At 35.0% G+C, this 144179-nt stretch overlaps 5 protein-coding genes across 6 annotated transcripts; 4 read left to right on the top strand and 1 right to left on the bottom strand.

Moving 5' to 3' along the window:
- Window positions 1–48323: 48323 nt before the first annotated feature.
- Window positions 48324–57554, top strand: LOC132311561 (THO complex subunit 7B-like). Of its 2 annotated transcripts, none has more exons than XM_059809516.1 (4): window positions 48324–48430; window positions 51181–51263; window positions 54626–55245; window positions 56892–57554. In XM_059809516.1, exons 3-4 carry the CDS (start codon window positions 54652–54654, stop codon window positions 57018–57020), a joined length of 723 nt encoding a protein of 240 aa, XP_059665499.1. In that variant the 5' UTR covers window positions 48324–48430; window positions 51181–51263; window positions 54626–54651; the 3' UTR covers window positions 57021–57554. The 2 variants fall into 2 exon arrangements, with proteins under 2 accessions (XP_059665499.1, XP_059665498.1); XM_059809515.1 differs by having other exon boundaries at window positions 54611–55245.
- Window positions 57555–59341: 1787 nt separating this feature from the next.
- Window positions 59342–62023, top strand: LOC132311560 (probable E3 ubiquitin-protein ligase RHC1A). Its single transcript, XM_059809513.1, has 2 exons — window positions 59342–59488; window positions 60783–62023. The coding sequence occupies exon 2, from the start codon at window positions 60823–60825 to the stop codon at window positions 61699–61701; it is 879 nt and encodes a 292-aa protein (XP_059665496.1). The 5' UTR covers window positions 59342–59488; window positions 60783–60822; the 3' UTR covers window positions 61702–62023.
- Window positions 62024–65846: 3823 nt separating this feature from the next.
- On the bottom strand, window positions 65847–82893 carry LOC132311559 (uncharacterized). Its single transcript, XM_059809512.1, has 14 exons — window positions 82500–82893; window positions 82217–82257; window positions 77815–77907; window positions 77410–77484; window positions 76818–76867; window positions 72337–72426; window positions 71193–71249; window positions 70427–70496; window positions 69280–69381; window positions 69118–69170; window positions 67348–67498; window positions 67137–67221; window positions 66393–66521; window positions 65847–66214 (listed from the first exon to the last, which is right to left on the bottom strand). Exons 1-14 carry the CDS (start codon window positions 82798–82800, stop codon window positions 66033–66035), a joined length of 1479 nt encoding a protein of 492 aa, XP_059665495.1. The 5' UTR covers window positions 82801–82893; the 3' UTR covers window positions 65847–66032.
- A 15671-nt stretch (window positions 82894–98564) lies between these two features.
- On the top strand, window positions 98565–99497 carry LOC132314132 (uncharacterized). Its single transcript, XM_059813032.1, has one exon. The coding sequence runs from the start codon at window positions 98565–98567 to the stop codon at window positions 99495–99497; it is 933 nt and encodes a 310-aa protein (XP_059669015.1).
- Window positions 99498–103964: 4467 nt separating this feature from the next.
- LOC132311558 (4-diphosphocytidyl-2-C-methyl-D-erythritol kinase, chloroplastic/chromoplastic) lies at window positions 103965–112064 on the top strand. The gene is made up of 11 exons (XM_059809511.1): window positions 103965–104374; window positions 104465–104560; window positions 104662–104730; window positions 104910–105014; window positions 105110–105166; window positions 105274–105474; window positions 106979–107071; window positions 107167–107266; window positions 107766–107865; window positions 109602–109687; window positions 111756–112064. Exons 1-11 carry the CDS (start codon window positions 104168–104170, stop codon window positions 111854–111856), a joined length of 1215 nt encoding a protein of 404 aa, XP_059665494.1. The 5' UTR covers window positions 103965–104167; the 3' UTR covers window positions 111857–112064.
- Window positions 112065–144179: the final 32115 nt, after the last annotated feature.

Genomic DNA, 144179 nt, shown 5'->3' with positions numbered 1-144179 from the left:
GTTCAATTTTGTATTTAATAGACTGTCGAGAAGGTAAAGTCGGGTGATTTAAATACAAAATTGAACCAAACCTACCCATGACTAGTTTTTATTCTTTTAAAATGACTAATTTGTAATATGTAAATATAAAAGGTATGGTAATAAATTGATTAAAATGGCAAGAATGTTATCATTTTATTTATTTTTCTTCATAATTTATCAAACATGAATACAAGCTAGTTTTAACTATCATTTCATTTCTTTTTTTTCATAACTAATGTTATTCTTTTTTTTTTTTTTGTCCAAACCAAGTCTGTTAAATTCAAATTCCTCTATATCTCTCTCTCAAACTTTTCTAAATCTATATACATTTATTATTTTTATTGATGATAAATAAATTATATTACTTAAACTTTCTTTTACAATTTTTTTGTATATGTTTAGAAATTTTCAAAATAAATTTTACTAATATAGTTTATTATTATTTAGTTTAAGATACTCCTAATAGTATTTATATCTAAATACCTCTATAGTATTACTATTAAGAAACTACTTATTTTGATTTCAAATTTCAAATTTTATGTTTTATAAATATATTATTAATTTCAATTTTATACTTTTATTTCAATATTTTTAAAATTTTACATGAATTATATTAAGATTTGGTTGTTACTTATGTGCGAGACTAGTTATATTAAAAATCTATAAAATTAGTTTTTTTTTATATACATTACTTATATTTTTATTAAATAATATTTTAAGTAGTTAATAAAAGACTTCCAAAATTAAAACAGACTTTGCATAGCCCATAATAATAATATAGAATATGTTGGACTTGAGTTTGACCATTAGGTGAGAATAAGAAATTAGGTAGAGTGACATCATTGCTCGTACGGCTGGAAATTAACCAAACTCGAGTTTGACTCAACACTCGTATTCATTTACTTAGTAAATGAACCAACTCCAAATAAAATTTTCAAATTTATTTCTTAAATGAAACAATTTCAAACGGAAAGCTCATGAGGGCTCGTGAAAATTGTAATAATTTTACGAGATAGAAGATATAGTTTAAATGTTAAACTTAGCCCAATTCATTCATATTACAAGCTTTCATTCATTCCAAAAACAAAACCCAAGCCCATGTATTAGCCCAATTCATTCATATTAGAAGCTTTCATTCCTTCCTTCCAAAAACAAAACCCAAGCCCATGTATTAGCCCAATTCATTCATATTAGAAGCTTTCATTCCTTCCAAAAACAAAACCCAAGCCCATGTATCATATATATATCATATGTATCTAGCCGCCACCTCAATCGTTGTCGACGACACACCCGCAGTCCATGGCAACTACAACTACTTGATTGTCTGCAAGTCTCTCTCTCTCTCTGTGTCATCGGATCTTACCTCTCGTTCATTTCTCTCATATATGCGTGTGTGCATATATATATGCACATGGTTGTAGTCTCCGTAGTCCGTACTATCGTCTCTCATTTCTTTGTCGCCCTGTTTAAATTCGTAACATATTTTATTTTATTTTATTTATTTTTTATATTGCACATAGTGATAGCTAAACACTTGTGTCTGACTATTCACTGCTTGGATGTTGACAGAGATTTGTTTATTCAGAAATCCAAAGTTTTCATGTTTATTAATTTTTTCATAACGTATAGGAAAGATGAAGTTGGGTGAAACTTATTTTACTCTGGTGTCTGCTATTAGGGTTATAGTGTGCCAGTTTCAGGGGTTAGGCATGTCGTCTCAATCATCATGTTGCCAACCACTCTTTTTCTTCTTCCCACTTTTAATTCTTTGTTCCTTAGGAAATAGTTCTTATGATCTCAAGTCAAAGTTTTATAGCTTCAAATTCTTCTATTTGTTATTTTATATATATATTGTTGGAGTTATGTATTTTAAATTTATTGTTATTAATTACTAAAACTCCAACTGATTCTTAAAGAAGTTTTAGTAAAGATTTTAAACTTTTCTACACTGGCGTATTAAAATAGTTTAGTTAATATGTTATTTATGAACATATTAAGTATAGGTCCATTAATGTTATGTTAACTACATCCCTACTTCTATTAGTATAAATAGGAGACCTACGAAGCCTACAAAAATACACACTCTCAATACAAGTAAGAGAGAAAAAGAGATTTAAAAATAAAAAAAAAATGTTTTCAAACTATTGAGTTTGAGTGTGTGAGTTTCATATTTTCTGTTGATCGGACGGAGATAAATACACAGGTTCATGAAGAAGAAGTGCAACTTCATGAACATACAGTTTTGATATCTGGGCTTAGTTGAATCCTGGAGATAGTGCTGCCATTTGTCTTCCGTTGCACGTGGGAGAGGCTTCAACTATCTTCAAGAAGCGATTACGCACCTCTAAGCCTCGATATTTACCATTTTAATATATTGGTTCCAACAATTGGAAGATAGTTTTCTCTCTAATGGCTTCATCTTCGTTGCTGTCCAACGCTGTTTCTTCCGGTTTTTCAACCGAATATCGAGCCTTTCGATGGTAAAAATTACCTTCGTTCCATTTTTCCTTCGACAATTGAAAATTGCTTATGTCTTGACTAAGCCATGTCCAACTCCTCCAAGAGACAAGATGCCGTCTAATCAAGTTAGTTCAATCAACGAGAAGATCTCAAGGTGGATTGACGATGATTACTTTTGTCGTAATCATATCCTTAGTGGTATGGTCAACACCTTTTATGATCAATACTTGAAGAAATGCAAGACCGCCAAAGAGTTGTGGGACATTCTCAAATTAGTCTACACAACTAAGGAGGCCTGCACCAAAAAGTTCTTGGCTTCTAATTATGTGGGCTTGAAGATTGAAGATGGAAGGTCAATCTTTGAGCAAACACAGAAATTTCAACTCATAGCAAATGATATTATTGCTGCTGGAATGTCTCTTGATGAGAACTTCCATGTAGGGGTTATTATTACAAAACTCCCTCTATCTTGGAAGGATTTTCGGAATAAGCTCATGCACAAAAGGGAAGATATTACTCTAGAGCAATTAATGCAACACATCTTCATTGAAGAAGAAACTAGAAATCGTGATGTCAAGCAAGATCCTAAAGAAACAACAGTAAAAGCTCATGTTGTTGAGGAAAGGTCTCACAACAAAACCATCAAGAAGAATCACAAGAAGAATGATTTAAAAGCCAAGTCTTCTGAAAGCTTCAAAATACGCTTTGGCTCCGGTGCAAATGCAAAAGACAAAGGTGTTTCTATTGTCATAAGATCGGCCATTTTGCTAAAGATTGTCGAAAATGCAAGGCTGATCTCAAGAACCAGAAAGAGCATAAGAAATACGCTAAGGAAGATCTAACTGCTGTAATCACTGAGGCTTTTGTCATTGGAACCTCAGTAGAGTGGTGGATTGATACTGGAGCAACTCGCCATATTGCAACGAATCTTAACTCTTTCAAAACCTACGAAATAGTGGGGGATGGAATGTCAATGTTCATGGGAAATTCTTCCTCTTCCAAGGCTGTGGGTAAAGGAAGCGTGGACTTAAAGTTTACTTCCGGAAAAGTGATTACTCTGAAAGATGTGCTACATGTTCCAAATATTCGCAAGAATTTGGTGTCTGGTGCCCTCCTCTCCAAGCATGGATTCAAGATGGTTTTTGAATCTGATAATTTCATTCTGTCTAAGAATGGTGTGTTTGTCGGGAAAGGCTATGTTGCAAATGGTATGTTTAAACTTAATGTTGAAAATGAAATAATTTCTGCTTATATTGCTGAGTGAATTGATTTATGGCATGGTAGATTAGGCCACGTGAATTTTAAGTCCATTAATCAAATGGTTAATGAGGGGTTAATCACAGTTTGTGATAAAACACATATGGATCAATGTGTGACTTGTAGTAAATGCAAAATTACTTAGAAAACCTTCTATTCGATAGAGAGGAAATCCACTCTATTGGAATTGATCCATACTGATGTATGTGAAATGGACTTTTTATCACATGGAGGGCATCGTTACTTTATCACATTTATTGATGATAATTCTATATATACCTATGTCTATACTTTACGATCTAAAGATGAAGCTTTAGACAAGTTCAAGGCATATAAAGCAGAAGTTGAAAAGCAGCTGAATTCAAGCATCAAAGTTATTCAATCAGATAGATGAGGAGAGTACATCAAGTCCGAGTTTCAACATCTATGTGAAGATGAAGGAATCGAAAAACAACTGACAGCCTCTTATATTCCTCAACAAAATGGAGTAGCTAAAAGAAAGAACAGAACTTTGACAGAAATGGTGAACTCAATGCTTACCAGTTCGGGCTTACCTAAAAATATGTGGGTAGAAGCTTTGTTATCTACTTGCCACATTCTCAACAGAGTCCCACATAAGAAAGTCAATATGACTCCATATGAAGTGTGGAGAGGAAGAAAGCCGAGTGTTAATTATTTTAGAGTCTGGGGTTGCTTAGCTCATGTTAGACTACCATATCAGCAGACGTCAAAGATTGGTCATAGAGGCATTGATTGTGTATTTATTGGTTATTCAACAACCAGTAAAGCCTACAGATTCTTGAATTTGGAGTCTCCTTCGCCTCAAATAATCATCGAGTCAGTTCATGCAAATTTCTTCGAGAATATTTTTTCGAAGAGAGAAGGCAAAAATGAACATGATATTCCTTGAGATTCTAATATAAGGAAGAGAAAATCCCCTAATCCTTCAGAAGAAGTTGAACCAAGGAGAAGCTCCAGAATTGCTAAGCCAAAGTCCTTTGGACCAAACTTCTATACTCTCATAATCGAGAATGAGCTTGTAACTTATTCCGAGGCGATGTCCTCACATGATGCTCCGTTCTGGCGAGAAGCAATCGATGATGAAATGCATTCAATTATGTCCAACAATACTTGGATTTTGGTGGATCTTCCTCCTGGTTGTAACCCAATTGGTTGCAAGTGGATCTTCAAGAAGAAATTAAAGTCAGACGGAACGCTGGATAAGTACAAGGCTAGATTGGTAACAAAAGGTTTCAAGCAGAAGAAGGAGATTAACTATTTTGACACTTTTGCTCCTGTTACAAGAATTTCTTCTATCAGGCTTTTGATTGCCTTAGCTACTATCAATAATTTGATAATTCATCAGATGGATGTAAAGACTATTTCCTCAATGGCGATCTAGCAGAGGAAATCTATATGGAGCAACCAGAGGGGTTTGTATTACGTGGACAAGAAAAGAAGGTGTGCAAATTAATCAAGTCATTATACGGCTTGAAACAAGCTCCTAAGTAGTGGCACAAGAAATTTAAGAAGGTGATGATATCTGTTGGATTTAAGATTAATGGAGGAGATATATGCATCTTCAGTAGATTTCAAAGAAACTCTGGTGTCATAATCTGCCTCTATGTTGATGATATGCTCATTTTTGGGACAGACATGGAAAGTGTCATAGAAACTAAGAAGTATTTGACTTCTAGTTTTGACATGAAAGATCTTAGCGAGGCTAATGTGATTCTAGGAATCAAAATCGTGAGGTTCCAAAATGGTCTAGCACTTACGTAGTCCAGCTATATCGAGATGATTTTGAAAAAGTTTAATCACTTTTCAGATTCTGTAGTCTCTACTCCAATTGATCCTAGTGTGAAGTTGGTACGTAATCAAAGTAAAACGATGGATCAACTCGAATATTCTCGGATTATCGGCAGTCTTATGTATGCAATGTACTGCACAAGGCCAGATATAGCCTTTGCAGTGGGTACTTTGAGTAAGTACACAAATAATCCAGGAAAGGAGCATTGGAATGCTTTGCTGAGAATCCTAAAGTACTTGAAAGGTACTATGGATTATGGATTGCACTATGGCAAATTTCCAGCTATAATCGAAGGGTACAGCGATGCTACATGGAACTCTAACAGAGAAGACTCATTATCTGTGACTGCCTGGATCTTCACATTGGGTGGAGCAACGATTTCATGGAAATCAAAGAGGCAAACATGTATAACTCATTCCTCTATGGAATCGGAGTTTATAGCACTTTCTTCTGCCGGAGAAGAAGCTGAATGGTTGAAAAGTATATTGGAAGATATCCCGATATGGAACAAGCCAATACCACCCTTGACAATATATTGTGACAATATGGTTGCAATGTTTCGAGCTAACAGCGAGTGTTACAATGGAAAATCCAGACATGTGCGATTGAAACACAATCATATGAGAAGGATCCTAGCTGATGGAATTATTTATACTCAGTATGTGAAGTCCAAATCAAATTTGGCAGATCCATTATCAAAGGGCTTAGGTAAGGACCAAGTGTTCGAGACATCGAAAGGGATGGGATTAAAGCCTGTAATTGAATAAGTTGTACTGTTATGGGAACCTAACCCAGTGATATTTCTCTTGGGTTCAATGGTAAAAACAAGTAACATAACAGCTTGTGTGAGCACATTAATGTTCCTTTCCCTATGATGTGGTGTGGTGCTCAAATCCTATAACCGAGGAGGTTAGATTTAAATCTCTTAATGAATCTATAGATCGATTTTTGATTGGAGTGTATAGGATCACTCTTGATAGATTCACCGTATAATCAATGAGGAGGCTGAGACATGAGTCTTTTAATGAATTCTATAGATCGGATTTCCAATTAGGGTGTACACAATCACTCTTAATAGATTCCCCGATTTATCTTGCAATGAAGAGGGTGAGATTAAATTCTCTTAATGAGTCAATAATCGGTATTCGGTTGGAGTGTGCAAGATCACTCTTGATGGACACACCGATCTGAGTGTGGAAGTAGGGCCGCTTCTATAGGATCTAGATAGGCTAGATCTTTAACGATACTCAGAAGTATGGATTCTGGACACATGGCCGAAACGTGTTAAGCTTTAGTACTTTATCTCCGAATAGGAATGTGTGTGTAATATTTCTTATTCATCAACGTGGTTCTTGGTTCAAGACATCATTCACCAAGTTCCTAGATGAAATCAAAGGTAATTACACTAGGTAATGGTTCAAGTCCAAAAGACACCATTATTGATGCACATGACTGTATCGATCAACAAAATGAATTTAAAACAAGTGGAGGATTGTTGGAGTTATGTGTTTCAAATTTATTATTATTAATTACTAAAACTCCAACTGATTCTTAAAGAAGTTTTAGTAAAGATTTTAAAATTTTCTACATTGGCGTATTAAAATAGTCTAGTTAATATGTTATTTATGAACATAGTAAGTATATGTCCATTAATGTTATGTTAACTACATCCCTACTTCTACTAGTATAAATAGGAGACCTACGAAGCCTACAAAAATACACACTCTCAATACAAGTAAGAGACAAAAAGAGATTTGAAAAAAAAATGTTTTCAAACTATTGAGTTTGAGTGTGTGAGTTTCATATTTTCAGTTGATTGGACGGAGATAAATACACAGGTTCATGAAGAAGAAGTGTAACCTTCATGAACATACAGTTTTGATATCTGGGCTTAGTTGAATCCCGGAGATAGTGCTGCCATTTGTCTTCCGTTGCACGTGGGAGAGGCTTCAACTATCTTCAAGAAGCGATTACGCGCCTCTAAGCCTCGATATTCCCCGTATTAATATATTGGTTCCAACATATATATATGCAAGTTTTGAATGTAAATATATATATATTTTTCTGTTTCTTTTTTATAAGATAATGAATGAAAATGCTTATAAATATTAAGTCACTTTTCCAAAATTTTCATAAATTTATGACACTTCTAAGTTTTGTGCTTTTAATATAGGTTTTTGCAATGGGAAAAAACTAATTGGATTGAGTAGATCGATTCGGAAAAAGTATGTTTGTTTTGTGAACAGATATGACAGTTGTAGATACTTGATATCTAGGTTGGGGTTCAAAATCATAAAAAAAGTAACAAATAGAGAGGTATGCGAGGTGGATTGAGAGAAGTAGAAACCCAAACAAATAAAGAGAGAGAGAAAGAGAGAGAGAGAAGATGGCAATGTACAAAAGAGTGTGGAGAAATCTAGATATGAGAGAGACCACTCTCTAAATGTGGGAGGTCATTTCCTCCTTTTTGTCTCCCTATTTCTTGGCCCTCACATCTTTTTATAAGCCAAGTAAAAAGCCAAGTGAGAGTGGATGATGTCATTGATGATATCACGTGTGGATAGGCATGAACCCATGAAGGGTCCAATGGGGGCAGTCGCCCCCACTAAAATGTTTTTTATTTACAGAATTACTTATAGATTTTGTAAAAAAATTTAAAATATCCTTACTCTTTTATAAAAATTTTAAATATGCCCCCACTCAATTTTTAATGATACCCCACCATACATTATTGTTGTTTAAAGCCACCCCCTCTCATACAAATCTCTGGGTCCATCACTACGTGTGGGTCCATTAACAAAATAATTAAAAGAGATTAATTTCTCAAATAATTACAAAGCAGTGTTAAATAAGATGGGGTTAAATGCTCGGGAGTCAAAATGGTATTTCTCTTTCTATAAGTCAGGCGAACCCTGAATTTCAGTCACCAAACCAAAACTTTCTCAGATCCCAGGTAATCCTGAGTCCTGCTTCCAACTTAGGTCATCGTTATTCTGTTTGAAGTATGCTGATGCCGTAAAAACTTCGATCGTTGACCAGGTTATGTGGGCCATCGTTACTGATGTGGCGTGACTCATTGACCACTTGACCAAGCTGTGTGGGCCATTGTTGATGATGTGGTGTTTGTCATGAGGACTCGAGGGTATGACACCCATCAAGTGTATAAAACATGCATTCAAATTCAAATAAATATATTTTATTAAATAAGAATATCCAATAAACTTACACTCGAAAACTATAGAGTTAAATGACTAAGGCTTCCTCTCAGCCTTGGCTGAGAGATTAGTTATCCATGAATAATAAACAAATACTTCCTTATGTTCCTTAGCCACTAATCCTTTATATTTTTCTGTATCTTTCATTGTACGCCCCCCTCTCGGGGGCTCATACTTACTCTTATATAGAGATCATCTAGGGTTCTCCGAAACAAGACAAAGATAGAAATAAATATCTGTTAAATATTCTTTTCATAATTGTTGTAATTTGGAGTCCAATTTTGATTGATATGGAGTGTGATTTATATAATATTTGTACAAATATCTTGGACTTCAAGTTATCTTTCCACATCCGCTGATTTCATGCCATTTCGATATCTAAGTCAAGATATGATCAAATAACCAAAACTGTTGTGATTTTCGCGTAGAATATTGAGTCCATTTTGACACATAATTTTCACCCATTAAACATTGGATTTAGGGCTTCTTTGTGAAATACAAACACATCCCTCTATTGATAAGCTTTCCAAAACATTTGGGCTTGCTTTAATCTGATATCTGAGCTGAAAGTTGTGGCCCAAATAGTAATACATGCACATAAGAGTCTTAGGCCTTTTTTTTGTTGTTGAATTTGGGTTTTTTCTTAAAAATCATCTATAACCTAGAAAAACACAAAAAAACACATGAATAAAATAAAATAATAGATTTTAAATTACTAACAAATATAATTTTAGAGTTTAATTATGTATAAATTATGCGCTTATCAGTTCACCACTACTCACACCATTTAATTTTAGTTTTTCTTTTCTTCAGTTGTGGGTGAAATACCCAACAGAGAATATGGGTCATGGAACAAGATTATTCCATTGTTTATGATTTTATGGCAACATCATGTTGTTGAAAAGGCAACATGGGAGTTGGAATTGAGCCGAAAACCTATTTTTATGAGTGGAAACGGGTATAGTCACAATACTCACAACTTCACCGTGAAAACACACCCATTTTTGGCCAAACTAAATAGTTTACAAATTATTTTCCCCATTTTTAAATTGAGAACTTATGTTCTGTTTGTTTAATTTGATTGGCTTCAGTTTTGTATTATGCATATGAGATCCTTTTATTTTAATAAATGAGGAATCCTTGATGTCAATTACTATCGGATTTTTAGGGTTTCTGTAACTGATGTGGGTTTATCTAGTCACTTCTTTAGTTACAACTTCTAAGCCAAATAATAATAATAATAATAATAATGGATAAAATGGCATGTAACAGAAAAGAATGGAGAAGTATTTCATGTGACCGACACTACTCATAGAGATAAAGATAAGAATAATGATAGAGGGATCGAAGAATTAACCCCGAATAGGCACGTAATCTGACGTATTTTTGACGACCTCATCTACTTAAACAGTTTCCAAAAAATAATTGTTTAATAAATAACAAATATATCCTTAATGTTTATCCTTTACTTTCTCTGTCTAAGTTTCTATAGCTTCACTTCCCTCTCTCAAATTCTATTCATTTTCTCTTTCTCGGATTTGGGTTCTGAATTTCTTTCATAATTCTCTGCAATCCTTCTTTTCTCTCCTCCTCTAAAAATTAACGCATCTCTTTCCTTCTGTGAAATCTCTCTTAGATTTGATATGAATTTATTTCTTTTCCATCTCTTTGTTTTTCCTATCAACGCCACCACCCATTTGTTAATATCTCAAATACTTTTAAATTTGTTCCTACTCTACTATGGCCACCATCTTAACCCATAACCATCATCACCTCTCTTCCATACATAAACCCAAATATCTAAAATTTATCAAAATGGGTCTATTAATCTGTCACGGTGACTTATTAACTTGATTTTGAAACAAAACAACATAAAAATAATAAGGAGATGAAAGATTTACAGGTGTAATAAGTGTAAACTATAATTATTCGTATTAAGCCATTTATCACAAATAAACATGAATCCCATAATCTTAGAACTTCATTCTTTTCACATAATCTATAATGCATAAATAAATACTAGTTAGATATAAATACCTCGATTCATGATATCAAACCTTGTTGAGATTAAGTCCAACGTCCAGATCCTTTAATCACGAACTAAGCTGCAGTTATGATCAATAGGCAAACGTGGAAACTGGTTTATCTCTTTTGGCCTTATGCACACATAAATATTATAAGTATTGTTTTCATTAGCGTACATAATTGATGGGGAATATGCACTTTATAAAGGCAAAGAGAGAACCAGTTTTCCTTTTTAGTAACCTTAATTCCACTTTCCATAGTAAAGAACAAATAGGAAAACACTTCTCCAATAATTAATTACCAAAAAGGTAATTTATAAGTTGACCAAATAATATAATATTAATCTGATATCTATTTTATTTAACCACCAAATAATAGAAGTAAATCACGTGTGATACCCCTTAATTTTAGAGTCACGGGTGATTAAGTCCAAGCACAGATCCAAGGGATACCATACAATTAATATATATTCGAATATAGATTACAAAAGAGAATTGAGAAATAAATAATAAACGCTGAAAGAATTCTAAATTAAAAATCCTCAAAATTATATAACTCAAATCCAATAATCCAAAACCTCCATTAATTAAACAACTCGGGAATCCATCCGATCCCTATAAAATCCCAAATTGAAAAGGAAACAACTGAAACAAAATCCAAAGCTAAACATGGATAGCAATCCTACTTAGTCGGAGGAATGAGTGACTGTATCTGCTCAGTACGATCAAGCTTTAAGCTTGGAACTGATGAACACCTGAAAAATAAGAGTGGGTTAGGCCCACATACAAGTTCTATCCTACTACAATCCATACAGAAACCCGATACGCAAATACATCCTAGGTAGCTCAGTAATAACTAAAATACCTCAAGCCTCCGTCAGTCCCAACATAGTAAAATGGAACCTCCCTAGAAGCTATCTTTGCTACTTTGTCATTGCACTGTTGATCCGTGAGTTGTGCCTTCAAAACCTTGCGAATGATAGAAGATGTAACTATCATGCAAGCCATAAAAGCATCCGACAACTCATCCACATTCTTCAAAGCATTCCACTCAGTGGTAAATAAAACAGAAAGACTACCAACAGGTCGGCGACAAAGTGCATCTGCCACCACATTCACTTTCCCTGGATGGTACTGTATAGAGAAGTGATAGTCCTTCACAAACTCCAACCATCTGTGCTGTCTTATATTCAGCTTCCGTTGAGTGAACAAGTACTGCAGACTCTTGTGATAACCAAATAATCTGAAGGACTCACCCAACATATAATGCCTCCAAATGCGTAAGGCAAAGGCCACAACTGCCAACTCCAAATCATTTGTTGGATAATTAAGCTTGTGAGGCTTAAGCTTCCGAGATCCATACGAAATCGGTTGTTCCTCCTGCATCAAAACACATCCAAGACCCTGCAAAGAAGCATTCGTGTAGACTAGATACTCTATCCCGCTCTGTGGGGTAAACAAAACCGGTGCAGAAGTCAACTTAGTCTTCAACTCCTCAAAAGCTTTCTGACAATGTTCATCCCACATGAACCGTACACCCTTCTTAGTCAATGAAGACAATGTCAAATTAATCCAAGTAAGCCCTAAGGACTCTGTTCATTAAATCCATGAAGACCGCTGGTGGATTAGTCAACCCAAACGGCATCACCCAAAACTTATAAGATCCATATTTAGTGAGAAACGCGAAGTTGATGATATCCAAACCGCAGATCAATCTTAGAGAAATAGGTAGCTCCCTTCAACTGATCAAAAAGATCATCAATCCTGGGTAAACGATACTTGATACAAATAGTAACTTTGTTAAATTCCCTGTAATCTATACACAGACGAAGCAAACCATCCTTCTTCTTCACAAATAAAACTGGTGCTCCCCAGGGTGAAGTACTCCTACGAATAAAACCCTGGCTGAGTAATTGCTGAATCTGATTCCTCAGCTCTTGCATCTCCAATGGTGCCATCCTATATGGTACCCTAGCAATAGGCGTAGTGCCTGAAGCTAAGTCTATAACAAAGTCGATCTCGCGACTAGGCGGCAACCCTGGAATCTCCTAAAATACATCTGAGAAATCCTGTACAATTGGTATATTATCCAATAATACAGTAATTCCCTCATCCGTTTCCCCCTCCATATGAAACAAATAGGTGCTAGTGACCCCGCTAGAACGCGGCATAGCGACGATGAACATGTCCTAACCAGGTATGGTGAAAACCCCTGACCTATCATAATAATTAACTTGGGCATGATAGGTAGGATAACCAACCCATCCTAAGTAACATAGCATGAGTGTGCATATCCAAAACCACTAGATTGACTAAAAATCTGAGCCTACAACACCTAGTGTCACCAACTAAACTATCCAAACTAGAATGCTGAATACTCCGTAGAGCAAAACACGTAAGGTAACTAAAATACTCCGAAGCTACTCCCTTTTAGATTATCGTGCTATCCTGGGATTCATCATTCGGTAACAAAACTACCATATCGACTTACACGAGTTTGTTTATAAGCTCCTTGGTAATCGTCCTGTCTCAACACAACATTCATATAAACAAATATTTGTTTGTTTGCCCAAAACCAATCACTCCACTGTGATAATCCTTTATTATTGCAACAAAAATAATCATAATAAAAAAAATAGTTCCAAAAACCATTTATAGAAGAACCATCAACATACTGTAAACCATAACCTGACAAAAGAATAATTATAAAATATTCTTTAACATGCTACTAGTGTGTGTGATTAAATCTGTACCACACTTTTACTAATACCTCCATTATTATAAATAACTAAAAATTACTCCTAAAGAACCATCCTCCTTATGAGCCGGTACCCTCCTGCCTGAACGGCCCGGTATCTCCTCGTTTAGGACACTACCTGAAAGTGTGACTCATCTCCCCACAAGTATAGCAAGTACCCAAAAAGTACCAAACGGTCTCCTCTGCTGGTTAGCCTCTGACTGATCCCATCCTGCCTGTGGTCCCTCATTATGCTGCTTCTGAGCGAACCTAGGACATTGTCTGGCTGTATACCCATAATCTCCGCAGGCATAACAATGTCCTTTAAACACATTCTGCACCACTGGTACAGCTTCTAGTGTCTGCTGAATGTGTAGCTGATTCTGAAGTGCAGTTGCTACCCCCGCTGCTACAGCTTGAACAATGGTGCAAACTAACTGAGGAGTATACTCTGGTTTCCTGCCTTGATTGTAGCCCCGGTCCCAGGACTCCTGAATCAGTTATTCGTCTTCCTACTCCTCCTTCTGAAACCCGGGCAGTAGCTGTTCTTCCCCCATTTGTTAACGCTGTAGGAAATCTTGCTTCCTACGTGCCGCTTCCCTTCGTCGTTGATTGTTCCATCTGGTTCTTGCATTAACCGTTCTGTCAACACAGAAAGACAGACGTCAGTTCGACTAAACCGAACCGTGGAAGAATACAATGAATCCTAAACTTAAGCTCTAAACAATAGAGTACGTTACGCGGAAGTCTTATATGATAGAATCCTAGAGACACTTGAACCCGGCTCTGATACCAACTGTGATACCCCTCGGATCCGAGACACGGGTTGATTAGGCCCAAGCCCAAACCTGAGGGAATATCAAACAATTAATATTTTAAACGAACACAGAATTACAAAATGAATTTAAGAAATAAATAATTCAAAGTTGAAAGAAATCTAAAATATAATCCTTTAAGAATTAAATACTTAAAATCCAAAACCTCCAATAGTTTTAACAACTCAGGAATCCATCCAGTGGAACCCTAATAAGAAAATCCCAACTGAAAAATAAAACCAAAAGAAATCCATAATTATATCATGAAGGGAGATCCTACGTCGTTGGAAGAATGAGTGATCGCCTCTGCTCAACACGAACAAGCTCAAGCCTGGAACTGACGTGCACCTGAAAAATAGGAGTAGGTTAGGCCCACGAACAAGTTCTATCCTATTACAATCCAAGTAGAGACTCGATATGCATATACACTCTAACCAACTGCACAATAACTATATAATCCGTATATATATATATATCCACACTATGGACTCTCACTGGATTATGATACAGGTCTCAACCTGAGTAGAAGGCAACATGCAAAATGCACCTGAGTGGGCATGACTACCTAAGCCTAACAGGGTATACCTCAACCAACATAGCCAGCTACGCATCCTTCTGTATATACGTTTCCTAACCATCGACTCTGAGACTCAAGTTCATATCACGGTACTATAAAAATACATTTAAAGTCCTATCCTATCCATCCATAAGAAATCCAGTTGGCCATTCAGCTTGTGCAGCTTCTTTGACTCAACATAGATAACAAGTAATCCAGCTAGTCATTCAGCTTGTGCAGCTTCTTTAACTTAGCATAAACATAAGTAGGATTTATTTATAATCCATTCCCTTATTCTAATACAGGTTGGATTTAGTATTTTGAAACTAAACCATTCCTGGTATGTCACCGTCCCATACCGGTGCATACAATCCAATCCAGCCAACAGTTGATAAAGCATATAGTCAAAGCACATACCAACTGATCCATAACATCCACAATCGATAACATAATAAATAACTATAAGCATCAATTGTTCCATATTAAGCATGATAAAAAGATTGGTAATTAAAAGGCTTAATCCATACTACTCCGAAATGTTCAATAACTGATAGTACAGGCCATACATGTAAACCAGTTAATTCAAATCAAGCATAACAGAATATAAACGTTCACAGGTTTATTTTTATAATATTGGAACGTAACTAACTGCAAATCATCACTGAAAATTTTAATACCAAAGTTTAAACATCTTGCAGTTCCTCCTATCCAAACTATAAACCAACTTAGGTCCAAATAAGCATACTCAAATATATAAATCCGCATGCTTATTTTATAACACTGGGACCAAATTAACTGAGAACTTTATTACTAAGAACTGTTATCCTATAATTTAAGCAATTCAAAATTCATACATCCAGAAACATTAATCTGATTTATTTCAACTTTGTCCATTGTTGCATTAAAATAAAGTTGTCTTATTTTGCATAAATCTTTTCTCAGAGATTTTAATCAATCTTAGAATATCTCCAAAAACCTCAATATAGCTTCCTCCAGAATTTAAAAATCCCAAAATCCAAGTCCCATAGCCCAAACAGTCGCAGAAAAACGAAAAAACTGAAAACCAAACGAAAGAGCCTGCTCTCCTAAGCTTAGAGCCTGCTCTTTGCTCCCAAGAGCTGGCTCCATGATTCCAAGCAGCTTGCTCTTTGTTCCAAAGAGCTTGCTCTATGAAATCAAGAGCCTGATCTCCTCCGTTCCTTCATCTCTTTCACGTCCAGCGCGTTTTTGATGAACTGACTTCCATTCCTAAGGTACTTAGATGTTTAAATTAGGTTCCAACATGTTCCAGAATCCATTAAATTCTTTATTCAATTACCAAAATCAATTTAAACATGAATTTTGCAAAAAGGATTTAATAGGAGCAATTTATGCATTCATGAACATCAATTGATTTAGCAAATCAAACTTGCAGACTCAATTAATTCCAGTGTTTCCCAACATGTTATAGAACTAATTAATTTCATTATTCATCAATTTACGTGAATTAAAACAGAAGTTACGCAAGGAAGAATTTAAAACAAACAATAAACAACTTGTAAACACATCCGGTTTTAAGCATCTTAAACATGCAACCCAGTTTAATTTTTTAATTCTTATTTAATCCTGGAGTTGTATTAGTTGTGTAAAGAACACGAGCCCAGGGGAAAGAGTTTGGATTAGAACTTGCCTGCGAGATTTTGAATTAAAATCTCTACGTCGTCTTCCTAAGTTTTCCGGCGTAACTAGTTCCCTCTATTTCTCTCTGTTTCTTCTATCCCTTTGTATATGTGAACTGGGTTTTTGATTTCTAACCCTAAGCCAACGTCTAACTATATATTTATATAGGTTCTAAGGAAAACCTAATTCTTATTCTAATATAAGTTAGAGATGGGAACCGACCAATCTCATACTATATCTAAGGCGGCTTAATAAATCATGACTACGTATAACAACCAAAATCCTAATTTAATCCCATTAACTAATTTACATAATTAAACAATTATAAGAAAATCAATTAACGCATTTAAAATAATTAAAATAATTCAGGATATAATTAAGTCAATTAAAATAAAACAAAATCCAATTAAATAAAATAAGTCACTTAAATAATAGAATTAAAATAAATCAAATAATAACAATTAATGCAAATAACCAAGCAATAAAACAATTAAATAATTAAAAATGCAACCAAAAACTTAAGTAAAATACCAAGACTATTCTTTCAAAATTAGGAGTATTACATCGGCCACAGTCAAACCAGCAGAGGAGGCCATTTGGTACTTTTAGAGGTACTTGCTATACTTGTGGAGAGTTTGGTCACACTTCCAGGTAGTGTCCTAAATGAAGGAATACCGGGCTGTCCAAGCAAGAGGGTACCGAATCACGAGGATGAGACTTTTAAAAGTAATTTTAATTACTGGTAGTAGAGGAGGTATTAGTAAAAATGTAGTACGTATTTAATCACGTACACTAGTAGTATGTTAAAGAATATTTTACGATTATTCTTTTGACAATTTATGGTTTCAGGATGATGATGGTCAGTTTTAAGATGAACAGGAGGAAGTTTAGCAGACTCAAGATCAGGGAAGAGATTCAGAGTATCCTCCTCATCTCAATGACCTCATTGCTCGGGCTATTGAAGTAGGAGTAACAGCTGTACTTAGGAATCAGCCTCAGGTACAGCCGGTACCTATCCCAGCACCAGTGGTTCAGACTGATCCTTGGGAAAAGGCTAGGAGTTCCTTCACAAAGGGGAGCCCACCTGAGTTCACAGGCTCCACCGATGCGAAAGCAGCTCATCAATGGAAGAAAGATATTGAGCAACATCTTCGATTGGTTTAGTGCATGGAGGTTCAAAAGCAGATGCTGGCTACATTCAAGCTGGTCGAAATGCACTACAGTGGTGGGAGTCAGTTACTACCGCAGAGGAGAGGACTTCATTGACTTATGATCAGTTCAGTGCTCGCTTTGATAAGAAGTATTTTCCTTATGTAGTCAGGGTAACTTTAAAGACAGAGTTCCTTAATTTGGATCAGAGGAACATGACAGTGGCAGAGTATGAGCAACAGTTCACACGCTTATCTCTTTTTGCTCTAAATAAGGTGGATATAGAGGAGAAGAAACGTAATAGTTTTGTTAAGGGACTAATGTGGTCTATTAAGCGAGCTATTACAGGTAGTCCAGCCTACACTATTTATGCTCAAGTGGTGGACGCCACTCTGCAGCAGTATCAGTTAACCGTAGACTTTAAACAGGCTCGGGGTGAGAAGCGGGGTGACAGAGACTTTGCTAATCAGTCAGCTGAGAAAAGGAATGGCAATGGACACCGACAGAATGACAAGGGCAAATTCTAGGGATAACAGTCTTGGAAGAAGCACAAGGGTGGTTCTACTGCTCATAAGAATGTGTCACCTATTCAGAGGCAACAGAATGGGGGACCACAAGTAGGACAAGGTCAGCCGCAGGTTAACCGACATAGGAGGTCATTTGGCACTTTCCAGGGTAGTTGCTACACTTGTAGAGAGTATGGTCATACTACCAGGCAGTGTCCTAAAGCATAATAGGGACAGGGGCAGCATGTGCAGCAGGGACGGAGGGCACGGATACCTTTACCCACTCTATAGATTCCACGGATTTAGGGACAGACATATCCGGCTTTACCAGCACCGCCACAGCCTCAGGGACATGCACCATAGTAGTTGCATTATGGCAGGGTGTACAATCCCATGCCACAGGATATTCAGGTACCTCAGGTTGTTGAGGGTATGTTTCTTATTCACGGTTCAAATGGTCGTGTTTTATTTGATACGAGTGCTACACACTCCTTTATAGCTAGATCTTTTGTTACTTTATTTGGGATGACGACGTGGGTATGCGATAGACCTCAGGGTATTGCTACACCTTTAGGTAATACTGTCATTTTACATGAGAGTGATGGGCCTATGACACTAGATATTGGTAGACTTAGATTTCTAACCAATCTATTGGTCCTGGACATGCACACTTATGATGTGATACTTGGGATGGATTGGTTATCTCACTACCATGCCCAAGTTAATTATTATGATAGGTCTATTATTTTCACCATACCTGGTTAGGATATATACGTCGTCGCTATGCCACGTTCTAACGGGGTCACTAGCACTTATTTGTTTCATGTGGAGGAGGAAACGGAGGAGGAGGTTACTGTAACACCCCGCATTTTCCACGCATAAGTTGATCAGGCTTATACACGAAAAATGAGAGATATCAAAATCCATTGGTAATATACAAGGATGGAATACAAAATGATAATAATAGAAGAATTTAGACAGGAAAGGAAAACTAAATATAAAACATCCATCCATCCTTTATTAAATACAATACTCCTTTATATAATTTGAAAATCCTATGTCAAAGATCCCTAAATATAAACCTGAAAGTTCAACATCGGAAGTAAATAAAACTGAAATTAAAATAATACATAAAACTTCTACCCTGGATAAGACTGTAAGAGTAGATGAGTTCGGATGGTGGTCCCACACTACTAAGCCTCAACTTTGAAACGGGTACTGACCGTGTCCTGAAATAACAACAATGGTGGGTCAACCCCACGAGCAAGTCCTCTCTACTATGACCCAAACCAGAGAATCAAATAAATTAATCATTAATATTCTGAAGTATACTATATCTGTATACACCCTAATGAAACTACACAATGTATAATATGACCTCAACCAAAATAGACGGTGATCACTTAGACTCACACGAGGTGGTTAAGTGTCTCCTTTACCTACCTGGGAAATCAACTGTTAATACATGGTGCACAGTACTGACAACGCAGACTATAAGTCCTACATAGGGGTAACATATCTCAAGGTACTAATGAATATACTGAGCATATCAATTAGGCAACACATGCCAATAGTATTAAACCACATACCCCGACAGCCACACATCTGTCTATGGCAACGAATGCATAAGGTATAAATGAGTCTCAACTTATTAGTCAGCTCACATGGTTCTATATGGCAACACATCCATATAATATAAATGCGACATAATTTATTAAGTAGTCCATTTACCACTTGAAATGCACACAGCATAATAATAATGATTTATATTTTCATTAACAACATAAATAATCCCATAATGTATAATGGACAATTTATATGAAGAAAATCATGCAATCATTTAATTTAACATTAATGATTAATACCATTTAAAATAATAACACAATTAATATTTCAATATGTCATTAAATTAATTACATCCATTAATAGCGATCCGTATTGTAAACGATACCATTAATGTCTAGAAATATTAATCGGACATAACAATAATTAACGGGTAATAAAATAATAATTTAATATCCCGTCAAAGCCGTAACTACCAACCTTAGGCCCAAAAATGCAAGTTGAAGCTTCTGAAAATTACAAATCAGTCCCTAGGGGTATTCTGGACTTTTCCAGCAGCAGCAGAAGTCCCACACGCGCCCTCACGCGCCTCCCAGAGCTTCCCACACGCGTTGCCACCTTCCTCACACGCGCACGCGCTTACACGCGCCCCCACGCGCGTTTGGCATCAGCCACGCGCGCGCACGCGCTCTAAATCTTTGCTGACACGGCGTGTTCTGATTGGTCCGGTGTAACATACTCCTATGGACGCGTTACACTGGATCAATCTGTTGACCCAAAACTAATCCAACGGCCGCTGATCTGTGCACACACTAACTACAGTGCGCCGCATCACACCGGATTACTCCGGTCTTCTTTCTTACTGCCGGTGGTCGGAAACTTCGCCAGAGTCTCGTCGGAATTTACAGAAAAATCCCAGAAAATTCCAGAAAATTCTAAAAAAATCCCTAAAGCATTAAATAATTATTTTTAGCTATATTTAATTACATAGGCTAATAAAATAATATCTAACACCTTAAATAATTAATATCTCACTAATTTAAAAAACTAAAAATAATAATTTATTAAAATCCTAGCATGCACTCTATGCTCCAAAATAATCTAAGTAAATTAAATAATTAATTTATGGATTCAAAGGGGAAAAGTAGATAATAACTTGCCTTATGGATTTGAAACAAATCCGCCGGTTGCGCGTAGTCGGGTAAAATCACCTACACCGGTCCAAGTTTCTTTCTCTCTCCCTATTTCTTTTACTCTTATAAAATAGCTCACTTTTATTTTTTTGTTTCCTATCCTACTTACGTGAATCCCCTGCAATTGATAAGCTAACTAACATATATATATATATATATACTAACTTATATAATATAAATATTACAAATATTTAATTTATCATAACTATCAAAACCTTCCCACCTATATTACTTTAAGCCATGCAATCTAAGTCAAATAATTGGCATAAAATTCCACCATAGTAAATGAGGTTCTATCATAATCTCAAAGTTACATCATGACATAGTTTTAATAATAATAATAATAATAATAATAATAATAATAATAATAATAATAATATTATTATTATTAATATTATTATTATTATTATTACATAATAATACACTACTTTACAAATGTACTACTTTAATTAACTAATATTACTTAATATAAAACATAACCAATTAACATTATAATATAAAGAACATATAATTAATATTACATGTACAAATAAATAAGATTAATTTAATAATGTAACATACACAATTAATAGGTGAATAAATCTACACATTTAACTAATTAACCCAATACAGAATTAATTTAAATAAATTCTTTAAAAAATACAGGATATTACAGTTACTGTGTCATTGGATCGCATACCAATTGTACAGGAATTTTTGGATGCTTTTCAGGAGATTCCAGGATTACCACCTAGTCGAGAAATAGATTTTGTGATTGACTTAGCTCCCGGCACTACGCCTATTGCTAGGGCACCATATAGGATGGCACCAGTAGAGATGCGAGAGCTGAGGGATCAGATTCAGCAATTACTCAGTCAGGGTTTTATTCGTAAGAGTATTTCACACTAGGGAGTACCGGTTTTGTTTGTGAAAAAGAAGAATGGTTCACTTTGCCTGTGTATAGATTACAGGGAGTTGAACAAGGTTACTATTCGTTACAAGTATCCTCTACCCAGGATTGATGATCTTTTTGATCAGTTGAAGGGAGTTACATATTTCTCTAAGATTGATCTGCGTTCTGGATATCATCAACTTCGGATTAGGGAGCAAGATGTTCCAAGGACAACATTTCTCACTAGATATGGATCTTATGAGTTTCGTGTCATGCCGTTTGGATTGACTAACGCACCAACAGTCTTGATGGATCTAATGAACAGAGTCTTCAGGGCTTATTTGGATCAGTTTGTCATTGTCTTCATTGATGATATCTTGATTTATTCTAAGTCAGAAGACGATCATGCTAGACATCTTCGCATAGTGTTGCAGACGCTTCGTGAACACGAGTTATTTGCCAAGTTCGAGAAGTGTGACTTTTGGTAGCGGGAAGTGAAGTTTCTGGGTCATGTGGTGTCAGAAAGGGGAATAGCGGTAGATCCACCCAAGGTTTCAGCAATGGTCGAGTGGGGACAGCCTATATCACTTACCGAAATTCGGAGTTTCTTCGGATTGGCAGGATATTATCGTCGATTCATACAGGGGTTCTCCAAGATAGCGGGACCACTCACTCATTTGATTAAAAAGGGTGTACGGTTCGTGTGGGATGAGCACTATCAGGAAGCTTTTGATGAGCCAAAGACTAAGTTGACTTCTGCACTGGTTATGTCTACTCCACAGAGCGGGATAGAGTATCTTGTCTACACAGATGCTTCTTTGCAAGGTATTGGATGTGTTTTGATGCAGGAGGAGCGACCAATTTCATATGGATCTCGGAAGCTTAAGCCTCATGAGCTTAATTATCCAACACATGATTTAGAGTTGGCAGCTGTGGTCTTTGCTTTACGAATTTGGAGGCATTATCTGTTGGGTGAGTCCTTCAGATTATTTAGCGACTACAAGAGTTTGCAGTATTTGTTCACTCAGCGGGAGCTGAATATGAAACATTGCAGATGGTTAGAGTTTGTGAAGGACTTTCATTTTTCAATACAGTACCATCTAGGAAAAGCGAATGTGGTGGCAGATGCACCCAGTCGCCGACCCGATGCTAGTCTTTTTGCTTTATTCACCACTGAGTGGAATGTTTTGAAGATGGTGGATGAGTTGTCTGATGCTTTCATGGCTTGCATGGCAGTTACACCTTCTATTATTCACAAGGTTTTGAAAGCACAACTCACGGATCAACAGTGCATTGACAGAGTTGCAGAGATAGTTTCCGGGGAGGTTCCATTTTATTATGTTGAGACTGATGGAGGTTTGAGGTACAAAGGATGATCAGCGGTACCTTCTGCTAACGATTTGAGGAATGATGTGATGACTGAGACTCATCATTCTGAGTTTTCTGTTCATCTAGGAGGAGACAAGATGTATCCGGAAATAAAGCAGTGGTTTTGGTGGGCAGGTATGAAGAGGGATATTGCTATATTTGTCTCTCAGTGTAGTACTTGTCAGATGGTTAAAATTGACCATCAGAGGCCGCCAGGAGCTCTACAACCATTACCAATACCGAAGAGAAAATGGGAGAACATTTCTATTGACTTTGTTGAAGGATTGCCTAATTCATTTAAGGATCACAATTCCATTTGGGTTATCGTTGATAGATTGACTAAATCAGCTTATTTCTTGCCTATTTGCACTGACTTCACATTGGAGCAGTAGGCAAGACTTTACATTACAGAAATTGTGAAGTTACATGGCATTCCGTTATCTATTATATCGGACAGAGATTCAAGCTTTGTGTCAGGATTTTGGAAGAGTTTTCAGCAGGCTTTGGGTACAGAGTTACATCTCAGCACTGGTTATCATCCTCAGACAGACGATCAGACCGAGCGGGTTAATCAGATCATGGAGGATATGCTTCGTTCGTGTGTTCTTGATTTCAAGGGCCATTGGGAGGATTATTTGCCACTTGTAGAGTTTGCATATAACAATAGCTTCCAAAAGACTATTGGAATGGCACCGTTTAAGGCATTGTATGGCCAACCGTGTCGATCTCTTATTTGTTGGATGGAGGTTGGCGAGAGCAGATTTTTGGGTCCTGAGTTCATTAAGGATACTTCTGAGAAGATCGCTCTTATTCGGGATCGTATGCGTACTGCCCAGAGTCAGCAGAAGAGTTATGTAGATCGTCGTACTCGTGCATTGGAGTTTCGGGTTGGAGATCAGGTTTTACTCAAAGTGTCTTCTATAAAAGAAGTAGTGCGCTTTAGGAAGTAAAGGAAGTTGTCACCGTGGTTTGTCGGTCCATTCATGATTATGAATTGTGTTGGAGCTGTAACTTATCGGTTGGCACTTCCGGATAATTTGGATCATGTGCACAATATGCTCCACGTTTCCATGTTGCGGAAATTTCTACGAGATGAGGATCGGTATCAGCATATTGATGTTGGGGAGATTGAGTTACAGCTGGATGCAACTTATTTAGAGCCACCGTGTCGTATTGTCGACCGTCGGGATCAAGTTCTTCGTAATAAGGTTATTCCTTTAGTGCGTGTTTAGTGGAGTCATCACAATGAGGCTGAGTCCACTTAGGAACGGGAGGATGTTATTTGCTCGCAGTTTCCTGAAGTAATGGAAGAAGGTAAGAGTGAATTCCAAATGACGTAATTCCTTTTATTAGGGGGGAAGAATGTAATAACCTTAATTTTAAAAGGATAGTCTCGGCATTTTAATTATTGTTTATTACATTTTTATTTAATTAGTTGCGTAAATGTTTAATTGTTGTTTTTGTCTGATTAATTATTTGTTTATTTATTTTCTTGAATTGTTTGGTTATTGTGTTTAATTAAATTATGTGCTTATGTGGCATTTCATTATTGTTTAAATTGCTTAAGTAATATTGTAAGTTTAAATTGCTTAAGTAATATTATAAGTTTAAATAGAATTATTTGTTTATTGGTAATCCTGTAATTTTGTGGTCAAAAATTAAATGTTAAATTAAACTACGGTGATTTATTTTTCTGTCTCCTCATAAGATTAGAATTAGGTTAACTTGAGTTGGTCTGTAAATATATCGTAATAAGGTTGCTTAGGGTTGTAAAAACACAGGCTGTAAACACGTATAGAGAGGTTTGAGAGAGAGAACAGAGGGAAATAGTTAGGGTTTTAGCAGAAAGTCGGACTAAGGAGGAAGGAAGGAAGTCTTCTTGTGGGTTGAACCAGAGCAGTAGGAGGTTTGAACGGCAGTCTAGAATCTGTCGGAAAACTCTTTAAGGTTTCAAAACTGAAACCGAAGGCAAGTTCCTATTCTAACTCATTCCCTTAAATATGTGTTCTGTGCATGCCTAGGTAGTCTCCAGGGTTTTATATTAAAGTAAAAATTAATCTTTAAAGCATAACTGAATTGAATTTAACTACGTTGATTTAAACTGTTTTATGTTGCTTTACGTAGTCACGATTTATTAAGCCGCCTTAGATATAGTGTGAGATTAGTCGGTTCCCGTCTCTAACTTATATTAGAATAAGAATTAGGTTTTCCTTAAAACCTATATAAATATATAGTTAGACGTCGGCTTAGGGTTAGAAATCAAAAACCCAGTTCACATATACAGAGGGACAGAAGAAATAGAGAGAAGTAGAGGGAATTAGTTACGCCGGAAAACTTAGGAAGACGACGTAGAGATTTTAATTCAAAATCTCGCAGGCAAGTTCTAATCCTAACTCTTTCCCTTAGGCTCATGTTCTTTACATGACTAATACAACTCCAGGATTAAATAAGAATTAAAAAATTAAACTGGGTTGCATGTTAAAGATGCTTAAAACCGGATGTGTTTACAAGTTGTTTATTGTTTGTTTTAAATTCTTCCTTGCGTAACTTCTGTTTTAATTCATGTAAATTAATGAATAAAGAAATTAATTAATTCTATAACATGTTGGGAAACACTGGAATTAATTGAGTCTGCAAGTTTGATTTGCTAAAACAGTTGATGTTCATGAAAGCTTAAATTGCTCGTATTAAATCCTTTTTGCAAAATTCATGTTTAAATTGATTTTGGAAATTGAACAAAGAATTTAATGGATTCTAGAACATGTTGGAACCTAATTTAAACATCTAAGTACCTTAGGAATGGAAGTCAGTTCATTAGAAACATGCCGGACGTGAAAGAGATAAAAGAACGGATGATAGCAGGCTCTTGATTTCAAAGAGCAAGCTCTATGGAATCATGGAGCCAGCTTGGGATCAAAGAGAAGTCTCTAAGCTTATGAGAGCCGGCTCCAAGCAAGAAAGAGCAGGTTCTCTCTTTGAGAGAGCAAGCTCTTTCATTTGGGCTACGGGACTTGGATTTTGGGGTTTTCAGATTCCGGAGGAAGCTATATTGAGGTGTTTGGAGATTTTCTAAGATTGATTAAAATCTCTGAGAAAAGATTTATGCAAAATAAGACAACTTTATTTTAATGCAACAATAGACAAGTTGAAATAAATTAGATTAATGTTTCTGGATGTATGAATTTTAAATTGCTTAAATTATAGGATAGCAGTTCTTAGTAATAAAGTTCTCAGTTAATTTAGTCCCAATGTTATAAAATAAGCGTGTGGATTTATATATTTGAGTATGCTTATTTGGACCTAAGTTGGTTTATAATTTGGATAGAAGGAACTGCAAGATGTTTAAACTTTGGTATTAAAATTCTCAGTGATGATTTGCAGTTAGTTACGTTCCAGTATTATAAAAATAAACCTGTGAACGTTTATATTATATTATGTTGATTTGAATTAACTGGTTTACATGTATGGCCTGTACTATCAGTTATTGAACATTTCGGAGTAGTATGGATTAAGCCTGTTAATTACCAATGTTTTTATCATGCTTAATATGGAACAATTGATGCTTATATTTATTTATTATGTTATCGATTGTGGATGTTATGGATCAGTTGGTATGTGCTTTGACTATATGCTTTATCAACTGTTGGTTGGATTGGATTGTATGCACCGGTATGGAACGGTGACATACCAGGAATGGTTTAGTTTCAAAATATTAAATCCAACCTGTATTGGAATAAGGGAATGGATTATAAATAAATCCTACTTATGTTTATGCTAAGTCAAAGAAGCTGCGCAAGCTGAATGACTAACTGGTTTACTTGTTATCTATGTTGAGTCAAAGAAGCTGCACAAGCTGAATGGCTAACTGGATTTCTTATGGATGCTTAGGATAGGACTTTAAATATTACCGTGATATGAGCTTGAGTCTCAGAGTCGATGGTTAGGGAGCGTATATGTAGAAGGATGCGTAGCTGGCTATGTTGGTTGAGGTATACCCTATTAGGCTTAGGTAGTCATGCCCACTCAGGTGCGTTTTGCATGTTACCGCATTATAGTCCAGTGAGAGTCCATAGTGTGTATATATATATACACACGGATTATATAGTTATTATTGAGTTGGTTAAAGTGTATATGCGTATCTAGTCTCTGCTTGGATTGTAATAGGATAGAACTTGTTCGTGGGCCTGACCCACTCCTATTTTTCAGGTGCATGTCAGTTCCAGGCTTGAGCTTGTTCGTGCTGAGCAGAGGCGATCACTCATTCTTCTGACGACATAGGATCTCCCTCCATGATATAATTATGGATTTCTTCTGGTTTTATTTTTCAGTTGGGATTTTCTTATTAGAGGTCTACTGGATGGATTCCTGAGTTGTTAAACTATTGGAGGTTTTGGATTTTAAGTATTTAATTCTTAAAGGATTATATTTTAGATTTCTTTCAGCTTTGAATTATTTATTTCTTAAATTCATTTTGTAATTCTGTGTTCGTTTAAAATATTAATTGTTTGATATTCCCTCGGGTTTGGGTTTGGGCCTGATCAACTCGTGTCTTGGATCCGAGGGGTATCACAGCTGATCCCGTCCTGCCTATGGTCCCCCATTCTACTATTTCTGAGATAACGCAGGACATTGGTTGGATGTATGTGCATAATTTCCGCAGGCAATACAATGACCTTTAAACACATTTTGCACCACTAGTACTGCTTCGAGTGTCTGCTGAACGTGTGACTGATTCTAAAATGCAGTTACTACGCCTGCAGCTATAGCCTAAGCAATAATGTAAACTAACTGAGGAGAATACTCTGGATTCCTGCCTTTATTGTAGCCCTGATCCGGAGACTCCTGAGTCTGCTATACATCTTCATGCTCTATGTGCAACCCACAATCTTCCTCCTACTCCTCCTCTTGAAACCTCGGCAGTTGCTGCTCTTCCTCAATTTGCGGATGCCGCAAAATTCCTGCTGCCTACTTACCACTTCCAATCGCCGCCTGTTGTTCCATCTGATTCTAGCGTTAACCATTATGTTAACACGGAAAGACATACATCAACACTATTTAATCAGACCGTAGAAGAATACAACGATTCTTAAACCTAAGCTCTAAACAAGAGATTGCGCTACGCGGAAGTCTTAATACGAAGCTCTAAACAAGAGATTACGCTACGCGGAAGTCTTAATACGAAATACCCTAGAGATATTTGAACCTGGCTCTGATACCAACTGTGATACCCCTCAATTCTAGAGCCACGAGTGATCAAGTCTGAGCACAGATCCAAAGGATAACATACAATTAATATGTAAATGAACACGGAATACAAAAGAGAATAAAAGAAATAATTATTAAAGCTAAAAAAAATTCTAAAATATAATCCTTAAAATTTATAAATTAATATAAATTCCAAGCTTTCCAATATCTGAACAACTCGGGAATCCATTTAGTGGACCCCTAATAAAATCTCAATGGAAAGGAAAATTCAGAAACCAAAATCCAAAACTAAAACATGAAAAGTAATCCTACGTAGTCGGAGGAGTGAGTGTCTGTATCTGCACAGCACGATCAAGCTCTAAGCTTGGAACTGACGAACACCTGAAAAATAAGAGTGGATAAGGCCCATATGCAAGTTCTATCTTATTACAATCCATACAGAAACCCGATACGCAGATACATTCTAGATAGCTCAACAATAACTAAAGTAGTCCATATATGTATAAATATACACTATAGGACGCTCACTAGCCCACAGTTCCGTCTCAGCCCGAGTAGGAGGTAACATGCAAAATGTACGTAACGTAGTCATGTATGCCTAGACCTACCAGGGAAACATTATTAGGTCCAATTATCCATCCTAGGCGATATACGCACCCTAACCATGATCCTGAGACTCAAACTCATATCATGGTACCATAATGATATATATATATATATGCATATATAATTCTTTCAAGGTATGTCATTCAAATGTTTATTGACCTGACATATAATTATAAGTAGAACTTAACTTTTGTAGTTAATCCATCTTATTTAAAAATAGGTAGGATTTAATGTTTTGAACTAATCCATCCCCAGAATAGGTAGGTCTTAGTGTTTTGAACTAAGTCATCCCTAATATGCCACCGTCCCATACCGGTGCATATACATATAAATAAGTAGGACTTAACTTTTATAGTTAATCCAACTTATTTCAGAGTATGTAGGACTTAGTGTTTTAAACTAATCCACCCCCTAGTATGCCACCGTCCCATACCGGTGCATACAATCCATAAATCCGACAGATGATAATACAAATAATGAATGTAAATATCAACTGTTCCACACTAAGCATGATAGAAAACAACATAAACTAACATGCTTCTCGGATCCTATTCCGCAAAATCCAACGATTGACAGTACTGATAATATAAGTAGACAACAATCAATCCATAATAAGCACAGGAAGATTAAATAAATTAACATGATTATTTAACATCCCAGCTACATAATAAAACTATATCATACCTAGACGAGTTGCTAATATACAAATAACAACTTGAATCATCCACATCTAATCACAATATACAAATTTAATTAAAAGTTCATACTGTTCAAGCCCTTAGTTCAATGTGATTAATTAGGTATTTAATTGTCCTCTAGACTTTTAGTAAAGATTTAGACATCACTTAAAACCCCCAATAGCTCCTAACTGTATCTGGAATTTCAAAACCAACTTACAGTAGCAAAACAACCCGTTGAAAATAAATAAAAATTAAAAATCAGCATTGGAACCGGTTCCCAAAAAGTGTGGAGCCGCCTCCACCCATATGGAGCTGCCTCCAATAAGGTGTGGAGTTGGCTCCACTCCAATGGAGCCGCCTCGGTTGAAGGGTGGAGCCGCATTTACTCTTCCCAACCTCCGCCTTCTCCGACGCCAGCTAATTTCTGACTTTCTGATCGCCCTTTTTAAAGTTTTTAACCCTCTGTTCTAAGTCCCAAGCAATCCCAATTAATTATATTATATGAATATGCATCATTAACATGAATCAAACCACGCTTATATGCAAGGAAATTAAGATTTAAATTGAGAACATAAACTTACCACAAAATCAGTTTTTAATTCAATACAAGCATGCATATTATTTTGATTCAATTCAAACACGCATATTAAATCAATTTTAATATATAATTAATTCCTGGAGACTACCTAAGCATGCACAGAACACAAGTTTAAGGGAAAGAGTTAGAATAGGAACTTGCCTTTGGTTTCAGTTTTGAAATCTTAAATCGTCTTCTCTAGTAATTCCGATGACTTTAATTGCTTTCACCGACAACTATTGCTCCTGGTTCAACCCACGAGCAAGCTCAATTTCCTCTCCTTAGTTCAGCCTTTGTCCCTGGCCAAAACTCTAAATCTCCCTCTCTCAGTTTTTTGTAACTTCTCTATTCTTTCCCTTTGTTTCCTCAGTTACGGGAAAAAGGGTTCTAAAACTCTTGCAGACACAAAACTTATATATATATAGGCTTCTACGAAAACCTAATTCTAATTCCTAACTAATTATAAGTCGGCTACACCATGTGATTTCACAAAAGAACAATAAAACCCTAAACTATATTGTAATGACCCGGTCTTTTTCCTCCTTTTTCATTTTCGGCGATTTTCTTTTTTCGTCTTTTTCCTATTTTATCTTTTCTTTTTTTCATCTTTTAGTCGTTTTTCATTTTTCCTTGCATAACCTCACTTGTTGTGCTTGAATTTGATTCCAATTTTGCAGGCATTCATGATATTTGATTTCCATGACATTGGTATTTTTACTTTTGTAGAAAGCATGCTAGTTGCTTATTTTTTTTGTAAAGAGCATGAATGCATACTTTAGTGTAATTATTCATAACTTTTGGGGTTTTAGTATAATTATGTAAAATAATTATTTTTTGTTTTAGGGACCTTTTTGCAATTTATTTTGGAAGATATTTTGAAAAAGGATCATTTTGTAATTTTTGGAAAGTGTGACAAGTGTCACACTCTCATGAAGCCATTTGTTGGCATTTAGGTGAAGAGACTTGGCACCATGACTTCTTGACATTTGGTGGGTGGAGATTCATCCATTTGTTAGCCTTAGATTAGTGCACATATAGCCTTTGATTTATGACAAGTGTGGGCTTGGGATTTAGTCTTGGAAGAGGCATTGGATTAGTGACAAGTGTAGAATCAAGGTTTAGTCTTGCATTGTGTGTGTGTGTGAGAGGTAGTGCAAGAGAACATAGTGAGTGAGGGATTTCTAACCCTTCCACTCACCATTTTTACACTTTACCTTCTTCATTTCATTATCTCTCTTGAACCCTAGCAAATCCACCATTGGAGGAAAGCTTAGTTCATAGCTTCTCCCTTCAATTTGGCTCACTTCCTTACACTTTAGAGTAAAAACCTTGGGAGAGAAAAGATTCCTCTCACTCTCCTCTTCAATAACCCTAAACTTGTTTTACATTTAGGGTTTGGTTGCTTGGATTATAGAGATTCAATTCTCTATTGAGGTAGGGGTGGTTGTATGTTTATCCCCTTTAGGTTTTATATATATTGGAGCTTGATATATATTGATTACATACTTTAAAATTCTTGTATTTGCATATGAATAGAGATTTTGTATGCTTGACTTAGGATTTGTGGATTTAAGCATGTATATGACTATTAAATTGTATAGGTAGGTTGTTGTTTAATGATTTGCCTAATACTTATGATTTCATTGTGGGTTTATAATGAATATCTTGAAATTACTCTTGTGTTGTCAAGTAATATAGATTTCATTAAAAGTCTTGTACGTATTACTTGAAATTATTTGTAGGTAAATTACTATATTGCATATTTAGTAATTGTGACCTACATTAATATTAAATTCATGTGGCATAATGTGTAGTATCATTAGCTTGCCACTTTAGGCATGAAACCTTAAGGCATGGTTTGTGTGGTTTTACCCTACTTGTGCTTGGTAGGTAGTTCATGCATTGAGATTGCATAAATGTCATGAACTTGTTGATTTTTGGAAGCTTGTAAGGATATGAAATATTTGATGGCTAGAGTTTGGCTCTAATACGGAGGATAGGAATTCTCCTAAGTCATAGTGCACACTAGGTAGTACCTTGTGGGTCATAATTACCCAAAATAACTTGTATGGTCTCGTGGCCACATATCCTAGTCTTTCCATTACTTGATTTCGTATTACTTTCCAAGTTGTAAATCATAGATTTCTTGTAGCTTGTGATTTGGTAAATCTTAGTTTTAATGTGGTTGGTGTACTTGCTTATGTATACTTGGATGTTACGTGTTTACCATTCAACATTTGTATAGCTTGAGATGATCCCTTAGAGCACCATGGGAACATAGACATTAGGTGGAATGCACCCTTGTGATGGTCTATGTTTGGTTCACATTATACTTGAAGCTATAGGGTATGCGCATGCACCACATCCTACGAGTAACTTGATTACTCGCCCTAGTGGTTTGGGTTGTTTTTCAGGTAAAGAGACTATGTTCTTAGAGGCTCATCATCCTTAGAAGCTTTTGAGCTAAATGAAACTTTTTTGTATATTGACATGCAAGTGTTTAGCATGCCTTTCTTTTGTTATCATATTTTGTATACCATATATGTATGGTACTTTTGAAGATTATGTAACCTCTTTGATGTGTAAGATGCTTAAGTAATCATTTTTGACATTAGAAGCATGTATATAAAGAGGCCAAGGGTCAAGCATGTCTTCCTTGGTACTTAGACACTTTTGGTATAACATTTTTGTTTCAATTGTCTTTTAAACAAAATTTGAGGTTTGAGAGGTCAAAATCTTGTAAATGATGTGTATGGGGCCATGGGCCATTGTTTTATGTTTATTTATTCATATCAAAGTTGTTGACATGTTCACATTCTCAAAACTCATGAAAAATCAGTTTTATATATTCATTGTGAACCAAAACATCATAGGATTCAAAGTTGAGGTTGAACCTTCACACCTTGGGCTCATAGCAGCTTTTCGTGGTGTTTCGGTCGACCAAAACTCTATTTCGGTCGACCGAAGGCAAATGGAATTGCCAATGTACAGTATTATCACATTCTAGTAGCCAAATGCACTGTTCATGAGTTATTTCGGTCGACCAAACCTTTATTTCGGTCGACCGAAGTAACACGAACCTTTTCTTCATGATTTCAGGTCTCAGCACTTTCATTTCGGTCGTCCGAAAGTCCATTTTGGTCGACCAAAATATCTTGATCCCGAGCCTAGTCTCTGTGGAGTTCCAACATTGATCATCCAACTTCAATGGATCATAACTTCTTCATTTCTAATCCAAATGGGGTGATTCTTGAGCCTAAACTCAAGGATTTTGAGTCAGATTTCCAATGATACCAATCCCATCCTTAGATTCCAAATACAGTGGGAGTTATCCATGTTTTAGTGAAGCAGTGTCAATTTTCACTTCAACCGGGACGGGGCATTTTGTGGAATTCTTAGCCAATGTTCATAGAACCTCTTGAAATGTTTCAAAATGATTATATTAGGTTGTATTAACCTTGTTTGACTTATTTAGAGTCAAGTTTCTCCTTTTAATAGTGAATTGACCTTTTTGCCCATTGGATAGCAAATTTTGTCATTTTTTACCTTTGTTTCTGTTTTTGTTCTCTTTAAGTTCCGTGACCTCATGGAGGGTCACATTTGTGTCTTAGGAATGACTCCTATCTCTAGAGACCTTGGTTTACCTTTAGCTTCCGCATTTCGGATCCGTTATAGGATCACTTTCGGTTTATTACTGACGCACCGGGTTAAAAAACTTGGGTCGTCACATATATACTCCTGTATTTGTTTTGTTTCACCTAAATTGATCCTTATTTAATGAAAACAAATAATTATATAATTTTCCACATAAGCAAACATTAATGAAAATAAATAATTAAATAATGCAGCTAAATAATTAAGCAATTACACAAATAGACAAATAAGGAAATAAACAAATAATGAAATTAAATAATTAAGCAATTACACAAATAGGCAAATAATCAAATAAACACATAATGAATTTAACATGTCAATAAAATCATTAATTAAAATGCCGAGACTATCCTTTTAAAATTAGAGGTATTACAACCTTAAACCACTGTCTCTGAGTTTTCCGACAGATTCTAGACTGCCGTTCAAACCTCCTACTACTCTGGTTCAATCCACAAGCAGACTTCCTTCCTTCCTCCTTAGTTCGACCTTCAGCCAAAACCTTAACTATTTCCCTCTGCTCTCTCTCTCTCAAACCTCTTTGTACGTGTCTACAGCCTGTGTTTTTACAATCCTAGGCAATCTTATTACGATATATTTATAGACTAACTCAAGTTAACCTAATTCTAATCTTATGAGGAGACGAAAAATAAATCACCTTAGTTTAATTTAACATTTAATTTTTGACCACAAAATTACAGGATTACCAATAAATAAATAATTCGATTTAAACTTACAATATTTCTTAAACAATTTAAACAATAATGAAATGCCACATAAGCACATAATTTAATTAAATACAATAACCAAACAATTCAAATAAATAAATAAACAAATAATCAATCAGACAAAAACAACAATTAAACATTTAGGCAACTAATTAAATAAAAATGCAATAAACAATAATTAAAATGCCGAGACTATCCTTTTAAAATTAGGGGTATTACATCACGTGTCCAAATCTTGTGGGACACAAATATAAGAAAATATCTTACAGTTTCCCACTTGGCCATATGATAAATTCTGTAGTGGTTTAGTAAAATAGTCATTAGTGTGCACCATAAATCAGATTGACTAATTAAGTTGGTCATTATAAATACCATAGTAAATAAATTACCAATACGAGTCATGGTGGTTGTATATCACTAAATGATACAGTCCCTTTCATGTACCACAATACTAGTAACATATTCAACATAGTCTATAAATGAGAAGTATCAATAATGATCTAACAATAATGTCTTTTCAAAGACTATTCCTATTACCACCTATTAAAGCAATACGTACATGTATATTAATTAATAGGAAATATCAAAAACACATTTAATGAGCGCAAAATGTCAAATATATATAAGCACCGTTAAGCAATTTGCAATTAAAAATAATCATTATTGACTACATTCAATACCCATTCTTTCAACATGTTCCATAAATGTCTTGAGTAGTAGTTCATTCGTTAAAGAATTGCACTCATAAGTTGTGTGCTTATATATTCAATAAACATTCGTTGTTTCTAAATATCTTCTTTAGTGATAAAGTATTTCAACTTTAGAATACCTATCATTTTTCATACAAGAAGATCAACAATTACAGCATAAATTTTCAGTAATCTGAAAATGGTACCCATAACTCCAAGTCTTGAAATAAATTCTGCAATCATAAATTATAACCTCAAAGTATGTTACAAATTTTTTTTTACAAAAAAAAAAAAAAGAAGAAGAAAATTCATAATAGACAAAATAATAAAAAATTACTTTGCACTTTTTCATAATATTATTCCTCAGTCAAAAGGAACAAATAATCAATTGTGGATTAATTATTATTCACATATTCATTAAAAAATGTATTCCTAAGTGTGAGCATATAATCTTTTATCGCTTATCAACTTGTATATTTTTCATTTCTTTACCTTCTAACTAACTCATTATTTGAGATTACATTAGGCTGAATTTAATTATCCCCTTTTATGTATGGAATAATACTGGTTGAACAATGTTTCATACCAAATCTTTCTAGAACTCTTTCAACATATATTTTCTGAGACAATCCTAAAAATTCACGTGATCTATCATGAAATATTTCTATTCCCATCATATAGAATGCCTCATCTATATCTTTCATTTCAAAGTTGTTAGAAATAACTTTTAGTTATATATAATAAACTATAATCATTACTAGTAAACAAAATATTATCAATATATATAGAATCAGAAATATAAACTTACTCCCATTAACCTTATAGTATATACACTAATTAACAGTATTTTCCTTAAAACCAAAAGAAATAATGGTATCATTGATCTTAAAATACCATTATCAGGAAGCTTGTTTAAGTTTATATATTGGCATCTTAAGTTTATAGACCATATATTCTTTACCCTCTAATGTGAAGCTTTCAGGTTGTTCTATATGGACTTCTTCTTATAAACTCCCATTCATAAAAATTGTATTCACATCCATTTAATGTAACTCTAAATCATAATAAGGTACTACTGCTATTATATTTTAAAAGATTCATTCTTAGATACTGGAGAGAATGTTTCTTTATAATCTCCTCATTCATGGCACTAATCCATTTAGTAAAATCATTACTGTTAATGGCTTGTGAAAATGTAACCCAATCCGTATATATCTAACTATATATCAAAATCAGATTCTTGCAGATATATCACATAGTCATCCGGAATAACAGATTCCCTTTCTCTTTGAAATCGTCTTAATGTTATTCCTTATGATTCTTCTACAATCTATTCATTAGTAACAATCTCATCATGGAGTTGTTGATCATTCAATTGTTCTTCGTTGTTATACGGTTCAATAACTGAAAGAACAATTATTTCTTTAAAATTTATGGGTAAAGAAATTTATACACTAACTTCTTGAATGATCACATTCTTATTTTTATCACTCCCACTGATTTCACCATTCTCAATGAATCTGACATTTCTGATTTCAATAATTATCGTACTATGTTTAGGATAGTAAAACTTGTACCCTTTAGATTATGGGTAATAAGAAATTACTTACCATACTCATAACCATATCCATAAGAGTACGATTACGCATTTCAGCTACACGCTTCTGTTGTGGCATGTATAGCAAAGTGTATTGAGCACAAATGTCATACATTTCAAGGAGTCTAGCAAATGGTTAGAGTATTAACCCGTTTCATCATACTTTCCATAATATTCACCACCTCTATATAACCTTATGATTTTCACTTTTCTATTTAATTATTTTTCAATCTCATTTATGTATACTTCAAGAGTACCTACTGTTTGAGATTTTTCATGCAACAAAAAGATATATCCATAACGTAAAAAATTAACTATAAAAGCGATAAAATACTTTTTTTCACCCAAAGATGGAAAATCAGAAGGTCTACAAATGTTTGTATGAATAATTTCAAGAAGCCTTATACTTCTTGTGACTCATTTCTTTATGTGTTTGGTTTATTTACCCTTAATACAATTCACACACAACAAAATAAGTAAATCTAAATTTAGAAGAATCACATCATTTACTAATTTTCCTAACCTTTCACTAAATATTGTCCAGTCTTTTATGCCACAAGATAAATAAATTTTCATTAATTGAGTTACGCTTAATTCTAACTATATGATGCAAGGTCAAAAGGGTTTTAATAAATAAACTATCAAGTTTGAATTTAAAGAAATCATCAAAAGAATACCATAACTCACAAATTAGAACTTATTGAATAAACATAAACATTAATACTTAAGTCAACCTATCATGCATCAGAAGGAATTATCAATAAGTAATTCAAAATATACAAAAACCAAATGCTTACTATTCTTTTTCGAATCATCATTTATGTTTCATTTAATCTTTCTAAAAGTGTTTAATACATAAATAACATTTTTGCATTATTACATTCCTTTCTTTTAGTAGATTGATCTAAACCTTTTAATTTTGGATGTTGCTCACTTAATGCCTTTTCAAGCTTATTCCCAAATTTATTTGTAACTTCTTCAGTTATCAAATGAATATAATGATTACCTTGCTACTTAAGCCTTGTCTCCTCCTAAATTAACATAATGGTCAATTAATTCATTTTTCACTTGTTGACGATGCAAGAATTCGTTTCTTCTTTCTCTCTCTCTAGAATTCTTCCAAAAAATTCCCCCCTTCTTATCCACCTGTAATGGTCTATTTATAGACCATTACAATTATTATTGCTAACTGATTACATTGGGCCTATATCCAAAAGTTTTCTTCCTTCTGGGCCTGATCTCCCAATGGGCTTGATCTTCCTCGGTGGATCCTCCAGGTTCGGCCCATTCCGGGGTGCTTTGGTGTTCTTCAGTCCGAATGGCATAACTTTGTAACAATACGTCCCGCGTTCGGTAACGAAAGAAGTTTTTTCTTTATCAGCGGGGTCCATGGGGATCTGATTATAACCTGAATAAACATCTAAAAAGGTCAAGCGTTCATATCCAGTAGTTGCATCCACCGTCTGATCAATCTTTGGCAGCGGGAAGCTATCCTTCGGACAGGCTTTGTTTAAATTGGTAAAATCAATGCATACGCGCCATTTCCCATTTTTCTTCTGCACAACGACCACATTCAATAACCAGTCAGGGTAATACACTTCTCTTACAAACCCCGCATCAAGCAGCTTGTCAACCTCCTCGGTAATAATTCGGTTGCGCTCGGGGGCAAACCGTCGCTGCTTCTGCTTTACAAGTTTTGCATTGGGGTTAACATTCAAGGAGTGACAAGATACAGAAGGATCGATCCCTGGCATGTCTAGGTGACTCCATGCAAACACATCTGCGTTTTGAGACAAAAAATCAACTAATTCCTGCTTTTCCTCCTCAACGAGTCGTTCCCCCACTCTGGTTGTCCGTTCCGGTCGGAACTGATCAATCTGCACATCAAACAGGGGTTCTTCAGTCCATCCTACTGGCTCCTCCTCCCCACTCTGCTTGTCCACACTCTGCTTGGAGGGAGGCTCCTGTAATTGCTATCTCGGACTTGCTGAACGAATGAGAGCTTTCCCCTTTCCGGCATGTTTCAGTGTTACAGAATAACATTCTTTAGCTGCAACCTGGTCTCCATGAATGTCAATCACTTTGGTTCCGTCTGGCCCCAGGCATCTCATTACCTGATGCAGAGTGGAAGGAACACCTTGAACTCTGTGGATCTATCCTCTGCCCATCAGAAGATTGTAAGAGGGATGAATTTCAACAACCACAAAGGTTTCCATCAAAACCCTATCGGCAGCATGCACCGCTACCTCCACCGTATCAACGGGCTCCACTCGCTTTCCATCAAACCGTAGTAGTGGATTCCAGGTGGATTTCAACCGATCCTGTTTGATCTAGAGTCGATCGAATGTATCTCTTGGCATGATGTTCGCACTACTTCCAGGGTCAATTAGAACTCTGCGCACCAAGCATTTGGCCACTGTCAAACTTACGACCAGCGGGTCCTCATGAGGGATCTGAACACGTAACAAGTCTGTTACGTCAAACTTTATCTGCGTTGATGCGCTCTGTTGGTGCAGAGTGTTTACACTGCCTATCCTTCTCTTCATCCGTGCCTGGTGAAGGCGTGTTTGGAGCAGTTCATCTGACTCCTTGGCAGGTTCTAGCCGACCGTGAATTGCATTGATTACTCGAACTGGTTGCGTGTTGTGAGAATTCGACTTCTGATTCTTCTTCACGTGCTCCATTGGTCGGTTCTGTTCCACCGCTGGTCCTTGAATATAACTTGCGAACTCCCCTTTGGCTATCAGTATCTCTACCTGTCTCCTTAGGTTCCTGCATTCGTTAGTCTGGTGGCCAAAATCAGAATGAAATGCACAATGCTTAGACTGATCCCTCTGTTCGAGAGGTTGTCTGATTGGTAAAGGAGGGCGGAACTTATCTTTATTTTCTTGGTATAGTCTTGCTAGGGTAACTTTCAATAGAGTAACTAGCTCTTCCTCTCTGGGCTTCTTCTCAGTTTTCCACTAGGAGCGTTGCGGCTGAACCTGTTTTTGCCTGATCTTTGCTTTGGTCTTTTCTTCCGTGGATATGACGGATGTCTTCCGAGTGTTTGCCGCCTCTTCTTCTTCTAAGCGCACAAATCCATCGGCTCTTTCGTTAAGTTCATCCATAGTCTTCGGCGTGTTCATCACCAAGCTTGTGTGGAATGGGGTGCCACGGTTCATGGCCAGTATGAATGCTTGAACTGCCGTTGAAGGGTGACATTCAATAACCATGCTCTTGGTAAGGTTAAACCTGGTTAGGAAAGTCTGGAGACGCTCATCAGCATGTTGCTTCATTGTGAATAGGCTCGAAATATCTTTCGCTGGACGCTTGTTTCCATAGTATTGGCTTATGAACCGATCACACAAGCTTCGGAAACTATCCACTGAACCCCTCGGCAGGTTCTTAAACCAATTCAGAGCTGGTCCAGCCAGACTCGTAGGAAAGCACTTGCACATCAAAGAGTCATTCTCAGTGTTTAAGGCCATTTTCAACTGGATGTGATACACGTGATCGAACGGATCGGTCGTTCCGTCGAACAGAATGAAAACGGGCATGGAAAATTTCCTCGGACTCGGAGCATTCAGAATCTCATCTGTGAACGGTGAATCAACCGTTCGAGCTGCTGAACGGAGTGCTTCATTTTCCCTCTGGAACCCCGCGGTTGCTCTCTGGTCTACCGATCTCCTCTCTGAGCTATGATAGTCGAACGTCGTCATGGAAGGCCGATAGGTCGGATCGAATGACCTGTCCTCAACAAAGTCTTTGCGCCATGGAGGCATAGCTTTGTGACGATTCAACTCTGTTGCTTCACCTCGGCTGAGCGTTTCTTGATGTGGATCAAAAGTCATTGCTTCGTTTCGCCTGATCTGCTCACGTCGTGGATCCATGTGAGTTGATCTTTCACGATCATCAATACGAGTAAGATTTGGCGGCAAACCGTCTCAGCGGATTTCCTCGAGGTGAGGATCCACTAGATTGTTTCCAACCTCCTCACCGTGATGTGCTGCATCGGTACGTGCACCTTCTTCTCCTACCGGGAATGGTCATGGAATTACTGGAGCTTCTTGACGCTGCATTTCAGTCCTTAGATCCGCATTTTCTCTCCGGAGAGCTTCGATCATGTTCATCAACTCATCAAGTTTCATTTGTTGGACGTTCTCAACCGTATTGGAGTTGTCACCCCCTATCATGATTCCGGATCGAAGCAAAGGCATGAATTACGAACTCCAAAACAGATCTAAGCGTCACCGATGCAAACTCCATTAGATCTGGGCTTAACTTCACCGAATCGTGATCACTGTTTGCTAGATCTAAACTTTTCTAGCTTTGAACTCACTAGATCTGATTGCAATTGAGCAAATCACAATTGCGTCATTCCGAAACAAATGCCTCAGAATCCACAATAAGCAAGAATTCTCTCTGAACAAACTACAATCTCACTGATCTGGATTTAGCTTCCAGAAATCACACTGTGTACTCACAAACTCGATTGAACTAATATGGTACTAATCGGGCTCGAATTGATCTTCTTCCTCGTTTCCCACAGACGGCGCCAATTGAAGATGCAAGAATTCGTTTCTTCTTTCTCTCTCTCTAGAATTCTTGCATCTTCACTTGTCTTAATAGGGTTAATTCGAAATGACCCATACTGAGTAGACAAGAAATTAAAAATAAATTGAATAAGAAAATTTCCATCCACAATCATCCATAAGGTTCTCAATTTTACAGCAACATTAGTCATCTAAAAAATATATTCATACATGGAATTAGTACCAACAAAAAATGTAGTGATATGAATCAATAATTTTTTGTTTTAGATATTTATGTATAATACGAAAACATTTTTCTAGTCAAATATTCTCTAGCACTATCACTATAGGAAGTAATTATTCGCATAACCAAAATACTTAATCTGTTTGATCTCTCCCAAGCTTTATGGAGAATCTCTTCTTTCTCACTGTCTTTATCAGTAATAATAGCAGACTTCTCAATTTAAAATGCTAAATCAAGATTTAGCACATCTAAATTTTGAACTTAACTTACTCATTCCATTATGAGAAGTTAGTCCTATTGAGAATTAGAAATGATGTAGCATGCGAATTAAAAGATGTAATAAAATAAACATAATAAGATAAAATGCTCACAACAATAATACTTTGAGTTAACAACATGTATATATAACTTAAAATATAAATACAATGTACAACTATAGTACCCCTTTGGATGGCAACTATAAAATACTAATAATGATGCTTACATGTATTTATATGTTTACCTTCATTTGTAATGCATTATTTAATTAAACAGATAAGTTACCTTTGGATATCTTAGATCTACCTAATTAAAAAAATATATACAACCCCTTAATTTTCATTTAATCACTTGAAAATCAATTCCCTTTGAAGAATTATTTCTCATAATTAAACAAATTCAATATTCATGAATATTACAAAAAAATCATAAGCATCATATCATAATTCATGAAATATTGCAATTATGTTTACTACTAAATTTAATATTCATCAATTATTATGGTTTAGCCACTTTGACAGCTACCAACCTTTACATAATATGAATATTAAATTAGGTAGTGCCTAATTCATCATTAATTATATTTACTATTAAAATTAATATTCATCAATCATTATAGTTAGGCCACTTTTGTAGCTACTAACTCTCACATAACATGAATATTAAATTAGCTAGTTACTAATTTATCATTAATTTACCCATTTAACATTATACACACATACTCATACTGATCAATTCAAAGTTAGGTAGGTTCGATCTCAGAAACTTAATAGTCCAAAAAATTCAATAAAAATATCATTTTACTTTATATACATAATAAAACATATTTTTATTTTTATTTTTTAGACTTAAAGATCATAATTGAATCAATCTAAAATTAATTTTCCATCATGTATATATGTTTGGGTATTAAACAATAATTTATTTGCATGTCCAATAAAGTCAAATTTCTATACTCACACATTATTCAGGAATTTCTAATAAAATAAATAAATATATATACTTTATGTATTTAATTATTTATTATTTTTCAGATAATTAAAAATAAAATCGTTTATATCATTGGACAATAATTGGTAAAACAGTGAGCTTTTTTCAAATAGTAACAAGCTGCCATTAAAACTTTCAGCAATTAAATCAGGCTCAAAAATCAAGATACCCAAGTTAGTTTGGTGTCCACAAAATTCATCCATAATTATATTAAAATTAGTATATAATAATACACATATTCCTTTTTAAAATCATGTACGAAAATGAAACTTCATCATCTTATTATACATGTGCATACATGCATCATTAAGTAATTGACTTTCATGTAATTACATAAAATTCAAAAACTATATATGAAAACCAAAATCAGCGCACAAAATTTGATCCAAACAAACCCACGGAAAATACTGATCAAAACATATCCACAGTGCGGATTCAAAACAATACATTATTCAATCATGCAATCATCATTATATATCAAATATTATTTATGCAACGTTAAAGAAAAATAATGAGTCCTTAAACCTTAAGCTCTGATACCACATGTAAACTATAATTATTCGTATTAAGCCATTCATCACAAATAAATATGAATCCCATAATCTTAAAATTTCATTCTTTTCACATAATCTATAATGCATAAATAAATACTAGTTAGATATAAATACCTCGATTCATGATATCAAACCTTGTTGAGATTAAGTCCAACGTCCAGATCTTTTAACCACGAATTAAGTTGCAACTCTGATCAATAGGCAAAGCGTAGAAACTGGTTCTCTCTGTAGGCCTTTTACACATATAAACATTATACGTGTTGTTTCCATTATCGTACATAATTGATGGGGAATATGCACTTTATAAAGGCAGATAGATGACCAGTTTTCCTTTTTAGTAACCTTAATTCCACTTTTCATCAAAGTAAGGAATAAATAGGAAAATACTTCTCCAATAATTAATTACCAAAAAGGTAATTTATAAGTTGACCAAATAATGTAATATTAATCTGATATATATTTTATTTAACTACCAAATAATAGAAGTAAATCACGTGTCCAAATCTTGTGGGCTACAAATATAAGAAAATATCTTACAATAAGAACTTATGAACTAAGATATGGTGATAATAGAAGACACGGGAGAGATTATTTTGACAATAAGATTCATAAATTTTAGAGAATGAGATTGATAAATTTTAGAAGGAGAAAATGAAGGGTATGTAATAAGTATAAGGACAAAAACGAGAAAAATATGTCCGGAGTAAACAATAGAAACTGATGTGGCCAACCACGTCTAATTAAGTGTTAATTCAAAGATTTGTTTTTAGTTCCCCTATCATTACTCTAAAGATAATGCTGAAAATTTCTCATGTTCTCTATTATATGTTTAGAGCAAAATGTTTGCCAATATGAAAGGAGGTAGCACCACATAGATGACACACGAGTGCTGAGGAGAATTGTATGTAATGTCTGCATGATATATGTGGATGGTTGGGTTTTAAATTGTGAAGTGTTGTAAAGATATTGGAAGATTTTATAACATACATGAAAGAGCTTATAAGAATTTGTAGATTAGAGAATATTCTATAAAAATAAAGAATTTGTAGAGATTGTAAGTTTAGTTAGATGGAAAGTTTCAGAGGATAAATCTTAACCATTGTAATGCATTATAACCTTTCACCGGAAAGAATGATGCCTATATAAAATGGCAGGAGTCTCATTTGTAATTAGCAAGTCCAAAAAGTGAGCCTAAAGTTTAGGGGTGGGAGTGTGAGTGGTAACTTAATACAAATTGTTTATGGCTTCTTTGCTTGCCGAGCAAGTTACTATAGCAAGGGGACAAAAATGTGGAAAAAGAATATTAAACGAAAGCAATAGAGGTATTACTGATGAAAGAAAATAGATTCAATATACCAACATCTTTTATCATATCTCCACTAACCAAAATTAAATACTGAACTAGAAATTAAATACTGAACTAGAGAGAAACTAATGTTCTAGCTAACTATTGTGCTCGAACTAATTTGGATATAAAAAAATAAGGTTCTATGACAGAATGTTGTTTTAGAGAAAATGGTATTTTAGCTGATTATTGCTATTGAACTAGTTTTGATATAGAGAAATTATTGCGTGATTTTTTTATTTGTCCTGCTAATTAAGGTGGATGTAATATAGACTCTGACATGAAAAATTATCAAGAAATATGTGAAATAATGCAGAGTCAACGTGTTATCAAACAAAGGAATAAAAAACTCTATATCATATTCAAATTTGTGAAAGACGCTCAGTCATTATCACTTTAACAAATAAATGTCTCGATAAGTTTGTGTCTGATTGAATTTTGAATTGCCAGACTTAAACTCTCTGCATCTACTAATCTAATTTTTAACACTTTTTATTTTAAAAAAAAATTCTCACTTTGAAAGGACAAATTATAACTATAAAAATGATCTATTAATCTTAGTTCAATTTGATAGGAACGACGGTAGGGGAAGAAACATTCAAATTCAACAAAAGCAATAAAAAAATCGCACTAAAATAAAAGATTTATGTGATTCACTCAAAATCAAAGTTTTTATCTGTATTTTTCTCTCGTGTTCCTCTGTCAAATTCATATCTACCTTTATCATTAACTGTCCTTAAATTACATCTATCTCAATCTCATGACTCTAAACAATAATCTAGATATTTATACATCCATGGATGAAAAATAGAGATGTTACACAAGTACGCCATAAACGAGTGAAATAGAATGTGAATTGATAACTAGCTTCACACTGCCTATTACAGTTTCCTCCAATCCGACCAGGTCGCTGGATTTACCCAATCTCCTGAATTGTGTTCTCAGCCCTAAGTTGGAACCTGTCCAATTTAGTTAGAAAGAGAAGCTTGTATGCATGGTCCAAAAATCTAGCTAGAAAACTCCCGAAATGAAGAGGCATACACAAACTCATGCACTAGAGTTCTTCTCCGTGTACTACACGAGACTTTCTCTCTCTCTCTCTTCATCCGTGTTCATTTTATTAAATTTGTATCTACCTTTACCATCAACCACTTATGAGGTTATATCTCTTGATATGATAACTCTCAACAATAACTTAGTATCACGGGGTAAAAAAGATACCAGTATTACAATTCCTTGAGCTTAGACTTTGACAATTAAGAAATTATCTAATAATTCTTAACAATAATCTAGATATTTATTGATAGACTAAAAAAAATTACAATTTGTTAGAGCCTCAGAATTGCTAACCAATAAATTATCTAACAAAATACACTCTAAAATGAAAGTTCAAGCCTTTTATAACTCGATAAAAAAATAATATAAAAAAAAAACTTTCAATCAAATAATTAAAATTTTAAGTTATTTTCTATTTTCACATAATTTTTTTCTAATATAAAGTTTGGGGATGGAACAATTCTCCAATAATTGATAAATTGAAAAGAAGCAAATGATCATCTCTTCACTTTTTTTTTTTTTTTAATTAAAAGAAAATACAAAATAAAAAAGATGGAAGAGAACATAAAGAATTCATTGGAATGGAAAGATGTCACCTCTTTTTACTCACTTTCACGTGACCAAAAAAAATAAAAAACAAAAAATAAAAGGACACAAAAAATTCCCTTGAACTATGTTTAAATTTGTAAATAACTTCTTTAAATTATATTTTGTACATAAAATTCTCTAAACTATCTTATTTTTGTTGCAACATACTCCAAGGACTACAATATATTTCATTAAATGACCATAATGTCCCTTTTTCTTATCTAAATAAATTATGAAAAAATTCATACTAATTTGATGAAATATTTTCCATTAAATTTGCATAAATTTACCTTTAATTTTTTTAATTAATTATTTAAATAAAAAATTTTAGTATAATTTTTTTAAAAAAATTAATTAATTTTTTAATTTTTAATGAATATATTATGTGAAAAAGGTATTTCTTTCAAAAGTATTTTATTAAATTTTCATCAATATATTGTATGAAAAAATGATATTTTTTTACGATAAAAATGTTTAAATTGGTTATAATACATTTTATTATAAATAATAAAGTTTTAATAATAAATTAATCAATTTAGAAAATGGTAGTTACAAATTTACTTTTTTATTTTTTTTTTCATTTTTATGATAAATTGATACTAAAAATAAAATTAAGGTAAATAGTATAATTAATATTTACATAACAGAAAATATAATAAAAATAATTAATTTAATAAGAAATGAAAATTTTAATGAGAAAGGGTAAAATAATCTTTTGTGATTAATTTGTCCTTAATTGCAACAAATCAATAGTTCAAGGGGCGATTTTTAGTTTGGGGGGTTATTTGCAAAAGGGCAATAATTTAGGGGTTAATTTGCACTTAACCCTTTAAAATAGTGCCGGTAAAATATGAACACAATTGTTATTTGATAACTCAATTCAACGTTTAAGTGCTTATTTAATTAAATACGTTTGATAACAAAATTTGGATATCACTAAAAAAATAATAATAAATAAAATAAAATAAAAGTACTTTTAGGTGTTGTTTGAAAACTTCGGTGGTGAATTCTAAACGAATTGAGCGTTTATCTAATTAAATGTGTTTGATAAAGCAATTTGAATATTAAAACGATCTTAAATCACTTATCACTAAATGCTAAACGCTGAAAATAAAGGAAAAAAAATTCAAAAAATTATTTACTTTTTAATTACTACTTAAAATTTTTAAAAAAAATTTCAGTACTTCATTTTCAATTTTATCACCTTAGTCTTTCACAACCTTTATTGAAAACAATAAACAATATTAGAAAGAAGACGAAAATATTATATATAGATATATATATATATATATATATATATATATGTAAAAGACGTTGGTAAAGGTGTTAATTATACCGACTGTTAATAATTCGTGTGTATTTGCCATAAAATTAATTATTTAAAAAAAAAAAAAAAACCTGGATATCCTAGTACGGAGTATGTGTTTGATTTAAATATAAATAATAAATAAATAAAAACCTAATATCCTATTCGGTGTTTGGATATCCTTAAACATACCACAGATATAACAATAACAACCTATTCCAAGACATGGACCGAGGACAAGCTGACTGAGACGCCCTCACTGCCTGTAAGTCCATGTCTTTTCTTCTCTCTCTTTCGTTTTTGTTTTGATTCATGTGTGTGTGTGTGTGTGTGTGTGGTTCTCATCTTCTCTTTTACTCACATCTTCAGGGCCCCAAGGCGGCCAACTCAAATTTTAGAGGGCCTCAAAATGGCCTCAAATTTTGAGGCCCATAGGGGATGGAAAAAAAAAATTTAAGTTTGGACAAGTCTTGGTCGACTTGGGCCTCAAATTTTAGAGGAGTCAAATTTTGAGGCCCATATGGGATGGAAAAAAAAAAAAAAAAAAAAAAAAATTGATGTTAGGGCAAGTTTCAGACGACACAATCTGCTTCGACACTCCGCAGGGCGCAGCCTCCGCTATCGCCTCAGGTGACAAGGTATGTTCATCCTCTCTCTCTCTTCTCTCTCCAGACTCTTCTTTTGCATGAATCGATCTTTTGTATATGTTTCTTTCTTTCGTTCATCTCATCATTTGTTTTGTTCTAACTTTGGTTCGTTTGATTCGGGCCTTTACCTTTGTTCCAATAGTGAAAAGTAGCTTCCAAACTAGGGTTTTGTGTGCGTGTGTGTCACTGTGTGTGATGGCTATCAAAAGCTGAATGAATATATTATGGTTCTCTTAGTATTTTAATAAATGTGTGCCTTTCTACATGTGTCTTTCATGGCGATCGAGTCCATAATCTATGGCAGGCACTTTTTTTTTTTTTTTTTTTCCCTCTTCCTAATTCCACTCCAATCTCACAACAGCAGCAACCATACCCCTTTTCCTCGTAATTTTTTGCATTTTCACATTCAATCCTACGAAAATTAAGGATCCCTTCTAGTGGGTTGAGCCTTTGAGGTAATAATTAACTTTTTCGGTCTCTAAATTATGCTCATACTTAAAAGTGCCAAATTAAGGGTTTTTTTATATTTTATTTTTTATATGAAGATACATACCACCATTATTGATGTTATTTGAAGTTGGCTCAGCTAGAATTTCAGTTAATAATACTGTCAAAGCACTTGCCATCAGAATGTACAAACACATGGAAATCAAAAGCAGGCTTTAACAAAACAAAAGTTAATGGTTTTTCTATTAATTTGCACAGGTCTTCTGTAGCAATGATCAACCAATCACTGCTACCAAAGTTGATTCCTCATCCTGAAATCAAGAAAGGGGTAATTGGCTCCCAAAAAAACAAAAAACAAACAATAAGTGTAGTGTAGTTAATACGAAGAGTGAAAGACAAAAGTATATATGATAGTGGATGCCACATATAACTTAAAAGTCCCACTACTTCTTTAGTATTACAAGTTCAGCCTCCTATAATATATAGTCACCTCATCTCCACATATTTTTGTCATCTATAATCATCAAATTTTAGTAGCTATATAAACAATGAATGTAAAAGAAGCTGCAGTTTTCTATTCTCTAGTAAACTGTTCTCTTCATTTTTTATTTTGTGCCTGTGAAAATTTCGCACTCTTTAATTGATAGATTTATTGTTATTAGTTAGCTATCTTATGCACACTGCACATGCGCACAATTATTTATTGGTGATGATAGATTTATAGTTATTAGTTAGTTGTCTTATGCAAATTGCATAGGCGCACAATTATTTATTGGTGGTGTTAAAAATTTATAGTTATTAGTTAGTTGTCAGCACTGCACAGGCGCACAATTATTTATTGGTGGTGATAGATTTATAGTTATTAGTTAGTTGTCTTATGCATACTGTATAGGCGACAATTATTTATTGGTGGTGATAGATTTATAGTTATTAGTTAGTTTTCTTATGCACACTGTATAGACGCACAATTATTTGTTGGTGGTGATAAATTTATAGTTATTAGTTAGTTGTCTTATACACACTGCACAAGCGCACAATTATATTAGCTATGGAATTTGAAAACATCGTGTGAAAATTTTGCACTCTTATAATTTTTTTTTTTGCACGTGTGAAACTTAAGGGCCTCGCATTTGAAAGTTCGCCTAGGGCCTCTCAAAATATTTGGAATCTCAGGGCCGGCCTTGCACATCCTTTTCTACATTGTTCATATTCAAACATTCTAACTAGGGTTTCAGCTCAGCAAATCCGGGTTTTGGGCTTATCATTTGTGATATCAATTACATCAAAGTATCGTTAATTTCAAGTTACCACTTTGATCCTTTTGCGGATTTCAGTTCGATTTGTTGAAAATTAACGATGAGAGAGAGAAAGTGTTTAGTTATGGTTTTCACCTCCTCTTTTTCTCTCTCTTCTTTTTTCTACCTTGTTCATATTAAAGAGTCTTGTTAGGGTTTCAATTTAGCAAATTTGGGATTTGGGTTTATCATTTATGGGAAAAAGAACATTATATTAGAATATCATGAACATCAAGTTTTAGCTTTGATAAATTTTTTCCATCCTCTGCAAGTTGTCACACATGGGTATGCATAGAAATTGACCTTGTTTTATTCAAGCCCTAAGGAATTGAAGCCAGAATTTTGATTTTCCTATGTTTTTGTGTTGAGACTTCAAGGGACAAACTTAGATTCTTGATTACGAAAGGTAGTTTCTAGCCAAAATTTTCATTAAAAATTGTGTTTCTGTTGCAAATATGAAATGGGGTTTGTTTCACTTTTCTTATCTGGGATTTTGAATGCTTTGATTCTTTATTTGAATTCTGGCTATAGTCATGGCAAAACCCAATTTGAATTAAATCTGGTTTTATCTCCTTCATTTTCTGAATTTTTTTCCTAAATGCAGAATATTAGGTTGACATTTTATTTCTTTAACTTCTGGACCCCTTCATGAATTATAGCAAAATTCTAGGGTTGATGTGGGTTCTTACTGATCTGACCAGCCAAGTTTTTTTTTATATATACATTTTTTTTTTGTCTTGTCTTGTCTTTTTCATGGATGCTGGAAAAGAATTAAGAAGGGACTTTTGAATTTCACAATCAACAATCTTTAGGCATTTGCTTAAAATGATTTGAAGGATGGCATCATCTGGTGAACCTAATAGCTTTAGACAGAACTGGAACCTAATTTATTTTGATATTTGCTTAAAATAAATTACTAGTACTTTAGATTATTATAAGTAATTATATGTATGTATATACAATATATTAGATTACAATGGTCTCTTTCTTTATTTGCAGGTGTTCCTGACTCTCGAAGCTTGTTTTCTTGAATTTCAACTAAAATACTTTCATCTGGTTTTTTCAATTTGTACTTCACTGAGGTATGAAGTTTCGCTTTGTTTTTCAAGCTAAATATCAAGTGGGTTTTCAGTGTTTTTCTTCCATAATTAATGCATTTGTGCTGTTGGTTGGATTGTTGAATTTGAATGTGGCTAGGGTGAACTTGGAAATTTGGGGGATTATTGATGAGAATTTGGTTTTTGGAAGTTGAGGTTATTTTTGTATGGGAGGAAAATTTGGATTTTGGGTTTTATGATTAATTTTGTGCTGAATGGTTCTGTTGGAGTGGTTATGATTAAATATATATTTCGTAGTGTCCCAACTTTATTTATCTTTTCAACGCGAAACAGGGTCTGAAGTTTGACTCAACTGAATTTGAAATTAGAATCAATATCAGATTTGATAGGGGAGCAAATTTTGTATACTGGTGATATGTATGGGGCTACTGATCATGCAATCAACTTGGAGAAATTGACTTCTTGTGATTTTTTACGTTGTTATGTGTGGTTCACATTCTGCACATTTTGAGAACACTATTTACAGCAGCGTATATGTAGCCCTTTGCATGCCACTGTGCCAGGTTCAACAATTTAAAATCTTCATGATTTCCCTCTAAATTTGCCCTCTAATTTTTATAGGCAAAAACAGCCAGACTTTAGCCCAGTTCAAGAACTTTCTGTTCCTTTCGTACGAAATTTTGTTCCATGCTGAAGTTCCAATGAAATTTCTTCTGTTCTTCATCAAGAGAACATGCAGGAAAAGTTAAATATAGAACCTGGAATATGGGAGATTTGCTGTGTTGTTTTCAGTTGATCGGTAATCTTGGAATTTCGGCTGTGGAGTCCACTTATGCAAATGCAGCTTTCCTAATTTAGCCCCATATTGAGATGCAAATGCTTCATTTATGTTTAATTTTGTATCATCCAAGCTGCTTTGCTCATGTAACCAAAGCAATTGTTATTTAGATGCCTTTTCCATTTAAATTAATCACCTGAGCTGCATTGATCTATTAGGCAGTTTGAATTGCCAATATGCACCAGTACATATTAAATGTCATGAACTAAAGTCCACAAGAGCAAAGAGTATATTTAAGCTAGGAAGCACGAACACGGTTAAAATGGCAAAGAATCCGTGTCGGACACTGATACGCGCTGGACAAACCCCAACACGTGTCGGACACCCCAGAAAACGCGTCTAATTTTTTTTTTTTTTTTTTTGAATATTCGGACAGGGCATGGACACGTGTCGGACATGCCATGGATACGTGTTTGACACGTGTGTCCCATTCTTGGGATTTTATTTTATTTTATTTTATTTTTGATTTTAAAAAAAAGGCCCCCCTAGGAATTTTAAGAAAGTTTTAGAAAGAAAGCTAGATTGAAGTGTAAATATGTGGAGTTGTTTAATAGTTTTCAGTAATATGATGGTCATTACATAGTTACTTAAAAGAAATTGTTTTATAAAACCATTTTATATTAAACAATCAAATATTTATGCCTGTATTTTGGTTCAAAGGTTCAAACTCTTGCACGATCATCTTTGACTCTCTCTTGTTCTCTACCGACCAAGCTTCGCTCCCTGTGGATGATTTCTCTCTCTCTCTCTCTCTCTCTCTCTCTCTCCCCCCTCTTTTCTTTCTTTTTCTTTGTCCTCTTTTCTTTCTTGCTTCTTGGATACTTCTTTTTTTACCTTTTACAACCAAATTCTTTTTATGTCTCTTTTCCCTTTTTCCTCTTGTTTCCATGAACTGTTTATCTTCTATGGATTCTTACCAACTAAGCCCTAATTCTTTTTCTAACAAAACCCTAATCCTCTTTGTTATCTTTCTTAACCCTCTTTCTATCATTCTTTCTTTTTCCCCCCGACAAAACACAAATTTTTTTTTTTTTTCATTAATAGGTTGATAAAAAAACATTACACTTAATTTCTATAAGTACAAGGTCATATATATATCATGGTTCGCATTGGATTTCTATGTCACCGATACCGTTAAACCCCGGTATATCGGTGTGACTGGAAGTTCACATCTGAACCGGCAATTTTCCAGCAACCAGCCTGTTCGTCCCCTGAACCAGCCAGCTGTCAACTGGTAACCGGTTAAAGCTGCTGGCAACGAGGGGAAAAAAAGAGAAAAGAAGAAGAAGAAAATGCTACTGGCAACTGAGAATACTTGAGTCTTGATAGCTCAGATCTTGCATCCAAAACTCAAAATACTTTAAATCTCTTATATTTAGATTCTAGACTCGTGGAGAAGAAGAACTTAGAAAGGGGAAAAAGTAAATATATGTCCGCTGATAGCTCAGATCTTGGATCCAAAACTCAAAATACTTTAAATCTCTTATATTTAGATTCTAGACTCGTGGAGAAGAAGAACTTAGGGAGGGGAAAAAGTAATATATGTCCGCTTCAGCTTCCAAACGCAAATATGAAGACCCTTTTTCATGCTATTGTCTCTTCACCGGAGCTATTCCCTTCGGACCCTTTTTATTTATTTATTTTTTTTTTTTTCAGCAATTCTTTTGCCTTAAGGATTTCCTTATCCCTTATCCCAAGCCAGGCACATGGGAGTTGGAAACTCTTAGAAGTCTCTCGAAATGGGGGCAAGGACTTCGCTTTTTGTTTTTACTTTGTAAAGAATGAAAATTTTAACCTTACCCCCACAACCTGTTTATAATTACAACATTACAAAAATACTTCATTCTCCACTAATTTATGTTTTTCTTTCAATTTATTCTTCCACTTAATTTATTTTTTTTAATAATTCGCTCGCACTAATTTCAAATTCTCTTTTGTACTATATTTTAAATTTTAAAGGTTAGAAGATTCAACATTTAAAAATTCATTCAATTCTCCTTTATAATATATATAAATAAATAAATATAAAGTATAATATTATATTTGTTTTAGAATGTTAAAAGCATGAAAGGGTTTCTTTGACTTGTATTGTATACAATTTTTTTTTTTCTTCTAACAAGTTACATATGGTATAAATATTTATTATTACGTTCTTAAATCTATTAGTATTCATTGATTTAGTAAAATATATACTTACTAAGATCTTTTAATAAATACAATGAGTTACAATTTATAAATAAATTATACTCATGTTAAATGGTCTTTAAAAAATTCAATAAAATTCACTAAAATTCATTAAAAAATCATCTTTATCAAATTATATTGTAAATAATAATGCAATTGCAATTCAAGGCAACACACGAACCAAATTACATTCAAATTTCCTCCAATATGAAGGCTGCTATTCCATGCTTCCAAAGGCGACACTGTAATAATGCACATGAAATTGATAATACCCAAAAGACTGCATGCATTTATACATGACAACTATGCTTATTTCTGTATTTAGACATATATGCTAATGTATGTACAGATTGACTCATTGCAGGAGTTGAATAACAAACAGCTGCATAGATGTTGGTTAAAGGCAGGAAAATTGCTGGTCGGGGAGATGCGATTGGTGCACACTATGCTTTTGGTCCTCTTGAAGATGATACAATTATAAAACATAGGCTTCTCACCCGCACAACCACCACAAGGGGTGAACCTCCATTGAAAAAACTTCAGAAGAAGTTCACCTCTTTTGCCCTTGAGGTTGAGAAGGATGCAGATAACTATAATGAATGCGAAAGACTTGCCAAAGCCTTCTTACAGGAGTTGACAACTTTTGAGCTTCCACTTCTCAAGAGCAAAGCGGTTATAGATGCAAATACCAGGGAGAAGGAGAATTTCAATGAGTTAAAAGATGATATAAATAGGCAGATTTTACTGGCACAAGCTGAAATAGAAGATCTCAAGAAACAACTTGAGGAGAGTAAGATTGAGAGGCAGCACAAGGAGGAGTGTGAGGCAATCAGGAAGTTAATTGCTATGCAGCCACCAAGATCAGCGACCCAGAAGATCTTAACTGAACTAGAGAAAGAGATAGCAATGTTGGAGGCGGAGAACACAGCTGGTTCAAGGACATTAGAGCTTCGCAAGAAGCAATTTGTTCTTTTGTTGCATGTGGTATGTGGATATATGCATTTTGATCCATACTCTTCCCCAATTTAATTTTTTACCCCCAGAGGAGTGTTATTTATTAATTTTTCTTATTATTGAATATGCCAAAATATTTAGGACTTTAGGAATTCTTGATGTTTAGCTTAACTCAATTAGCAAGAGATGCCTCACTTTAAAGTCTAAATAGATGTCTTTTAGGTTTGAGGCTTAAATAAACAGTTGGACTTCAATCCTTTTACTGTTTATTACTTTTTCTTATTATTGAATATGCCAATATATTTAGGACTTTATGAATTCTGCTGATGTTTAGCTTAACTCAATTAGCAAGAGATGCCTCAATCTAAAGTCTAAAGAGATGTCTTTTAGGTTTGAGGCTTAAATAAACAGTTGGACTTCAATCCTTTTACTATTTTATTGAAGATAAAATAACCACAAAAGGCAACAGTGTGAAAAGCAATCATTGGATTCTACACGGTGTGCTGAAGCTACAACCACTTCACCTTCCATCATAGGAGTGTGTAAAAGCTCTTGATGTTTAAATTGAGATGAGTGTGTTGAAGAAGTAGATTCGTGGACCTTAGAAAGATAATAGTTGAGGACCTTCTTTCTCTCTTTCTGCAATTACCTTCCCCACCAAAATGTAATTATATACCTCATACGTCCCCGGAAAAATTTGGAGCCAACCCAATTCCCTTTGCCTTGGTGTTGTGCCTGGTTTAGATGAGCTTGGCCCTTTCACAGGACTGGGTCGAGTCAAGGGTGTCCCACCCAAATCCATCCAATTTGTGCTGCTACAACTTGTGCTCAGCAGAGTTTTTGTTTATTGTGCGGGGCCTCATGGAGTCCCAACGAAGTGCTGGAGGCACTCATTTGTCCGTTTGGCTTGAAAAGAAAAAACAATTTGGGCCTTTGAAGTACCAGATAAAAGATGCATGAGTTGACCATAACTAGATAGTTTGGCGTTACTCCACTCTGATTATAGTTACTATTAGCTTCATCTGTAGCTTTTTGTGATTCATTTGTTCTTTCTTTTTCTGCTTGCCCTTTATTTTACTTATTATACACGCAGAGATGCATGGTTTTTCTTTTTATGAAGCTCTTCTTTTTCCTATTATACCCTTTTCTTTTCTGATAAAGTTGAATCCGGAAAAAGGACTATTAGTAGAATTTAGTTGTCTCTTGCAATGACCCGGGTTCTTGTCCATGTTACTTTAACTCATATCCTTAATAAATATCGTTTCTTTCATTTTTCCTTCCATTACTGATATCATGTAGCTATGAATTTCATACTTGGGGCACATTTGGACATCCAAACAGGGATGATTTTCTTGATTCAATATAGTAATGTCACTTTCTTTCTATTCACAAAGTGGAAATTAACAGTGGGAACTGTTACAGAAAATCAGTGGTCATTATCATTAGTAACTGTAAACCAGCATCATCTCCCAAATTTCTTATACCAATATGATACAATTGGCTATTTTAATGACTCCTTTTCTCTTTAACCGTTTAACGTCTGAGGGAATTGGCTCATTGACTGCTATATAAAAGCATTATGTATCCGATTGGTTTTCCATCGATGATATAATTGCTTACAGATTGGGTTTCCATGATTGATGCCATTTTTACTTATTGTGTGAACTTCTCTTCAGGTGGATGAGCTGCAGAACACCATAGAGGAGGAGCAAAGGAATTTGGTAGAGGAGATGAGAATAGCACTGGATGACCATAAGAATATGGAGGATGCCAGTGGGGTTTCAGAAGCCATGGCTGTCGATTAGTATGTTGCATCCGTCTTGAAATTCAAAGGTTGTGTACTCTTAAACCTTGTTTGTCACACATTTGGGTTTTGATGTTCGGGAATAGGAAGTATAGCAATCTTGACTGTACTGTTGAAGGAGACATGAGTAAACTAAGGACATTGAACTATCTTGTATTAAAAATTCTTGTCTTCATGCTGATCCCAAGTTGAGGGGCTAATGGAATTGTTGCTTGTATTCTCCCCCAACCCTTTTTTCGTGACATGATTTTACAGAGTTTTCTTTCAACTATTCGTGCCTTGATTAATGACCAAAATGTGCAACCTACAACATTCGATGGATTGGTTTGTGGTTCACGCTGCATTGGAACGTAAGCTATAGTGCAAGAAGAATTATTTCCATCCATCAACAACTAGAGATGTTGGAGTATTTCACGATGCGTTGCAAGAATAGGGTACTTGTTCTGTGAGAGATTCTATAGATGGTTTGGTATTCATAGGAGCCCCAAAATGCCTTTATTTTTTGTTCATCATCAGTCATAATTGTAGAATAACAGTATATGTAGAGTTCTACTATTTGCTAGTCTAATTTGGAACTGTGTTGGAAGTCTAATTTAGACGGCACTCGGAGAATGTTCTTCCTTTGCTAATCTTAAAAGCAGATGCTGTTGGAACTTCTGAGGCTAGTTTTTGAAGTTTAGGATTGAAGGGTGGATATATATATATATATATATTCTTTTCCTCTCCCTGTTCTTGCTTGAAAAGTCTGCTCTGGGTAGTTAAAGTCTCGTTGTGTGTTCCATATTGCAATAAAGTTGGCCATATTTTACATTGGTTGCTTAGAAGTTGTTGGGAAAATTGTTCGAAGCTACCAAGGAAATGAATGTGGGAAATTAGATGTCAAACAAACGCCACCAAACCCCAACCGTACAGTCTTTTTCTTTTTTAAAAAGAATTTTATATATATCACGTGAATCTATATATATAATGGTAATCTCTCCACACACGGCAGTAATTATACAATGGTGCTTTTGAACACAATTCAATTTGCAGTTTTGCCATTTTAGGGTGTGAATCTATATATATATATATATATATGTATTGCATACAAACATTCAAAATTATATGTCTCTGTATAATGGAATTTAAACCATGCTAATAAAATAAAAAATAAAAAAGAACGGTCCATTTGTATAACCTCCAACTTGTTGCAAGATTAACAACCAAGTAAACCTAGACATGGCATCTGACATTCCATAGAATTTCCAATTTGGGACATTTAATAAAGGTAAAACAAAAATAAATATAAATTGGGACATTTAATAAGTATTTCTAAAAACTATTGAACTAGTGAAAATGAATCAAATGAATGAAGGTGAAAATCAAACTAAGGCTCCACGTTCATGAAACAATTGCGGAAGTTTAGGACATCGTGATACAATTTTGATCCAATGGCTGAGACTTGAAAGTCTTGGGTCATGATGAAAGTGTCCTCACAATTGCTTCACAAGTATTTTTATTTTTATTTTTAGTTGACCGAACCAAAAAAGTCCTCATGATCATCGACATGGGACTTAAAAATGATGAGAATATATATATTTTTAATTTACGCAATTTTCAGCACAAAAACACAGTCATTTTTGTCTTTGACCACTATCATTTTTGTCTTTGACCAATGTTAACTATTACTATCCAGGAAAATATATGTTTTTGTTTTCAGAAGATGTCAACGTAATTTTTTAAAAATATAATTAAGAAACAGATACGAATGGAGTGTCGTACAACTCCTCACTATTGATAAATGATATGGATCCGACACCCACATCACCCATCTAGTGGGGGAACTCTTTAATTTTTCATTAGTTACGAAACTCACATAAGAAGTTGTTCGGCTCCCATTTATTAGAGCCCATTCGATTTTAATATCAATATTCAATTTTTAAAAGGCATGGATCAACTCTACACTAAATTTTTTTAGTGTATAAATAAACCGTCGAGATTACTTCACCGGGTAGTGTGATGATACCCACCGTACACTAGTACACTAATAAATCTCGGACAAAATCCTATTTATTTTTATAATTATAAGAAAAACTGTGTAATTTTGCCAAACCTCAATAAATAATTAAATATCAAAGCAATTTACATTTTTTTTTCCCTCCTTAATTCCCTATTTCTTGATTTATAGTATTACAATTATTTACGAGTAGGAGTTTTGAAGGATAAAAAAAGGAAAAAAAAAATTAGGAGTTATTATTGTGACTAGCATCCAAACACACACTTAGCTGTGAGGCCCACCGGCTCATTACGCACCACGCGTATTTTAGGAGAGACTTGAAACTCATCGCAATTTCTAGATTGCATTTTATCAAAAGTCTACATAGTCGACCTCCAGTCTCCGACGACTCACTGGTCTCTCTATCTCTCTCTCTATACATATATATCTAGGGTTTCTACAGTCCCAAACACTACGTTACTGAGCGCCATCTGGTATGTTTTGCAATTTTTGTTCTCATTCCTTCGATTAAAGCCCCATTAACGTTCATATCATTCCATTTGTGTGCTCAATTTTGATAATTTTATGCAATTGTGGTCGATTTGAGCTATTTGAATTTGGATTCCTTGTCATGATATTCTGAGAAATTGTTTTGATTGGCTTATGCTTTGGATTTAATTTATAAATTATGTATGCATATATGTATCTATGCTTGCTACGCGTGTATGTATGCATAATTTGCTTTGGATTATATAAATACATGTAGTAGATTTATATTTTCTGCATATGTTTTAATTTGAAATCTAAACAATCTGGCCTCTTTCATACCCTTTGTTTACTTGTTTTCCTCCTTTTCTTTATTTATTTTTATTTACATTTTGGAATTTTTTTTTTTTTTAATATTGTTTTGGCCCCTATTATCATTTTATTTTATTTTTTTTATTATCTAAATGGGATGGGTAGATTTAGTAAAGAAATATGTGATAGTATGTGGATTGACTGAGGTTATGACCTTTAAATAGAACGGAATGGAAACATAGGATTCATGTTCCCAAGTAATTGGGGAAAGGGTTAGTTATTGTTGCTGACATGGAATTTGTTCTAACGTTGTATATAGAGAGACCCTTAATTGTTTGATTATTTTCTGAGGTGAGAAGAATTATAGGAATTGAATATTTGGGTTTTGTACTCAACGGTCTCGACCATTTGCCATAGAACAGTTTGTACAACTTCTTTCAAATGTGTGGTGTCTTTTCCTGAGCATCTTTTATTGCGTATTTTGATTTTATGTTTTATTTTTTGTCGATTTCAAAACTTCATTATCTTAATAATGGGTATTGAGCATTTGAGTTCACCATTGTAGAACTAAAAGAGATGTTTGGGACCCCATTTATGGGACAATTCAATGTCATGGTTGTAACCATTGTTTGACATCTGTTAAATGTTGCATTATGTTAATCATTTCAATTTCTGTGTGTTTAGGCATTGAAAGGTTTATGCATCAGGTAGTTGCATGTTTGAACCCCTTTCATTTTCTTTCTATATTACAAGTTGAATAAATAATTACTGTGTATGATTCTAAGTAGGGTTTTGTTTTGAGATCTGAAGACTCAACTATGATTTAATTTTCTGTTGGCATAAAATTGAGCAGTCCTCTTAGGCAGTAGCATAAACTTAGCTTTAAGTGGGTCGCTCTCGTGTTTTGGTTTCTATAGCTTTGATTTTTTTCCATTTGATGCTTTGAACTCTGAGCCTTGGATACAGAATAAATCTGGTGTTTGACTGCAGGTTTTAGGGTTTGGTTGAAGAAATCTATTGGAAAGTGAGGATGTCAAGTGGTAGAAACACACATTGGTGCCACCAGTGCAGGCAGGCAGTGAGGCTTCGAGGCAGGAACTTGGATTGTCCACATTGCAATGGAGGCTTTGTGCAAGAACTCGTTGAGGTGTTGGACTCTGGACAACAGGATTTTCTTGGATATCGTTCGGAAGATGGTTCTGACTTTCGACTCATGGATCCTACCTTTGACCCAAGGTTTGGAATTGTGGATGCTTTGATGGCTTTTATGAGGCAGAGAATGGCAGGAAGAAACCCAAACTACGACATCAGAGCTAGATCTGGTCTAGGTCCTGAACCAAGTATGGCTTTGGGTTCTGGTCCGTGGTTGTTGATCCATGGAACCCCCGGCAGGATGCCCGATAATGATGCATTTGAACTCTTCTTTAGTGGCAATCCGGGAATGGGCCAGCGTCGACCTGACATTGGTGAACTTTTTACCGGTCCAGGACTGGAAGAATTTATTGAACAGCTTACAATGAATGGCAGGCAGGGTCCACCCCCTGCACCTCGTTCTTTAATTGATGCTATGCCTACTATTAAGATCACACAGAGGCATCTGAACACTGATTCCCACTGCCCAGTTTGTAAGGATAAATTTGAGTTGGGCTCTGAAGCAAGGCTAATGGCATGTAATCATCTGTATCATTCTGACTGCATAGTTCCTTGGTTGGTTCAGCATAACTCCTGCCCTGTTTGCCGCGTCGAGCTGCCCTCACAAGGTACTGCTCGTGGCAATAGAAGGGCAAGTGGTGGGAACGGAAGCAGCAGCAGCAGCAGCAATGGTAGTGATATCAGTGGCAGGGACAATAGCGGGCCGAATCAGGGGAGGAGAAACCCATTATCATTTTTGTGGCCTTTTCGCTCATGAAGCCAAAACACACACAGTCATTGTGCTGAAACAGGAGGAAAAGTTCAAGAGATGAAGGAATAATGGGACGAATTATTCTGGATGCCCCTCCAATTATTAAGGTTGTTTTTACTTACAGTCTTTGCCTTCTTCTCTTTGTTGTGTGCCTTTATAATTAATACATGATGTCCAGTTAAACTTGTTAAATATGCTTGGTGTTGGGTGAAAATGGTCTCAGAAACTGGTTTATAGTGGACTTCAGTCTGCTGTTAAAATGTACACAGAGGTCATTAGATGTTTTCCATCTTTATTTTTGTGAATGATAATGCTGTGTTTCAAACTGCGTTTGCTTTGTTCCTCGATTCCATAGAATAGCTGCATGGAATTTAGTCAATTTACTTGTATATTAATTGTTACCATCCTGTATTTTTTCTAGTTTGTTTGACAAACTATGTCACCATCCTCGCTCGCGTTACTGTAACTTTCTATATTATGAAAAACCTTGCTGGTACTGGATTGACACATTCATTTAGAATATGAGTTATTGAAAGAGGCCGCGAATGTGTTTTTGAAGACGTTGATGGCTGTTTACTTGCAAGTATTTCCGTAGATTGAAGAGCAAAATTAGGGGTTGTAGACTATCTGGTCAGGTGAGCCAAATTGAGAGTGAATGGAGACAATTTTCAAAATTTAGTAGAGGTTTATAGGAAGGAATACTTGGATAAATGTGAAGATTGGAATGTATTTTTGATAGTGTTGATGGCAGTTCTTAGCTCTGAAAGCTTGGATGAACTGAACCATCAATGGTTTGCATAAGATTACCTTAAGTTTCTGGAAGATGGTGGTCCATTGGCATGATGTGCCCTAAGCATTTCCACTAGCTTTTAACCACTACTGCAGACTGGATTTTTTGGTGCAATGATTGAAGTCCAAAAGCATGTCCACTACTTTTCACCCACTGCTGCAATGGAAAAGAAAAAAAAGATTTTACATTCAAACAAATATGTAAATTTTTATATAAAAGTATATGTAAATGCATATAACTTTAGTCATAGCAAATACTACATCTTTTAGAAAAAGATAAGAACATTTAATATTGAGAATTGGAAAAACACAGATTGACTATATAAAAGAAGTGAGTTGGTCACTTGCAAGGATCGTAGGGTAATTCCTTGCAAAAGCCGCAAAAACTAATATGGGCTACAAATTTTAGACTTTTTAATTAAAGAATTTAAATGTGAAAAAAAAAAAAAAAATAGCGAGAAACGATCATCAAAACATAAAAATGGAAAGAACTAGGGTAACAAAGATCTAATATTTTGGGAACAAATATCAAAAGAAAAACAATAGAATTGGAATGATACTATAAAAATTAAAATAAAAACTTGATAGAAATGGCAAATTATGGGGAGACTAAAAAGAAGAAATTCATCAAGAAAAGAACACGGTGGTGGAATGATGAAATACAACAAATAGTATAAATATATATATAAAGAAAAAGTTTTAAAGAGTAGCAAAAAAGTAACCAAAAAGAGGATTTAGATAAATACGAGAGATTAGAAAATAAAACTAAAGAGGTTAATAAGTAAGCTAAACAAAAATGATTTATATGCAAAATTAAACTATAAATAAACAAATAATAGATATAAAATATAACTAGAGAAATGGATCAAAGTGGATAGATGTATTAAGCATGTGGACAATAAAATATTTAGTTAAGAACATTCTAATTCTATAACTTATTGAGAAATACTCTAGAGAAGAAGTGAAAAGCTATGAATTTAATATAGAAATAGTAAATATAGTAAATAATAAGGAAGTAGATGACGCACTTAAATATATAAATAAAGAATAAAACTGAATAATTTAACAATAGAAGCATTGAAAGGAGTGATAGAGCAGGGAGTAAAGAAGGAAGTCACGGTGCTTGATAACATATACTTCTATTAAGATTCGTGTTATTGGATATTTGAACACTTTTTTAATATGTGGATACAATTTGAATATGTGTCAAATACCGTTGAATGTATCTTGAATAATAAATATTTTATTTTTTGGTTGGACATGATAAAGATACATTTTAGACGCTTTTAGGATGCGAAGGAGTAATTTTGTAAATATTTTTTTAAAAAAATAGGATTCAATGTAATATAAAATATATTATGGGTTAATTAGAAAAATAATACTATGTATAAAATTTAAGAAAACAAAAATAAAAAGTAACTAAATTTCAAATTAGTAATTTTTTTTTTTTTGTATCCACGTCGTACTTGTATCTTATTTTTTTTTTTTAAATTTCGTATCATCGATTCGCATCGTGTCGCACCCAGCATCCATGTTTCATCAATTTGAATTTATGTCAAAAAGATCCACATTGGATGTTGTTTACTTAAGACAACAGTTAGTTGAAAAGGGTAGGAAGTAAGCAAAAATATTTACATATGGATTTTATGGACCTTGAAAAAGCATAAATTAGGATGCAAGAGATATACTTTGGTGGACATTTAATAAGTAAACAACTTCCTATCCAAATGATAATGATTATTCAAGAAAATCAATAAAATTAGACAGGTGGAGAAATGTGAGAAGCAAACTGTCTAAAAATTAGTATTGGGTCAAAATGATGGTGATGTAATTGTTAGAATTGGATCAAGTTGGATAAAATTGACAACTAATGGGATTTTATGCGATAAAAGAATAACAAATAAATTAAAGAAATTTTTTTATCGTACGGTTATTAGACCAATTATTTTATATGGTTCAGAGTGTTGGGCTTTAAATCAAAAACACGATAATGAAAATTAAGATATTGAGGTGTATAAGAGTGATACCTATTAGTGACAAGATAGGAGAAAATAAACTTAGATGGTATGAGTATTTTCAAAGAAGATTTATAGACTCCAGTAAGAAGAGGGAGACTAATAAGTTGCATAGAAGATAGTAGGCAAAGAGAGTGAAGTTAACATAGAATGAAATCATTTAAGATTATTTTTAAAAGTTAAATATTACGGAAGAGATACTTGTAATAGAAAAATAATAATAATAATAATCGTGTAATCGAATTTATTCAATTCGCATGAAATTAAGGCAAAAATAATGACGACTAGTCTAAATTTATATAAAAAGTTAGTTTTTGTTAGTGTTTCACTTTCATTATGTTGTGTAAAGGGGCATATTCTTGGTAATGCATAGCACACTATGTAGGTGGAATTCCTTCATCAATCATTTAATGGATAATGGAGAAGTGGTCTCCACTTGACAGTTCCATCTCCATTATAAGGCAGTAGAACTTAAACCACTGCTGTTGTGTACATGGAGCCCCATACCAGAATCTTTTAAATCATTGCATATGTCATTCAAAAAATTTGTATTTATGAATATATATATATATTCATAAATAAAAATTATATATATTCATAAATAAAATTTTATATATATATATCACCAGGCGTGCCCCCTGAATTTTTTGCTACCCTTATTTTATATATATATATATATAAAATAAGGGTAGCAAAAAATTCAGGGGGCACGCCTGGTGATATATATATATAAAATTTTATTTATGAATATATATAATTTTTATTTATGAATATATATATATATTTCTGTATATATTTTTTGGAAATGTGTAAAATCTCCCCCCTCTTGAAATTTCTCCTTCCCTTGTATACCATATATAAGTTTCCTTAATTATTATTTTTTTGTTAAATTATTTTATTATGTTCTATATATGTAATTTATTAATTCACCTCATCCCATAACCCTAGAAAAAAATTCTGATTCCGTCCCTGATAAATATATATGAGCTCAATTTCTCTGTAGTGTAGCACGCATGCTATATTGATTTGGACAACTGTGATCACTTTTATATTTCAGAAGAGGAAGAAATACCCTTGGCATTATTGTTTGAATATTAATGTATACTTTCCTAATAACTTTCGTAAGATATTTTAAGATTCTGCCCTTTGGAGAGAGAGAGAGAGATTAATAGGTATAATAATAATAATTTTAAATAAAAAAAAAAAATAAAAAAATAAAAAAAAAAAAACTAGTTAACTTCATCAGATTAGGTCCCTTAGTTGATAGGTTGAAAGTTGAATAGTAATTTCCAAGTTGAATGGTAATTTCCAAGGCATTGTATTCTTTGGCATGCAATAAAAGGCAGATTGCAAAGTTAAAGATTTGGTGGTAACTGAATATACTAGTTTGAAGGTTCAGTTGGAGGACTAGACTCACTCACAATAAATACAAAATGATAAAGAAAAAATAATTTATAGACAACCAATTTTATGGTGGAGCATTGTTTGGATCCTGGCAACTCTAGCCAACAGATATACCTTCAATCCTGATCTCTACGAGCGCCCAAAATTCTCAAGTAATTCCGAGAGAATGACCCATCCGGAGCCTCCAATCACAAGAGAAAGGGTGAGCTTTCCGCCAGGAACCAGCAAGGGTAGCGCTGGAGACTCGGATGAACGCGAGTTTCTATCTGACCAAGACATTGCAGCAGGAAGAATTCCAAAGAGCACCAACACTAGAAAAAGCATAAAACAGAGCGTGATATTGCAGCTGATTGAAATACATTTCACTCATCTATCTCGTGCAGTTCCACTCGTGAGAAACTTTTAAAATGGTTCAAATTTCTTTAAATCTAAACCATTAATCTGAGAAAATGGTAGATTATCACATTTACTGGGAACTTAGTCTCGTACCTCCATATGTTCCGGCAAAATCCAATGCTTTGAAAAAGATTTCTGGGTCTAGCAATGATAATACCAGTGGTGGAATCAATGTAAGTAGGTATGGCAGAGGCCTGCTCTGGCCAGATGGGAGTTTCAGCACTGCAAGTTATGAAAAAAGTGATATGAAAACATCTCTCTTGAATGAAACATGCATATGGCTTCAAAACAATGAAATTAGACTAATAGTGACTATGATAAAAATCAATAACCGCTTTCTTCACTCCATGAATGATAGAAACTCAAGAGGATATACACGTTCTCTCTTTGCGAGATCCGAAAATGGAGAATGCATACATCAGAGACTTTGGACATGAGATGCTCCACCAAATGGCTGACAACTTGGAAACTATCAAAATGGTCCACTTCTAAAGGTGTATTCGCTTACACCATGGCTAAAGATACATTTACCGGGAAAAAATATATACATAGCTAAAGATACACAAAAACTCGAAAGCTATTTAATTAGAAAAGCAACTACTATAGGGTACACCAGGAATGCAAATCCAAAAAAAGTTTAGGCTAAGGCTACATGTTTGCTGTGCGCATGTAAACTTAAAGCTACGACTTCTCAAAATCCATGTGTGCCCAGATGCACACAACATCAGCCGCGGAGAATTAATCGTCATCGGACATGAGACTATTTACCCAATAAAGATATAATAGAAACTATTGAAATAATGTAATTTTGAAATAAATCAAGACAGAAACACTCACAGTCAGCAAGGAAGTCGCAAAGGCCCAAAACGAATCCAATATAAGAAGTTGCAATTGCAAAAAGTGAGAACACCTCAACTATTGGCTGCAAGATATCATTTTTATAACAAAAGAGACATGATTTGTTGTTTGCCACTTGCAAATTCCAATATTTACCTATACTTCCAGAATTGACTAACCAAAAATTAAATTGATGTCAATGATTGCTTACCCCGACAAGTCCATTGCTAGATCGCAACTGTTCCAATGGGTCAGCAATCTTATCTGAGCCTGTTTCAAAAATTGTGATTGATCCGAGAATAACAGCATCCCAGACAAGGAACAGAACAAGGGGAATAGCTGTGCCCAGAACAATTGCAGTCCTGCAGATTATAGAGCTAATGATATCAATATTTATTGAATTCTGAACAGGAAACTATCAAATCGGCAAAAATAACATCTTGGCAACATCCTCTCATTGGTTCAATAGATGAGTTCATCAAGAAACCAAATGTCAAACTCATGGTGGTAGAAAGCTACCTGTGCCAGTCTTTCTAATGATAAATGTACAGGGGCTGTTTGAGGCTTAGATTGCAACCTCTTCCGTAGAGAACTAAAGTGTATGACATCTATTATAAAGGCACTACAAACTGTGCCGAAGGGTTACAGGTTGTTCAAAAATTCATTACATGGCAATATGTATTGATGTTTCGACGAATCAAGTAGTACAAATGCTGGTAATCAGAAAAATAAGTCCCAAGGTACACATGTAGATGTTCATCAACCTTTTTAATGGTTTTACGTTGGGTTTTGCTTATGGGGAAGACAGTATGATACCTCACTCCACAAATGATATTCTAAGAACTAAATTTAGGAGTCAAGGGAAGAACGTTCAGCTTGCTAGCAACTTAGCTGATAATTATCAAGCAAAATAATGCAGTCAAATCACATTTTTCTTTTTTGGGGCCCTTTAGTTCTATTTCAAACCATGTAGTATCCTTCCTGAACATATAACAAATCAAACTTGTCACTTCTTTCCACATTTTTGCCTTTGAGGCACTTCAGGTCTTGAACCACACACTAAACTTTGTAAAATAAGATCATATATCGATAAATTAAATGAGATGTGTTGACATCACCAGAAAGCCCCGTGTGGTCAATGGGGACATTTCCTAGTGGCGCAAAAATGGACTTCGTGCAATCCAACACTAAGTCTATTTTGACCCCTGCAATGGTGATAGAGGAATGATGATCCAAGTCGATGAGAGATCACAAATTACTTTTTCCACATTTTCACACCAAACTTGTCACTTCTTTCCACATTTTTGCCTTTGAGGCACTTCAGGTCTTGAACCACACACTAAATTTTGTAAAATAAGATCATATATCGATAAATTAAATGAGATTTGTTGTACATCACCAGAAAGCCCCGTGTGGTCAATGGGGACATTTCCTAGTGGTGCAAAAATGGACTCTGTACAATCCAACACTAAGTCTATTTTGATCCCTGCAATGGTGATGGAAGAATGATGATCCAAGTCTATGAGAGATCAAATTACTTTTTCTTAGGAATACATTACTCCGTAAACTTGAAACCGAATTGTAGGTATCAAAGTATCTGCGATTGTATTCCAACATCTGTCTGGTGCATCCTAGTACTTTTCTTTTCTTTTTCTTCATACCTATTTGATGAGACAAGCTACCTGAGCATACAGACTTGTCAATAAATCAGAAAACTTCTGTCAATAATCTCAATTTTAATCCATTGGAATTTCCTAAATCCACCGTTTAGTGAAGATAAAACCATCAGGTGACTGTTCTGTAGTTTTGTCAGAGTCTTTAATTAGTTCCAGTGTCATTCTCTAATCTTGATAATGGAGAAGAATTTCCAATTTTCCAAAGTTAAATGCCGAATTTATGATAAATGCACGTATCAGAAAATATTCCCTCTAAACAATACACACTTTAAACCAAGAAAAAGCATGATAATAAGATTTGTCACCTTACTTTTGAAAGGTTTCCTTCAAGATTTGTGCAAAGAACAGGCACTACATTCTGAAACAAACCATTTGTTCCATAATTTAGTGAAAGGAAAAAAAAAAAAAAAAGTTTTAAAATGTTACAACTGCTTAAATGTTGAATTACAGAAGGTGGTTGAGATTACCTGATAAACAAAGGAAAGTGCTATTATGGGTATACTTGAAGGAACAGCTTCAAAATTGGCTTTTAGAAGAGCATCCCAATGCAAGTCTCCGCTTGCAACTACCTATAGAAAAGCATTTATTGTAATCCGGACAAGATCAGACTTGCTAACGTGGATTTTTAAGTGTTACGTGAATAAAAGCTGAAATGTAAGTCAAAAGGAAAAACTGAAAAGAAAAATAAAAAAATGTTTAATGGCACAACAATGCTGGTGTTCTTTCTTGATTTAAGTTTCATCATCTGAAATTCGACCCCTTACAACAACAGGAATAAGATTTAACTGATTCAGTATTTAATAAACTAAATCAACATAGGACAATCAAATGACTTTAGCATGACAGAGAATACTATCTTACTTTATTTTCTGCTCCAAAATTAGCTTTAATCCAAGTATTAGCCACCCTCACAAACATCGAAGGAACCAACGAAATCCAGTGTCACTCCTTTATATAAAATATTAAATGTTATATAATTTTTACTTATCAAATATATATATATATATATATATATATATATATATATATATATATATATATATATATATATATATATATATGTTATGATTTTCGTATCTTATATATTATTCTATGTAACTAATTGTTTCACATTAATCCAAACCGTTAACACATGGCGTAGCTAAAGTTGCCCACTGGCAGCTAAAGAAGGAAAATACAAAAGAAAAGTAAGCCATAGGATGAAGGCATCAGCTGCATTTACAATTTTCAAATTTCATCCTCTTTTCATTATCATTTCACTTTATTCATATTTTTTTGGGCTAGGTAATTTCATTTAGTTTTATTCTATTGTTCTTTAATATTATCTATTAGTGTATTATATTAAATGATGAATGAAGATTCTACAATAAAATCATGTTCGATTCACTGCAGCCTTATCTAAATTTTGGAGTGAATTTGTCCAATTGTACTAGGTTAAAGACATTTTTCTTTTATAATAGCTTAATTCAAAGGAAGGAATTAGCAAATTATCTTACCATCAATTAAATGAGTAAAAGAAATTCTAGTCATTAGTGAAAAAAATTGCTACTATTAAAAATTTAAAATTAATAGGTTATAAAAATCATTGTCTAGTTCATAAACATTGAGAATTACCACAAGAGCTGTAAAAGAAATGATGATTCCCACTACTAGGGCTCCATTTACTGCTCCAATAAGCCGTTGGCTACAATTAAAAGATAAATTTGGAGTCACTTAAAGCAATTCTTCCTGTATGAGATTTAAAAATTCGAATTTGTAAAGTAACTAATATAAAGAAACAAGAAAAAAAACAAAAAAACATCAATGAAGTATTAGATATGTCATCTCTATTTTCATATAGTAGAGATGGGTGCAACTGAGTTTTTAAATGCATGCCAAAAATTCTACTTCAAGACAAGCTATAGAACCCACAGAATGGACATATGGGACTTCTATTTAAATATTATAGAGAAATTGATGAATTGGTCCCGAAAAATTTTAAAAGCAAGGAATTTCAAATCAAAGCAGACAATTATCAAGTTGACACTTCTCAATATGGCAATAATCTTGTCCAAACATGTCAGAAAATATCCAGAAAATAGCTTTGTCTCTCTATCAATAACTTTGAGTTGAGAGGCAATTATCCTATTTTTCCTACCCCAAAAATTAGCCACATAAGTACATCCCATTTAACTAACAAGTCAAACCAGACTCCTTTGCTACAGCAATCTCTAAAGACAAAATATTTCCATTCTTATTCATAGTAAAAGGCTAATTTTATTAACCGAACATGTAAGTGATTGAAGAGAGCGGAAAAAGGCTTGGTTGTTGTAATTGTTGTTGCTGCATGTATGTGATTGAAGCTTACAACAGTGTACAAGTTAAAAAAACAAACACCAACCTTCCAAAGTAGCAAATGCCTCCGAAAAGCAATGAAAATAAAGTTGCACTTTCCCATCTGCAATCATAATGCCGCCCATCAACACCTAACCAACACATTAAAGTACTTGTGATATAATCCACAGAAGTGTCATTCATGAAACTAAAGCCCCAAAGAGATTATGTCTGTGCTACATTTAGGCAATCAGACAGAGATAAGATACCGTATGTAGTGAAAACCTATATGCATACTGTATATTAGACAATAAGAAGATTGAATCCAGTCAGCTATAGCATGTAGGGGAAAGCAAAACCAAAAATAATTTTTGAAAGTTGATAAAGAAATAAGATTAATCTGGAGATATCTAAACATTTCAATGGAAACATTGATAATGTTAGGGAAGTAATAAAATTCTTTAAAATGAAAGTGATGCATTATGAGAACATAAATGATGACAAAAGGTATATACAATATTTAATTGGTGCTGAACTTTTCCTGGTCATGCTTGATCTTTTATAATTACACCAAGCAACTAGTTCCAACATAAATCTGCTTTCCTCACCCAATAGTAAAAATAAGTTATTGGAGATTAGTGCAAGTATAGTACCATAATAAGATTTTGGAACACAAGAAGGTTAACAGCATGAGAAGGATTCAGATACTGGTAGTCTGTAATTCTTCCCATTAACCAAATGCACTTCAATGATTCGTTTACATGAAATATTAATTAATATTTAGGATAATTACTATTCCATTGGAATATTTCTGAAGTTCAAAAAAATAATGGAGTTCCATAGTGTCCTAGCCATTTAATATTTTGCAAGGAAGGTTCAAAGATCACATAAGTTATGAGTGAAACAGAACAAACATCAAAGCAGACAATAAAGAGAAATTTATGGCCAGGGCACATCAACGAAGTTCAAACTTAAATTTTGCATATTTTAACTCTGAAATGCATGAAAATTTTGAGATAATTTACATGTAGCATTTATTCCTTTACAAAAGTCATCATCTTAAAAAAAAATTGTACTGTCAATAAGTGATAACTGTGTAATAGTATCTAACCACACGAGTTTCAATAATAGAATATGATAACTACATCAAGAAGAAAAACAATTAAATCATCCCAATATTGCAACAGGAAAGCTAGATTTATAGTCCTTACAATGGAATGCCGAGGAAATTTGTCAAAATATCAGAAGAACGAGCCACATAGGCAACAAGAAGGGCATAATGTATGAAAATATATGACCAGCTGCAACAAAAGAACAGGACTTGTGTTAGATGAGAAACAAAGTACATAAAACTATAAAGGTAAACATAAATTAAAATGCAGGTAACTTAAATAGGAAGAATGGGTTGCTAAGAAAATTCTATTATCCCTAATGTGAATGTGCAGAAGGGTGGTAAACCCCATTTGTTCATTATGCTGGGCAAACAATAATAACAAAGTTGCAATGGCATGTGAATAGGTAAATGGCACGGACTAAAAGGATTTAATACATAATAGATCTATCTAATTAAATTTATAGGAATTGAACAAAGCAAAACAGGAGAAATCAAATGACAAAGCATTCCACCAAGCAATGGCCCTTGGGGTCGTCCCAAATTCCTATATTATTAAGTTTCTAATGGTTAAAGAACTTTTATTATTTGTAATCCTTGTCCAACAAGGAATTGATTAGAACTTTACAGATATGTACCTATATTATTGGTTGACACTTAAAAAATGACGAGTTTGTGAGAGTTTTACAGGGTTTGTATAAGAGATTATGCGCTTCGAGATTTCACTATAGTAATCCTAAATCATCTCCTCATTCATAATTTTAGCAAACCATACTAAATTAGTTATCTGCAGTGTAATTTCAATCCAAATTCATGCAGTTGCTCTCGTCCAATATTGGCATTATTCTGCTATAAAATATTTGGTTACTGTATTTGTTGTACCAGGACCAATTATTCAGTCTTCAGGTGTTCAAAGTTTCACAAAGTTACCAGAGCTGACGGATCAGTCCATGCAACTGTTCATGAATTTGCGGGGCATATCAGAGCTAAGGTCAGTCCTGGAGTCATGTTGAATATCAGAGCACAAGGCTTGATCTTCTGATCATGTTGAACATTAGAAATAAATACTCGATCTTATAATGTTTTAGTTTTATCAAGATAGAGCCCAAAGAATTGACATATTTTATCAAAATAATTTTTTACTAAAGACGCGGTATTTGTTTGGATCTATTATATATGGATCCGAATGCTCTCTCCCGTTTCTTACTCATCCTGTGCCCATCCTGTACACTATTAAATCAACACTGCAACACGCTACATCACATATGCAACACCCATGCAACAACGATGCAACACTCATACAACACATTTACATCAAAGATGCAACACCCATGCAACATATTACATCTTGTTGCAATGCTGCAACACCATTAAATTGAGAGCTCAACACCTTTACGTAGTTGTTGGCTTGTTGTGTTGTCGATTTAAAGTTGTTGCGTTGTCAATTTAGAGTTGTTGCAATTTTGATTTTACGCACAAGACGACACAAGACAAAAAGAGGAACAGGAGAGGATCCTGATCCAGTAAATATCTTGTCACAGTATTTAGAAAATGATATGTGACCGGAACATTGTCATGCAAGAGATAATTGCAAACCAGATCTTAAAGGTAGAGTTGTCATGACATATGGTTTTGGGAGGGGGGAAGAGGAAGGCTAGAGGAACCAAAAGAAAAATCAAGCTGGATGCAACAAAGATCTATACTGCAGTTGGAGTGAGGGAAAATAAAAATTAAAAAAATCAACTGATTTGTCTTATGAACTATCTGATCACAGTGACTACAAGGTGTGGAGAGAATTTTTAAACGACAAAGACTGAAAGGAATTGAATGCTCATATAATCGAGGAAGGTTGGCTTCACAAAACTTTGATCCAAGGTATAATGTAGAAATTGCCTCATGTTCCTATCTTTTCGGGTTTTATGTGGTAAAGAAATTTAGTATTCCATAATCATTTTCTAACAAGTTTGGGAGCTATAAGTATGTACCTAGACCATTAGTTGAGGCTTGTGAGAAAAGATGAGTTTATCAAGTTACATTATTTTTATTGTGCGTGATTAGATAGAGTAGTTGATCTCCTCCACTATTTTCTTTTGGTGTTACTCTGTTGTAAAATGTTTAGTTAATTCCTAAATAATGTCTCTCTTGTTATCTTATAAGAAACTAGTAGAATCCCGTATCACTTATCGTAATACATAATCCTTGGAAAGTAGAAGAAACCGATACACTGTCATAAGTCATAAGTTCATAACACAACACTTCCATATGATTGTGGTAAAAAACTTTTTTTTGGTATACAACATGTTCCAGAGAAGTGTTTGTTAAAGTTACAAGCCGTAAGGTAAAAAGGGTAGCCAAAGAATTAATATGTAACAATAAATATGTAGTATCAGAGAAGTGTTTGTTGAAGTTATAAGGACTAAATGATGTTTGATGAAACGATACTGTTAGTCTTAAATGCGTAGCTAGCAAAATCTCATATCAGTTGTCAAAATAGGAAGACTGAAGAACAGATAGGACGCATAATAATTCCATATATTGTGGCACAAGTGGCGGGTACCCACCCCTATTGGGGCGGATTTGGGATGGTTTAATAGAGGATGGGGCAGGGAGGGAGTGAGGGAATAAAAATCCACGCAGAAGTGGGTGGGGACAGGGATAGGTACCACTGCCCCACGCCGTTTATATTGCATAATTACTTAAATACCCCCATATAATACTAAAGATACTAAAATACCCTTTCATAAACTAAAACACCAAAACCTTAATATCTTATCTCTTAACCATTTCATAAACTTATATCCTTCCTATCGTTTTATTGTTTTAGAAAGGAAAAATAAATAAATAAATTGTTAAACGGAACGGGGCGGGCCGGGGCGGGGCTGGTGGGAACAGGTACAGTGGTCTTTTGATAAGCAGTTTTGGGCGCGTTGTTAAACGGGGATGAGAAAGGGCAGCTCTGCCCCATTGCCATCCAAACCCACCCGGTTGCCATCCCCAGGCAGTAGGTACAACATCAATCCACCTTATATAACACAAATTAACATTCAGCAAGATGAAATTTCTATTTCTCCAAGTTGGAGAATATTATTATAGGAGTGATTGTAGTGGGTATGGAGTTAGTTTTGGTTGGGCTTGATCCAATCAAACCACACAGCTTAAACTTGTAGATGGTGCTGCTTACTTTCATTGTATACAAAAATTAAGAGAGATGATAGTAAAAGATATGTAGCCCTTTGGGCTTTGTGTGCGTGGATGTAAGCCCTAGTGACTGAACCGCGTATGTGTTGTTCATGTTTAAGTTCTCCCTTCAATTATTATATATTTCAACATGGTATCAGAGCCAAATGTCTCGAGTTCAAATGTCACTGTAACCCTGATAATTAAACATTGAAACATGTTTTGAACCAAAAAGAAGGCCACAGGTGAGGGGGCATGTTGAAGGATTTAGATATTAAAGTTACACCCTCTCTAAAAGCTTTTAGAGTGGATGGTTTGTTAACATTATGAAACCTTTGAAAGCGGCCCTTCTATCTTTCAAAGTCACAAGTTCTTCTTAAATCTAGAATGATTCTCAAAGCTTTCTCTCTGTAGAAATATAAATTCTCTCAATAATATGTATAGAGTTGAAAGTATAGATTAATAGATGACCAAGACTGAATATAAGCCACTCCTTGTAGCAAATATAGGAGTCCAATGTGAAATAGGAAATAAATCCTTTTAAATTTTTTATTTGAGAAAGTTTTTAAAAACAAGTGTAAGTGTTCTATTGACCACACTTCGATTGAGCACCACTGTCACTGCTTTGATAGATTGAGCTTCTGATCAAAGCTTAAGGAATTTTAATAAAAAATTCTCATAAAATTTCATCAACAATCACTGTTTTGAATTTTTTAATTAAATCATTTAATCAAACTCCAAATTTTTTAAAAACTTAATTAAAACAATATTTTGAGCCTTATAAAAGTCATACCTAGGTCATAATTGAACTCTATGGTCTCAGCTTACCTTAACCTAGATATGTGATTTAAACTTACTTATCAAAAAAAGAAAGAAAAAAGATATCTGATTGAACTTGAGATATTTGCGTCGAGTTCTTCGCTAATCTTCATTTCCAACTTTTTCTCAACAAATGACTCAAGAATTTTACACACATTAAGAAGTTGTCACCTTATCATCTTATTTACTCTTGGTTAACCTTACAGAAGATGTGCCAGTTTTTAGTAATTTGGTCGAAATCAATACTTGCATGCTCACATAGAGCCAGTCGCATTACTAAATACTTGTGTATTCAGGAGAATATAAAGAAGTAATAGGTTGCAAATAGACTTTTTGATCAATACTTCGTCAAAGACTGTTTACCCCTAAATCATTGTAACTGATTCAAAATAATACTTCAATTAGAAATAAAACTTACTAGCAACAAGAATTCTTTATCTTTAATACTCATGCACACAACAAATAACTGGTGATTAAAAATTACTAATGACACAACTTACTGGAAACAGGAATTCTTTATCTTTAATACTTCATGCATACAACAGATAACTGATGATTAAAATCACTAATGACAAATCAGCCTACCAAGCAATTTGAACTCCAACAGTCCCAATAGTTCTCATGGCCATTGATACCTGAAAGTAAACAAAGGCAATTAGGATTGAAATGAACCACATTGATTTTGCTCCTTGTACCGTACAACTCCAGGCCAAAATAAGCATTTCACATAAGCATAACTGAATTTTTAATAAAGAAATTATAATTTAACCCCTAGGGTTGAGTATAAAATTAAACATTTAATTGAGAGATACCATTGTAGAGTTAACAATAAGAAAATCTCTGTTAACAGAAATCCACAAGCATAAAAGTCTAGGTGAATTGCATTCTCAACATATTTTCTCAACCGTTGAAATTTCTTGAACTCTATTATATATTAACTATTAAGCATGGGAATCCCTGCCATAATCTTTAACCCACATCCTACCAACTCAGAAATAAAATAGAAAAAATAAATAAATAATATTTCCATACTCAAAAAAAGGGTGCACAAACCAGTAAGGTCAAAACAATTAGCCACAAATTTCTGATATCATTTTCTCCTGTTTGGGGGAAAACATTCACGTGTTTGTCTAAAGAAAACTGCAAGCTCAGGGTAAATATAGTTAATGAGAAGTACCAATGACACGCCACCAGTACCAAGTTCACTCATTGTTTTCACATTTACTTCAGCAACGAGCAGCCCAGTTACAACCTGCATAGATTAAATTTGCACCATACTTCATTCAGGCATACACAAGATATGAGAGACAGAGAGAGGTTTGGAAAAGGTGTGAATAGAATACTGTGAAGATTTCAAATTTTTAATTGACTTGGCACCAATTAGACTGGCATTCATTGCAAAACCAAGGACGTGACTTAGTATTGCCATTCAGTCATGCAGAAATATATGCCTAAAGGTCGTTAAACAAGAGTAAGTCACTAGCAAGGTTGTTTTTCACAATTTTTGCAAGAAGGAGAAAAGAACAGAAAACAAGAAACAGAACTGCAGAAGTAATTTGCCTGGAAAGGCTAGAATTATTACCATAAACACCCAACAAACAATGCATGCAACTGAGGAGGCTACAAATCCAGCTTCTTGCGTAACTGCAGGAATTGCAAGGATCCCCGCTCCTATCTATTTATAGAATTAAATTCCATGAAAGTAAACCAATGTTAGACACAGCCATCAAAGAAAATCAGGAACAGCTAAGGCTGGTATTTGTGTATGTAAATTTTGTGCTCATATTGGCGCATAGAAGTGGTAAATTATGGTCAACCCCAATACTAAGGTATAAAGGCAGGGATGATGATGGTGCGGTAAGATGAAAATTTTCGATTATCTTAATTTTTCAGTTCGACTTCCCAAATTTCTCATTGTTATCAAATGTTCTGTTCTATTCTTCAACTCAACACAACAAAGTTTTTTCATAATTATTCGGGATAGTTTACATGAATCCTATCTCGTCATTTCGCCCTATTGAAGTCTACAATTTTTTTGACCATATGCTAATATGACCTTCCTTATTACCATCTCAACCATGTTACTTATAGTCTAACCCCCTCCTAGCATTAACAATATCACCCTTCCTCACTAATGCAGTTATTTATCTTTGCTACATAACAAGAAGCAAGCCTTTTTCCCAATTACTTGGGATCGGCTACATGAATCCTATGTTTCCATCCTGCTCTATTTAAGGCCATAACCTCAGTCAATGCACATGCTATTATGTCTTTCTTTACCTACCCATGTTAACTTGGTTAAGATGGTTTGGACATGTACAAATAAGGCCTTTAAGTGTGCCGGTTAGGAAAAGTGACAGTCCATGTTGAGGGTAATACTAGGGGAAGAGGAAGACCAAATTATCTTAATTAATATATCTCAATTCATCTCCCATAGGTGCTACTTCAACCAATTCATACATGTGTGTTTCTAATTAAATCCTTACTTGACTTGCGACGCACCTATCTCAACATTCGCATTTTGGCTACATTCATTTGATAATACATCTTTTTTTAACCGTCCAACATTCATCTAATAATTGTAGGTTAGACTTTACCTAACAATTTAAAGGGGTATCACTACTTCATTTAACCCATCCTACATTCCTACTTTTAGTTATATGATTAGTATTGTTAGGCAAATAGGACAAACATTGGCTAATTTTGTTAACAAGATTGAGTATGTACTTTTGTTTAACTTTTAGATAGTTTCTAGAAATTAGTTAGAGTTAGTTCATTACCTCTTGTCCAAGGTCATATTCTGAATTCAAAGCTATATTCAAGGGAAAAAAGTTAAATTCAACTCTTGAACATGCAATCACCATCATTTTCATGCTTTTCATGCATTCATTCAATTAGTGTTCATACGTTTCATGCTTTGATTCATAAAAACCCTTTTTGAATTGCATAAACATGTTTTCACAATTTTCCTAAATTAACATCCTAATGCTATAAGGACAGGGTACTTCGATCAATCAACATATCCATCAAAGGTCACTAGTCATCTATTGATTGATCAATAATTCAATATATCCCTGATCTCTCGATTGATAGATAACTTTGAATTTCAGTTTTAAAATTAAACTTAAATCTCTTTCTTACCTAATTTCTATAGGCTTCTAAGTATTACTCCCTCCGTCCCTTGTTAGGAACCTAACTTTTAAGATGTGGCTTTTAATATTTTTTTATTGTGTTGGTAGTGAATGAATTACCAAATCTATCCATGGTGGGTCCACAGTGAAGTGATGACGTTTTACATTTAATTGGTTTTTCTAAGTTCATTGCAAGAAGGGTAAATTGGGAATGCTGTAAAATATAGTACATTAACTTCTGAATTGCGACAGCTAAATATGGAAAGGTGAACACTTGTTTCGGGACAGAGGGAGTATATAAAGACCATATGTGCCCTGAAAACATATGCAAGCAATTTGTGAGCATCCGTATAGCATATAGAGCATCCTTGAGTGCATTTTAGCAATTCTCTGCAAGAATTTCTTCCTTTCATACTTAATGATTGCATTGAACGGTGAGAATATGTCAATGAGGTGTAGATCATCAACTTTTTTATGTTACAGAGAATTCAATACCAAAATGTTTCTACACAACGAGCCAAAGCCTGGATGTTAATAGTCATGGAAATCAATGTGTTGATGGAGACGCGGATCATGTGAGAAGCAAATCAATGTGTTGATGGAGACGCGGATCATGTGAGAAGCAGATCATGGAGCACTAGCCTGGAGACCTGAATGGAGAGTTTGACATATGTCTGTGTCAAGAGTTAACTGCAGTTTTTCTAAAGTTTAGAAAACTGGTAAACCTAATCGTCTGGTAACTGCAGTTTTTCTAAAGTTTATAATACTTTCTCACAGTGGATTCAATTGTCTGGACTAAGTCTCCTGGTTATACCCCTCCCCATGGTGCTTTCAACCATGATGAATGATTCAATTTACATGCTTTTTCCTTAGTTGATTTTTTAATTTATGTTTAATTTAATTCAAAAATTAGTTAAAATCGATTAATTGAGCATGTGGTGCCTAGGGACTGTTACCTGAAAAAGGCTTCCCACTGGCATGTGGTGCCTAGGAACTCATACTCCACAATTTGGAAGAGTATCTCAGTCAGAGATATTGTTAAATTGAACTGTAGATACAGACTTGGTAATGGTCAAGATGTGAAGATGTTTTTGGATCCATGGTGTGATGGTAATTTCTTGACAGAGGTTTTTCACTACAGAACCTTGAGGAGTCTCAGCAGAAATAGGCTGGTTCATCAGAGTGAGTTCATTGTAAAGCTGCACTGGGATGACTTGAAATTTGAGGGATGTATTCAAGAGGTGTTTCAGTACTTTCAGGGCACAAAATTCACGGGGGCACTGACCAGTTATTGTGGCAATCTACTAGGTTCTCTTTTAAAGGTGCTTTCAAGGCATGCTTAGTAAAGAGACAAGAAGTCTTTTGGTCTAAATTATGTTGGAATGGTGGTAGGCCTAGATGGTCTATTCATTCTGTTCTGTTATTGCATAATGCAATTCTGACAAGTTCATATTTGCAAAGGAGAGAAATATATTTGGTTTCCAGGTGTGTTCTTTGCCACAACAGTGAAGAGACTGCTGATCACCTATTTTGTTGTTGTGAGTACTCATGGCAGGTGTGGGTTGGTCTTTCTGATTTCTGCAATTGGAATCTCCATAGGAGCGTTTCAGTCCATGAACAGGCTCTGATTTTTTCTCAGCAGTTTACAACAAAGAGTCACAGACATAAGATGTTCAAGAATCTGTTTACTGCCACATTGTATTTTCTTTGGTTGGAGAGGAATGAGAGATTACATAAATCAAGGAACAGAGAGCCTAGAGAGTTAGTGAAATGTATTTTGTGGGAAGTTGTGAAATCAAGGAACATAAACTATCTAAGGATTTTCTTCATAACTTTGTCCACATTTACGTAATATCATATATTTCACTAAGACCCTTAGATCCTCACTCTTGATGCACATAGCATAACATTATTAAAACTATTGAAGATTTAATGGAAGAATTAGTGGAGAAAAATCTTTCAGTAATTGATATTGTTTCCTATTATTGAAGATTTGGTGTTACTAGAGGAATTAGTGGAGAAAAATCCTCCTTGTTTCCTATTTTCTAATTCTTTTCATTCTAATAATTTCTTCTCCTATTTAAAAGAGCCTCCACCATTGCATTGTATATGAATTGAGAGAGTTTTATAAAAGTGATGTAGCCCTTTGGCCTCTTTGTGCCGTGGATGAAGGCCCTAGTGGCTGAACCACGTAATATCTTTGTGTTTTACATGTTTTATTTATCTCTTCGCTTCCGTTTTATGCTTTACAATAAAAACAATAAAACCTAAGTTTTCCTCCCCTTCAGAATTATTTTGCCAATTTCTAGAACATTCCCTTTTTGTTTTCATTATGATTTCGAAATGCCACCAAGTTTCCTTAATTCTTCAAATGCCTAGTTTGATATTCTATTAATATATCCAGCATTACATTAGTTTTATCTTCTAAATTCCACATTACTTTCTTAAAGAAATTTCAGAATTTTCCCTCTCATAATCAAATTCCTAAAAGCGTTCATCTTTCTTTACACTTGAGTTTATCCTACATTCCATTTATGCATGACCATAATGTAATTCAAATTCAGCCTTGAACCTTTCCTAAACACAATAATAAAATCAAATTATCAAATTTTATAAGACTAGAGAGAGACACACATGGACAGAGCTTCTTTCTCTCCAAGCTTTTACAAGCCCACATCCAACAATTAGAAACACACCACATTATGATTTTTGTTATGATAAAATTTCATATGAAACCACATCACTGAGGAAGGTAGTTCATTCAACAAGCGATGACATGACTCGTTACTAATAGTTGGATTCGCGCTTGTAAAGGCTTTGAGAGGACTCATTTCTGAGAGGAAGAGAACATACAGTGGTGCCAGCAACAAGAAAAACCGCACTGGAAAGACTTCCTGTACAAACAATAGAGAAACATGGCTTCCTTGGTTAAACTGAAAATCCAAAAGTTATACAAGTCTGCTTGGTTGACATTTTTTGAGAAAACCCGATAAAAATGAAAACAGTTTCGTTTTCTGAGTTCTTGATAACCGTTTTCTAAGTGACAAACCGAGCAGACCCATAAACACGGACAATCTAAGGTCAGTGAAACAGAGTACACACAATAACAAGAAGAAGAAAAAGAGTAGTTTCTAACCAGGTTCTCTCTTCAAAGTGGCTTGGTTGAGGTTAGAGAAGAGTCTCTCGAATTCGAATTGTTCTTCGCGTTTTGGTTCAACGTCTTCTTCCTGTTCGGTGAATTGCCTCTGAGAAAAGCATTTCGTTAACCTCTTGCTGGTTCTCGGTGGCGCAAAAATGGTGCGGCGTCGAACGCGCCGGTGGGAGTTCGATCGCGATGGCGAGTGGTGGTTTGGAGATGGCAATGGCACGTGATTGATAGGAATTCGCAAATTTGAAGATAGTAAAGAAGAGGGAGAAGAAGAAGAATAGAAGGCCATGATGCTCCTTCTGTTCAGGAAACCAAAATGGAACTGATAATAAAAACAGAGATGTCTGTTGTTGTATAAGATGATAATGTGGGACTAAAGAATGTGGCTACTACACAAGAGCCCTCTCTTGAGTGTGTATTTTAATAAATAAATAAAAAATTTACATTATATTAAAAGTTTTCCTTAAGGCTTTGTTTGGTTTGCAATATTTTGAAAATAGTTTTTTATTTTTGAAAATATTTAAAATTAAAAAATGTATAAAAATTTTACTTGATTTACTTTTTCTGAAAATTCAATTATAAATTTATTTGTTTGGTGAAAAAAAAAAATTTATATTTTCTGAATTTATTAAGAATTATTTTAGAATTACAAACTAAGCAGCCCTTAGGTGTGAGGAAACTTACTCTTTTGCCTGATGAAACTATTTTCAATTTCAAATTCATGGCTTTTGTAATAGAGCAACGTGTACAAACCCAATGGTGAGGAGGATCATATGTACACAATCTTACCTCTCTTTGCAAAGAGGCTACTTCCTTATTCCGACCTTATCCCCACGTCATCAAGATCACAATGGTGCAACCTGACATTGATAATTAAATTCAATACTTAATTATGAATAAATGAATTTTTCTTCTAACAATAAAAACCCTAAAAAATGGTATCAAAAAGATTTTCAATATATTGTAAGTATTAAATATTCAACACTTCAAACTTTTGGTTTTTAGTTTTTATTATCAAACTAAATATTTAAGTGAATATTAAGTTTTGAAGAAATTAAATGATTATTCAATTAAGTAAGCAGGTGTGATAATACAACTTGTAAATCATTTAATTAAATAAGTTTTACTTTAAAAAACAAGTTCCACTCAATATATCAAGTTTACGAGCTAAAATTTCAATTGACGATTTTCGTTTGTTTTTTTAGCAACACCGAACATTTAAATTCAAAAAAATAAGAAAAAATAATTAATTTACGATTAGCCCTTAAATTTTCAACATTTAAAATTTTCACTACATAAATTTTAATTTAATTAAACAGCAGTAGAAGGAATTTTGAGCAAGTTTAGATCAATTTTGAGTAAGTGTAAAGTACAAAAGTAAAAAGTCCAGCTTGGAGGCCTAAAGTTGAATTTGCCTCAGAGGCTCGTCCTTAGAGCTGGGCCAGTCCTTCCTAAAGCCTGGTTGGCAACTTGAAGTCAAACAGGTATGGGCCCAATTTACTCTACAAGGGCTGGGCCAGGCCTTCGTCAATATATATAGATATATATATATATATATTATTTTATTATTTTCTTTTTTATATAATTGAGTATTGAAGTAAAATTACTCTCCATTTGATTTCAAAAACTGGTTAAAATATAATAATTTGTTAACTAAACAAATGGAATATATGGTACATAATACAATAATATTTACACATCATCAAAATACTTTTTATCATCCCCCCCCCTCCTCTCTCTCTCTCTCTATATATATATATATAATATATATATTGTTACAATTATGTGCTTTAAGTAGTAAATGTCACTACCAAAGACTGTATAACCTAGTGGTACTTTCTCACTTATTTTAGTAGAAAGTCAAGAGTTCAATGACATTTTGAAAACTGTCTCCTAAGGTTCGAACTCTCCTCTGGCCTTTCAGTGTCTTTTTCTAAATGGTGGACGGAAATTGTTCGTTCTTTGACAATTAAAAATGATAGATCTAATGTCATTAGTTTTGTTTCTTTTGGCTGTTGATTGGAAAGCCAGAACCAACTAATTTTTAATAATGAAAGTTGGTCTATTCACACAGTTTAAAAGCAAAGCTTTGGATCAATTATAGGAGTTCTTGGAAACTCCTAAATTCATCTCAAAACAAATGTCTCACAGTAGTTTTGAGCGTTTGTCTTGTGTATCTCTTCCCTAATGGACCCCTCCAAGGGATGGTACTTTAATGTGCAACGTTGATGCTTCCTTTTCCTGGTATATTTACATTGGAGGTAGTGGTGCTGTTTTTCGTGATGGATCAGGTAAACATTGTCCAGGCTATTGTTTTCGCTCCATTTGCTGCTTGCAGTGCATCTTCGGCTGAGGTTATAAGGCTGTGTTTTGGACATTGAATTTCAATTATTCTCATGTCTGGTTTGAGTGTGACTCTTTGTTGGTTTGTAAGGCTGTTGTTCGGTCTGTCTGAAATTTAGGTTATTGTCTCCAATATCCAGCAAGCTTCCAGGACGATTGAATATTTCGTCCGTTTTAGTCATATTTGTAATTAGAGGTGCACAAAAAAACCAAGGAATCGTGGAACCGAATTAAACCGAGGTTTCAGTTTCGATTCTCACGATTTCAGTTTCGATTCCAGTTCGGTTCTGGTTCCAGACCGATGAGAATCATTGGGAGCCGAACCATATATATATATATATATGATTATATATATTATTAATTACATACGGACAATTGTCATACACCCGTAACACCACTTCCGAGGCCGCACTCAGTCACTCACCACGTGATCCAACTTGGTCCTTTTGTTTTGTATCCGATCATTGACTCATTGACTTGAGTCATTTGATGTAAACCACAAAAACTCATATGTTAACCTAAACCTAACTTCTCAAGTTCTGATCTTTGAACCCGCCTTGCCTCCCCTCCTCAGTCCTCTCATCTTCTATAATCTGTATCGACTCCTCAGTCCTCTCATCTTCTGAGACCCACACACCGTCTCAGGCCTATTTAACTCTCATATTGTGAATATTGACAATCAATTTGAAGTTTTAGTTTTTGTATTTATTTATATTTTTATTTTTGTTACTGTATTTTGTTTAATTATTTTAGCTATGGGCCCAAAGCCTCAAATAAGTAAGGGAACAGTAAGGAAAAAAAGTATATAGTTGGGGAATCGTGGAATCGAACCAAATCGAATTGGTATTCATGGGTCGGTTCCGTTCGGTTCTATATATAACAATTCTGGTTTCGGTTCAATTTTTAAATAACTGTTGTGACTGATTCCGATTCTTAATGAAATCGTACTGAATCAAACCGCCATATTGCTTAGGATGTGGCCCTTGTCCATATTCCTTTTGATATTTTAGAGTTGGCCTTAGTTGATTGTAATTTTTAATTTGCTTGTTGTTTGTCTTGTTGGCTTCGTATTGTCAGGATAAAACAAAAAACAAAAAAATGAATTTGTACTATCAATTGAATTTGATTAAGGAGAGTCCTATCTAATTCAGTTCAAATAGTCTGATTCAATCCGAATCTAATATGTTTACAGCCTAAACTATTGCCAACAAGTATTTAGAGAATGGAGACTGCCGTGCATGTCCGTTTAAGAACCCTAACAATTAAAAGATAGGCCATTACTTGGATTGAGGGTGTTCAAGGAAAAAAAGAGGAACAATGTATGCCAAAAACACTTATCACACATTCACATCACATCACACGGTTGTTGAAAAACTATTCATTTCAATTACACAAATTCATTAATGTTACACGTTTTGTCCTAAGTTTGAATTTTAATGGAAATTGAAATGGACATATATGAGTTTATTGTTAATTTTATTTAATAATTTAAATTTTGTGAAATGGTTAAATATGAATGGCATTAGTCCTATTTAATAATGTAAATTTTTTATTTGGTGTCACGCTAATGATTCAATTCGGAAGCAGTTAAATTCATCCAGATAAACAAAGTGGTCCAACTGTAACAAAAATATTATAAAAATTGAATCCAATAAAAAAATAAAAAATAAAATAAATATATATGGATTGAGTATTGACAAGCAATATATTCATAAACACACTTTTTTTTCCTACGCGGCTTATTATAATCTATCCACTCCGTCTTTGTTTGTACATAGTTTTGTTTTTTTTTTTTTTTTTTTTTTTTTTCACTATGCAAATTACTTGTCTATTTAGCTAATGCTTTTACTTCATATTTTTTTGTTTTTGCTAGTATATTATAACAAAGCAAAAATACGAAGCATATTTGGTAACGTTTGTTATCATTTGAATAGTACCGAAACACTTTTAAAATTAAGGTCAAAATCAGAAGTATCAAAATGATATTTTTTGTTTACTTCCGCATAGTAGCAAAGCACGATTCAATTTTTTTTTTCTAAATTAATATTTTTAACTAGCCATTCAAAATTTCAAACTTGTAACACTTTTTGACAAATATGCTCTTATGTTTGTGTTTTAAAAAATCTTGTAACAAATTAACGTTACCAAACAAGCTTCAAAATAGTGTTAAACACACACTAAAGCAAAAACATTACTTCTACTTCGGATCAGAACAAAAATACAAAGCAATTGTTAAACCGACCACATAACCTCACTTTTGTTTTAGAAACCAACTCCTCTCTAAACCAACTCCTCCCAACCTCAAGAGTCCTCCATCAGTAAGAAATCCAATTGCAAATCACCTAAAACCACCTTTTACTAGACTGATTCATCATAACACCACCCTTTCTTACTTCCCAAAATCCTCAAACAATCATATAGCCCTTACAAAACCATATTCCAAACCAACACAACAGACAAAGAATAACCACACACAAGTGAATTCACACCAAGCCTTACTTCCCCCTAAACAATCATCACCTAAGTTCATCCTCAAAAAACCTCCATCTACTATCACCTCACTCACACAGGTCTATCCACCACCTCTTCCATCCACATTACCAGGGGAACCACACTTACACTTTCCTCCACCTACTACAAAACCTATAATACCTCTAATTTTAAAAGGATAGTCCTGACATTTATTTAATTGTCTAATCTTTTATTTAAATTATTTTAATTGTGTGTTTCTTCCATGGTTATTTAAATTTATTTTTTTTGTTTTAATTAATTGATTAAATTGTTTGGTTTTCTTTTATTACATTGTTTTAAATTAAATTGTTTTATGATGTTTTGTTTGACTTAATTGATAATGGGGTTTATTTAATTAAATCGGTTTAAAGTAGGATTGTGTTTTCTGTATATTCACGTATTAGCCGACACAGGTTTTAATTAACTTCTATGGGCCAGTTAGGATTTAGTTAGGGCTTTAATTAATTTAGAGTTTTGGTATAACTCTATAAATATATGGGTATACGTCTGCCAAGGGTTTCTGAAAACCCTATTCACCATATTCAGGTATACAGTGATACAGAGAGTTGTGAGGGCAGAGTAACAGAGAGGGAGTTTGCGTACGTTACAGAGAGAAAGATTTAAGGGAAACACAGAGTGAACTTGGGTGATTAGCAAAGCAACTCAAGGAGGAAGGAGCGTGGTAGTGGGGAACTACAGTGTAGGACACAAACATATCACACAGAGACGGTGAATTAGAATTTCAAATCTGAAATTCAAAGGCAAGTCTCTGTTCCACTCTATCCCTTTAATCTGTGTTCTGTGCATACTTAGTTAAGACTCCAGGGATTAAAACAAGGATAAAATGGACTTAAATATACTTTATAACAAGTTTTATATACATGTATGAATTTCATTTACTCTCGTGAATTAACTGCTTTGCAAGAATTGTTGATTTTCTGCTACTTGATTTTGCTGCGGATTGTTTTTGAATCTTGTGTTAAATTCTTGTTGTGAATATACATTTATGCTTGAGAATTAGTCTAAGACATTAAATGAACCCTTGTATAAGTAGGTAACACAGTATTGAATGTCACCAAATTAATCTGTTGTGAGTTGCTTAAAATTTCAGACTAAGGTTCTGTGATCGTTGCTCCTAAACCTATGTTCCATGCATGCTATCATTGAATATCAGTGGTTCAAATATGTACCTAGGACTGAGATTGAACCTAGAATAAAAATTAAAACATGTTACAGAGGCTCTGGTAATCACCGGAATCAGAGAAAACGAAGCTGGAACGGACAACAGCTGCTAAGGGAGGGAGAGCAGGCTCCCAAAACCCTTAGAGCCGGCTCCCAAATAGTTGGAGCCGGCTCTAAGTGATTTAGAGCAGGCTCTAAAAGTTTTAGAGCAGGCTCTAAAAGTTTTAGAGCAGGCTCCAAATGGTTTTGAGCAGGCTCAAAGTTTTTAAAGAGCCTGCTCCATCTTAAAACGCACAGAACTGAGTTTTAGGGAATTTTTGGCTAAAATTGGATTTTATAAAATTATTTAAAGGCTACTGGATGTTGTAATTTAATGTTTAAGACTTGTAAATATGTTGGGAAGTATGATTACAAATAGGAACTAAGAACGAAATTAAGCTAAGATTAAACAGTGAACCCGTGGGTGGATGATTTGAAAATTAATTTCTATTGTCTACTATTTTTGGAATTTTATTTCTCTGCATGACTTGGATTTATAAATCATGTTTTGTAGCTGTGTTATAAGTATACTGTTGTATAGTTATATGTATGCTTATTTGGAATCAACTGGTGTTAAAATCTATTTTACATTGCATCGGTTATGGTACTGTTTGGAGAGGTAGATTGTGTAATTCTACTCTATCAATTTAACGGACTGTAATTGGGATTCTAAATCTTATATTGAATGCATAAGTTGGTTATATACATGCTAAACTATATTTATGCTAATTCTGGAGTATGGTTGATAAATACTTATTTTTGTTTTTGTCAACTTCGTTAATTGGAGGATTGTATGTACCGGTATGGGACGGTGACATACTAGGTATGGATTAGTCAAACACTAAATCCTACCTACTTTGGATTAAGGTATGGATTAACCCTATGAGTTAAGTCCATTACCTACTTGTGTCATGTCAACAAAATAGTTGAATGACTTAATATGGTTTCAGGACGGATAGATATACATATACCAGACCACCACACAGATGGATGGTATTATGTATTAGGAGGAGTATGGACTTTATATATTTATTATATGTGCCATGGTATGAGCTTGAGTCTCAGGACCATGGTTAGGGCGCGTATATCGCCTAGGATGGATAACAGGACATAGGTGTTGTTCCCTGGTAAGTTTAGGTACTCATGCCCACCCTAGGGTGCGTATTCGCATGTTGCCTTCTATTCAGGCTGAGACAAACCTACTGGACTAGCGAGCGTCCTATAGTGTGTACTATATACATATATTGACTACTCTAGATATTGTTGAGTCTTCCTAGAATGTATCTGCGTATCGGATTACTGTTTGGATCGTAGTAGATCAGGACTTGCATGTAGGCCTGACCCACTTCTTTATTTTTCAGGTGCTTGTTAGTTCCAGGGTCAGAGTTTGGACGTGCAGAGCAGATACAGCTATTCACTCCTCCGATTATGTTGGAATTTTCTCTATGTTAGCTTTGGATTTTGCTTTTATTATTTCAGTATCGTTTGGAGAATTTAAATAAGGGGTCCAATGGATGGATTCCCGAGTTGTAAACTGATGGAGTTTTGGAGTTTGGGTTTGATGGATTTTAATAATTATAATATTTTGCGAATTCTGTTTTTAGTTCTTTTCAGCTTTAATTTCATTTCTTAATTCATTTTGTATTCCGTGTTCATTATAAATACTTTAATTGTTTGATATTTCCTCGGGCTCGGGCCTTGGCCTGATCAACCCGTGTCTCGGATCCGAGGGGTATCACAGTTGGTATCAGAGCACTCTAGGTTCAAGTGTCTCTGGGATTCTATCATATAAGACTTCCGCGAAGCGTTCTCTATTGTTTAGAGCTTAAGTTTAGGATTCTTTACGATTCGGTTTAATCGTGCTGATGTCTGTCTTTCTGTGTTAACAGAATGGCTAACGCAAGAACCAAATGGAACAATCGGCAACGAAGGGAAGCGGCCCGTAGGCAGCATCAGGAGGATGAAGGTCAGTTTTATGAGGAACAGGAGGAAGTTCAGCAGACTGGGGATCAGGGAGAAAATCCAGAGTTTCCTCCTCACCTTAATGACCTTATTACTCGGGCTATAGAGGCTGGGGTAACAGCTGTATTACGGAGCCAACCACAGGTTCAGCAGGCACCTGTACCAGCACCAGTGGTTCAGGCGGATTCTTGGGGGAAAGGCTAGGAGCTCTTTCACAAAGGGGAGTCCACTTGTGTTCTCAGGCTCAACCGATGCGAGAGCAGCTCACCAGTGGAAACAAGACATTGAGCGTTATCTTCGTTTGATTCAGTGCACGGAGGTGCAGAAACAAATGCTTGCTACCTTCAAGCTGGTTGGGGATGCACTACAGTGGTGGGAGTCAGTTACTACCCCAGAGGAGAGGATGACATTGACTTATGATGAATTCAGTGCTTACTTTGATGAGAAATATTTTCCCTATGCAGTCAGGGCAGCTATGAAGACCGAGTTTCTAAATCTGCAGCAGGGAAACATGACAGTGGTGGAGTATGAGCAGCAGTTCACACGCTTGTCTCTCTTTGCACCGGAGGAGGTGGATACAGAGGAGAAGAAGCGCAACAGTTTTGTCAAGGGACTGATGTGGTCTATCAAGAGAGCTATTACAGGTAGTCCAGCCTATACTACCTATGCTCAGGTGGTAAACGCCGCTCTACAACAGTATCAGTTGGCTGTGGACATCAGACAGGCTCGTGGTGAGAAGCGGGGAGATAAAGACTCTACTAATCAGTCAGCTGAAAAGGGGAATGGCAATGGTCACCGGCAGAATGACAAAGGCAAGTTCCAGGGACAACAGCCTTGGAAGAAGCACAAGGGTGGTTCAGATGCTCATCGGAATGGGGCACCTATTCAGAGGCAACAGAATGGGGGACCACAGGCAGGACAGGGTCAGCCACAGGCTAACCGACAGAGGAGGCCATTTGGTACTTTCTAGGGTAGTTGTTACACTTGTGGAGAGTATGGTCATACCACCAGGTAGTGTCCTAAAGCAGGACAGGGACAGGGACAGTATGTGCAGCATGGACAGAGGGCGCCAGTGCCTCTACCAGCTCCACAGGTTCCACGGATTCAGGGACAGACACATCTGGCTTTACCGGCACCGCCGTAGACTCAGGGACAGGCACCACAGCAGTTGCACTATGGCAGGGTGTATAACCCCATGCCACAGGATGTTCAGGCACCTCAGACTATAGAAGGTAAGTTTCCTATTCATGGTTTACATGGACGTGTTTTATTTGATACAGGTGCTATACACTCATTTATAGCTAGGACTTTTGTTGCTTTATCTGGGATGAGGACGAGGGTATGCACTAGACCTCAGGGTATTTCTACACCATTGGGTGATACAGCTATTATACATGAAAGTGATGGGCCTGTGACACTAGATATTAGCAGACTCAGATTTCTAGCCAATCTATTGGTCCTGGACATGCACACTTATGATGTGATACTTGGGATGGATTGGTTGCTCACTACCATGCCCAAGTTGATTGTTTTGATAGATCTATTATTTTTACCATACCTGGCCAGGATATGTATGTAGTAGCTATGCCACGTTTAAAAGGGGGCGGTAGCACCTATTTGTTCCATGTGGAGGAGGAAAATAAGGAGGGGTTTATTGTGCCATTGGATAACATACCGATTGTACAGGATTTCCCGGATGTATTTCAGGAGATTCCAGGGTTGCCACCTAGTCGTGAGATCGATTTTGTGATAGACTTAGCTCCAGACACTGCGCCTATTACTAGGGCACCCTATAGGATGGCACCAGTAGAGATGAGAGAGCTAAGGGATCAGATTCAGCAGTTACTCAGCTAGGGTTTTATTCGTAGGAGTACATCACCTTGGGGAGCACCGGTTCTATTTGTGAAGAAGAATGATGGTTCGCTTCGTCTGTGTATAGATTACAGGGAGTTGAACAAGGTTACGATTCGTAACAAGTATCCTTTGCCCAGGATTGATGACTTGTTTGATCAGTTAAGGGGAGCCACATACTTCTCTAAGATTGATTTGCGTTCTGGGTATCATCAGCTAAAGGTTAGGGAGCAGGATGTTCCTAAGACAGCATTTCTCACGAGATATGGTTCTTATGAGTTTCGTGTTATGCCGTTTGGGACAACTAATGCACCTGCAGTATTCATGGACTTAATGAACAGAGTCTTCCGGGCTTATTTGGATCAGTTTGTTATTGTCTTTATTGATGACATCTTGATCTATTCTCGGTCGGAGGATGATCATGCTAGACATCTTCGCATAGTCTTGCAGACGCTTCGTGAGCACCAGTTATATGCCAAGTTCGAGAAGTGTGAATTTTGGCAGCGGGAGGTGAAATTTCTGGGTCACGTGGTGTCAGAAAAGGGGATAGCAGTGGATTCGGCCAAGGTTTCAGCGGTGGTTGAGTGGGGACAGCCTACATCACCTACTGAGATTCGGAGTTTTCTTGGTCTGGCAGGATATTACAGGAGATTCATCCAGGGGTTCTCCAAGATAGCGGGACCACTCACTCATCTGACCAAGAAGGGTGTCCAGTTCGTGTGGGATGAACACTGTCAGCGAGCTTTTGATGAGCTGAAAAGGAAGCTGACTTCTGCACCGGTTCTAACTACTCCGCAGAGTGGGATAGAGTATCTTATTTACACGGATGCTTCGATGCAGGGTCTTGGATGTGTATTGATGCAAGAGGAACGATCGATTTCTTATGGATCTCAGAAACTTAAGCCTCATGAGCTTAATTATCCAACACATGATTTGGAGTTGGCAGCAGTGGTATTTGCCTTGCGTATTTGGAGGCATTATCTGTTGGGTGAGTCCTTCAGATTATTCAGTGATCACAAGAGTCTGCAGTACTTGTTCACTCAGCGGGAGCTGAATATGAGACAGCGCAGATGGTTGGAGTTTATAAAAGACTATCATTTTTCTATATAGTACCATCCAGGGAAAGCGAATGTAGTGGCGGATGCACTCAGTCGCCGACCTGTTGGTAGTCTTTCTGCTCTATTCACTACTGAGTGGAATGCTTTGAAGAGTGTGGATGAGTTATCGGATGCTTTTATGGCTTGCATGGTTGTTACACCTTCCATCATTCGCAAGATTTTACAAGCACAACTCACCGATCAGCAGTGTGTCAACAAGGTCGCAGAGATAGCTTCCGGGGAGGTTCCATTCTACTATGTTGGGGCTAATGGAGGTTTAAGGTACAAGGGACGGTTAGTGGTACCTTCTGCTGATGGTTTGAGGAAGGATGTGATGACTGAGACTCACCACTCTGAGTTTTCTGTTCATCCAGGAGGCGATAAGATGTATCAAGATATGAAGCGGCAGTTTTGATGGGCAGGTATGAAGAGGGACATTGCTCTTTTTGTTTCTCAGTGTAGTATTTGTCAGATGGTTAAGATTGATCATCAGAGACCACCAGGAGCTCTACAGTCACTACCAATTACGGAGTGGAAATGGGAGAGCATATCTATGGATTTTATGGAAGGGTTACCAAATTTTTTCAAGGGGCATAATTTTATATGGGTCATTGTGGATAGGTTGACCAAGTCAGCTCATTTCTTGCCTATTTGCACTGACTACACTTCGGAGCAGTTGGCGAGGCTTTACATTTCAGAGATTGTGAAGTTACATGGCATTCTATTGTCTATTATATCGGACAGGGATTCGAGCTTTGTATCTGGATTTTGGAAGAGTTTTCAGCAGGCTTTAGGTACGGAGTTACACCTTAGTACTGCTTATCATCCTCAGACTAACGGACAGACTGAGAGGGTGAATCAGATTATGGAAGATATGCTTCGGTTATGTGTTCTGGATTTCAAGGGCCACTGGGAGGAATATTTGCCACTTGTGGAGTTTGCTTATAACAATAGTTTCCAGAAGACTATTGGGATGGCACCTTTTGAGGCGTTATACGGTCGACCGTGTCGATCACATGTTTATTGGATGGAGGTTGGAGAGAATCGATTCTTAGGTCTTGAGTTCATCAAGGATACCTCTGAAAAGATTTCTCTTATTCGAGATCGCATGCATACTGCCCAAAGTAGGTAGAAGAGCTATGCTGATCGTTGCACTCGTGCTTTGGAGTTTCGGGTTGGGGATCAGGTTTTACTCAAAGTGTCTCCTATGAAGGGTGTTATGCGCTTTGGGAAGAAAGGGAAGTTGTCTCCGCGGTTTGTCGGTCTATTCATGATTACGGATCGAGTGGGAGCTGTGGCTTATCGGTTAGCACTTCCGGATAACTTGGATCGCGTTCACAACGTGTTTCATGTTTCCATGTTGCGAAAATTTCTGCGCGATGAGGATCGGTATCAGCATATCGATGTTGGGGAGATTGAGTTGCAGCCGGATGCAACTTATTTGGAGCCACCATGTCGTATTGTTGACCGTCGGGATCAAATCCTTCGCAATAAGGTTATCCCTTTGGTTCGTGTGCAGTGGAGTCATCACAATGAGGCTGAGTCCACTTGGGAACGGGAGGATGTCATTCGCTCGCAGTTTCCTGAAATATTGGAAGAAAGTAAGAGCGAATTCCGAGGACGAAATTCCTTTTGTTAGGGGGGAAGAATGTAATACCCCTAATTTTAAAAGGATAGTCCTGGCATTTATTTAATTGTTTAATCTTTTATTTAAATTATTTTAATTGTGTGTTTCTTCTATGGTTATTTAAATTTGTTTTTTTTGTTTTAATTAATTGATTAAATTGTTTGGTTTTCTTTTATTACATTGTTTTAAATTAAATTGTTTTATGATGTTTTGTTTGACTTAATTGATAATGGGGTTTATTTAATTAAATTGGTTTAAAGTAGGATTGTGTTTTTTGTATATTCACGTATTAGCCGACATAGGTTTTAATTAACTTCTATGGGCCGGTTAGGATTTAGTTAGGGCTTTAATTAATTTAGAGTTTTGGTATAACTCTATAAATATATGGGTATACGTCTGCCAAGAGTTTCTGAAAACCCTATTCATCATATTCAGGTATACAGTGATACAGAGAGTTGTGAGGGCAGAGTAACAGAGAGGGAGTTTGCGTACGTTACAGAGAGAAAGATTTAAGGGAAACACAGAGTGAACTTGGGTGATTAGCAAAGCAACTCAAGGAGGAAGGAGCGTGGTAGTGGGGAACAATAGTGTAGGACACAAACATATCACACAGAGACGGTGAATTAGAATTTCAAATCTGAAATTCAAAGGCAAGTCTCTGTTCCACTCTATCCCTTTAATCTGTGTTCTGTGCATACTTAGTTAAGACTCCAGGGATTTAAACAAGGATAAAATGGACTTAAATAAACTTTATAACAAGTTTTATATGCATGTATGAATTTCATTTACTCTCGTGAATTAACTGCTTTGCAAGAATTGTTGATTTTCTGCTACTTGATTTTGCTGCGGATTGTTTTTGAATCTTGTGTTAAATTCTTGTTGTGAATATACATTTATGCTTGAGAATTAGTCTAAGACATTAAATGAACCCTTGTATAAGTAGGTAACACAGTATTGAATGTCACCAAATTAATCTGTTGTGAGTTGCTTAAAATTTCAGACTAAGGTTCTGTGATCGTTGCTCCTAAACCTATGTTCCATGCATGCTATCATTGAATATCAGTGGTTCAAATATGTACCTAGGACTGAGATTGAACCTAGAATAAAAATTAAAACATGTTACAGAGGCTCTGATAATCACCGGAATCAGAGAAAACGAAGCTAGAACGGACAACGGCTGCTAAGGGAGGGAGAGCAGGCTCCCAAAACCCTTAGAGCCGGCTCCCAAAGAGTTGGAGCCGGCTCTAAGTGATTTAGAGCAGGCTCTAAAAGTTTTAGAGTAGGCTCCAAATGGTTTTGAGCAGGCTCAAAGTTTTTAAAGAGCCTGCTCCATCTTAAATCGCACAGAACTGAGTTTTAAGGACTTTTTGGCTGAAATTGGATTTTCTAAAATTATTTAAAGGCTACTGGATGTTGTAATTTAATGTTTAAGACTTGTAAAAATGTTGGGAAGTATGATTACAAATAGGAACTAAGAACGGAATTAAGCTAAGATTAAACAGTGAACCCGTGGGTGGATGATTTGAAAATTAATTTCTATTGTCTACTATTTTTGGAATTTTATTTCTCTGCATGACTTGGATTTATAAATCATGTTTTGCAGCTGTGTTATAAGTATACTGTTGTATAGTTATATGTATGCTTAGTTTGGATCAACTGGTGTTAAAATCTATTTTACATTGCATCGGTTATGGTACTGTTTGGAGAGGTAGATTGTGTAATTCTACTCTATCAATTTAACGGACTGTAATTGGGATTCTAAATCTTATATTGAATGCATAAGTTGGTTATATACATGTTAAACTATATTTATGCTAATTCTGGAGTATGGTTGATAAATACTTATTTTTGTTTTTGTCAACTTCGTTAATTGGAGGATTGTATGTACCGGTATGGGACGGTGACATACTAGGTATGGATTAGTCAAACACTAAATCCTACCTACTTTGGATTAAGGTATGGATTAACCCTATGAGTTAAGTCCATCACCTACTTGTGTCATGTCAACAAAATAGTTGAATGACTTAATATGGTTTCAGGACGGATGGATATACATATACCAGACCACCACACAGATGGATGGTATTATGTATTAGGAGGAGTATGGACTTTATATATTTATTATATGTGCCATGGTATGAGCTTGAGTCTCAGGACCATAGTTAGGGCGCGTATATCGCCTAGGATGGATAACAGGACATAGGTGTTGTTCCCTGGTAGGTCTAGGTACTCATGCCCACCCTAGGGTGCGTATTCGCATGTTGCCTTCTATTCAGGCTGAGACAAACCTACTGGACTAGCGAGCGTCCTATAGTGTGTACTATATACATATATTGACTACTCTAGATATTGTTGAGTCTTCCTAGGATGTATCTGCGTATCGGATTACTGTTTGGATCGTAGTAGATCAGGACTTGCATGTGGGCCTGACCCATTTCTTTATTTTTCAGGTGCTTGTCAGTTCCAGGGTTAGAGTTTGGACGTGCAGAGTAGATACAGCTATTCACTCCTCCGATTATGTTGGAATTTTCTCTATGTTAGCTTTGGATTTTGTTTTTATTATTTCAGTATCGTTTGGAGAATTTAAATAAGGGGTCCAATGGATGGATTCCCGAGTTGTAAACTGATGGAGTTTTGGAGTTTGGGTTTGATGGATTTTAATAATTATAATATTTTGCGAATTCTGTTTTTAGTTCTTTTCAGCTTTAATTTCATTTCTTAATTCATTTTGTATTCCGTGTTCATTATAAATACTTTAATTGTTTGATATTTCCTCGGGCTCGGGCCTGAGCCTGATCAACCTGTGTCTCGGATCCGAGGGTTATCAAAAAACCCATACGACCAACCAACCATGTCAAACAAAAAATAAATAACACCTATAAGATATCCCACCTTCAACCTAATCATTGACCAGATAACTTCCCAAGAAACTTCAACCCTCTGCTGTACTCTTCTCCAGCTCACCAAATTAACAGACTCCAAGAACAACTTGAATGGAAGGATGAGAACCTGGGGAAAGCAATGGAAATGTATGATTAACAGAAGAAGATCAACTCTGAACTACAATCCGAACTTGACAAAGTTAAGCTTCAGCTCAGTCATCTTCAGCAACAGCCACCTGAATCCACAGCCACAGCCTCCACCAAAGGCTCTGAGCAGCACAACCTAGTGGGGCCAGGTTTGGTTTCAAATTCAAATTTGAATCCTGCAAATATCACTTTACGTACATCATCTAAGCAGGTAATAGTACCATTACAGGCTTTTGACCAAACCAATGCAGAAAATAACACACTACACCCGGTAAAAAATTGCAACCACATTGACCCCTTTCCGGAAAAATCAGCAAATAGCCAACAATCCCCAACCACCTCATCACCTCCATAACCAAATACACATGGGACAAAAACTTGGACTGATGTAGTAAAGCAAAACCCAAACAAAATGGTCTTCAAATTTTTTAGCCCACCCAAAGATTCACCAGATATCATTGATCCTCCTCAAGAAGTTGTTGATGAAGGCTTGGATTTTTGGCGAACTTTACACCTTATTGGGAAATCTTTTCAAAAAAGACTACCCTTTAAAGTGGTTCAAGATGCAGCGGCAAAACTCTGGACATCCTATGGCCTCACTCACACAATTTTGGGTGATAATAACACATTCCTGTTCAGATTCTCTTCCTCATCCCAAGCTCAGAAAGTTCTATCTCTTGGTCCTTGGTCTATTGCTGGGAAACCTTTCTCCCTATTGAGATGGACCAACCAAATCCAATCCCAACCATCAACCATTGCATGTATCCCTACCTGGATTAAATTCTTCAACATCCCTCTCAATTATTGGACAACAAATGGTCTTAGCTACATTGCAAGCTCAGTGGGAGAACCACTGTATGCTGATCAAGCAACAGAAGACAGAACCAAACTCAAATTTGCAAGACTTTGTGTAAATGTTGACTTCCAAAAGCCTCTACGCAATGTAGTCCAACTCAAAATGGAAGGAAACTTGGTTAATATCAAAGTAGAATACCAATGGATCCCAAAGTTCTGCAGCAAATGCCATCAGCTCTCTCACACTGTCAATTCCTGCCCTCTTAACATCATACAACCACCACCCTTACAGATTAACAAACCATCCTCACAGCAAAACAATACTCCAATGATTGATCACAGGCCTGCAATACAGCCTACCACTGAATGGGTGACCATCAGAAGGAAGAAGAGCAAACCACCAGTCAACACTGCTCAAACATCCAAGCAACCATCCTCCTCTTCTACACCAGCACACAACACCAACCATTTCCAACCTCTAACTAATCCACAGCTTATTCATTGCACCCCACCTTCAACAAACAACATCATAGTTCATAGACCACTATAAGTAACCAACCAAATTCCCCTCCACTTACATCACCATTCTCTCCCCTTTGCAGTAAAAAGTTAAATTTCTCCCCAAACAACACCTCACCCAACTCAAGCACTCCTACAATTGTACCATCTTCCATGCCAGAAAATCACCACCCTTCCTCAGCTTCACCACAAAATTGCTCTCCTATTACATTCCCACAGTACAACAAACACAACAATAAACTAAAGCACAAATCACCAATTCCCTTACCAAACGATAACCATGAAGATGAACTTACATCAGAGGCCACCACACCAGCAAAGCAGATCCATGGTGTAAACAGAAGTGCAAATTCAAGAGATCAAACAGTTTCCACCCTCTCTGAACCAGCTAACTCTTATCAAACTATATCCCAAGGCACCACCTCAATGAGGTCTTTGAAGAAAGCTGCGAGAAGGAAGACAATTCCCTGCACTGATGTGATGTCTTATAGACATCTTGGAGGTTCTTTCTTTCCTTTTTTTAAATGATTACACTGCTTGCATGGAACATTAGGGGGTTAAACCAACCCCCTAAACAAGCAGAGATTAAGAAATTAATCTCTGAAAAAAGAATTGATATAGTCTCCATTGTGGAGACCAAAGTGTCTCCCACAAATGTTCCATCTATTTATAAGAAACTTGCCCCTTCTTGGAGTATGGTTCATAACTACTCCTTCTCTGATTTGGGTAGAATATGGGTGTTATGGAACCCAAACACCATCAATCTCTCTGTTATCACCACTACCTCACAGGCCATTCATTGCTCAATATCAGTATTAGGGCACAATATTAGCTTCTTCACATCCTTTGTGTATGCTGCTAACATTGCAGCTAATAGGCAGCTCCTATGGGAAGATCTAATCCACCATGCTAGCCTCTTTTCAAACTCTCCTTGGCTCCTCATGGGTGATTTTAATGTCATTCCAAACACTGGGGAGGCTCATGGGGGTTTTATAAGGTGAAGTAACGCGATGTCTGAGTTTAATGATTGTTTGCAAGAAACTGAGTTAGAAGACTTAAAAGTCAATGGGATTCTCTTTTCTTGGAGCAACAAAAGTATGGGGAATGCCTGCATTGCCAAGAAACTTGACAGAGCCTTGGTTAACCCAAAATGGACTGAAAAATTTCCACTATCTGAATGTTCTTTCCTTCCACCAAACATATCTGACCACAGCCCAATTATTGTTACACTGGATCTCAACACCCCTAGGAGACATGTCCCTTTCAGATTTTTCAATGCATGGACCACTCATCCAAAATTCCAATCTTCTGTGCATGAGGTCTGGTCTACTTTTATCAAGGGTACAACTATGTTTCAGGTGGTCCAAAAGTTGAAGTTGTTAAAGCAAGTGCTAAGAATAAACTGCAGGAAAGAATTTTCAGAGGTTGATTCGAGGCTGCAAGCTATAAAGCTGGAATTGGATTCCTGTCAAATTGACCTGGACAACAACCCCAGTGATCACAGCCTCAGATTGATGGAGAAGTCCCTTACTACTGAGTTCTGGAGATTAGCAAACATACAAGAAGACATCCTAAGACAAAAGTCAAGAATGAGCTGGCTTAAACTTGGAGATAGCAATTCAAGTTTTTTCCACAAATCAGTATGCTCCAGATCCAATAGAAATAAAGTCATCTCCCTCTCAACTGACTCAGGTCACATCTTATATGATAAGGAAGACATCAAGCTTCAGGTGGTAGCACACTTCAAAAATCTACTTGGATCCACACTTCCTTGCACCCACCATATTAATGATCTCTCACCCTTCATCACAGCTCACCTATCCACTCACTTGCACCACTACTTGGATGAACCCCCAACACACTTGGAGATACAGAACTGTACGCTGCAGCTCAACACATGCAAAGCACCAGGCCCTGATGGCTATAATGCTCTCTTCTTCCACAAAGCTTGGAATATTGTGGGTAGATCAGTCACCCTTGCCATTGCAGAGTTCTTTAGAAATGGGAAGCTACTGGCTGAGGCTAATCAAACTTATATCTGCCTAGTCCCTAAATGCCAAAACCCCTCTTCTCTACATGATTACAGACCTATATCCTGTGTCAACACAATTTACAAGTGCATTGCTAAATTGCTAGCAATGAAGCTGTAACAAACCTTACCAAAAATTATTGACCCATCCCAATCAGCTTTCATTCTTGGCAGGAAAATCACAGATCCAATTCTACTTACCCATGAACTTTTTAGAGGATACCACAAGCACTCCAAGCCAGCAAGATGTGCCATAAAGATTGATCTCAAAAAAACTTTTGACTTTATTAAATGGGATTTCATTTTCAACTGCCTTAACCTCCATCATTATCCCCAAAAATTCACCTCACTCATCCATGCTTGTGTGACATCCCCCTCCTTTACTATTGCCCTCAATGGAGAATTCCAAGGTTACTTCAAAGGAAAGAGAGGGCTAAGGCAAGGGGACCCCCTCTCACCTTTCCTCTTTGTAATTGCAATCGATGTTCTCTCCTTAATCATCAAAAACTATGTGGACAAAGTTCACTCCTTTAGGTATCACTGGAGATGCAAGGATCCAAAGATCACACACCTCTAATATGCTGATGATCTTTTCTTGTTTTACCATGGGGACATTACATCTGTGTTTGTACTACAATGTGCCCTTGACCACTTTTGTTCCATGTCTGGTCTTGAAGTAAACCTCTCCAAAAGTTCAGTCTCTCTCTGGAGTAGAAGTACACACTGAACAAGCTATTCTCTCACTTCTTGGCATTGGAGCAGCAAATTTACCAGTCAAATACCTTGGAGTTCCCCTCATCACAACCTCCTTGAAGGCCTCACATTACAGCCAGCTAATCAGCAAAATCACTCATAGGATTTCACATTGGACATCAAGATCCCTTTCCTATGCTGGCAAACTACAATTGATCAAGGCTGTGTTGGTATCTACTCAAATTTATTGGAGCAGCATTTTTGTTCTTCCCAAAGGAGTCATTGATGAACTCAATAGAATTTTCAGATGCTTTCTATGGTTTGGGGTTAAGATGAAGTCAACTTGTTCTAAAGTTGCATGGCAAAAGGTGTGTAGACCTAAGGCTACAGGGGGTTTGGGCATCCCAAATTTGGAGCAATCAAACAAAGCAGGCATTATGAGGCTACTTTGGGACCTGCAATGTGGAAGCTCAGATAGAATCTGGATCAAATGGTGTAATTCACACCTTCTAAAATCCAGAAACATTTGGTCTCTAAAAATTCCTTACTTATGCACATGGAGTTGGAGGAAAATTTTGCAGTTAAGACATCCAACTAGATTATTAATAAAACATAAAGTTGGTAATGGAGCAGATACCTTATTTTGGTGGGATAATTGGGCTCTAGGAGGTCCTCTCTGCGCTAGATTCCCAACAAATGTTCTTACATATCATAGTCTTAATGATTCCATCACTCTTGACAACTTCATTGAAGGATCCTCTTGGTTATTCCCACAGTCACTCATAGCTATCATCCTTGAGTTAATGCAATTACAGCTTCCATGTCCAACAATTGCTGATAAGAAGGTATGGATTGCATCTTCTACTGCGCAATACAACTTCAGTCACACTGCTGCTCACTTGGCTGAGAATTTTGAAATGGTGCCTTGGTCTAATCTGGTGTGGAAATCCCCAATTATCCCTAGAATGAAATTTAATTTGTGGCTGGCAGTCCAATCTAGACTTCCAAATTTTGACAGCAAATCGATGGCTAAGCACCATAATCTCTGTGTCCTTTGTTCTTCATCAATGGAATCACATGACCACATCTTCTTCAATTGCCCCTTCATTTCACCAATTTGGAGATACATAAAGGATAAATGTCACTTCTCAACAGTGCTCACAAATTGGAGTAACCTAGTTCAGCTTGCAAGCCACATGTGGAAGATCAATACTTCCAGAAATCTGGTTAGGAAGATATGTCTTTCTTCAACTATTTACCACACATGGGAAGAGCGAAACAGTAGAATCTTCAGGAAAGATAAGTGTTCGCAGAGAGTGGTACTGGCCAAGATCATCTCTACTATCACTTCAATCCTCAAACTTGGCTTCCTAAAGGACTGCGCTGCATCAAGGATCATTCTCTATGAATGGAATCTTGCCCCGTCTTGTTGCAGACCTCCTCTATGAATGGAATCTTGCCCCGTCTTGTTGCAGACCTCCTCCTCGCCCTCCAGACTAGCTCATTCTAGCCGTATGCCGGCTACAATTTCTCACCGGAGATGGTTTAGATAACCCTTTTCAATTAACAGTTAATTTTGATAGTTATTGAATGTTTAGGTTATTTCAGGTTGGGCCTTTGCCCCTGCTGCCCAATGGGGCTTGTTTGTAATTAATCGACTATGGGCTTCGGCCAAACTTTGTAATCTTTTCAACCATCTAATGTCAGTTGCTTTATTTTTCAAAAAAAAACCTAAAATTATTCAATGAGAATATACCACTACAAAGAAGCTCTTTCAGAAATACACAGTATACACACTTATTGCAAAATTACATATACACACGCAGAGTCACATACCTACCGAGAAATTAATAAAAAAATGCACGCATGAAACACGCATTGGTTGAGCTTGGGATTGGGACTTCCTACTCCACCAGCTTTGAAATCGATTCGTTTTCCATGCGTAACAGTAGACAATAACATCACACACTCCAGCAGCCATGGCTTCCTCCCATTTCCTCTGCAGTCAACACCTCTACACTCCCTCCAATGGCAGAAACCAACACAAATTTTCAAGAAAAAGCAGTCTATGTTCTTCATATAAGCCACATGGTGCATGTTCTTTTGGTAAGAAAACTCAATTTCGAAGTACCCAATTCGTCAAAGCCATGGCTTCTGATCCACAAACTGGCAGAAAACAATTAGAGGTACTTTTATTCCTTCTGTTATTTCTGATGGTGAATAGAAAATTTTGGGTGTTTTTTAAATTTTAATTTTTATCTGTTTGGAGCTATTAGATAGTGTATGACCTAGATGAAAGACTGAATAAGTTAGCTGATGAAGTGGATAAGAATGCTGGACTTTCAAGACTCACTCTGTTTTCACCTTGCAAGGTAATCTAATCAGTCTTTTGCTTTTTTGGGTCTTGAAATTGATGAACTTTTTTTTTGGGTTTTTCTAGTATCTGTTCATTTTGGTATTCTATGTGGTGCAGATTAATGTTTTTTTGAGAATAACCAGCAAGAGGGAAGATGGGTTTCATGATTTGGCATCTCTCTTTCATGTAAGTTCCACTGGTAGTTAGTTGCTCTAAATTTTTATTTTGAACTATAATTATCAAATTTAAAGAAGTAGATGCTAGAACAATATTTGCTGAAGATTCTAAATATGATAGAGAATTTTTTTGCATTAATTTCTTATATTATTCAACCCAGACTGTCATGACATACTTTGCACTTCCAGGTAATAAGTTTAGGAGATAAAATTAAATTCTCTTTGGCCCCATCAAAATCTAAGGATCGATTGTCAACCAATGTGCCTGGAGTTCCACTCGATGACCGAAATTTGGTAAAGGCACAAGCTCCTTTGTTCCTTTATTGGTCTTGTATGTTTTATTTTCTTTACCTTGTGAGGCTCATGGTTTTGCAACCTCTCTTCTGCAGATAATCAAAGCCCTTAACCTTTTCAGGAAAAAGACTGGAAGTGACAACTACTTTTGGGTAAAACCAAAGAACAGTTTATATGAATTTATGCATTTGGTAATGTATTTGTGATGAACATTGTATATTGAACCCAACTGTTTATTCTCTTCTTAAATCTGTGGCAGATTCATCTTGATAAAAAGGTACCTACTGGGGCTGGGCTTGGTGGTGGAAGCAGTAATGCTGCAACTGCTTTATGGGCGGCAAATCAATTCAGTGGCTGTCTTGCCACTGAAAAGGAACTCCAAGAATGGTCAAGTGAGATTGGTTCAGATGTTCCCTTCTTCTTCTCCCATGGAGCAGCCTATTGTACCGGTAGAGGTGAGGTATGTCCTGTCAAATACAAAATTCACCCAATCTTGTCAGTTCTTGGCTTTCCATGTTATCGTTATTTCCCATGCCAGCAGCATACATAGGTGTAAAAATAAAAGACACAATCCTCATAGATTGAATTGCTTCTGACAAGCTCGGCAAATCAGTACCATTGATTAACCACAACAATTTGTCTTGGTTCATTAAAGCTAGGTCAAAGAAGGTTAAGATGGGTATTACCAAAGTGAGTTACGGAAATAATTGGTGCAAATCAAGTTGCTTAGGTTTAGCCTCTCAAGGTGATTAGTGATGACAGAGTTAATGGTGATTGTTGGGTATCACAGTAAGAGCGTGATCATTGGTTACATCATAATGAATGCTATGGTGCAAATCAAGTTCTTTCAAATAGTACCAACCATATTGTTTCTTACTAGTTAGCCCTCTCTAACAATAATGTAACTTGATACTTGTTCATTATTCACTGGTCTTCATTGCAGCGATGAGAGCATGATAGTCAACCTCATTATTTTTATAGATGTTGGTGTTACAACTGAGCTCTCGTGTTGCCAGGAAAAAAAAAAAACTGAGCTCCCATGATTGCATTCATATCTGCACGCACACACACACACACATATGTATATTAGCGTCATTAGATTTTCAAATCCTGGAGTACAAAGTATTTTTTGGTGGTCTGCATTTGTAAATATCTTCAAATATTAAAAATCCTAATACGTCTGTGATGACAAAAGTGGTCCTACTGGTTTATCGTGTATATTGAAAAGGCAAATTAATGTCAGATTAATTTATTAAAATAAAAACTAATTAAGGTATTTTTCTTCTTTATTGAGCTTGGCAATCACTGTTTGCCCGTCGAGGATATAAACATTGTATTTGTCTGGTTCTATATGTGATTTGTAAATGGGTGGTACAGCAGTGTCCACTATCTTGCCAATTTGGCTATTTTATCACTTTAAGTATTTTGAAAAGAACTAGATTTATACAATTATATGCAACGTGTGTGGAACAAGTGATGTGATTCTCCAAAGTTTGTTTGCTAGGGAACTGGCAAGTTCAATTTATATTGCATTGTGTAGTTAACACCAAGGGAATTGATGGGGTACCAATCATTATCATTGTTGGATCATACAACCAATGTCTTTGTCAATGTTTGAAAAGACTAATACAAGAGCAACATAATAGCATAGCTCTAGATAATTCAATGAACAAATATTATGAGCGTATTCGTTTTGGTGAATCATGCTTAAGTGGCTGTACTGGCTAGATTGGGAACCCTGATGCAGAAAGTTTAGCCAGATGATGCAGCTATCTTTCGTTGCATGTGGGTGATACCGTGTCTATACCATGTCATATTAGGAGCTTATTGGTTATCTGTCTGTTGTTTCCTAATTTGTGTAAGTGAATCAATGCTAACTGTTTCTTATATATGCTATCTTGATTTGTTAAATGAATTTTACGGCTAAGAATGATCTGAGTGGAATTTAAATTTGGTTTGTCCAGGTTGTTCAAGATATCCCCGCGCCAATACCTTTCGACATTCCAATGGTCCTCATAAAGCCTCAACAAGCATGCTCCACAGCAGAAGTTTACAAGGTGACATAAGTATGAAGTTCGCGAACAAACCAAAGATATTAGTCTTAATTTTCTTGCTAAACCATCTTTCTGATGACATTTTTTAATTACTTCAGTGTCTTCGGCTCGATCAAACTAGTAAGGCTGATCCCTTAACCTTGCTGGAGAAGATCACAAGAAATGGAATATCTCAAGATGTTTGTATCAATGATCTGGGTATGAAATCAGGAACAATACTTAACATGATCTCTATACATTTATTTGATTTTTATTTAATTTCATTCAGATTAGATATGATGAATGGGAGGTTTGTCAGGTAGCCTTCCCAGCACTGACCCTATTTCCTGTGTTTGATGTTTTATAACAGGCTTAGTTCAGGTCAGGCTGGTAACCTTACATTGGTTCAGGGCAAAATTAATTTTGTTCTGTCCTCTGAAGTATTTGATCATTATCGTTCATATATATATATATATATATATATATTTCATTTGCAGCATTATGCATCGAAACAACCCTTCTGACCATGGCCACATTATTGTGATGCATTTCAAACCCGATTGAAATTAGAGTAGAGTCAGAATTTTATATTTGTATTTTTCCTAAGTTGGGCTGGTTAAGTTCTACTAGTTGACACTTATAGTTGGTCTAGAAACTTGACAGTGCCATTTGTAGTCCATACTACTGTCATTTCACATGCTGTTCTGTGGTCTTGCAGAACCTCCTGCATTTGAAGTGCTTCCATCCCTGAAAAGATTAAAACAGCGTGTGCACGCTGCAAGCCGTGGACAGTATGATGCTGTTTTCATGTCTGGAAGGTACAAACTTAGTGTATTTCAAGAACGCTTAAATATCTCTAATTTCCAGTATTTATTTAGTACAAAATAAAACTTTAGGTTGTTTTATGTTATACTGCCCACTTCAAAGAAATTAGTTTTGTTGCAGTTTGATGATTGAAAGAGTTGAGCTGATGACATCATCAACTTCCCTTGTATTATTATTTTATGATTTCTATATGAATGGTAAACCCCATGAAGCTAAAAGCGCCATGCCCATGGATTCCCAAGCGACTCAGTTCAACCATTGCAAAATTGAAGCCTAGGGTAGAGGTAGCGAAACAAACCATAATCCTGGAGATCTCAAGATAGTGACAATTTGATGAAAGAAAGGAGAGAGGGTCTAAAGATTAAACATATAAACCATCTTTCCTATGGCTTGATTCTAGAAAGAGACTCTGTAGAGGGTAAGAAGGTCTTCCTCAGTCTCAAATAATTGGGAGGAGGAAGTGTATTGAGTTGGCTTATAATAGAGATCTACAACTATAGCATGGACTTGAGAAATATACCCCCTTTTTCACATATATAAGATGAGTAATGCAAGTTTGGTGAGCTTTGAGGACATTGTTTGAGTTTCTTTTTCTTTCTCTCCTCATCCTTCCCCTACACAAGTGTATCCGTGCGCATTATTTTCACATAGCATTCATAGTGCATGTACTTATGTTTTTAGCATTCTGAATTTTAGGAAGATGGAATGAATGGCTAAAGCTCTCTCTCTCTCTCTCATGCCAGCGATTTTCATGTGCTTGCTGCCTATGTCAAAAATAAAATGTGTAGAATGTAAGATAGCAAAGGGTGCTACTTCTACCATTAGTCACTCAATTCGCCCAATTTAATGGCTGCTCTATAGCTCCGCGCGAATTGCTACTATGAGCACAGATCTGTCATTAATTCGAGCAGTCAATAATCAATTGTTGAGTCTGCAGGCTTCACAAATTGGGCTAATCACAGGTGCCTGCTGTTCATTTCATGCTATTATTGGACACCTGATTGAATTGGGCTCAAAGTCCATAATGTCTAGTGTATCTTTTGTACGTGTAGGTGTAACTGCCTTACATGTTTAACCGAGGCACGAGAATTGAACCCGTGACCACTTAAGAGAGCAAGCCAAATGTTAACCACCATGTCATATTGTCTTTTTGACAAGTATTTCACAAATGTATTTTTTTTATATGATATTTTTGCAATTCTTGTTACATATATAAGCCTTCTAATGTTTTTTTGGGATACAATCCACTAATGATTGAATATAATAACATGAAATTCTATATTAATTTACATAGTTACATCATGTGGGATAAATGATTTAAAAGTTTTTGGACTTTGACGCTCTAAAGCTCTCGCTCTCACTCCCGCACTGATTGACTTAGCTGCTCTATTAGCCGTTCTTTTCTTGTATATTCTGAATTTGTAAACTTTCCTTAAAGCACTAAGGTAAGTTTGTGCCATAACCAAGATCTGGTCGCTTAGTTGTTACTTTTTGAATTACCAAGTGACATATAAGAGAAATTGGAAACAAAATAAAGGCGGCCACTGACACATACATATATATTTCTTCATGTCCATAGTTCGCATACCGTAGGAGATAGTAATTGTAAATCGTTCATTAACTGAATAGAAATTTCTTGCGGTTTTCTGAATCTTATCATACCACATTTTAGCTGTTCTATTTTTAGATATGTAACCATGTTTTCACTTCTTAAACTTGTTTGATGCAGTGGAAGCACTATAGTTGGGATTGGTTCTCCAGATCCCCCACAATTTGTCTATGATGATGATGAATATAAGGATGTGTTTTTGTCAGGTAAGCCACAAGTAACTTTTCCATTTTATTCCAACCAATTTTCATCTGGTAGACAACTACATCTTTTTTTTTTTTTTTTTTTAAATGCCAACTAGTTTTGACTTGCCTCAGCAATACATTTAAAAACAACTAAAGACAATCTCAGTATCCATCCACCAATAATGAAGATTCATATTAAACTTGGTTAATCAAATCTGTTAAGATTATAATCACTCTATAAGATCACTTGTGAGATATGCCCTGGGCAGTTAAGTGGGATTTTCACCATGTTTCTTAGTGATGGACTTTTCGTGCAACTTCCTCCTATCAGAGTCGCATATATTTCTTATTTGCCTAATCCTTTTATATTTCACATGAAAATAATTTTGTTTTGCACTTGCATTTAGAGGATCATTTCTTTGATATGATATATGTACGCATTTGGTTTAAGTTTTTTTCAGAAATGATCATCTTTTGTGCTTTTGTCCCACTCTTGCACCATGCCTCGTCACTTAGCTGGGTTTAGTACATCTACATATAAACTCTCAAACTTATTGTTGCCCAAAACATGATTATATGCAGAGGGAGTTTCATTTCTTTGATATATGTATGCATTCGACTCATGTAATGGAACACTAGCGGTCTATTGTTCCATTACATAATCCTTGACTGTAAAACTTATACTTGAACTAAACATTTATGAAAAAAAAAATAAAATACTTGAACTAAACATTTTCTGTTTTATAACTCTTAACACTTGTAAAGGGAAAAGCTTTATGCCCTCAAAGTGCATAACTATAAAACATATTTTAGAAGTAGGCCATTACGGTCACTACTTTTGTTCTTTTACCTACATTTTTGAAATATGTAAATTTTTGAATTGTGCGATTTATATGCATTTTTTTTTTAGCCCTGACATATGTTGATTTTTTTCTTTTTTCTTTTTCCTTTTTCTTGTTACACTTGTTTGTACTTTCTGTATATGATATTTATAGACCAACAGGCCAGTGGCCTAGCGGTACCAGGCTCCTACTTTCCAAAGAGAGGTCAGGGGTTCGAGCCTCAGTGGAGGCATGTGTGTGTGAGTGCCAATTAAGAAAAAAAAAAATATATATATATAGACTAAGAACTATTGTGTGTAAAAAAGTAAGTTATTAAAACTTACCAGAACATGCATCTAGTTTAATGAGCTTGGGTTTATGTAACAAGATGTGCAAGGAAAAGTTATGTTCTCCAAGAGCAGTAGCAAGTGTATATTATTTTTCCCCAAAAAAGTCATCTATAACACATCTTGCTGATACCAATACATGTCACTCGAAGTTGCAAAACTGTGAAAAGTTGACGGGTATCATTTATGTCAGAGATTTTGGTGGGTTTTCCTCTTGTTTCATGTCTTTGGATCTGAACCAATGAAACTGTTGTGCACTGGCCTTTATGTGTTTTCAGTCAATACTTTAAAGAAGTGCTTTTTACTGGGAAAAAAATTGGAGTGTCATTGACAACACTGCAGCCTATTTGGTTCTCTATGTATCTGGGACTTGGACGCGTATAATAAATGAGAATTAAATTGAAGCTGGATATGGAAAATGGATTTAAATTCAAACAATTATCCCGGATCCATCTTTGATTTTAAATGTCTCTTCTAAGTTGGTTTCGATTTCAATCTTCATAGTTTATGACCCGAACAAGCTTTACTGCTTTAAGAATGTTGATTGAGCCAGACTTTTGAGTTTTCTAGTTGATTTTATTGTGTATCCTTGGAGTATAGTGTATCCTAAATACTTGTTTATGGAGTTGATAAGTTTCCTAGTATTAAGATTCGACTCATGGGTAAGTCTAAATCTGGTTTTTAAGTGGAAAACTTGGATCTGGACCTGGAATGTTATCCATCAACTGTTCAATCCATTTCGCATCGCATTGTCATGTGTGCTGAATTGTCACCCTAGAGGACAAAAGACATTCTGGACCAACTTGTAATTCTTTTTGATTTACAGTCACAGAAATCATCTTATAAATGACACACAGTTTTTATGTATTAGTAACTTTGCTCGATGACTTGATCTGACCCAAACCTACATTGTTAATGCAGAAGCCAGCTTTATCACTCGTGGCGATAACCAGTGGTACAGCGAACCTGTTTCAACAAGTACTTGTAGCTCTCCCGCTGATCCTTCCATGTCTTTTGAGTAGAGTCTATATCTGGTTTTTTCACAAAAAGGAAATGGGAATAGAGTTGTTTGTATGATACTTCCATTCATGTAATATAGTTTCATTTATCAACAACGTCAACAGTAAAATTGTCCGATTTTCGTCCTGACTGTAAAAAACTGAATAAGACTAATCTGTTCAAAGAATAGGGTCAGCTGATTTTTTTTAATTTTATTTTATATTTTTTCTTAATCAGAAACCATAAGAACCCAGGCCTTGAAAGATGAAAACACAAAGGGTGACAAGTTCAAGGTGCCTTCTTTTTTTTTTTTTAAGAAAGAGTGCTTCCAGATCATGTGTTTGACCCCAATGAGGTAGGCTAAGTATTTGAGCTGGTCCTGAATGTTGGGTTAGTAGTACCAGTTGGTAGCTCTTGAGACTGATTCATATGCTATGAAGTATAGGGAGGGAAAACCCACCCCTGTTCTTTGGGGTATACAAGCCTCTATTAGAATGGGTTTGGAAGGTTTTTTTTTTTTCTCCTTGCCAAACTAAGGGGAGGGGAGACTCGAACACGGGCACACTCGCTTAGGAAGCTGGACGCTTTACAAAGTAGGTCATTGGATAATGCCCTGTTTGGAAGGTTTTATACGGGCAAAAATCAGCTCTAGTTGCATAGTGCAACCATTTTTTCCATTTTTGTGAATGAACAATACTTACCATGGTGGGTAAAAAATTGTATTTGCTTTATACAGAATTTTCGTGTGTGTGTGTGTGTATATATATATATATGTATACACTGTTCAAATATACTCTTCTTCCCTCCCTCCCTCATTTCAACAACCCATTTGAAATAAAATTGAAATCCCGCCACCCAGCTAGCCTTTTTCTCTCTCAAAATATCAATTAACCCAGTGTAGAATTTGATTTATTTTTAAATAGATTTTGATTTCTTTCCAAATAGAAGCATGAAGCAGGCTTTATTCCCTCCCAAAATTGGATTCTACGATTTGTTTCAAAATAGAATAAGCGATTCTATTTCCAAATTGAAGGTCGGATCAGACTTTTCCAAATCAAAGCAAAATGTACGATTTCTTTGTTTCTGCCATTCATTTCTTATGGAAATAAAAGGATTTCCTTGAAAATAAAATCTGAAAATTATAGGTGTATCCCATATTATCCTCATTTGATTCGACATTGGTTTTGCATCAAAACATTTTCCCAATATTTTCGTAACATATATCCAACATATTTGTAAAGTGGTGCATCACAACATTTTCCTCAGGTACATCCCAACATTTTCGTACAAACATCCCAACTTATTTATTTGTAAGGTGAATCTCAACATTTTCCTAAGTTGAATTCTAACATTTTCCTAAGGTGCATCCCAACTTTTCCAATCTAGCCTCAGACATTCTTCCATTCTTCTTCATTTTCCCTTCCCTTCTTCTTCATCTTCGTTTATTCGAAATTCAAACCCTAACCCTCAGACCTTTCTTCTTCCCTTCTTCTTTGCCTCGGACATTCCTTCTTCTTCTTCGCCTCAGACCTTCGATCTTCACTTCTTCTTCTTCGCCTCAGATCGCCGTTGGTACTATTTCCTTCTTCCCTTTTAGAGAGAGAAAGGAAGACAGTCGTAGCTTTTAGAGAGAGAGGAAGACAAACTGTCGTAATGTATTTTAGAAATAATATTTAAAGTTTATATATATATATATATATATATATGAAATACAATATTTAAAGCTTTAAAGAGGGGTGGTAAAAAATTAGTTACCCAATTTTTTTAATTGATGTGGCACATTCTCAGCCACTTATTCCAATTGGAGGAAATGGTTGCACTATGCAATTGGAGGTGATTCGGATTCGTTTTATACAGGAGTTTTCGCAATTTTTGTGATAATATTTTCAGGCTGAATTGTTATGTATGATTATATATATGTACATAATTTCTTAAAGGGTTAAGTGCAAAAAAAAACCCCTGATATATAAGATTTGTGCAGACTAGTCCCTTCGTTTTGAAAATGTGTATATTAGTCCATAAAATTCAAAAAAGGTGCAAATAAGCCCATCTGACCACTTTTTTATTTTTTTTATTTTTATAAAAAGTAAAAATGAAAACTCTATTTTACTCTTTTGATTCCCATTTTGACCCTCACCCATATGTGCATATAAACCCGAAACCCATTTCCTCCACTCAGCTTTGTTCCATTTAGGCATACCCATATCTAATGGGTTAACCTATTTTTATTTGGTATTCCTCCACTCAGCTTCTGTGATACCCCTCCCCCGGATTTCCGAATGCGGGTTAGCCAGGCCCACACCCGAATACCCAAAGATATCAAAACAATTCGATAATAAACGAACACAGAGTACAAATATGATAAATTAAAAAAAAATTAAAAAATAAAATGTTGAAAGGAAACTAAAATAATAATCTAATAAATAATTCTCGGAATAAATTTCCATTGATTAATAAATCCTTCTGATACAACTAATTCTCCAAAAATATACAACTCGGGAATCTATACAATGTGGACCCCTAGAAATCCAAACTAAATAAGTAACTGAAATAATGTCTACATCTGAAAATAGAAACATAAACAAATCTTCTAAATGGAAGCGGAAGAATGAAGTAGACTGATCCCTGCCCAACATGAACAACCTCTACTCCTGACGAACACCTGAAAAATAATGATGGGTTAGAGCCACAAACAAGTTCTACTCTACTATAGTTCAAAGAGAGATCCGATACACGTATACATCCTAATCAACTCAACAATAACTATATAATCCGTACATAGATATATCCACACTAAGGGACTCTCACTGGACTACAAAGGGGTCTCAACCTGAATAGAAGGTAACATGCAAAACGCACCTAAGTGGGCATGAGTATCTAAGCCTAATAGGGTATACCTCTACCATCATAGCCAGCTACGCATCCTACTGCATATACGCTCCCTAACCGTCGACACTTAGACTTAAGCTCATGCCACGGTACCATAAATATATATTTAAAATCCTATCCTATTCATCCATAAGAAATCTAGTTAGTTGTTCAGCTTGTTCAACTGCATAGACTAAACATCCAGAGGAAATCCAGTTAGTCATTCAGCTTGTTCAACTGCACAGACTAAACATCCAGAGGAAATCCAGTTAGTCGTTCAGCTTGTTCAACTGTACAGACTAAATATAAGTAGGATTCTATATTTATAGTCCATTCGCTTATTCCGTATAGGTAGGATATAGTATTTTGAAACTAATCCATCCCTAATATGCCACCGTCCCATATCGGTGCATACAATCCATCCATCCATAATAAATGATGCACAAATAAATTAGTACACCAATTAATCCATACCTAGCATGATAGAAATCATAAACATAACCATTTGCATTTATTTAAGCAAATACAACAATTTAAATAGCATGTAGTTAACTTACATTCTACGTAATTAACCTACATTTCAGATAAATAATATAAACTCCTAATCATGAATAAAGTCCTTTAAACATTTAATTCAATTGTTAAAACAATTAAATAACTAACTATCCATTAAATAATTTATAAAAATTATTTATAAATCCGTATTGTCCAAAGCATATGAAGTATATTATACATTCTAGAACCTTTCAAAGTCTATTTAACCCATTTAAATTAATTAAAATAGGTTTAAAAATAATTCTGGGCAATTAAAACCAATATTCAGGTCGCGGTCCAACTGAGCAGGCTGAGTTGGTGTTGAAGTCGTCTTCTTCGTTTGTTCAGCCTCTGTAAACCTTAAAACTCCGTAGTTAAAGCCTCTAAGCTTCAACCTAAGTCCCATACGTCCATACTAAATTATTTTAGATGTTTTAACATGCAAAGATTAAACTTAAACATCAATTATGCATCAAAAATTCTAGAATCATTCAAAACAAGAATATGAAACTAAAAACATACAATCCTTTGTTTTAGTTCAATTAAGTATGCATAATACTTCGGTTTAATTGTTAAAGTCTCCTGGAATATCCTAGGCATGTATAGAAACACAGATTAAAGGGATAGAGTAAGAGAGAACTTGCCTTAGAATTTCAGATTGAAAATCCCAAATCTCCTTCTCTAAGTTCTTCCTTTGATTTCGGCGACCTTGGTTGCCGTCGAACCTTTTGCTGCTCGGTCCTAACCCCACGAACAGTCTCTCCTTCTTCCTCCTAGGGTTTGGCCTTGAACCCTTAGCCAAAGCCTCCTTCTTTTCCCTCATGTTTTCCTCTCTGTATCTCTCTACCTCTAAGTATAAAATATATCACGTATATGAAAACCTTGTCTCCCACAGACCTATACTATTATATATATAGTAATCTAATATAACCCTAATCCAAATCAAACCCTAAGTCTGCCTTAAGGAAAAATATCAGGAAAAAGGAATATATATATATATATAAGTCTGTTATAAAACTCACGTGAATAAGCATATATACATATATATATACTATATAACCTTCAAACTATATATATAATATATATCTGACTATAGTTAAATTACTATTAACTATTTATAATACTAATGAATATAAGATCCTTATATACATATATACCCATATATATATGTACATCCATCCATGGGTAAACATTCGTACCCAACCAACTCATATCCAAGTAGTCTATGTGACCTATTGGGTTGGTCCATTACTACCATTTATATCCAACTCCTTTAAAATAAAATATAACATAAAACAATTAAATGATTTAATCCAAATAAATAACTACAATTAAACTACACATCAATTTAGTAAGTAAAACACCCAATTAATTAACTATACAAGCACCTAATTAATTCACATAAATCACATAAGCAATTAAGACAATAAGTATATAATCATGTAGCCACATAAACACCTAGCCACGTAAGCACATAATCACATAATTAAATAAAATGTAATAAAATAAATAATTAAATTTCCTTTTTATCCTTTTGAAAACTAGGGGTATTACAGCTTCATCCCATTTGGGAACCGTAAAATCTCTATGTCAACTACCATTCAAACAAAATAAAAACCTAGTTCCAATACAAAAAATCGAGAATCCAATCCGATAATTTTGTGTAAGATAGATAAAGTCAAACCTTAATTCTCTACTCCAATACAAACTTCATGAAAGAAAGAAAGAAAGAAAAAAAAAAAAAAATCAAATTCGGCATCAAGAAAAACCCAGGGATGAATCACAGTTAAAGATCAGAGAAAAAAAAAAGGTCGGATCTAAGTGTCATCATCATCTTCGGCATATGCATCGTTCTTGTTCACTTTGGGTTGAATGATTTGTGGCTTTTTTTTTCATAGATTTTTCACCTCTTTGCCTTGTTTATTTATCTTCTTCTTCAATTCCTATCATTGCCGGAGTTGGAGGTGCACCATGGAGAGGGAAAAAGAGAGAGGAGGCCAGATCGGAGAGGTCGTCGCGAGTGGCGGAAGTTGTTTAGGGGGAGAAGAATCTTTGCATAGGGGGTGATGCACTGATGGTGGCTGCCATGGATGAATATGCGGGTGGTTGGTGATGGTGGCGACCATGGTTGAATATTGGGGTGGTTGGTGATGGTGTCGGCCTCACTCGTATTGAATGCTGACTTAAGGTTGAAAATGGTTAGGTATGTTTTATATAGTAGGGGAATGTTTGGTTTTGGTTTTTATTATATCCAGTTTTAGGATTATTTGATTTAGGTTATTCCAATTTTATACCATTTGAGGTTTATTTTATTATTGTCCCAAACAAACATAATTTTACACAAATTGGACAAAAGGGTTATTTTACATATGTATTTATAGTTATTAATTTATTCAACTGTATTATCATCATTTTATACTACAGAGAGACCTATTTACCCTAAATTGATAATTTATGGATTTTTTTAGGGTTAAGTGCAAAAAACCCAACTCTACTATTGATATAGTGTATATTGGTCCCTGTGTGATAAAAAAAAAGAAAAAAAAAACCCCTATACTATCAATTTGGTGCAAATAGGTCCCTGCGTGGTCTAAAATGACAATAATACCATCACTTCAGTTAAATAAATTAATAATTATAAATCCCGGCCATGTAAAATGACCTATTTGTCTAAATTTGTATAAAATTGTGTTTGTTTAGTGGAAGGATAAAATAAACCTCAAATTATATAAAATAAGGATAACCTAAACCCGAATATAATTAAAACTAAAACCAAACATTCCCCAACTATATAAAGTATAATTAACCATTTTCAATCTTAAGTCTGCATTGTATACGACAGAGGCCACTCTAAGCCAATTTGGTTGGAAGTATATGAACGAGGGCGGCTAGCAGTGACTCCAAGTGAGGCTGGACTGAACTTACTGGCGGACCGAATGGCGACGAGGCTGTGACGATGTATGCAAGGAATTGGGCAATTGGGCATCGGAGAGGGACACCCGAATTCGCATTCACAAGCAATTCATACTCCAAAGTTCTATTCTGAGTCAGTTTGTCCGTGGATTTCGACATCGGAGAGGGAGACCCAAATTCGAGATTGTAGTTTCCATGGATTCCGGTAGATGCAAACAGTATATAGAGAGAGATTGACGAGGCTGAGGTCCACGATCTGACATATAAAGAGAAAGATGGTTCAGTGGGTTACTCATCTCTTACACACAATATACTAGAAACCCATGAATGGTCTTACCAAGCATGAGGTCTCTAGAGCCAATTGAAGAGCCAATTGAATATTGGAGGAGCTGAGGCCAGTCATTCAAGAGAAGAGTTTGGTCACTAGTAAAAGTAAAATCATAATTTTACACCTTGCTTTTTGGGTTGGTTGGTGCACACCGAAATTGTGTCAACGAATGGCTCGCCGGAGCAGACCAAGTTTAGTCCGGCGTTAAGAGACCCAGTTTCGTGAAGTTCCTGCTCATCCTTCTCAATGACATTGTGTTTTTTTTTTTTTTTTGTTTTGTTTTGTTTTGTTTTTCTGATGCTCTCTGTTAGTTGCATACATGATACAACTAGTTCTCGCATTATTTTTACCCCGAGTTATTGCATTATATAGCAATTCAGCACTCTAGTTTATGAGCTTAATTTTTCCAAGAAAAGAAAAAATGACATTTATTTTGTAATTGGATCCTTGCTGTACTTCTTGTATCAGATCATTTGAGGACTAAAATATGTACATTTTGCAAATGTTATTCATAGAGATTTGAAACCCAACAACCTTTTGGTGAATGCAAATTGCGATTTGAAGATTTGTGATTTTGGCCTTGCTCGGCCAAATTCAGAGAACGACTTCATGACAGAATATGTTGTCACTAGATGGTACAGGGCACTTGAGCTATTGTTGAACTACTCTTCAAACTACACTGCTGCAATTGATGTGTGGTTTGTGGGATGCAATTGATGTGTGGTATGTGGTATGCATCTTTATGGTCTGCGGTTATTAGAATCAGCTATCCCATTGTTTTACACTACGACTGCATCAGTTTTCAATGAAACCATTATCTTTCCATCACAATAATGAAGAAAGATTATAATCTCACCCAAATTCATAAAGAGAGGAAAATTTGTCTTTCTCAGGAGTTACCATCAAAGCAAATGAATCATCAAGTCACTACAATTAGCTTCCTTCACATCTAAAATTTGTTCTATTTATTTTGAAAAAAAAAGGGAAAAAGAAAATAAAAGAAAATAAAAAACTCGGTTGTTTGATTATAATCTGCTCGGTTTGGTTTTAGAGAGAGAAATGTGAGAATTTTAGAGAAAGAGAAAGGGGATGGGTGAAGAGGAAGACGACAAACTTAAGAGAGTTATTTTTGGCGTCTTTGGTGGCGACGGCAGTGGCATTAGGCGACCGAGGCGGCACCACCAGCGGCGACGGCGATTTTCGTTATTTGTTAGGGTTTTAGGGTTTTATGCAGAGGGGGAGAGAGGGGCAATAGGAAATGCTTAGGGGTAAGGGTAAAATAGGGTTTTTATATTTATTATTATTTTTTTTTGTCAAAAAGTAGTAAGAGGGGCTTAGTTGCATATTTTTTTAATTTTATAGACTAACATGCACATTTTGAAAAAGTATGGACTAATTTTGCACAAACCCTATATATGAGGGGACTTTTTTGCACTTAACTCTTTTTTTTATACCACATGAACCATTTTCCACTATATGGATAGTAGGGGGGGTTTTTTGAACTTAACCTTTATCAAAACCAAATAAAATTTTAATGATTTTGTTTTTAATTATGTAAAGTAATTTTAATTTAATACTTTTTTGCCTCAAGTTTTACATTAATTGTCCAGTAAATATCAAAAAGAAAAATAAAAAAATGGTCAAAACGTGATAAGATCTAAATTTAGTTATAAACAATTATAACTAAGAACTAAATTACAAATTTGGTGATATTATATTTGTAACTAAGTGAAATAGAACATCAAACAATGGATTTTGTTGGAATGAATATGAGAACTAAGAAGTCCATGGAAGAGGCAGTGTGCATAGAATCTGATGAAGCAAACAAATATGCTTGTTTTTTTGGTTGAACATGTGACATTAAAACTCACAGTTTCCTAACTACGCAAGAGTATAATCTCGTTATATGTCATGGGGTTATAAATATATTTCTATATTATTTATGAGCTAAGTCACATAAAGTAACAGGAGTGGGAACGAATTCGAAAGCGAAAACGCGTGCGGAGCTGAGAGTGTAAAAGCGACACCCGTTAAAAAGAATTGTGTGACTTAGCATATGAATATGGACTCGGTTTCTAAAATATTTTTCCTAACTCATAGTTTCCTTTCCCAAGAAAAAAAACAAAAGGTTAATTTAATAGAAAAAAAAAATCTTAATAAAATGTTTAATGCTTCTTAAATGAAAAAATGGGATTTGTCTGCACTCATTTGAGCAGAGCTTTCAAGTTCTCAAATTCTAGGGTTTTATTACTGTTGAGGGAAAAATCTCTCACCAATAAAAATGAACCACGTCATCGGATGGATTATTACCCTTAACCCACCAAACCTCCAAGGTCTGACTTTATCGGCTCAATAGAGGCACCATCAAATTCGGAGCCCATTATGTGACCAGCCATGTCCACTTCCCGGCCCAACACACAGCCTGACGATAATCACTCCAAAGATTCGGAGATGATGGGTAGTGAGTTATTCACGGAGATGATGCTTCCGAGCAGCATTGCTAATGGCTGTGAGCTGAAGGTGTCCATTGCACTTTTTAGGGAATCTCTTTCTCTGCTCCGTTATGATGATGGTTTTAGTAGCACAAGTTTTGGTTGTTGCATATGGGTGATGAAAGAATATGGTGTGGTAAGTTCTTGGACCAAATTGTGCACTGTTGATCTAGGAAGAATACACAAGGTTTTAGGATTTACGAAAACGGGCCAAGTTTGAGTGGAAATGGGTGATGGAATGCTGGTTTCATATGATCCCGAGACCAAACAAGTGGTGGATACTGGAATCTTGGGTATGGATCCTCGTTTCATTTGGATACTTACGTGCAAAGCATATAATGTAAATAAACTGAAGAGGTTGGAGAGGAGCATCGATGATGACGGGTCAGTAGCGGCTTAGCGGTATCAGTTGCGCCTTTTTGTCTTAATTTCTAGGGATTTTTACATATAAATGGAGTTAGGAAGCCATATTTACTCATGGATGGAGTCAAAGTTTTATATTTTCACAAAAATGAGTTTGACCTAAATGATGACATGGCACATGAAGTTTTATTGTTTAAAATTTTTGTTACCTAAAATGCCCTTCTCCCTATTCCAATGCATTTACCTTATCACCCTTGTTTAGAAAACATGGTACCTGGAGGCCAAAAAGTGGTACCTTCAGTTCAAAAACGTGGTACCTTTAGAACAAAAGTGGTACCTTCGTAAAAGGGACTTATTTTTGCAATTGAAGATGACATTAAACCCCACACCGCTAATTAAGTTGCACATTACATCCATAAACAGCTCCATTAGCGCCATGAATAACATAAAATATTCTTCAAGCTAGCTAAGCGAGTGTTTAGAAAACATGGTACCTGAAGGCCAAAAAGTGGTACCTTCAGTTCAAAAACGTGGTACCTTTAGAACAAAAGTGGTACCTTCGTAAAATGAACTTATTTTTGCAATTGAAAATGGTATTAAACCCCACACCGTTAATTAAGTTGCACATTAGATCCATAAACTGCTGTTGAAAAGTTTATAAACCTTCTTATTAAATAGAAGAGCCTGACATGTATTTATTAAATAGAACAACCAAAATCTATTACTTTTTATTAAATCAAAACCATCAAGTGAAGTACCATGTCTACAAAATACTTTAAGTCACCACGAATGTCAAAAAAGTTATCATCCATCCAATCTAATAAAATCAACAAGAAATAAAAAACTAAATCACTAAATTTAAAGGAAGCAATCATCTTTTGCAAAATAAGAACACAATTATTAAGTTTGAACATTTATTAGCCCCCACTCGTCCATACAAAGTCTTGATTGCAATATTAGCCCCCACTCATCCATACAAAGTCTTGATGGCAAGAATCGATCCTCCAATCACACTGTCAAAAAAAAAAAAAAAAAAAAAAAGTTACTACATTTAATTGTATCACATTAACAAAAAAATTAACCAACCTTAAAGAAGAAAGTGAAACGGAAAAGGTGAAGGAGAGGAACTGAAAACGTGGACAAATTTTCAAACTTTTAAACAAAATGAAAAAATATAATAAAATGCATAAGATGAGGCATTCCAGAATTTCTAGACTGGGGTATTCCAATATTTCAATAACACATCAGTATAATTATAATTGTATGTAAAGAAAAATATAATTCTAGACTGGGGCATTCCAGAATCTCAATAGCACATTAATCTCTTTAAGTTATAATGTATAAGATGTATGTTTGAATTCATGATAATCATTCTATTCTTATCATACAATTAATATATATATATATATATTAATTAATAGATCTGGGTCCTAATTAATATATATATATATATATATATATATATATATATATATATATATATATATATAAGTAGCATCCTACAATTAATTAGGACCCAGATCTATATCAAAATTCTAAATGGACTTCATATATAAGAGGTCTAGAGACCAAATTGTCTCCCTATTATCATTGAAAAATTCTAAAGATTTAATTATGACCCAGATCCATATCAAACATGATCTTTGGATATCATAATTTTTTTAACAATTGCATTATTAAAATAGTTATTCAAAAGCCCCAAACAGCCTTGCCGATTAAAATGGTGCGAAAAAAAAAATCTACCATACCAACTATTTAGATGTAGTATATGATAATTAAGAAATATTTGTGTTATTTATGGTGTTAATGGAGCTGTTTATGGATCTAATGTGTAACTTAATTAGCGGTGTGAATTAATACCATTTTTAATTGCAAAAATAAGTTCATTTTACGAAAGTACCACTTTTATTCTAAAGGTAACACGTTTTTGAACTGAAGGTACCACTTTTTGGTCTCCAGGTACCATGTTTTCTAAATACTCGCTTAGCTAGCTTGGAGAATATTTTTTGTTATTCATGGCGCTAATGGAGTTGTTTATGAATGTAATGTACAACTTAATTAGCGGTGTGGGGTTTAATGCCATTTTCAATTGCAAAAATAAGTCCCTTTTACGAAGGTACCACTTTTGTTCTAAAGGTATCACGTTTTTGAACTAAAGGTACCACTTTTTGGCCTCCAGGTACCATGTTTTCTAAACAATGGTAATAAGGTAAATGCATTAGAATAGGGAGAAGGATATTTTAGGCAACAAAAATTTTAAACAGTAAAATTTCATGTGCCATGTCATCAGTTAGGTCAAACTCATTTTTGTGAAAATATAAGACTTTGACTTCATCCATGAGTAAATATGGCTCCCTAACTCCATTTATATGTAAAAATCCCTAATTTCTATATTATCCTTAGATCCATAAGATTGACCTTGCTATATAAACTTAAAAAAAAAATTGACTTTTCATTGGGGAGTATAGTTTATCTAGCAAAACTTGTTGCCATTGTTAAGCATGTAAGGGTGTGTTTGTGGATGTAGAAGAGGAAAAAGAAGATGATGAAATGGGGCGGGTCTTAGAAATCATACCAAATTTTCATTTTATATATATGTTTTGTTTCCTTTTTTTATTAAAAAAATAAAAATAAAAAATCATCCAAGACAACATAATTTGTTAGTGACTGCAAACTAATGGTATGGCCTAAGTTATAAACTTGACATTTTTTTTTTGGTCTTGTGAAGGGTTAACTAAAAAAATGGTCTTTGTATTCAGACAAAGAGAAGGATAACAGATAATTGCATGTTTTGTTTTTTTGATATGTGAGTGAAAATTTAAATCTAATTAAGAAAATTCTGGACAGTCTTTACAACAGCAAACACATCACTTCACAAAGGTTATCAGAATCCTTGCACATGGACTGGGATCCTCTGCTGTAAACGGGTCGTGCTGTACCCATGCTGTAGTGAAAAAAGAAATTGTTTTAAATTGGTAACTGTAGAGTCAAACGGAAAAAGCAACGATGTTAAAAAAAAAAAATAGAAAAGAAAAAAGAAAAAGGAAAAAAAGAAAAGAAAATATCCTTTCTGTTGCATCCCTACCAAAAAAACAAACAAAAAAAAAAAAAAGAAAAAAAGAAAAAAAAAGGGAAAACAAACTTTATAGCCTCCCTCCCTCGTCACTGTACGCAATCTCCCTCTCTCGTCACGGTGTATCTCAACATAGCATATTGGGTACTTTTCAGGCATCACTTCGTCTCTGTCTTGTGGCTGTATTTTCAGGTACTCACCATTTCTTTCTCTCTTTCCCTCTTCATAAACCCTAACTCTCCCTCCCTAAAAATCACACTTATTTCTGCATAGTATATCATTATACTGGGAAAGACAAATCATTTAGAATAAAAAATTCAACATATAAATTTTGTATGCTGATTTTTCCTTTTTAATTTTTACGATATTTTGGAAAGAAAACTCGGTTGTTTTGTATAAACTCTTTTTTGTTGTAGAGGAGAAGGATAAGAAACCAAATTTTGGGTTATTCTAATCTAAATTTAATTTCCTCCCATGTATCAATTTACAATGTATAATATTCATACTAAAAATAAAGCAAATATAGATAATTGGTAATCCATAAAGTAAATTAATATGTAGAATGTGAATAATTTATATTTAAGTAAGACAACTTTATATTATATATATGACCAACGATCATTCACAAATCATGATGACTCCATTTAGATTCTCATATATATATATATATATTAGTTGTCATATGTTTATCATCGTTATGTTTCATGCAATTGCAGTGACAAAACTCATGCAACTTGAGTATAGTGATAATTAGAGAAATTAGGTAATTAACAATTAGCACTTGTACGTGCGAAGATTTGTCCTAATATCATAGAACTAGAGATTAAACAAAACAAAACTTAACAAAACTAAAATTAGAATTAACCTTCAGTTTGATTGCTGGTAAAACGTGGGAAGAGAAAACAAAATCAAAATCTGAATCAATTGAAATTTCATTGTTTAATACCTTCCAGAATTAACATATCTTAATTCACACTTCTGGCTTGAATTAAGTGAAGTTATTCAAATATTGGTTATTAATCGACATCAGAATGAAAATTTTAATTCCTTTTCCCCTCCATTTTCTCGACAAACAAACGTAGTAAAAGTATTCAGTTATAGATTAGTCTAAATTATTAAAGAACGCAACACATAACTTTAAAAAAAAACTCGCACCTTCACCAAAAATGAAGTTTCATAAATTTCTAATTGGCTCGATTATTCCCTTCAAATTCAAATACTAGAAAAGGTAAATCGTTTAAAATAAAAAATACAACATATAAATTTTGTATGTTGATTTTTCCTTTTTAATTTTCACGCTATTTCGGAAAGAAAACTCGGTTCTTCCGTATAAACCTCTTTTTTGTTGTCAAGAGGCAGAGGAGAAGGATAGGAAACCAAAATTTGGGTTCTTCTCAGATCCATTTACTTACACCCCCTAGAATACACTTAGGCAGATTGAACACCTTTAACAAAAGGTAGTTGATGAAGTGGGGTTCTGTAGCTGAAAAGAATTCGATATTTGATTATGGCTAACAATATAATCAAGGCAAGTTATTTAAATTTTTAGCTAGCATTTAAAAATTGCAATTGTATCGTATCATTTAAGAACACAATTGAATTTTTTGATTGTGTTATTAATTATGACCTGAAAGAGCTTTGAATTGAAACAAAGTTTTGGTATCCTAATGGTTTTAGGATTTGAATGTCACGATTTGAACTTTAAAGGTAAGATAGTTCTTATCATTTGTGCTTTTTTTTTCCTTTTTTTTTTTTCTCCAATTTTCAAATGGATAGTCCATTAGGTGAAGGAGGCCATAAACCCCTTTGTTGTATTCTGCTTAGGATAGTGTAATGAAAGTCTAAGATTTCTTTATATATGTGTGTTTTTGTAAACAATAAACAGACACACAAACAAATAGACATGTAAACAAGAGGTTTCATGCATTCTCTAAGACACTTTGTTATCTTATTATAATCATAATTGGCTATTTATTGATAGCAATACATATTTTATTTTTATTTATTGTGTTTTTTTTTAAATGCAGCCCTCTGATCTAAACTCTTGAAGTTGTAGTTGAGAAGACATATATGACGTTGCTTTTGTATCTGCCAGGCCTTTGCCCCCCCCCCCACCGGCCCCATAATTTTGTAGATGAAGTAGATGGTACAGTGGGTAAGTGAAATAAAAATGCTCTCTCATCATTTTTATAAAGAATTCTCTGTCATAATTTTTACTTTATTTTTTTCATCTTAGGCACATAATGCTAACAACCAATTCTGTCCCATGCTTTAGCAAGTGTCCCATATATTGAAATTGTTGAAATGGGACTGGATTACTTGTTGCTACCGACATTTGTATTTCTAATTCTAGGGATACTAAAAATATAATATCTGTTTACCTGCAGCTTCACCTTTGGGATAAGCTCTAAAACGATAAAAGATTTTTGCTTCATGACTATTTTTGGTCTAAGGATTTTTTTTAAATCTGTATTTCTGATTTATGTTAAGAAAATTTATTTAATTTTTTGTATTGATTTGCAGGTTTTTGAGATCATTCCTTCATTGATTGGACGTTTTGGAATTAAGATCTGTGCTTGGACTTCTATGGGATGACCTGCTGCTATTCTCCTCATTTTCTTAGTATTGCATTCATTACTGTTAATGGTTGCAAAATTTCAATGTGATGAATTTTCAGTTTTTAGTTCATTTGAATGTGTTACTTTTGATGGAATGGGAACTAACTGATGTAACTGAATATTGATATTGTATGGAAGTACATTTTAATGTGATGAATTTTTAGTTTTTAGTTCATTTGAATGTGTTACTTTTGATGGAATCTCTCTGCCCACTGTAAAGAGTAATCAAGACAGTTTTGGCAAGTCTTAAAATATGTGAGAAATTTAAAATTCGTAAAGCCATATACATACAATTAATTGTCTAATATACCTTTTAATTTTGTTATCAACACTTTTTAATCTCTAACTCAACACCTTTTAATCTTGTTCTCAACACCTTATAATCTTATTCTCAACACTTTTAATCTCTAACTCAACACTTTTTAATCTCTAGCTCAACAACTTTTAATCTTATTCTCAACACATTTTAATCTTGTTCTCAACACTTTTTAAATTTTTTTTTCAACACCTTCAATCTTGTTCTCAACATTTTTAATTTTTTTTCTGAACACCTTTAATCTTTTTTTCTCTAACACATTTAATCTTGTTTTCAACATTTTTTAATCGTTGTATCAACACCTTTAATTTAATATTACTCTAAAAATTTTGATCTTATTCTCAACAATTTTTAATCTTTTTCTCAACACTTTAAATCTTGTTTTCAACACTTTTTAATCTTGTTCTTCACACTTTTTAATCTTTTTATCAACACCTTTAATTTAATTTTATTCTCAACACCTTTCATCTTATTCTCAATACTTTTTAATCTATAACTCAACACCTTTTAATCTTATTCTCAATACCTTTTAATCTCTAGCTCAACACCATTTAATATTATTCTCAACACCTTTTAATCTTGTTCTCAACACCTAAAATCTTTTTTCTCAACACTTTTTAATCTATAACTCAACACCTTTTAATCTTATTCAACACCTTTTAATTTTGTTATCAACACTTTTTAATCTCTATCTCAACACCTTTTAATCTTATTCTCAACAACTTATAATCTTATTCTCAACACCTTAAATTTTATTCTCAACACTTTTAATCTCTAACTCAACACTTTTTAATCTCTAACTCAACACCTTTTAATCTTGTTTGTAACACTTTTTAGTCTTTTTTCTCAACACCTTTGAACTTGTTCTCAACATTTTTTAATTATTTTTCTCAACACCTTTAATCTTTTTTTCTCAACACTTTTTAATCGTTTTATCAACACATTTTGTTTAATATTACTCTCAACACAATTGATCTTGTTCTTAACCCTTTTTAATCTTTTTCTCAACACTTTAAATCTTATTCTCAACACTGTTTAATATTTTTATCAACACCTTTAATTTGATCTTATTCTCAACACCTTTGATCTTATTCTCAACACTTTTTAGTCTTATTTTTCAATACTTTCTAATCTCGAACTCAACACCTTTTAATCTTATTCTCAACAGTTTTTAATCTTGTTTTTCAACACCTTTTAATCGCTCACTCAACACCTTTTAATCTTATTCTCAACACCTTTTAATCTTGTTCTCAACACCTTAAATCTTATTCTCAATACTTTTAATTTTGCTATCAACACTTTTTAATCTTGTTTTCAACAACTTTTAATCTCTAACTCAAAACCTTTTAATATTATTTTCAACAATTTTAATCTTGTTCTCAACAACTTTAATTTTATTTTCAACACTTTTTAATATTATTCTTAACAACTTTTAATCTTGTTCTCAACACTTTTTAATCTTATTCTCAACAACTTTTAATATTATTTTCAACACTTTTAATCTTTTTCTCAACACTTTTTAATCCCTAATTCAACACTTTTTAATCTTATTCTCAACACCTTTTAATCTCTAACTCAACACCTTTTAATTTTATTCTCAACACTTTTTAATCTTGTTCTAAACACTTTTTAATATTTTTCTCAACAATCTAAATCTTATTCTCAACACTTTTAATCTCGTTCTCAAAACTTTTTAATCTTATTCTCAACAACTTTTAATCTTATTCTCAACACTTTTAATCTCTAACTCAAAACTTTTTAATTCTTATTCTCAACACCTTAAATCTTATTCTCAACACTTTTAATCTTATTTTCAACACCTTAAATATTGTTCTCAACACTTTCTAATCTTATTCTCAACACTTTTTAATTTTTTTCTCAACACTTTAAATCTTATTCTGAACACTTTTAATCTTATTTTCAACACTTTTTAATCTTGTTATCAACAACTTTTAATCTTATTCTTAACAGTTTTAATCTTTTCTCAATACTTTTTAATTTTGTTCTCAATAACTTTTAATCTTATTCTCAACACTTTTAATCTTATTCTCAATACTTTTTAATCACTAACTCAACATTTTTTAATCTTTTTCTCAACACTGTTTAATCTTGTTCTCAACACTTTTTAATATTGTTCTCAACAATTTTTAATTTTATTCTCAACACTTTTAATCTTTTTCTCAGCACTTTTTAATCTTATTCTCAACACTTTTTAATGTTATTCTCAACAACTTTTAATTTTATTCTCTACACCCTTAATCTTGTTCTCAACACTTTTTAATCTCTAACTCAATACTTTTTAATTTTTTTCTCAATACTTTTTAATCTTGTTCTCAACACTTCTTAATGTTGTTCTCAACAACTTTTAATCTTATTCTCAATATTTTTAATCTTGTTCTTAACAATTTTTAATCTTGTTCTTAACAACTTTTAATCTTATTCTTAACACTTTTAATCTCTAACTCAACACTTTTTAATCTCCAACTCAACACTTTGAAATCTTGTTCTCAACACTTTTTAATCTCTAGATCAATACTTTTTAATCTTATTCTCAACACTTTTAATCTTATTCTCAACACTTTTTAATCTCTAGCTCAACACTTTTTAATCTTATTCTCAATACCTTTTAATCTTATTCTCAACACCTTAAATCTTATTCTCAACACTTTTAATGTTGTTCTCAACACTTTTTATTCTTGTTGTGAACACCTTAAATCTTATTTTCAATACTTTTAATCTTATTGTCAACACTAGTAATGATGTCATATCAATGGTTGGTGAGTGTGCAAGATCTCTCTTTTCCTGGAGAGGATCCTTATCCTATATATATAACATATAGAATTAAATTATTGTTCAAAAAACAATTTCATAACTTCAGATCAAATACGATTCTTTTAATCAAGAATGGTGTGTGTACAAATCTAATCATACTGGCATCTGCTTTAGTTTGATGAAATATTTAACAATTTTTATTCTCATACAGACAAGAATGCAATATGATGCATTCACCACTGAACAAATCAATAAAAAGATTAACTTTGTTAATTTTAAGATTGATAAATTTTTTTTTTCTTTGAAGAAGATAAAGTAAAGGGAACAAATCAATCAAAAGATGAACTTTGTTTAATTCACTTATAAACAAAGGAAACAATATTTCTTGATGTATTTCTAATTAATTTTCTTAATTCAATCAAATTAAAAAAATGAACTTATAAGTCAACTAGATAAAACCAATGGATAATCAAATGTACACGTTGCAACACTATCTTATTTGAAAAATCATTTACATATCTTTTGCATAATATCCCTCAACTTTTGAATGTGTTTGTTATCTTTATCTAAAAGTAGCTCCAATCCAAGCTTGCATCTCATTTCATATGGGTCTACCTGCAAACATGAGCAACCACACCGAATTACATTTAGACATATGAATTTTGAAATTTGTAAGATGAAGTTACTACGGATATGAATTTTTTTAACAATACTGTGTCGAACTTGAGCACCAATTCGCCATTAAAAAGTTGCATGTACCTCATCATGAACACTCCACAACTATCCCTAATATTCAATAACATGGACAAAAATTTTATGACAAACTGAGATCTTAAATAACATTTTAGCATAATAAAAAAATTTCGTAATAAAATTAGTTAATTTTCTTTTAAAAAATAAAAAAATAAATTAAAAAACAAACTTATACCCATCGGATTGTTTTGGGACTTTCACATCGACAGTTTTGAATTTTTTGAATTTTTTGTTAAATAAAACTTCCATGATTTCATTTTGCAATTATAAATAATATTCATACACGTTAATTAATAACATTGAACTTCAAAACTAACATAAAAAAACACATTGAAACTTCTAGTCAGGAGTTCATTAAAACCTCATTACCAATAAGTAAGCATATTTTCTTCTAATCTTGTTGTCAAGGGAGTCCAGGTAATAAATTGTTAATTTGTCAATATCAATAACATAGAGGAGCTAATGGTTGTCATTTGACGTAAGGAAAAAGAACTGGAACACATCATAATTATAAATATAAAAAATAGAACACGGATAATGAAATGAAACATGAATAGTTAAATGAATCATACATACGTGTCTACATTTTAAAATTTCATCTTCATTTAATTTAAACAACATCAAGCTATTCCTCCATACATCTTTCAAGAAATCTCTCCACGTACTACCAACAAGCTCATGAGCCTTTAAAATTGATGACTACACACGTACAAAGCAACATCAATAACAAATGCCTATATCATTGATAAAACAACATTTTACACAAAAGATTTACCCTAATAGAATAACAAAATAAGAAGTATTTCTCTTGATAAAACAACATTTTATACAAAAGACTTACCCCAAATTTTGGTTTCCTATCAATCTCCTCTGCCTTCTCGACAACAAAAAAGAGGTTGAGACGGAAGAACTGAGTTTTCTTTCCGAAATAGCAAAATTACAAAGGAAAAATCAACATATATGTTGAATTTTTTATTCTAAATGATTTGCCTTTTCGGAATAATCGCCAATTAGAAATTTATGGAACTTCCTTTTTGGTAAAGGTACGAGTGTTTTTTTAAGTTATGTGTTGCGTTCTTTAATAATTTAGACTAATTTATAACTGAATACTTTTACTACGTTTGTTTGTCGAGAAAATGGAGGGAAAAGGAATTAAAAATTTCATTCTGATGTCGATTGGGTAACCAGTATTTGAATAACTTCACTCCATTCAAGCCAGAAGCGTGAATTAAGATATGTTAATTCTGGAAGGTATTAAACAATAAAATTCCAATTGATTCAGATTTTGATTTTGTTTTCTTTTCCCACATTTTACCAGCAATCAAACTGAAGGTTAATTCTAATTTTAGTTTTGTTAATTTTAGTTTTCTTTAATCTCTAGTTCTATGATATTAGGACAAATCTTCGCAAGTACAAGTGCTAATTGTTAATTACACATAGCGATGATAAACGTATGACAACTAATATATATATATATATATATATATATATATATATATATATATCGAAATAAAAATAAATAAATAAATGAGAATCTAAATGGAGTCGTCATGATTTGTGAATGATCATTGGTCATATATATATAATATAAAGTTATTATACATTGTAAATTGATATATGGGAGAAAATTAAATTTAGATTAGAATAATCCAAAATTTGGTTTCCTATCCTTCTCCCCTGCCTTCTCGACAACAAAAAAAAGTACGGAAGAACTGAGGAAAATTAAAAAGGAAAAATCAGCATACAAAATTTATATGTTGAATTTTTGATTCTAAATGATTTGTCTTTTCCAGTATAATGATATACTGTGCAGAAATAAGTGTGATTTTGAGAGAGAGAGAGTTAGGGTTTATGAAGAGGAAAAGAGAGAAAGAAAGGGTGAGTACCTGAAAATACAGCCTGCCTGAAAAACTCAATACCCAGTTTGTTATTTTGAGATACACCGTGACAAGAGAGGGAGATGGCGTATGGTGACAAGGGAGGGAGGCTCTGAAGTTTTTTTTTTTTTTTTTTTTTTTTTTTTTTTTTTTTTGCAGAAAGGATATTTTATTTTCCTTTTTCTATTTTTTTTTTTAACGCCGATCATTTTTGCGTTGGACTCTACAGTTACCAATTTAAAACAATTTCTTTTTTCATTACAGCATGGGTACATCACGACCCGTTTACAGCAGAGGATCGCAGTCCCTTGCACATGATGTCATCTTTATCATTATCTATTTTATTTTTCTTCACTATGCAAATTACACACCGACTCTTCAATATATATACAGTATATACACTTATTTCAAACACAATATAAATAATATTTATGTATACACGTGGTCATATATATGAGTTATTTTTGGGGATCTCTTTTATTATTAATACATTGATGAATTTTGTGTTTGGCTTTATGTATTACTGGTAATGAGAATGCTTTGGCTCATTCTCGATCCAACCAAAGTGAGGTGGTCAATGTAGATACTAAAATTTTAGTAAACTTTGGTTTTGACAAATGGACCAATTAAATATGGGCTTAATGTTTAATTAAGTTATTTAATTGGGCCAAACTTGGTCCACTTAAATTATTTAATTAGCCCAGCTTAAATAAAAGAAGAAGAATAATTATTCCTAATAAAATATATTTGCAATAATTATTTTAAGGATCATTATCATAATTATGCAAAATTTAGAATTCAGAAATTCAGAATTTCAGAGAGAAATACAGAAACTCTCATCCCCAACATCCAAATCCAAAAGCGAAGAACACTAAGCACATCAAGTCGTACCGTTCTTCATCAAATTTCACGGTGATCAACAATAAGCACATCCAAAGACGTGCCATTCTTCATCCAAATTCCACGGTGATTCAAGATCAAGCTCGTGCAGCCCTTGGATATATCCAACCAACCAAATAGGAGATCGAATCAGAGGACCTTACTCTATTCTTTGTAAAGATTATTAGAGAAGATTGTACCCCATTTATCCAAATTAATTGAATATTATATTATTTGCCCCATATTTTGTTTTTGTATGTACAGCCAACAAACTTGGCATCGCATTCTTTGCCAATGCCAACGATCTCTGCCAGCATGCACCACCCTGATGTAATCATCCTCTGTACCTCTTTACTCTCAACCGAAAACGTATTTGCTCATTGCCAGTACAAAGCTGAAAGCCAAGTACATTATTCGTCGATGTATTATCAGTATGAGACCCCCAAAAAAATAATGTTGATTTAATTGTTACTTAATTAATATGTAAATATATGTACAAGGATGTGGTTGTGTATACTTACCTAAAACATAAAAGGGTGTTCTTGTGTAGAAGAAAAAGATGATGAAATGGGACGGGTTTTAGACTCTTAGGAGTCATGGCATAAAAATAATATATCCTCGACACGCGGCACAATGTTATTGGAAGGGCATACTATAATGTATAACTTATCCAAGACAGCATAGCAAAATTATGACCAATCCATTTCATGTCGCATTGTCATGGCTGGACTTTGTTAATACTAAGAGTAGTGCTATGTGCATTAACATATCTTATAAATCTTACAACTGGATTTTAGAAAAAAAAAAAAAAGGCAGTTCCAAGATCTCGTTACATTGGAAATTGCTATTTTCAAGGATGTTACTAAGGTTTGTTCATGATCTGTTTGCGAAAAAGTGTCCTGTAAATTTTGCAATTGCAAGCCTGTTATTTTTGCAGGGCACCACGCTGCAGTGAAGGCGCTTGGTCCCTGTTAAAAAATAGAATTAAATTAAAATTGATTGACTTGTGGCTTAGACATGATGGTGTTTACAGTGAGGAGTAACGAATAGCTGTTTGCTGAATTGTTAACCTGGAGGTCCACAAAAGACTCTACACTTTATATACATGTGTGTGTGTGTGTGTGAGTGTGTGTGTGTTTCATTTTTCCAGTTGTTAGCAACTTTGCTCCATGACATGATCTGACCCTCCACTACATTCATTGTCAATGCAGAAGCCAGCTTTATCACCCTTGGCATTAATCTGTGGATGTGTGACTTCCATCCATGTAATATATTTTTATTTATCAACATTGTCAACAGTAAAAATGTCCCATTTTCATGTCAGCAAACAAGACTCCTCAGTGCAATGCGAGGCCGGGGTTTTTATGGCTTCTGATAAACAAAGAGTGCTTCCAGATCATGTGTTTGACCCCCCAATGAGTTTGTAGCCTTTGCATATCTTCTTTTTCTGGAATTTAAAAGATTTTATTCCGGTTTGAGATCTGATTCATGTTCTATGAACTTAAAAGATGGAAAACCAACCCTGTTCTTGGGCATACATTCCTCTAATCGGATTGGTTTGGAAGTACCCTTTTTTTACCTCTTTTTTAATACAAATTTTGTGATAATATTTTCAGGTTGAAATGCCTTTTATATATGATTTATTTTATTTATTTTTTTCATTTTAAAAATTTTTACTGCAGCTTCTATGATGAAGCAATTGCTTGACAGTCTTTCCAACGCCAGAAATTCATTCATTTAAAGCTTGTTGAGTGTTTTTTTATTTCATATTTTATTGTCTAACTAAATTCTTCCAAATATTCACAAAAAAGCCGAAAAAATGATGGCCATTAGATTAAGAGCTTAAGGGCGAAACAAAAACTCATCTGTCACAACATTTGCAAAATTCAAACTTAGGGTTTCCAAATTTGATACTTTCCCTACCTTATTCTTCTACATGGGTGAATTGTTCTTCACTTTGAGGGAAAAAAAGGAATTAAAAACACCTCATTTATTGACAAGGATTTCCCCACTTTTGAAACAAATCATTGGAATTATTCAAAAAGGAAAATGTAAAAGGTATTGTAATCAAATCACTTTTTTGTGTTTGGAATATAAAATGTAAACAAACTATTGGATTGAGTTGATAAATTGCGTAGTTTCCAAATTCCATAAAATCCAACGATATTTTCATAAAATTTCAAGATACTGTCTTGATATTTGAAATCCCTCTAAATTTACTTCCATTTTGAATTTCATCAGTCCTCTTTTAAAATCTAAATCCCATCAAAACACTTCTATTGCTTAATAAAATAATGTCTAATTTATTGTTAACAAAATCTTCAAATTATCTCAAAACTTGTTTTTGTTTGAGAAAGTTTGTTGAGATATGTGAAAATTTAAATCGATCATTTTTTAATTTATTGGTTAAACTAGAAAAACTCATGGCGAGGGATAGGCACGTCAATTTAACCTGCGCTGCCCCTCCCCGTCTCGCTCTAATGGGATTGGTTTGGGATCACCTTATTCCAGTTAGGTACTGGTTTGAGAATAGAGTTTAAAACCTGTAAAGTTTCTAACCCGGGCCGTTTAATAATTAATATATAAATAAATATTTTTATCAGCTAAAATTTATTTTATTTTTTCTTTATTTTCATATGATAATTTTAAATTAAAAAAAAAAAGAAAAAAAAGAAGGAAAAAAGCAGAGCCTATGACTGTAAGTTCCTCAAATTCTAGGGTTTTACTACGATGAGAGAGAGAGAGAGAAGGGGGGTTCAACAATGTCGGACTATCTACCTGAAATCATCACAATTGTTATGTTTAAAGTGTTGTAATTAAAATAAATTTATAAGTTTTGCATCATTTTTAATTGATTCAGAGTCTCTATCAGGCCAATTAATATAATTACCAAGAAAGAGGGAAAAGAAATAAAAGTCCCGATCCGTTTACTGACTGATATATCATTCATTGAGATAAACACCTTAAAAGAAGAGAGACTCTATTCTTATTCTTATTCAATGCTGATGAGATTTGTCGTTGAATGCTATTCAGACTCGTTATAGCATTACTCTAACAATATGTGTGTGTATATATATATATATGATTATATATTGAACATATATAATCAATGTGTTTTTTTATTAAATTGTTGATCTTAACAATGATCTGCAAGGAAAAAAAGTTATGTTCTCCAAACGAAGTGGCAAGTGTATATTCTTTTTCCCCAAAAAAGTCATCTATAACACATCTTGCCGATACCAATACATGTCACTCAAAGTTGCGAAACTGTGAAAAGTTGACGTGTATCATTTATGTCAAAAGTGGTTTTAGTGGGTTTTCATCTCGATTCATGTCCTTGGATCTGAACCAATGAAACTGTTGTGCACTGGCCTTTTTGTCCGTGTTTCAGTCGATACTTAAAAAAAGTGTTTTTTACTGGTAAAAAAATTGGAGCATCATTGACCACACTGCAGCCTATTTGGTTCTATGTATCTGGGACTTGGACGCGTATAATATATGATAATTAAATTGAAGCTGGATATGGAAAATGGATTTAAATCCAAACAATTATCCTGGATCCATCTTTGATTTTAAATGTCTCTTCTAAGTTGGTTTCGATTTCAATCTTCATAGTTTATGACCCTGAACAAGCTTTACTGCTTTAAGAATGTTGATTTCGCCTGACTTTTGAGTTTTCTAGTTGATTTTATTGTAGCCCAAGTCAAATTCATGTTCTCTATGATCCTTGGAGTGTAGTGTATCGTAAATACTTGTTTATGGAGTTGATAGTTTCCTAGTTCCTAGTATTAAGATTCCACTCACGGGTGGGTCTAAATCTGGTTTTTAAGTGGAAAACTTGGATCTGGACCTGGAATGCTATCCATCAACTGTCCAATCCATTTCGCATGGCGTTGTCATGTTTGCTGAATGACATTCTAGACAAACTTGTAATTCTTTTAGTTTTAAAATCACAGAAATCATCTTAATAAATGACACTACAGTTCATATGTATTAGTAACTTTGCTCGATGACTTGATCTGACCCAAACCTACATTGTTAATGCAGAAGCCAGCTTTATCACTCGTGGCGTTAACCAGTGGTACAGCGAACCTGTTTCAACAAGTACTTATAGCTCTCCCGCTGATCCTTCCATGTCTTTTGAGTAGAGTCTATATCCTGTTTTATTTTACAAAAAGGAAATGGGAATAGAGTTGTTTGTATGATACTTCCATTCATGTAATATATTTTCATTTATCTTATTCCATTATTTTACTCAATGGAAAAGAGACAAGTGGCTAGTTTTGACAAAACTTACCATATTGATTTAATGTTCTAATTGTCCAAGGAAAAGAGGGTGTGACATGGAATTGTTAATATGGTTCCTTAAATAGAAAAGAAGTACGGACTGCAATATTGATAAATATTCCACCTTGAAATATTTAAATTATGGAAATTAAAAGACAAGTGCCGAGTCCCTTTAGGACTTACCAAATTTAGGATATAATGTCCTAAAAGGAAAAGCAAATGGCGTGGAGTTATTATCATGAGTACAATCTCATAAGAAGGCTAAAGTTAGCCAACCAATAATTTATCGACACCTGGCGAGCTGATGGATTAATTTTGTTAAAGTTGAATTTATTTGGAAGATCCTATTTTAGTAGGATACCAATTAAATAAAAGTTGACTAAGTCATGGGGACGTGGAGGCAACCTTCTCCTTATTTTTAGGAGATTTCAACAATGGTTCAGCCAAGTCAATTTCTATTGCTAAAATTTAGTTAGACGTGGGATTTAATTTAGTTCTTTATATATATATATATATATATATATATATATATATATATTAGGCTTAAACCCACGATGAAGGAATCACCGTAAAAAGGGAGTCCATGAAGCCATTAGGTCTAAATCCAGAGGAAGTCAAGGTTGAAGAGAAGTTGCTAAAATTAAGGAAGAGAGCAACAACCATAACCCACAATGTAAACTCGGTGACCATAACGCCATGGAAGGTTCAGCCTAAAATCAAGGAAACCGTGGTCTACAGAAGAAAGGGAGGTAGGTTGGAGAAATATGGATGTGTACAAATATATTATGGGAAACTACCCATGATGGAGGAGTTGCTAAAATTAAGGAGGTCATGGCACCATGAACTCCAAACTTAAGAAGGAAAGTCTCAAGATGGAAGTTATGCACGATGAGGAGTTTTATCAGAAGTCAGAAACCACGACGCCATGAAAGGAAGGTTCTAGCAGAAGTGAAAGATTACTAGAAATCATGGGACACTTGGCTAAACAGGAATATATCGGTTGAAAGTGGTGAAAACCTATAAGGAAACTACCACTAACCAAGGGAAGTTCTTAAGGGTCATGGGTGACAGGGCAGCAGTCGATGAAATCGTGTCTGAAATTAAGGAAAGGAGTTGACGACGTGAGGAAGAAGAATAAAATCATGGGACACTTGCCAAGTCACGAAGAGAACACGTGGGAATTCATTCTGAAAGTACCCATGACGCAAATTCGTTGAAGACTAGAGAGGACGTGGTTGAAGTCTACAACAGAAGATGGATAAGATGGGAGAAGCTACAACCGTTGAGGAATCATGGGACATGTGGCAGTCTGGAACCATTCCACGTGGAAGCTGCTGAAGTTGCCACACTTAGTTAATGCATGCATGGAAAGCTCTATAAATAGAACACTTAGGCTTCACTTGCAAACCCTGTTCAAATCATACAGCAAAACAACACTTCAATTCCTTATATTCATGTAATGCAATTTCAATATGTTTAATTCAAGTCCTGCACTTATTATTCCTACTTTCCAGCACTTTACTTTGAAGTCCTGCACTTTCAATACCGATTTCCTTTCCACTAGCCATAATTCAGTCTGAAAGTCCTTTTTCAAGGCAAAAAGAACACTTGAAGGTGGTAATTCCAGTCCTTCATTCAATCGCCTGATCCCTGCAATTTCCCACTGGATAGTTGTTCGGATACTCACTTTGGAACGATAGCAGTTCCTGGCACGCCCGACATCCACTCCTACTTTCCACTCACCTGAAAAGCGGAACTAGCGCTTTTCCGCGAGCCGAACATTCTTGGCACGCCCGGTGGGACATCTAGACAGATTGTTCGATGGCCAGTGGAAGAAGGCAAGGCAAGTCTGTCTAAGACCCTGCCGAACTAGAAGAGATGCAAGTCAGTGAACTTCCAGTGGAAAGTTCACGATTCGCACCTGATGAAAATGATATGGTGGAAAAATTTGCTCAAACAATGGCAAATGGACCCATCATGGACAACATCCGCATGATGGCAATGCAGCAAGATAGGTTTACGCAAGACCATGCTAAAGTCGCTCAAGACTTAGCCAGAGTTGCTCAAGACCAATCTAAAGTTGTTCTTTCTCAAGACCGGAAGTTTGAAGAATTGGTAGACCGAATCTCTCAAAGGTTTGAGTCTATGTTGGAACGGACCCTTGGAAGCTCAAACCAAGGTTTGGCCTCTCGGCCAAACAACTCTGAAGGGTCCCAATAGTCAGCCTTCCAAGCGAGTAGGCTGACCACATTTATTGAAGGGAGTTCCTCTCAGCAATATACAGGGCCACTCCCTCCAACTCAACAGCAGGTGCAGTCCCTTCCAATGACACAGACTTATATTTCAGCTACACCTGTGACTGCTCCAGTGGCACAGATAACTGTTCCACAAGCTACGCCCATGCCAACAATCTAGCAAGTTCAGAATCCTCCACCGGTGGCATTTCCATAGCAGACTTGGCATGATCAGCCTGGCCAACCATGGCCATACCACAACCCTCAAGCACAACAGAATGTTCTACCTATGAACATTCAGCAAGCCGCACCTGTTCCAGCAAGGCCACCCATGGTCATTCCTATCGCGGTTGGGGGGCAACCTTTTCCAAAGGAGCCACTTATTGACCAATGAGGAAGGAACCGTGGTAGAAACAACTATGCAGATGCCAACCCCTTGCTTATGGCGAGTGGGGGACATCAGGTGGCCAATCAACCTCAAGGTTGGCCAGATAACAACCCTCTACAACCTATGATACTTGATAGAGGCCAATTTGCAGAATTCTTTCAGCAGGAATTTGGCCTAACTCGAAGGGGTGGAAGGCCAACTTATAGAAAGCCCTATCCAGAGTTTATTGATGAAGTTGAATTTCCAAGGAATTTCAGAATTCCAGAGTTTGCAACGTTCAATGGAGAGGCCGAACAATCTACCTTGGAACATATCAGTCGGTTCACTGTCCAATGTGGAGAAGCAGCAGCCAATCCATGGCTGAAGGTACGCTTGTTTCCAAATACACTGACTGGATATGCTTTCAGGTGGTATTCCAATTTGCCGGCCAACCCCATTCAAAGTTGGCAGCAATTTGAGGATTTATTCCATACTCAGTTCTATAGAGCAGAGCTTGAAGTGTCCATGGCAGACCTTTCCAGACTTCATCAACTACCTGGAGAGTCTGTGATGAGCTTCCTTTCCAGATTTAGGCGGGCCAAGTTCAAATATAATTTATCTTTGCCGCCGGAAGAATATGTGAAGATGGCTGTGAACGGCCTAGAATTTGAACTTCGCAAGAAGTTTGAAGGTGTACAGTTCCATGACTTGTTCGACTTGGCTGGCAAAGTGGCTAAGTATGAAGAGCTCCTTCATGAGGAGCAAGATAGGAAGAACTCTTCCAAGGGCACCTACTATCGTGATCCTAACTATGAGGTGTATACCACTGAAACTGAAGGGGAGTTTGAAGTCAACGTAACTGAGCTTAACATAAAGAAGGCTTACACTTGTGAGGCCTTGACAAAACCGAAATCAGCCACGACCAACTTGCAGGCCACCTTTGGTTCTAAGTGGAAGGGGGCAGACCCTTCCAAAAATTACTCTTTTAACATTCTAAAGCCGAGCAAATTTTTGATTTGCTCATGGCTGACAAGTAACTGATTTTCACAACAGGCCATAAGATGCGGTCGGTTTCATAAATGGCAGAGAAGGAGTATTGCAAGTTCCACAATTCGTGAAAGCATTCCACTAATAATTGTGTTATCTTCCGCAACATTATGCAAAAAGCAATCGAAGATGGCCGTTTGAAGTTTCCAGAAAAATCAGAAGTCATGGGTGTTGATAGAAATCCTTTCCCTAAGGTTATTGCAACAAACGTTGCTTCCATGGTTCCGGAGCATTCCAAAAAGGAGGTGGACTTGGTAAATCCAGCGATCACTGGAAGGTTGGAAATTCCAAAGGCGGCAACATCTATGGAGAAGACAGTAGCTGAGTTGGAGAGGCAACTACGAGAGGCCCAGATTGCTTTAATCCAACAAGGTTGTTGCCCCAAGTGTAAAGTTCAGAATGAAGGGTGCCGTAAAGATTTTCCTAAAGAGAAGCAGAATGAAAAGCCCTCCAATAGTGACCGGGGTCAGAAAAGGAAAGCCTATGACCGGCTAACTTTCTCAAAGGTGGAAAACACAGTTACTGTAACCATTTCAGAGAAGGAAAACCGGGTTCATCCAGAAAGAAAGGCAGCAGAGAGGAAATCTGAGATACTTCTAAAGAATTTGGAAAAGAGTAGAATTTCCTATCAGCCAGGTTCTCGTCCTCCTAGCAGAAAGTTTGAAAGTAGTAGATGGCAAGACAGAGGTGTAGACACTAAAATTTAGTGGGCTTTGGTTTTAACGAATGGACCCATTAAATATAGGCCTAATGTTTAAATAAATTATTTAATTTACCAGGCTTGGTCCACTTAAATTATTTAATTAGCCCAGCCCAGATAATTAAATGAAACGATAATTATTCCTAATAAAATATATTTTGAATAATTATCTTTACGGATAATTATCACAATATAACCGGCCCGGCCCAGTTATAGTTTTATCCTTATCAGGAGATGACACGTGTCATCATCCTATTAATCCAAGAAGCCTATAAATAGAGGCCTGGAGGAAGAAAGAGAGAGGATTCAGAATTCAGAAGTCTACAAATTCAGACACAAATTCAGAAGTTCAGAGACTCAGAATTCAGACACAAATTCAGAATCGAAACCCAAAAGCGAAGAACACCAAGCACATCCAACAACGTGCCGTTCTTCATCAAATTCCACAGTGATTCAAAAACAAGCTCGTGCAGCCCTTGGATCCAACCAACCAAAAACAAGGAGATCGAATCAGAGGACCATTCTTTTTTTGTAAAAGATATTACAAAGGACTGTACTCTACATTCATAAATTAATAAAATTCTATTTTGCTCCATATTTTGTTTCTATTGCAGACTTACAAAATTTGTGTGTACAAATTTGTGGCACGCCCGGTGGGACCACCTTTGCCTCTCATCTCTTTCTCCTACCATCAAGTTTCTTCTCTACCAGATTCTATGGCTCCCCCTAAGATTCAGACAGAGAAGAAAGCCTAAAAGAACATCGCTATTGCAAAGGTCGACGCTAAAGCCACCATGAAAAGTGGCACGAAGACCAAATTAAGCGATGGAAGTACCTTGACGGGCCCTGTGACACGTAGCAAGTCCCAGGCGATGGCGTCATTCAAACTTCAGCAAGATGTGGTGAAAACTAATCCTGCAACACCGGCGAACGTGAAAACTCAACATGTCAAAAACCTAGACATTGTTCCAGAGGAGGCTCCACCACCAGATTCACTTCGTTCTATCTATGATGCTCACTCTAGTGTCGGTTCACCCCCAGAGTCACCACGTCAGACTTTGGAGCAATCAATCACTTCAAGGAACGTGGATTCTCAAGGCCTATCATACTCAGATGTGGTTGCTGCCATGATGACTGGAGCTGTTACGGTGGAGGAACAACTAGCAACTATGGCTCATTCCATTGAGAACCTCACAAAGACTATTGAAGAAAAGGACTTGCAAATCGCTACACTAATGAATAAATTAGAAGTTCAGACCTTCGGTGAAACACCAATGCCATCCGGGAATTGTGCAACTTTCACACCACCACCGTCTGGGAAACCTACATCTTCCACAGCAATACTAACGGAGAATCCTAATTCTACAGCACAAGGTACTCACAGGGAAAATCCCAAACAGATGCCGGTGACAGAACAAGCGATCAGTCAAAACCAGACGCCGGGGATAGAACAGGCGACTGGTTAAACCAATCATACATCTTCTTCAGTCTCTTCATTATCTGTCGAACAATTGCAAGATATGATAACGAATACAATCCAAGCTCAATATGGTGGTGTCTCACAGAGCACTCTCATGTACTCAAAGCCTTAGACAAGGAGAATCGACAGTATGAGAATGCATGTAGGATACCAACCTCCGAAGATTCAGTAATTTGACGGAAAAGGTAACCCCAAGCAACACATTGCCCATTTTGTCGAGACTTGTAACAATGCCGGAACAGAGGGGGACTTACTAGTCAAACAGTTTGTCCGGTCCCTTAAAGGAAACGCGTTCGAGTGGTACACTGACCTAAAGTCAGAATCAATTGATAGTTGGGACCAGATGGAACGAGAATTCTTGAATAGGTTCTATAGCACTCGTCGTACTGTGAGTATGATAGAGTTGACTAACACGAAGCAATGGAAGGATGAGCCTGTAATCGAC

This window comes from Cornus florida, unplaced genomic scaffold, assembly GCF_030987335.1.
Source record: "Cornus florida cultivar Cherokee Brave unplaced genomic scaffold, ASM3098733v1 CherokeeBrave_3.0.0_Hap2_Chr06, whole genome shotgun sequence".
Taxonomy (NCBI): Eukaryota; Viridiplantae; Streptophyta; class Magnoliopsida; order Cornales; family Cornaceae; genus Cornus; species Cornus florida.
This window is presented reverse-complemented; position numbering and strand designations above follow the sequence as displayed.

Excerpts from the sequence above, each read along its gene's own strand:
- LOC132311561 (XM_059809516.1), top strand. The coding sequence starts at position 54,652 with ATGTTGGTTAAAGGCAGGAAAATTGCTGGTCGGGGAGATGCGATTGGT. Across the intron at positions 55,246-56,891 it reads TTGTTCTTTTGTTGCATGTG|GTGGATGAGCTGCAGAACAC; the intron begins GTATGTGGATAT and ends ACTTCTCTTCAG.
- LOC132311560 (XM_059809513.1), top strand. The coding sequence starts at position 60,823 with ATGTCAAGTGGTAGAAACACACATTGGTGCCACCAGTGCAGGCAGGCA.
- LOC132311559 (XM_059809512.1), bottom strand. The coding sequence starts at position 82,800 with ATGGCCTTCTATTCTTCTTCTTCTCCCTCTTCTTTACTATCTTCAAAT. Across the intron at positions 77,485-77,814 it reads TTGTTTGTTGGGTGTTTATG|GTTGTAACTGGGCTGCTCGT; the intron begins GTAATAATTCTA and ends TAATCTATGCAG. Across the intron at positions 71,250-72,336 it reads AATTTCCTCGGCATTCCATT|ATGGGAAAGTGCAACTTTAT; the intron begins GTAAGGACTATA and ends TTATGATTGCAG.
- LOC132314132 (XM_059813032.1), top strand. The coding sequence starts at position 98,565 with ATGGTCTTCAAATTTTTTAGCCCACCCAAAGATTCACCAGATATCATT.
- LOC132311558 (XM_059809511.1), top strand. The coding sequence starts at position 104,168 with ATGGCTTCCTCCCATTTCCTCTGCAGTCAACACCTCTACACTCCCTCC. Across the intron at positions 105,167-105,273 it reads GAAGTGACAACTACTTTTGG|ATTCATCTTGATAAAAAGGT; the intron begins GTAAAACCAAAG and ends AATCTGTGGCAG. Across the intron at positions 105,475-106,978 it reads ATTGTACCGGTAGAGGTGAG|GTTGTTCAAGATATCCCCGC; the intron begins GTATGTCCTGTC and ends TGGTTTGTCCAG.